Source organism: Furipterus horrens, unplaced genomic scaffold, assembly GCF_987537825.1.
Source record: "Furipterus horrens unplaced genomic scaffold, mFurHor1.1.pri manual_scaffold_6, whole genome shotgun sequence".
NCBI lineage: Eukaryota > Metazoa > Chordata > Mammalia > Chiroptera > Furipteridae > Furipterus > Furipterus horrens.
In genome coordinates this window covers 30,206,663-30,350,841 of record NW_028327176.1, presented here as the reverse complement: position 1 = coordinate 30,350,841, position 144,179 = coordinate 30,206,663, and the positions used below count along the sequence as shown (strand labels likewise).

The 144,179-nt window shown below is 41.9% G+C and overlaps 1 protein-coding gene across 7 annotated transcripts; it reads right to left on the bottom strand.

Moving 5' to 3' along the window:
• Positions 1 to 51,978: 51,978 nt before the first annotated feature.
• On the bottom strand, positions 51,979 to 141,902 carry SOCS5 (suppressor of cytokine signaling 5). Of its 7 annotated transcripts, XM_090281250.1 has the most exons (5): positions 141,733 to 141,902; positions 131,050 to 131,246; positions 129,854 to 129,972; positions 124,507 to 124,705; positions 81,608 to 86,712 (listed from the first exon to the last, which is right to left on the bottom strand). In XM_090281250.1, the coding sequence occupies exon 5, from the start codon at positions 86,698 to 86,700 to the stop codon at positions 85,090 to 85,092; it is 1,611 nt and encodes a 536-aa protein (XP_090137376.1). In that variant the 5' UTR covers positions 86,701 to 86,712; positions 124,507 to 124,705; positions 129,854 to 129,972; positions 131,050 to 131,246; positions 141,733 to 141,902; the 3' UTR covers positions 81,608 to 85,089. The 7 variants fall into 7 exon arrangements, 5 of the variants coding, with proteins under 5 accessions (XP_090137376.1, XP_090137375.1, XP_090137377.1 ...); XR_016511907.1 differs by lacking the exons at positions 81,608 to 86,712; positions 129,854 to 129,972; positions 131,050 to 131,246 and adding an exon at positions 51,979 to 53,542; XM_090281249.1 differs by lacking the exons at positions 129,854 to 129,972; positions 131,050 to 131,246.
• Positions 141,903 to 144,179: the final 2,277 nt, after the last annotated feature.

Below are 144,179 nucleotides of genomic sequence, written 5' to 3'. Positions count from 1 at the left end.
GAAAAAAATGTTGGTACTATATTTTTGAATAAAAATAGGTTACAGAGAGAGGATTTCGTATTTGTGTATGTACCCACGTTTGTATAGAAAATGTCTTGGGAGATTTCTAAGGCCCTCGTGCTTGTGTTGAGGCCCCCTGGATTCCTTAAACTGCGTTTCCTGAAGCCAACTCCAGGGGGCGTTAGTTACCGGAAGCCAAACATCACAACCAATTCAGAAACGAGGCCTTCTGCTTGGCAGAGTTCATGTTCTTCAGAATGCTCCCCAGATCAGAAAACAGAGGGCTTCCTGCCTCGGTTTCCCCGAGGAGGCATGTGAAGGAGACCAGCTGCTCTCAACCCTGTAAGCCGAGGATTAAGGTCAACAATGGCCTGGGACATTAGCTCCAAAGTATTACAAAGCACCCATTCTGTGCACCCACTGTGCTAGGTGTACAAAGATAAACGAGCCACAGCTCTGCCCTGAAGAAGCTCAGTCTGATAAGGAAACAATCCAAGAGAGGGGGTGACTCAGAGAAGGAAGAGGGTGCCGTGTTTGGGGGAGGGGGACGTTGAAAGCCCTCGTGGAGGAGGTGACCCTGAGCTGGTCTTGCACTACGAGGACTGGGTGCAAGGTAGGGAGCAGCAGGAGTAGGGTGGAGGCACAGAGGACTGTATGTTTAGGAAATCTCTCCCTTCTCTGCTCCTCTGGGCTCCTGCTTCTTCTTCTCTCTTCTAGCAGCTGTTTTCTCTGCCTTCTAGGCCACAGAATGGAGAAAACAGCCACCCATAAGCCTCAACTTTCTATGGCTTCTGATTAGGGGACAGTTGGACCTGCCTGCTCTCCTGGCCCCAGGCTCAGGGCTGGAGACTGGGGGGAGCGGCTGCTCTGGTCCTTGTTGGCAGGGCGGAATCATCTTAGTCCCCATCTGGCCTTGTAAACTGTGTGCAGGTGCAGGGGCAGGAGACATGCAGGGGCAGGGAAGAGTCAACAAGTGGTGGGCGAAGGGCAGCTCCCAGGCAGAGGGAGGGGTGGGTGCGGTGCTGAGTGGACAGGCCCTCCCCGCCCTGCGCCACTAAGGGATGGGCCCAGAGGCTGCTGCCTGTACTGCCCACCGCCCTGTTATCTGTAAGGCGTAAGCTTGTGATTAAAGGACAGTCCTTTTCCCACTGAACTGTGTTAGGCAATAGTGATTTTCTAGGTACGTGCTGCCCCATGTGCACTGAAAGGGTCCAAGTGCACACGTATGCACATGCTCACACATAAACGTGACACCACGCACACGCACATGCACGTAAACTCACATGCTCAGAACAAGCTGAGAAAAGCTAACTTCTCCTGCAGCCTGACTGCTTCCTCCCGGGATCATGGACACAAACAAGGCAGGGGTGACTCATTGCCTGTGACTCACCTCGCTGCAGGGCCTCATGTCCTGCCGGCAAAGGGTGAACGTCTCATTACTTGTCCTTTATCATTATTTGTCCTTTATGTCCTCTGAGGTAGAGGGTGCCCCAGCCTGGCTTCCACCTCTCACCCAGGTGAGCCTGGAGGGAAGCAGACATTAATTTAGGAAGTAGGGAGCATCCTAGAGAAACTGAGCGCTGAGTGGGGGTTGGGGTGGGGGTGTTACTTTATGGAAGGATTTACGGGAGATGTATTTCAACACAGCATTCCCCACCAGGCATTCAGAACAGGGTATGATGACCCCAAAACCGATTCCCTGGCATCTTTTCAGGAATCTGTTGATTGCGCAAAGTGAGGCTGGAGTGTTGGGAGGGAGGAATATCCTAGCAGGGGCAGGAATTTTCAGTTCAAAGGTCAGAGAGGGTCTTGGACCATCAGAGCCATTTCCTGCTACCCCCTTGGCCACATCCCTGTCCCTTTATACCACCTTTTCCCCCTCTGCCCCCCTCACCTGCCTGCTCTCCTGGCCCCAGGCTCGGGGCTGGAGACTGTGGGGCGGGGTTGCTCTGGTCTCTGTGGGCAGCTTAAGTCTCTTGCTGTGTCTGAGAACATTCCTTTTCTACCATGGGTGTTTATCAAGCATTCAAGGTGGGCCCTGTGATATTCAAGGGAAATGGGGGCATGAAAAAGCTGGCCAGTTAGCTGGGCGCCAAGAGTCCCATGTGAGGGTGGGGAGCAGACTGCCATTTGGGGGCCAGGCTTGAGTTGAGAGAAGATGGTGCTGGGCTCTAGAGCAGGCTCCAATGGCTCTGGGCAGCCAGAGACCCAAGTGTGAGGTCAGTAGCCATCCGTGACTCCAGGGGACTGTGGTGGGTATTTTGATCCATTTGGGCCTGGATTCCAGCCCTGTGGGCGCATGGAGCTGTGTCACCTTCTCCTGTGGTCACAGAGACAAGGAGCTTGGCAGTTCTTGATGAAGTGGTGGTGGCTGTAGTGGTGGTGGTGGGGCAGCAGGGGCTACATTTGCATACCTAGTTTGTGGCACTTTCAAGAAAGGGCAGATATGCCCGGAGAGTTTAAGTTACTGAAACAATTGGACTGTACCAGGTGGTCCTGGGACTGAAGGGCTGTGACCGCTCTGAGGTGGACGTCCACGTAAGGGCCAAAGGAGACGGAGGCAGCGGCTCAGCCAGTTGACCAGGAGGGAGGAGCATGCTCTAGGCTGGTGTCTGTGTCCAGCTCTCTCAGGCCTGTATTGCAACCCCAGCATGAACTGATCTGATGGAATGTGTTCCTTAGAGGTGACAGGTCCTTAACTTGAGGCTGGGCGCTGTGGGGGTTCTGACATCTGTGCCCCGGGGAGAGGCCATCTGGGCACTTGATCTATAAACAAATAAAAGTGAGCCACAGTGGGGCAGAAACAATCGCCTAGAGACAGCTCTGCTTATTTATTTATTTATTTATTTATTTATTTAATTTTGAGAAAGTTGACAAAACACCCTGAGCCAGGCCAGTAGAACATGGGCTCTGGGCTGCTCTTGACAGATGCCTCCTTGAGCCCCCTTGACCCATGGTGTCAGAGACAGTGGAACATGCTGTAAGTTCCAAAGAAGGAAAAAAAGTAATCTAACCCACCGGAGCGGAGGATGCTGGGAGATGGAGCAAAGGAGCCTCTTAAACTCTGGCAGGTGTTGCCCTTCTGAGAGGACTCAGGGGGTCTTCTGGGACTCTGTTCTAGAAGGTTGGAGAGGTGGGCTCCAGGCCTGGCCCTGTCCTGCTCCTTGGCTGATCACAGCCCTTCTGTGTCTCATCAGTGCCATGAGCACACAGCCCTTAGCTAGCCCTATCGTCAGGATTGCTGTTTTCACTGGGGCACGCTTCCTGGGAGCCCTGCTCCAGCATCTAGCCTCTTCCTGACTTGTATGGGCAGGGGCACCCCTGAGGCCCCTGGCTACAACAGGATTTCTCAACCTGGAACTGTTGACATTCAGGCCTGGAAACTCTTAGTCGTGGGGGCTGTCCTGTGCATTTCAGGACATTTAGCAATGCCCCTGCCTTCTAGCCATTGGCTGCCACTAGCAGCCCCCTGTCCCTACAACCAAACCGTTTCAAGACTTGGACAAATTGCCCTCTGTTGAGAACCATAGGTCTAAAGTGAGGGCTTGAGTGGAGACGAGCCCCGGGACTGGAAATGCCTGGACTGGTGGGAGTTTGGACAGGTCCCTTCATCTCTCACCAGGTCCTCAGCTTCCTGCCTCTTGTCATGGGACCGGGAACTCTGGCCCCTGAGACTGGGGAAGAAGGTTGTTTGGGACACAGAAAACTGTTTTAAGTCAGGGTGGATGGACTGGGGGTCACAGACTATCCCACCAGGAGAAAGGGCATATGGTCAGGGAAGCGGGGTACAGGGGCACAGGTTTGTTTCCTGTGAGAACGTTTTTATTGGGTGTACAAAAACACACCTAGCACACAAAACACACCTAAGTGGTTCTGGCACTTGGGCGAATCTTCTTCCTCCCAGCCACTTCTGATGGGTTCTGCTCCTGCTGCCTCTCTCTCTTGGAGGGCAGTCAACCCATGCCCTCCTCTCCAGTCCTACCATCATATTATGGCCCAGCCCCTCTTGCTTCTTACTGGGGCTATTGCAGTAGTTCCCAGAGCTTTCCCCGGCTCCACCCTTCCCCCTTCCGGCCGTGCTCCTGATCTGTCCTTCACAGTAGAATGTTTTTTTCTCAGAAACAGATCTTTAAATCATATTCTCCTGCCTAAAACCTTTCAATGGTTCCCTAAGGCCCTCAGGATAAAGCTCAAGCTCTTTTAGCTGCCCTGCAGGCTTTCATGTCCCCGCCCACCCCCCAACACACAGCCTCAGTCTCATCCTTGGCTTCCTCATGTCTTCTTATTCATCTATTTCAACCCCTTGTAGTTCTCCCCTGTGCTATGCTGTTCCTGCCTTCATGCATTCTATTCCCTCTGCCCAGAGGATGTTTTTATTTGTGTGTGTGTGAGTGCATGCGCTCATGCTTTGGTTTGCCTGTTGAACTCCTATACACCCTTCAAAACCCAGTTGAGGACCCATCTCCTCTGTGAAACTTACCCTGACCTCCCTGTGTGAATAAATTGTTGCCTTCCCTGTGTCTGTCTAATCCTACTAGAGTAAGAATTCCCGGAGTGGTGTTCCTTGAGCCCAGCACAGAGCCAGACACATGCCATGACCCAGTCAAAGTTTGTTGAGTTGAATTTAATTCAGAGATAGAAGAAGACTTGGCCCCTGATAGGAAGGCAGAGGCCTCATCTCAAGAAGGTTCTGACTTGCTGGGGGAGAAAGACTGCCCTTCTCACCAAAGAGTTTGTAGGACACCCAAATATAAGCCACCGTGGGTTATACAACAAACTGGCCATGTGGTCCTCAAGTGCAATGCCAGAACCTGGAAGTTGAAAGGGTGCTGTGGGATCCAACATTCTTGTTCACAGGCAACAACGCTGAGGCCCAAAGAAGTGACATGCCTTTCCTAGGTACCTAGTGACTCGACTGGGACAAGAATGCAGGTCCCTGCAATCCCAGTTTGGGAACTGCGCTCCCTCAAAGCAAGCCGACATCTCTGAGGAGCAGCATTGACTTTGATGAGCTGTGAGGTGGGGCTCAGCCTCCGGCCCTCACCTCTGAGTGCCCATGAGCACAATGGGAACACAGTAACTGCCCCATGGGAGGCAGGGTGGACATCCTGCAGTACAGTGGCAACACACAGTAAGTCTTCACAGAACAGGGGAAGGTGCCGGCACTGAGGTCATGCAGTTCAGAATCAGGAAGTTTGCTGGGGGCGAGAAGCCAGGATTTACAACAGGAACTGCTGTTTCCTGAGGACACTGTGTTCCTAGAGGCTTCTCTCCTCTCTCTTTAGAACCCTGTCCACCCCTACCTTACCCCCACAAGTCCCCCATTTCTGCATGTTCAGCCTCTGCATCCACATCTGTGCCCCCAGCCACAACCTCCTTCCCACTGGCCAGCTGGACCTTGGCCTGGACTTTCACATCCTCACCCCAAAGACTGAGGGTCTGAATCCATGCTCTGGTCTTCTGTGGGACTCATGGGCAGTTTGTCAGATCTGCTTTGGTGTTGTTAGAGCTTCTATTAGAGAATAGGGAAGTGTCTGATCTACGTCCAGGTGGTTTGTTAATTCCACAGGGCACAGGATACAAGAGCCCTATCAACCGCTGCTCCCCTCTCCCATCATCTATCTGTCCTCCACCCCCAGGATCTCCATTGTTCTTGGACTTGACTCCCTTACTAGTAAGTTCAGTGCTGGTGGCATTGGGTGCCACATGTCAGGGAAGTTCATGGGTTTTTCAGCTCCAACTCCCAAAGGCCAAAGAAACAACATCTTTGTCTCCATACAGAGTCTACCTTCCTATTCTCTTTCTTTTTAAAATTTTTTTTACAGTGTAGCTGCCACCACCCCCTGTAGATGTCATGGTGAGACTAGGATGGCCATCAGATGGATGGTTATTAGATCAGAGGACCTAGAAGTACTCAAATGGTTCCCAACCTCCCAGCATTTCACAGAAAAAAAGCAAAACAAAGTAAGAGGATACTTATTGCAGCTTTGACCCCAAATCCAGCAACGTGGGACCACCATTTTCTTCAGAGAGTCAGGCCCAAGAGCTGTGAACCAAAGGGCCTCGTCCCCTTGATGCCGCCAAGTGTGAGATGAGCCAGCCCAGAGGCGGTGAACGGCTCCAACGTGTGGGCCTACGTGGCCCAGGGGGCCTGTCCGGGAACAGACTTACACTCACCTTGTATGAATGGAGTGAGCTTGGGGCGGGGGAAGGAGGTGCAATAAAGAGCTGTCTAAGGCTATTTGCAAAAAGTGGGGAGAAAGACACCCCCGGAAAAACATGTGTTCTGAGGGAGAGCGAACCTGAACCCTTTCTCTCTGGCCTCAGCCCTGGCTTGGAATTGTTCTGGCTCGGCCTGCAAGGGGCCATGCCCTAGTGTGTGGGCTCTTTTAAATAGGCACAGTGACCCTACCCACCATCACGAGGGCAGTGGAAAGGGACAGAGAGAACTATTTTCCTCCTCAAAGCCAAGGGCCACACCCACACCTGCCTCCCCTGATATACGTGCCTTGCTTTTTTCCCCCAGCCTTTGCGCAGTGACCCAGGAGGCATTCTCTTTTTACCAAGTTTCCTAGGACCACTGCAGAAAATCAGGTAGAGCAACAACAGCCACAGGTGTGGGAGGGCACAAGGGCTCTGCAGTTCTGAACTTTTTTCTTAGAAGAGGCCCAGGATGCTTGGTGACCTCAGAAATTGTGGCATTGTGTCCTAATTGGGTGATGTCCCTTTCCCACATCTCAGATTTCTCCAATTTCCCCAACACTCCTGTAAAATTATTTTACTCAGATAAAAGGAGTTGCAAGGCCATTGGTGTAGTGAGAAAATGTCAGCTCTGGACTCAGCCCATTCTGGATGGCGATCTGTGTTTTGTCACTTCCTGGCAGTGAGATCTTGGGCAAGTTCCTAGCTCCTTGAGCCTGAGTTTGCTCATCTGCAAGGTGAGGGGCGTTGTCTTCCAGGGTGGTTGTGAGGACCACTGAGATGCCATGTGGGGACAACCTGTATTGTGCCTGGTGGCATTGGATGCTCAGTGTGTGGTTATGAACAGTTGCTCTGGATTAGAAAATAAATGCAAGTAATAGTATTAATAAACACTAGCATTTAGAGAACACTTACTATGTACCAGACACTAAAGCTAAGGACTTAACTCTATCCTTATTTAATCCAAGAATAACTCTATGGGGTAGCTACTTTCATTATCCCCATTTTCAGAGGAACTTGGGGCACAGAGAGGTAAGTAACTTGTTCAAGAAGCAGAGCCAGGATTTGAACCAGAGACCTGGACTGCAGAGTGGTTATTATAGGAAGGGGGAGCAAAAGAGGTCCAATGTGAAGCTGGGGCACCAATCAAACATGGCCTGGAGTTTTTGTCTTTTCTTAGAGCTGAAAACCTTCTGAAGCATGTGGTCAAGACCTCAAGGTCCATTCCCTTGACTGCAGGTGGATATTGGGTGGGGAGGATAGCCTCTCCCATCTTTCAGAGTCTCTGCTGAAAGAGATCTTCCAACCTTTTGCCCAACTCTGATACATTCCAGGCTCCCTAGACCCAGAAAATGGGAGGGGGGCTCACAGGGGTAGCATCTGGTGCCTCTGAATATGGAGGGAAGGGCCCTCTGGAGTACTCATGCTAGGGATTTGCATGAGGAGCTGGGACGGCAGCGCTGCTGACTTGCAAAAGATATCTGCTGGCAAGCGGGCAGGGTGAAGGAAAGCTTGTAATTGGAGCCATAAATCAAATGCAGACAGAGGAAAACCTGTCAGACTTTTGGAGTTATTTTGTGCAGAGGTGGAAAAACACAGCTGTGAGATGATAGCTGGGCTGGCTGGATGTTGGCAGAGGTGGGTGACCATGGAGTTGGGGAGGGGTCGCCTGCCCCAGAAAACTATTGCTGTGGCTGTCACTTTCAAGATGGCAAAATAGCCATTCCCCAGAGAAGGAGGGGCCTTCCTCATGGGGCTGTCCTTGGGGGAGGGGGTCACTGTGAAAAGCTGGGTTTATCTTTAGTACTTTTGTCCTCTTTCGGATTTGAGTTCCGGCTCTGCCACTTAGAGCTCTGTGTCCTTTGGCAAGCCTCAGAAAGGGAAATGACTCTGTGTATTTGGTGCTTGCTATATGCCAACTCTTAGGGCCGGCCTTGTCAGCTGGAGTGTAGGTTCTTTCCAGCAGTAGAACCTCATTTCATTCAAGCACCCATGTTTCCCTAGCCAGGTTTGTGCTTCAGCCCAGGCTGGGCCCATTCTTAGCTCCAGAAGGTGTGTCCTGACTAGTTTAAGCCGATTGTGGTGGTCCATTCCTCTTACCTGAGATCGGCTTAGGTGTGGATGTGCCACCCACCTCTGGCTAGTACGATATAAGGGGAAGTGTATGAGGGGTGCTTCAGGGGAAGGTTTCCTATCTCATTCTTGTAGGAGGAGAACATCTCTTAAACCTCTGGAGGTTGTGCCTAGAACCACTGCAAGTATCCAGCTACCAGCCCGAGGCCGGCAATAGCATTGAGGATAGCAGAGCAGAGAGGTAGAAAGAACTTGGGTCCTTGGTGATGTCATCAAGCTGCTCAATTGACCATTGCTGGAGCCAGCCTACCTTGCGATTTCTTGTTAGGTGACATTGTTCAAGCCATTTTGAGTTGGGTTTTCTCTTAATGGCAGTGAGGTGTTCCTACTACTTATTGCTTCACTGAAAAATGGGTAGGAGAAGAATGTTCTTTCCCTGACGTTGGACGGTCTCATAGCTTGGTTCCTGTGGTGTCATTCTCTTTTAGCTTTTCATATAACAAACCATCCCCTCAGGTGCAAACGCATCCCTAGGGTGGCAAGATGGGTGGGTTCAAGTAACAGCCACTTTGTCCCTCCAATGCTCAGGCCGTTTTGCTGGATAAGACTCATTATGGCAGATGCATTCTCTCAAGCAGACAGAAAATGATCTTGGGAAGTACCTGTCAGACAAATGGCCCTCCCTGCTTGTTTTATGGGTGCCTTGCTTCGGTATGTGTTATTAACTGGAATTATGAGATATTTTGCATGTAAGCTTGTGGTGGACAATACTGGTGAATTATTAAGCATCTATTGTCTAGTTTTGCCTAGGAATGTCCTGTGCTTCCTGAATGTCTATGGGTGCCTTTGGAGATCTCTGGCTTTCCAATAAGAAAAAAAAAAGAGGAACTGCCCTATCTGGAGCCTGCCAGCTCAGCTGTTTGCCTGGGGAGGAACTGATTAATGTAGGACTGTCAATTTTTTCTGGTGTAAAGAAGAGGAAGATTAAAGTCCTACCTCTCCCTTCCCAAGACACTCCCGAGCCGCAGCTGGGGCCATGGAGATGGTTGTCCCTTGTCCATTTCTGAGATGCTGGGGGCCAGGCAGTGGTCAGAGAGGACTTGTAGCCTGTGTCCCATATTTGACTAATGTGTTTTAACCAAGTAGGCCTCTGCGTAATATCCTGGGGGTCAAGTGCTCAAGTCAGACAACCCCCAGGGAGGAGAAGAGAGACTGGAACTGACTCGTCCCTACTGTTATGCACAATTAATCTCTTCTATGGAGCTCTGCGAGGCCCAGGTTGAATCTGTGAGTAGATGCTCTAGGGGAGGGCAAGGCTGCAGGAAGCCTGAGCTCAGCTGAACCTCAATGACAATGACCTACGACTGATCTGGTCTCTCCAGGGACAGCCTCATCAGCCTGAGGACAGAGGGGGGCCTTGGTCGGGGGAGGCAGGGAGCTCCTTGGGACCTTGTGAGGATTTCTTCTTGACCATGGGAATAGTTTGTTCTCTTGGAGGCTGTGAGTGCCGTACCCACTACCTTCAGCAAGGAGGGACTCAGACCAGCGACTCAGTGACTCTGAACTTATCTCAGTTCAAACACTGGCTTCACCATTCCTGTTTGTGCGACAGTGTGCTCATTACATGACCACTGTGCATCCTGCTTTCCTCATTCACAGAATAAAGAGAATCGCAGCATCCTTCTCATGGAATGGTCAGGAGTGTTGCTACATGGGAAGTCCTCACTGGGCACATGGTAGGTGCCGAATAGATGGGAGCTATTGTCGTGAACTCCAGCTGTCCCGTGAGGCATCCAGCTGGGTTCATTCCCACAGGCCTGTCATCTTGTTGTAACCCCCCCATTTGTAAAACATGTCTGTTTGCCTCACGTTCTGAGCCCATCCTGTTTCTCACATAGCCTTCACATTAGCCTCATGAGGTAGGTAGGTGGTCATCTATTATTGGTTCCCTTTTATCAATTCTTGTAAGTTAAGGAGGTTCAGGGAGGAGCTGACATGTGTCAGCTCTGTGTAAGGAAGACAGGTATGTTCTCGGAACCCTGTCCATGTGGCCAGCCTGAGGTCCCCATGAGGAGAACCAATGAGGACAATCAGCACCAAGGCTTGCGGGGCCTGGGCTGAGCTAGGGAGGGGCAGGCAGGGAGGGCGGGCTGCTAGGCAGTCCTGGGGCACTGGTGTGAGGGCTCTAACTCAGAGAGGGAAGAGCTGCGTGGGCAGCTGGCAGCCTGTCCTCTCTCACCTGTAGGGAGGACATCCATGCTGCTCAGGGACCTAAGGTGAGAACACTGGGCACAGTAGAAAGTGGCCGCTCCCCAGGGTCTCTGAGGCAGAACTGAGAGCTGAGGGGTCTTCAGGGCAGCTCCTCAAGCTTTGGCTCCTCTCTGAGCTGTGCCCTGGTCGTGCCTCCTGTTGAGATGGAGTCCAGCGCTGGGGGAGTCACCTGTCATACTCAAGAAGGGGGCTGACATGCACAAGAGACCTGGACACCTCTCTTCCAATGGCACTTATGATATTCCAAGGGATGCGGGGATGTGGAGGAGTGTATAGGGGGATAAATGGTGATGGAGGGAGACTTGTCTTGGGGTGGTCAACACACAATGTGGTGCAGAGATGATGTGTTGTGGAATTGAGCACCTAAAACCTGTCTAATTTTGTTAGCCAGTGTCACCTCAATAAAGTTAATTTTATAAAAGGGAAAACATATTTCAGGGGAGCTGCTTGCCCACGTCCACCACACTTCTGCCCCGGCAGGCCCCTAGCCCCTGCCCAGGAGCTGTTCCCCAAGCTAGATTAGGCTGTTTCTTCTGCAACATCTGCCTCTGAGTTTCCTCTTTTTTAGTCTAAAAACAACCTAACCATATTGGTAAAGAGAAGTTTGATTTTTAAAAAAATCGGCCACAATCTTGCCAAACATTGTCATTTTTGCTACCTTTTCTAATCATCGTCCGAGGGATGGCCTGCTTTCAACACACCATCCTGTGTCCTCCTAGTAACCCTGGGGTCAGAGGCTGGTCACCAACCCCCCTCCAGGTGTGCCAATACCCTCTGTCTTCCCCTCTAGGTCCACTCTCCACTTTCATCTGCTCTGGCCCTGGGGGCTGACCTGCATGGACCATGCCCACTCATTCGTATGCCCTGTGGCTTTTGGTTGGGTTTGGCCAGTGTGGGGCACCAGCCTGGGCTTGTAAACATGGAATATGGTAAAGTTGGGATATTCATTTATATTCCTTGGCTGGGGCTACCATACAGCATGCCACAGACTGCATGGCTTATACAACAGAAATTTATCTCTCACAGTTCTGGAGACTAAACCTCCAAAATCAAGGTAACAGCAGGTCTGGTTTCTTCTGAGGTTTCTCTCCTTGGCTTGCAGATGGCTGGCCACCTTTTCACTATGTTCTCGCTTGGCCTTTCCTCTCTGTGCACACACCCCTGGTGGCTCCTTGTGTCCAGATCTCTTCTTATAGGGGGCCCTGCCAGATTGGACTAGAGCCCACCTAATCTTCACTTAATCTCCTCTGTAGAGGCCCTATCTCCAAAACAGTCACATTCTGAGATACTGGGGGTTAGGGCTTCAACATAAATTTTTGGAGGATGCAGTTTAGCCCATAACATCATTTCCCTTACTCTCTTTCTGTAGGGTCATTGAGGGCTTGCTGTGCCCTGAAATAGGAGGTCACAACTCTGGCCAGGCAGGCAGCCCACAGCCAGTTTTCTCCCCATCCCCACCAGGCCTTGCAGAGTTAACAGTGCTGGGCTGTTACCAGCCCTTGGAGTGTCCCCACACACCCCCTGCCCACACCTTTATCAATAGTCCCTTATTCAGCCCTCTCACATGATCCATTCTGAGCACCCATCTGTTTCCTGCTGGGCCCCCGCCTGCTCCACCAGGTATGGTGGCAGACCTGACAGTGCTCCCAGCAGCTCAGAGGCTCTCTATGCACTGGGAATCACCCTGGTTCAGCTCTCCTGTTGACTGTCCTTCCTTGGCATTGGAATGAGCTGCCCTGGTCACTATGTGACAACACAGCAAATGTAAAACAGAATGTTGCACACCTTTAAGAGTCTTGCTGGCCATTCTATTCCTTTGCATAGGTGTCAATTGAATGCCTGGATGTTCTACTTGGCAGCTCCTCCCTTTCCTCCAGCTGCCAGCCCCTACTCTCCAATTCCTGTTATTTCTTTTGCATTATGCAATTCAGTAGGCCTCCCACCACACTTTCAGCCCATTTAGGCCATTTCCTAGGGGCTTCACATTTCACAAGCCCGAAAGGCCTCCTGGGACTGGGCCAAACAGAGGCATTCTCTGGGGGACCCTGCCACCAATTGTGAGCTAACAATCTCCCTTCTCCATGTGGCCTTTCTTCACCTGATGTCATACCATGGCAATCTTTCCACATGTTATGCAATCTCTCGACATTTCAAAGAGCTAACATGCCTCAATTTACCCAACCATTGCCCTGTTGTTGGATATTTATGGCAGTTATACTCTGTTAAACAAAATTTTAGACCCAATTCCTTCCTTTTTCATTTCCCAGATCTCAGGGATGTGAAAGTGTTCCCAGTCACCTTCCTATTCAGAAAGCATTGACTTCCCCTGAGTTACTTTGAGCAGATGGATGTGGCTGGTGCTTGTCCAGGTCCATGGCTCTCAGGACCCTCATAGAGAGGGACTTGCGAAGACCAGGAAAGCTCTCTGTTGACCTGGGAACTCCTGAGGGAGGGAACCGTTGCCAGGCCTGTCACACGTGGAGCCCATGTTGAGAGAATTATGACAGGAAGTGCTCTGCCACCAAGTATTCTAATAGCTGCTCCTTACTCCACAGACGTTTCAATCTAAAATCTTATCTGAGTAACAAGGCTAATGAGAACAGTTGCTGTTAATGCTGAGCCTAACAAATGCAGACTTTCCCGAAGTCAGGGTCGTGGAACAACAGTCCCGTGGCATCCCCCGCGCCGTCGCCCAAAAAGAGTGTTGAGTGGTCAAGAAAGTTTGGAAAAGACTCTACCCACCTCTAGTGCATGTAGTAAAGTCTCAGAATCAGGCCATCAATAAAGATTTTAATTTTTAAAATCTAATATTTCCCAAACTGACTAGATCATTTTAAAAAACATAATACCAATTCACATCTCAGAAAACTTGAAGTTCATGGAATAGACCTTAGGAAATATTGCCAAAAAAGCCCCAAAGACTTTTCTGAATAAAAATAAAAGAGAGAATAATCGCAGATGGTCCCTGCTTTCTAACCCTTCCATGACTGCAGGCCTGCAGGCCTTGGACCCCAGGCCTGTGATGGGGTAGGAGAGATGACATCTGGGCTCACCCAGAGGCTGTCTGTAGGAGAGTCTGATGGCCCTGTTCTCTGAGAGGCTTGCTGGCTCCTAACAGCTGGCTCACTGGCCCCAGCTGCCCACTTCCCAGCTCTTTGGCACAGCCAATCTTCCTGCAGGTAAGCGCTGTCTTTTGGATTTTTTTGCAACATGACTGAGAAGGGGAAAGGTCTCAAGTGCCCTGGAGAGCCACACCTGGTTGTAGCTGGAATTCAAGGCAATAGCTAATGACCCTCTGAGAGTCAGGCAGGTATCAACAACTGGACTTACCTACCTGATGTAAAATGGCCCCAGACCCTCCAACCAACAGCATCCCCTTGTGGGATGCCCATTGCAATCACCCGGGAAACATAAAACATTCTGATGCCTGGACCTGGTCTCCAGAGCTTGTGATTTAGTTGGTCTGGGGTGTGACCCAGGCGCCGAGATTCTAAAAAGCTCCTCCGAGGATTGCAGTATGCGATCGGAGCTGGAAACCATGCCCAGCAGCACTCTGCAGCTTTTTACTCAGCACTGACGCTGGTGTTGGTCAAACCTCCCCAAATCAAAGTCATCCTGGAGACTCCAGAGGCAGATTCTTGAAGTGATTGTCACGCTGAGTTTCCTGAAATGCCCGGAGGTCCTGAGACAAGAGTTCCATTCTCTGACTGTTGAAAGGGCCTTGTACTCTATAGTCCCCTCCTGTCCACCACAACTATTCTTTCTTGCCCTGAGGCAGGATGCTCACCCTGATCTGGATGCTTCCCAAGCCAATTATTTTTTTCTTCTTTGACAACCATTGAAGATAAAATTTTAAAAATCATCTAAGAAGACATGTGTAACCTACTGGAAATTTCAAAGCAATGAGTCATCACACTTCTGGGCCCCCTCAGATTCTTATGTAAGGTTGAGTCACTTTTTGTCAGGTCCACACATAGCAGAAAAAATTGGAAGGCTCTTGAGATGTGTGTGTGTGTGTGTGTGAGAGAGAGAGAGAGAGAGAGAGAGAGAGAGAGAGAGGTCATTTGCAGCTTTAAGAGACTGGCGGTAACTCTGAACTAACGTCAGAGCCTCTTCATTCACTACACTTGTTCTCCATTTCTCCGTACCTTGTTTTGCATCCACAGGGACCTACTGCTCCTGAGTGCAGGCAAGAGGATTCCATCACCCTGCTGCTCGGCCTCAGGCGCTACTGTCCCTGTGTCCCTGGGCCCCCAGGACAGGCAGGTCACTCCCCACTGGGCACATTCTGGACTGGGGCTGTGCCCCTGCTACAAGCAGGCCTGAGAGCCCAAGGAGGTGGATAAGAGATGTCTGGGCCCAGCTTCCAGGTCTGGACACTGTTTGTTTCTGGTCTTCTCAGAAAAACACAGAGGCTATGGCTGTGAAGCAGGGTCTGGGAGAATAAAGAATTGCAGGCATTTTGAGGGAGCAAAATGCGGAAGCCTGTTTGCTAGGGAATGAACGAGGTTGCTCTTTGAGAGTCTGACCATAAAACAGACACTACGACATCCAAGCAGGCCAAGGCAGAGTCGTCCTGAAAAGAGATGATGGGCCAGGACGGCAAGACCAAAGTTGGTTTAGAGGAAAAGGATGGTCTGTGGGTGGGAACGGGCCAGGTCTGCCCTGGATGCGCAGAAAAGAGCCAGGTCCCTGCACGTGGCCACACCCAGGTCACACTGCTTTGGAGAAGAAGAGGACATCCGGCTGTGTCTGCCTGCCAGGGGTGGGCTTGCTGGGGAGGCAGATGCCTCACACTGCTGCTCCCTGAGGTTTTCAAGCATTCTCACTTAGTAAAGACTTTCCCAGTTCTGAGTCCAGGCTCCCCAGGATTGGTTCCCCAAGAACTGAGCCTCAGGGAACAGGTGGGATGCACAGACAGTTGAGAGAGCAACCAAGTGCTAATCATGTTCCTGGGGAATGAACAAAGCTGCCTTCTGGTTTGATATAGCAGTGCTATGGGCTGGCCTCATGTGACTCCCTTCCCCTACCACTGAGAGGCATGGGAGAAAGATAATCAAGGAAGACCCTGGGGGTGGTGAGGCCATGAGTAAATGCGACCCCCTGGAACCCCCAGACATCCTTAGGTGAGTCCTGGCCATTGCGACAGGCCTCAGTCCTCTTCCTTCTTGAGCTGTGCTATCCACTGAGGTAGCCAGCAGCCACATCTGACTGTGGAGCACTTGAAATGTGGCTAGTTCGCATTGAGGTGTGCTGGAAGCATCAAATAATATGGGATCTGGGAGACTTAGTATGAAAAAAAGAATGTAAAGTAACTTATTGATAATTTTCTATCTTGATTCTATGTTGAAATGACAATATTTTACATATATTAAGTTAAATAAAGTTAATTAAAATCAATCTCACATATTTCTTTTTTACCTTGGCTCCTGCCCCAAGCACCACCAAAATGAAAATAAAGGGACAGTCAACAGAACAGACAAAAGTGACAGAAATTTGTGAGTGAAATATCAGATGGGTGAGTGATCACAGACCTTACTGGTCAGATCAAGTTGAATCTGGCATTGTACTGGGTTGCATGGGGTGCCCCTAAAATTCATGCCAACCTGCAACCTCAGAATGTCACCTTGTTTGGGAATAAGGTCTTTCCAGATATAGTTAAAATGAGATTTTTACTGGAAGAGGTAGGTCCTAAATCCAGTGACAAGTAGCCTTATAAGAAGGCCGTTCGAAACTACGGAGTCAGAGAAAGAAGATTGTGTGGTGAGAAAGACAGAACCTGCAGTGAGGTAGCCATAAACCAAGCAAAGCCAAGGATTGCCAGCAACCAGTGGAAGCTGGAAGAAGCACAGAGGGATTGTTCCCATGAGCCTCTAGAGGGAATGCGGCCCTGATGACACCTTGATTTTGAACTTCTAACCTCCAGAACGGTGAGCAGATACATTTCTTGTTTTAAGCCATGGGTCTGTGGCAATTTGTTATGGCAGCCCTAGGAAACTAATACATTTAGCATAAAAAGAAGATGAAAAACTATCTCATCAATGCTTTTTATGTTAATTGAAGTTGGCAAGGGTAGTATTCATTTGGGTTAATATAAATATATTGGGTTAAATAAAACATATCATTGAAATGAATTTCACATGTTCCTTTTTTAAAATGTGGCTATTAGAAAATATTAAATTACATACACAACTCTCATTTGTGGCTTGCTTTTTATTTCTATCGGACCACACTGCTCTAGAGAAAACAAAACACTGTGTGAGACCCTGGGGTTCTTCTTCTGGAGAAGAGAGAGTGGTGAAACTTTTGAACCAGAAGCCACAAAGGTAGGAAAGGTTTTTTTTTTACAAAGCCCAGCAGAATGGACATGTCAACATGTCAGCAAGAGGTTAGGCCTGCCTGAAGGAGAATGGAAGATGGCAAGAGAGGTCAGGAAATATCTTCCTTTACCTGTAGAATGGGAACCCTGTGCTGCTTCCAGCAGGGGTCAGGAGTGAGAGGCCAGGGGTCATAGCTCATGGCCAGGAGGTGGGCTCCTCCTCTGAGGAAAATCACCCCTCCCCAAAGGAATCCCTGTCCAGGGAAAGCAGGATGGTCAAGGTGGCCTGGCTCCCAGCAGCCAGAGCCCCACATTTCCCACCCTGTCAAAGGCCAGTGACCGAGAGCCAGGCCAAGATTCTGGAATCCTATTGGAATGCACAGGCTGGCTGCAGGCGGAATGGGGGTGAGGTCTTGGGGTTACTCAAACAGCTCATTGGCTCCAGAGGGTGGGGATGTGAGGAATGGAAGGTATGGAGAAAGAAGCCACCTGGATTAGCCAGACTGAACTCATGTTTTCCTTGGCTGGAACTGGGAGTCCTCTCAAGGTTTCTGCCCAGAGATAGCAGCTGAGCTGAGTGTGGCCGGATGCTGTATTTCACTCTGTTTGTCCAGGCTGAGAGGGGAGCCGAGATCATCCATGGAATGTATGCATGTGATCCCAGGGGAGGCTGTTTGATTGTCTGGAGGTGGGAGTTCACGGGGGTAAGGATTCAATGAGGGTCCCACTAGAATCCCCAAACAACTCCCACTTTTCAGGGGTTCCTGGTTTGCAGGGAAGCAGGCAGGACTGCTTTGGTTATTCTTTGGGTTCAAAGGAGGCCCAGAGGTGACCTTGAAATGACCCTGTCAGAAGAGCCTCTCCCTACCCTCTGCACACTGTAGCCCCCGTTATTATTATTGTTATTGCTGGATGACTTTCCTAAAAATACCCCAGATAGATCAAGAGCTCAGGTCATCCGAATTCCCACATGCATCTGCACCTCTGTGCATACTTCCAAGGACACCCGGTTCTCTTTTCTGCCTTTGCAATTCATCCCTGGGGAAATTGTCCCAGCTAAAATACCAGCTCACTCCTGGAGGAGTAATAGGGCAATTCACTCTTTCCTCAAACATTTACTGAGCGCCACAAGGCCACATGCCAGAGCCCGTCCAGGCACTGGGGCCCAGAGTGAAGAGGGCCTCACTAAACCCAGTGATTGGATTAGCTCTCCCATCCCCCTTTCTTCGAAGGCCTGGACATGGTCAGGGAATGCAGGTCCTGACCAGTGCTAAGCCTCTAGTCGTTGGGTCAGGCCCTACACTGCCCCATCTCAGTGCACAGGTGAGAGCCGGCGTCCCCACTTGTCACGCCCAGTCTCCAGTGGGGTCTGGGTGCCTCTGCTGAGCAGGGAGCCCACTCTCCTCCCTGGGCCTGCCTTCAGCTCCCAGGCCTCCCCTCCCATATGCTTCTTATATCCCTCCCCGGTGTTCAGAAGATGTCTTCTTGGGTGGCCAGGGCTATGAGCAGCTGTGGAGAGGTTTGCTGTGGGTGAGGGGGTCCTCCAGGGCCTGCATTCAGAGCTCAGTTTGTCAGAGCCGGAGAGGCCACCAGAGACCAGACACCGCTGCCAGACACCTACTCCTGGGCCCACCAGCCCACCTCTACCTGTGGGAAGTTGAGATTTGTAGTTTTGATAGTGGGGGAGAGTAGGAGAGGCTTTTCTCTTCTCCAACTTCCCCCACCAGCCCTTTTTAAAACAGGAAATGGAGGGACACCCACTCTGTTTTTTTTTTTTTTTTTGATCAAAGCAAGACCAGAAGATGCAAGACCAGAAGACTCACTCCCTCTACTTCAGAAAGCGACCTCTCACCAGCTCACCACAGTACCAGCTTGTAGTCCGCAGTTCAGAGGACACTCCTGCAGGACAAAGGGACAGAAAGGCCTGGGGGCAACCCTGGCTCAGGGCCTTGTTCTCTTCTGGGACAGTGCAGGTTTTAAGGACTGAGTGCGCTCGGTTGATAGAGACATCCAACTGCTTTCCTTCAGATTCTAGAAGGACCCAAATCACTGTCTCTTTTAGCCTCTTGGCTATTTTCCAGTTCCCACAGGGACAGAAAGGAGGAAATGGACTTTAACTCCAGCAGTGGGGATAGGAATAGACAGGGTGGGGGGGGGGTGTCTTGAGATTGGAGGCCCCCGGGCTGCTGGTGGAGCCCCCCAGTGGGTTATTCATAGACCAGCCCCTCCCCATGGACTTCGGTGTGTACCCTACCGAGGCAGAGGTTTTCTCCATATCTTTCTAGCCTTATAGTTTTTATAATTAGATTTGGAAGAACATCTTTTCCTTTCTTCTTTTCTTTGGAAAAAGCAAGATTGGCTTAAATACAAAGTGATCATTTGGGCCTTTTGGAAGCAGAGAAAAGAAAAGAAAAGATAAGAAAAGAGAGGACCTTTGAGGATAAGGCATCCCCATCCCACTCCCTGCCTCAGTCCGGAAAATGCCCCTGCTGAGGCTTTGACCCTCACAGAAACCAGATAACACCCCAGGGTTTCAAAAGCATTTTCCCCAAGGGCCCAACTTCTTGCAAAGCCTCGGAGAAAACCTTGGCCAACCTCCTGGCCCAGCTGCTGGCCTCAAAACCAGGCTGCTTGGCTCGGCCAGGAAGCCCATAAATCCCAGAGTCCACAAGAAGCTGCACTCCGGTCTTGCCCCTTTGCTCAGATACCTGGCTGCAGGCCCTGGGTCGTCCTCAGCCTGTCTGGAAGCCGGTGTAAATAAGCACATTTATCTGAGCCAGACCTCATTTTCTGAGGAACTGTATCCCCTCAGGGGCATCAGAAATCAGTCCATTGTTTTCTGCCTGCTTGCCTGGACCATGGCTCTTTCCCACCTGACAGCTGATATTTAATTGATGGGTGCTGTCCTCCATAGGGTGTTCAGTACATCACCAGTAGATGTTAGTAGAGTTCTGGCAACATGTTAACTCCTCTGCCCCCAAGGCAGAGAATGGTGATTCTCCTCATGCCTATTTAACCTGTTCTAAGCCCCCAACAGGGTAGGTGCACATATATCAGGTCAAAAATTCAAGTGTGCTGCTCTGAGGCCATAACCAAGCCCAGCTTGCAGATGGGAGTTCCCGGGAGTTGAGGAGAGCTGGGAGGTGGGTTACTCAATATTGCTTCAACTCTGGGACAAAAGAAGGAACCTTTGTCTCTAGGCTGGAAAAACTGGGGACATATTCATCTAGATGCCTCAAGGATATGAATTGTCAGTGTGAGAGGAGAACATGTTAGGAGCCAGGGTGGAATTTGGGACCCACCAGGGCCATGCAGAAGGTGTGGGGCAGATGAAATCAGACATCTCCGAAGGCCCATCCTCAGATGCAGGCCTGGTGGTGGGCAGGAGAAAGCAGGAGAATCCTAGACACACTCTGGACTGCCCCGTGCAGCTCAATACTGTCAGGAGCAGGGCTATTGGCCATACTGGCTGCCCACAGCCTGTGTGCTAGCCCTCCCTGGCTCTTCAATGGCTACCTGGCTTCGGACCTGTCCCTTCATCCCTGTGCCTCAGTTTTCTTATCTGTGGCAGGAGATGGTGATGCTTAAGGAGAGGATAAAAACACAAAGAATGTGAAAAATGCTTTGAACAAGGAAGGAGCCAGCTGAGGAGGGGTGACTGCTATGGGGACCACAGGCCAAGTCTTGCCAGCTGAATTCCATCTTAGGCCTGGGAGCCAGCAGGGTTTATAACCACAAATAATCCTGAGATGGCTGTTGAACCACAATGCCCAACAATTGGGTACCCCTGGTCCCCTGGTGGGCACAGAGCCTATTCTCTGTTGGCTGAGGGCATTCTACCTCCTGGCGGGGGAGCTCTGGGTGGACTGCCTTGCCCTGAGAGATCCTGGCTGGCCCCCTCTCTCTCACCTCACTCCTTTCTGCTTGTGTGTTTGGGATTAACATGTATCCCTTGAATCTTTTCATTTTTCTACTGAGATGGAAACTTGGCCAGTGACCAGGTCTGGACGTGCTCGTGGTGTGGCTGGGCTCAGGCCAAGCCCATGGTAATTGTAATCACATGTGAGGAACTCGCTGGCTCACTGGCTCGCTGGGCACTGGGCCTGGGGGAGACGCATGGCTGCCAGAGGGAAGGGTGCTGAGCCCGGTGTCTGGGTTCTGGGTGAGTGTGCAGACAGCGTGGCTGTGGGCTCCTGCCCTCATGTCTCTGACCTCCATTCCTCATTGATAAATGAAGGCTTATTTTAAAATGATTGGCTCATAGGACCTCTGAGGGCCCTGCCCATGCTCTGGGAATCTGGGATATCATGAGATAGGGACCAATTCTCAGGTGCCCCTTCGGTCTTCCCAACCCTAGCCTGGTCTTACCTGTTCACAGAGGGACCATGGTCAGGCTGTAGTGGGAGGGATCCCAGAAGGGCGGTCTCTGCCCTGCCTCATCTGCCAGATACTTTTTCACAGGACACAGAGCACAGAGAAGCTCTCTGAGCCAGTGGGGGCTGAGACTGCCATTACCGCATGAAGGTAAACCAGGCATAGCAGGGGGTGTAAGATATCAGGGTGGAATTGAGGGGTGCTTAGAGAAGGGTCTGGAAGGACAGGCAGAAGACTATTCAAAACAGTTTTCACCAGCTGCAGGGTGCAAGGGCAAGCCTGATTCCCATCCCCTTGTTAGCCCAGGGTCTGGGGCTGCCCCTTTGCTTGATTTAATCTGCTCTCTGGTGTGACATCACTCTGAGCACTGATGGACAACCCAAAGAGGTCTTCGCTCAGTGGATTGTTGTGGGTTTTTTTCCATTTTCAGTGGAGGCTCAGAAAGCCTGGTGTGGAAGAAAAGGGGCCACGTAATAAACTGACAGGCTTGAGGTGGGGACTTACAACTTAAAGACCTAAAGGAACCACAAAGAATGGTCTGAAATTAACACGTATAAAGTATTCTTGGCAAGTAGTCATGTCCTAGACTGGTATCTTTCTCTAACAAAGGTCAGTCTTAACCTTAACTGAGCCTGTCTGCTGTCTTTTTGCGTCTAAGATAACATACCTTTGGAATGTCAGGATAATTTCCTTTTTCCAAATCCCTGAGGGAACAATCTGCCACCAGAGCACAGACCACGGAGCTCCTCATTGCTATTTTGTTCTTCCGCATACTATCTCTATGTGCTGTAAATGTTCACGGTTAACTATGGTATACCCACCAATGTAAAAGAAGTATGTTCTCTCCAGTTTACTTTTTATCCAATCCCAGGCATTTCCCTGCTTTGCTTTCTCCCACCTCCCTAATCTATCACCAATAGATTTTATGTAACCCCCTTAGGTCTCCTTTGATTGTAACGTATAAAATAAGGTGTTAAACTGCCATTGTCTGGAGCATTTCTCAATCCACTGAGGTTTTGCTTCCTAGCAATTGTCCTCAGTTTTGCTCAAATAAACTGACAAAAATTCTCTATAGGTTTGAATGTTTCTTATGTTGACACAGAACAAGGAGCAGTCGAGGAGCTGTGAACAGCGGTTACCTGGCTAACTGGTATGGCCAAAAGCGGAGCTAACATTTTAAAGCACATCATCTGCCCTGGCTGCTGTGGCTCAGTGGATTGAGTGCCAGCCGGTGAACCAAAGGGTTGCCGGTTCAATTCCCAGTCAGCACATGCCTTGGTTGCAGGCCAGGGGTCCAGCTGGGGGCACACGAGAAGCAACCACACATTGATGTTTCTCTCCCTCTCTTTCTACCTCCCTTCCCCTCTCTCTAAAAATAAATAAGTAAAATCTTAAAAAAAAAAAAAAAAAGAAAAAGCACACCATCTGAGTAGGGCTAATGGGGAGAGGTTCTCCAGTTTTGTGTAAGCCTTGGGGTTTCTCTCCCCTCTCTCCCTTTTCTACTTGCACATGTCTCTCCACACATCTTCCTTTGTCAGCCTCTCTCAGTTCCTCCGCCTGCTGCTTTTCCCTTTCCCTCTTGTTCTTCTTTCCTCCTTTCTAGGAAGAGAAGCAGAATGACAGTCAGAAGAGAATGGCTTGGGAGCACACAGCTTTGACCTCTGTCAGCCTTAGCCTTCTAATCTATGAGGCAGTGATACCCTAACCTTGGTGTCATTGGTGAGATTACATAGGATGATATATAAAAGACTTCAGGCAGTACCTAGGAAAGTATCAGTAAAAAGCAGCAAATACTATTATTTACTCAAAATATCTACTGAAATTTGTCTTAAAAGATTAATTGGACTTAATGAGCATTTGTTCCCATTCTTTATAAAAACGAGGTACTTTAACCTTTTCTCCTTCCTTGTTCCTGTAAAGTTAGAATGACCATACTCAGGTAGATCGTTTTTTACTTCCTTGTGGCTTCTGGTCTTTGCCCTGTGTGTCCACAGCCCTAGAGGGAAAGAGGGGTCTCGCCCTCGATGGCCCTGTTGCCCACAATGCTCTGGGACCTCTGTCGTGGTGAGTGAGGGTGTGGCAGAGGGGCTTTCCTTTCTGGAACACGCCTCAGAGGACAGCATCGATGTTCACCCCATGGTTCCAAGGCCACACACCCAAGATGGCTCCTACCAAACAAACAAAAAGCAAATCTAGCACACAACAGTTCAGGGACCAATTTGTCACTTTATATAAAAGCTTTCACTTTCTAGGAGGAAATTTTACATTCCAGAGGGTTTTCCCCTCACATCATTTTACATTGCTTCTATCTGTGTCCATTAGGATTTGGTCAGCAAAACAGAAGGTATTCTAGGTATCCCAAATATGTAGAAATTTATCAGAGAATTTAGAGCTTATGTAAATGATGGGAGGGCTGGATGGAAGTAGGTCAGGGAAGCCGCCATCAAACCCCACAAAATCAGGAAGTGCCAGAATTGTGGAGAAGATGCTGACATTAGCCTTTTCACAAAGATTGTGCCAAAAGCGAAGAAGGAAGTCCCAGCCCCTTCCAAAGCCGAAGCCAAAGCTTTGAAGGCAAAGAAAGCAGTGCGGAAAGGGGTCTACAGCCACACACACACACATAAAAAGAAGATGCACACGTCTCCCTCCTTTCAATGGGGCAAAGACACTGCGGCTTCGAAGGCAGCCCAGTATCCTGGGAAGAGTGCCCCAGGAGAAACCAGCTTGACCACTACGCCATCATTAAGTTCCCCCAGCTGCCGAGGCAGCCATGAAGAAGATAAAAGACAACACACTAGTGTTCATTGTGGATGTCAAGGCCAACAAGCACCATGTCAAATAGGCTGTGAAGAAGCTCTATGACATTGATATGGCAAGGTCAGCACCCTGATCAGTCCTGATGGAGGGCAGGAAGCATATGTTCACCTGGCTCCCAACTGTGATGCTTTGGATATTGCCAACAAAATTGGAATCATCTAAACTGAGTCTAGCTGGCTAATTCTAAATATAAAAATGTTTCACTGTAAAAAAAAAAAAAAAAGATGCTCAGATCATCTCAGCCTCTGGTGGCACCAGAGTGGGCAACTTGAAAGCTCTGACCTGGAGGCTGTGGTAAAGCTCATGCCTGCCCCTGCCAATTCAGAGAACAAGAGCTTCTCTTGTCTTTGGCCTCCCAAATCTTGTGCAAGGGACTCTATTTCCAGAATCTGACTTAAAACCATGCTGGCATGGAATGCAGGGAACTGAAGTCCCCAAGGTTCTCTGCTGGAGGCAGAAGAACGTGCAGGGTTCTGTGAGGTGCTGGGGAGCTGGCAAGCCTGGGGGACCAGCACTGGTGTTAGGGCGGTTTTTCCTGTCTGCCCAGCTGAGCAGCCACCCCCATTCCCTCCACTGCCCTTGTTGGGAATAAGGTAAGCCACGGTATCCAGGGAAACAGAGAGGGCACAGGAAAAGAGGAGGAGAAGAGGCATTTCACATATGTAGAGACATGAATAAAGGCAGCTTTAAAAAACAGTTGTCTTTGCCGAGGACACACTGATGTCCTGGACACACGGGAAAAGGAGGGGTTTGGATATTGGGAGAAAACTGCTATGAGTAAGTCACTGCTTTCTTTCCTCTCTTTGCTTCTTCATCCAGAAAGTGGAGGGTGAAACACCGCAGTCCCTTTCAGTCCTAACCTTCATGACTCTCTGACATGTGTGAACAGAAGTAGGGTGAGCTTGGCATCAAAGGCGTGACTCTTCACATCTCCTCTCCTTCCTTTGCTTCTTCCCTCAGCCCATAAAAGGATGCTGAGGACTCTGCCTCCTTCAGAGACAAGTAGCCAAACCAAACACTCCCCTTGATCTGATAATCCTCATTTAAGCTACTTATCCATCTTGGTCCTTCCTTTTACCCTTGAGACCTCTTGAAAGTGTTGTGTGTGGTAATGCTGAGGAGTAGGACACCGGGATTCAAGTCCTCTTACACTGCAGGTCTCAGGAAATAGCAGCAAGGCCCACCCACTGGCAGGGGAATAAGGTCTGTGCTCATGTGGCTGATGTGGCTGCACAGCCTTCTCAGGAAACCACCTTACCAACGTGCCCAGGAGGCTGTATTTTGAGCAATGTGCCTATATTAGATTCCTAGGGCTGCTATAACAAATTACCACAAACTTATGACTTACAATAACATGAATGTATTCTCTCATCGTTCTGGAGGCAAGTGGTCTGAAATTCAGGTGTTGTCAAGGCCATGATCCCGCCAGAGGCTCTGGGGAGAATCCTTCCTTGCGTCTTCTAGCTTCTGGTGGTTCCAGGTGCTCCTTGGCTTCTGACTGATCACTCCAGTTTCCGCCTCCACCCTCACATGGCCTTCTCCTCTGTGTCTGACTTCTCTGCATGACTCTTATAAGGGCGCTTATTATTGAATGTAGGGCCCACCTGAATAAGCCAGGATAATTTCATCTCAAGATCCCAAGTCACGTTTGCAAGGACCCCTTTTCCAAGAAAGGTCACAAGGACAGGTTTTGAGGATTAAGACATCGCTATACCTTTTGGGGGGCCACCATCAATCCACAGCAGTGCTCCCTTTTCCCTTCACCTCCTCAGGTGATAGGATGAGATTTGAAAGTCCCAACCTAATCAATACCAACTGCTGGATATGTGAGTGAGGACACCTTATAAATCCATCCCTAATCCAACTACCGGATGACTACAGATGCTTGGCTGACCCCAGCAGCAGAACCACCAACAGAGCTCAGCCAAAGTCCTGATCTATGAAATCACGAGTCAAGAAGAGAGCTGTTGTTTTAAGCCACTAAGATTTGGGTGGTTAGCTACAGAGTGGCAGAGACCTGATATAGTCCCCATGTAGCCAAGCCTCTAACACATCCAAGTATAGAGTCAGGCCCAGGAGGCAGCTCCCGTTGGCTCTTAGGAGTGTATGGAAGAAGCTGTGATGTCCCATGAACCATCTTCTTCTTTTTCTCTTGAGCAATGAAACTTTTTAGTAACAGCAAAAGTCTACCCAACTAGTGAGTCTATTTTCAGGTCTTCATGGCAACACTTTTACCAGTGGTTTGGAATGAAAGGATGTGCGCAACTTCTGTGTTACTTCTTTGAAATGAACTTGCTTGCCCTACAGGCCCTCTGTTTGCCCCTTCCTGCAGGCTGGAATGCAGAGCTGGGGCCAACAAGGGTTAGCAATGGCCGCCAGGGCAGGGCTGCACCAAATGTGGGGGCAGGAGACAACAACCTGCAGGGGGTTGGTCAGTGGGGAGTCTCCAGCTGGCTGTCATTTAAATAGAAGACTGGCTGCTGTATGGAGGATGGAAAGGGGACAAGGCTGGAGGCAGGGGGGCCAGTGAGGAGGCTAGTGGAGCCTTCCAAGCAACACTGATGTTGGCCTGCAAAGTTAGGTGGTGGAGAGGACAAGACAAGTACATTCAAGATACATTTAGTAAGAAAAATGGACTGGATTTTTGGATGAGTTTGTTGTGGGGGGTATGGAAAGGGAGAAATCTGGATAACTCGTGGGGCTGCTGATGCCATTCCCTAGGAAAATGATAAAGGCATAAGGAAGACAAAGCTGGGAGGCCAGTGTGTGTGCAATGGAAAGGCTGCAAAAAGAGCCTGCCAGCTGGTCTGGAAAGAACATATGGAGACAAGAAAATGATAACATCAGGATTCTGGGAAAACAGAAGTGAGATCAGAGACAATAGAACATATTGTGGTTTTGTTTTGTTCTTACACCGTTATTGACATATACATACAATTCACCATTAAAGATGTACAGTTCAATAGTTTTTAATATATTCACAGAGTTCTGCAACCATCACCACAAAGTAACTACTATGCTAGCTTCTGTCTCTATAGATTTGCCTAATTAATATCTGGTTCTTTGTGACTGGCTACTTCCACATAGCATAATATTTTTAAGGTTCACCCAGGTTGTAACATGTATCAATACTTCATTCCTTTTTATTGATGAATAATAGTCTATTTTATGGGTGTACCATATTTTATTTATCTATTCACCAGATGATGGACATTTGGGTTGTTTCCACGTTTGGGCTGTAAATGAATATTGCAGTTAGAAACTTCGTATACAATTTTTTGTGGGGACACGTGTTTCATTTTTCTTGAGTACACACTGAAGTGGTAATTGCTGGGTTGTATGGGAATTGTGTGTTTAACTTCAAGGAACTGCCAGACTTTCTAAAGTGACTACACCATTTTATATTCCCTCCAGTTATATATGAGGGTTGAGGGTTCCATCACCTTGCTAGCACTTATTTATCCAACTTTTTAATTATACTCATCCTAGTGAGTATGAGGTGGTATCTCATGTGGTTTTGTGGTTTAGATTTTCACTTTCCTAATGCTTAATAATATTGAGCATCTTTTCACATGCTCATCCCTCATCTGCATATCTTCTTTGGAGAAATGTCTGTTTTGAGCCTTTGCCCATTTTTACATTGAGTTATTTATCTTTTTATTTTTGAGCTGTAAGAGTTCTTTATATATTCTGAATGCAAGTCCCTTATCAGATATATGATTTGCAAATATTTTATCCCATTCTGTATATTTGCAGTACAATTTTTAAAATTTAGCGTATTTTAAAAATAGATTTATTGAGATGTAATTTATTTATATAAATTTTACCATTTAAAATATGCATTTAAATAAATGATTTTTTAGTAAGTTTACAGAGTTGTGCATCACCATAATCATAATCTAGTTTTAGAACATTTATATCACCCCCTCAAAAATCTCTTGTGTCCATTTGCTGTCAATTCCTGTTTCACTGCCAGCCCCAGCCAGCTACTACGGTTTTGCCTGTTTTGGACATGTCTTAAAAATGGGATTGTATAATATGTGGTCTTTTGCATCTGGCTTTCTTCCCTTAGCATAATGTTTTTGAGGTTTATTCATATTATAATATATATCAGTGGTTCATTCTTTTTTTTTTAAATCCTCCACTGAGGATATTTTTTTAAATTGATTTTAGTGAGAGGAAGCGAGAAAGAGAGAGAAACATCAATGTGAGACAGAAACATTGATCAGTTACCTCCCATAAGTGCCCCAACTGGGGATCAACCGGGAATTGAATACCCAACCTAGGTATGTGTCCTGCCTGGGGATCAAACCCACAGTCTTTTTGGTGTACAGGTTGGTGCCCTAACCAACTGAGCCACCTGGCCAGGGCAGTAGTTCATTCCTTTTTAATTGTTGACTAGAATTCCATTGCTTATCCATTCACTAGTTGATGGACATTTGAATTATCTAGTTTGGAGCTTTTATAAATAATATTGCTATGATTCAATGTAATTGTTTTAGATAGCTTGGGAGGCTACAACAAAATACTGTTGACTAGGTGGCTTAAATAGATAGTTATTTCTCACAGTTCTGGAGGCTGGAAAGTTCAAGATCCAGATGCTGGCAGATTTGATTCCTGATAAGAACTCTCTTCCTGGTTTGTAAATGGCTGCCTTCTCCCCCACTCCTCACAGGGCAAAGAGCAGTTTGGTCTTTCTCTTCTTATAAAAGCACAGATCCCATAGTGGTAGCCCTAACTTCATTACCTCATCACCTCATCTGATCCTCTTATCTCCCAAATGCCACAGCTCCAATTACTATCACATTGGGGGTGGGTTAGGGCTCCAACATATGAATTTTGGGGAGGGCACAGATGTTCAGTCCATAATATTAATTATTGATATGATTGCATTACCACTTTGCTATTTGTTTTTTCCTCTGGTTCTCCTTTACTGCCTTCTTTTGTGTTAAGTAGATATTCTAGCATACCATTTTAATTTCTCAGTTCATTTTTAAACTGTATTTGTTGAATTATTTTCTCAGTGGTCACTCTAGGGATTACAATACACACCTTATCACAAGGTAGGAAGACATTTAAAATTTTATTTCACAATCTTTTTTCTTGAATTACTTAAAAATTTAATTGTAATAAATCATCTTAAGCATTTAATATTATTATATTTAATTTATGTTAATTTAATGATGATTACTAAATCAATTTAATAAATATTTCATAAACAAAATTATTTGATATTTAGGCATGTGGTATGCGGTCCTGCACAAGTTGGTGGCAAACCTGTCTTTCTCATATTTGTATCCATGCAATTTTTTACATGGCTGTTTTCATACTATAGTTTATATCTCTCTCTATATATATATATAGATTATACTATATAATCTATAGTACAAATACTACAATTATATTATCTTCCTTTTGAACTTAACATTTTGTTTTTGCTGTTTTGCACTTATATGTGTCATAGGTCTTTGTGAACGTCTTAGCTGCAATGTATTTCATGGAGTGGACAAGGCAAACTTGAGTTTACCATTTCTTTGCTTTTGGACATTTAGGCATTTTCAGTCTTCAGCTATCTGTTTTTTTTAATGCTGCAAGGAGCATCTTTTTGTGCCTGACTCTTTTCACATTTTAGAATCTTTGGCATAGCTCTCCAGTGGTAAGATTACTCTGTTGAAGAGAACCAATATTTTCCTAGTTCTCGGTAGCTCATTGCCATATTATCTTCCTTAAGAATTGTAAGATGTAATTGTTACCATATTTACATGAGCACTGGGTGTCATTTGAAATGTTTTTTTGTTTTTGTTTTCTATTTAACTTTGCATTTTCTTTGGTGATTAGCTAGGTTGGACATTTTTTCTGAAAATCCATTTATTAATTTTAATTTGTTTTATGTCAATTCTTTCTTATGTAGAACGCTCCCTGCCTTTTTATATGTAAGGCTTTTTGTTTTTAAACTATCAGTTTGTATGAGCTTTTATGTAATGTTCCTTCCTCAAAACTTTTTAGGAAGGCAGCAGAGTATAAATAAATAAAAACAGATAATAATCTTTTATCTCCCTTACTCGCTGTAAATATTTCTCCCCACTTGCCCTTTGCAGTCATTTTTTAATGCAGAAAATTTACATTTTTCTGTAGTCAAACCTGCTAATCTTTCCTTTGTGATTCATTGATGATTTCCAAGTTTAATAAAAGACATTCTCCCTCCAGAGATTTGATGAATGTTTAAGTTTCTCTTCTAATTTCCCTAGGTTTTTGAAACATACGTAACTCTTTAATCTCTGAAATTTCTCTGTAAAAACTCTGTTTGGCCGGAGGAAAGGGATTTCAAAGCCTAAGTTTCTCGAACTCAGGCATTTCCTTCCCTGGTTTTCTTGGTTGTATCAGAACCTGGGGCCCCAGCCTGACCATCCCCCACAGGCCAACTGTCTGGATGGCGGGAGTGGATCTGCAGAATCAGAACTTGCATCTTGAGCCAAACCCACATCCGAGGGGGTGGCAGAAGAACATAACTTGGAACCTGTGTTTGACCTCTGCCTGTGTGTGGACTCTCAGCCTCCTGTTCTCCCTCTGTAAAAGAAGCCAAAAGATCCTTGACTGACAGGGCTGTTGGGAAGATAATAGGAGATGCAGTATAGAAAGTTCTAGAATATCACCTGGTCCATCATGGATCTCTTAGGGCTACACCTTTGCATTAACTTGGGTCTTGGATCCCACCTCATGCACAAAGGTGTCCCTGAGCCTCCCTCACCGTGAAGCATGGGCAGACTACCAGAGCTGTTACGAGTTTACTTTTTTAAGTGAGAAAATTGTCTTAGGTAAAATGGCAGAGTAGCAGACACTTTTGGCTGCTCTGATATACTGTGGCCTCCAGTATCACTATCTCATGGCACCTCAGCTCCTCTGCTTCCTCAAATGTGAAATGGAGTTAATTGTCCTTATCGGTCTCTACTGCTCCGGGTTATTTGATGATCAAATAAAAAGCTCTGAAAAAGGCCATGGAAAAATCCAGAGGCAAAGTAGAGTACCCCTGGGCCGCTCTGTCCACGCCTCCCTCAGCCTGGACACAGACGACGCCTTGTGTTCGCTCTGCGCAGCTCCCCGCCCCTGCTCCCCAGGAAAACCACGGAAGACTCTGTGAAGGCCCCTTGTGCCCGGGTCTCACCAGGCAGGAAGCCCAGGCCTTGGCAGAGGCCCCAGGAAGCAGAGCCTGGCGGTGAGCTGCGCTCAGGCCTAGCTGCGCTCCTCTTGGAGCAGCTTCTGAAGACTCAGAGGGCCAGGGTGAGGAGGCGCTTCGGAGTCACTCAGGTCACCCCCACTTCATAGTTGTGGAAGTTCAGGTCCAGAGTGAGGAGCCAGTTAGCAGCAGCGTCAGAAAGACCCTGGACGGGGGGTCGTGGCTCCCAAGTTTAGGACACTTTCAACTTGGCCTCTGCTGCTGCAGTGGTCCCTGTGGGAAGGGCTCCTCTGACCCTTCTGAAAAGTTGTCATTTGAGCAAAAGTGCACGGTGTTACAGCATCTGCGCTTTGACAAGCATGGCAGAGCACGGAGAACGGAGTCTGGAAGGAGTTTCCTGGGAATAGAATTTTCCAGGAAGGAAAGAAACGTTTTGAGCAGGGGCTTGGCTTCACTGGAGCGGCTGGAAGAGCGCCAGGCAGGGGCTGGAGGCAGGCAAGGCTGGCGCAGTTTGGTCCCGCCGCCCCACCCCTGCAGGTAGCTGGGGGAGAGGGAGGGGCTGTAATATTTAATTAAGTTCATGGGCTATTTCGTGGGCCTGGGTATTCTAAGTACCTTAATTAATTAAAACAGGCGATTTACCAGACTGAGTTATCTCAAAGAGAACAGAAATGATACTGAATAAAGGCAAAAATATAGTTGCCTTATCATCTCACCCTCGAGTTGTGCATGCTCAGTGTAATCATGCCATCTAAAGCAAGAGAGAAGAGAGGGGCCTGACTCCAGCAAAGAGTGGTTCCCAGGGGTCACATGCAGGAGAACAGATGCTCCCAGAATGCAAGACTATGACTGGGGGAGTGGGGGAAGGGACCCTGGAGTGTCCCTAGTGCCAGTTTCCGCTCCTCTTCCACCCAAGAAGCACAGTGGGTCAGTGTCCTATGCCTGCCAGGGACCAGTCCTGGGACCTCTGAGCCCACTTAAGTCAAGGCAGTGAGGTTCCAGGCTCCTGGGTTGGGGGCTAGCCCTCGGGCAAGCCCAGCCCTGGGGCAGGGGCCTCCTTCACATTCCTGTGGGAGTCTTTGAGACAGAGACCAGAGGTTACAGAAGCTATGGATGAGGGTGTAGAGCACTGGGTGAGCTCAGCATGGTGCAAGTCAGACTCTCTTCCTGACTTACAGACAGCTGCCTTCTTGCTGTGCCCTCACAGGGCAGAAAAAAGAGCTCAGGTCTCTTTCTCTTTTTATAAGGACACTAATCCCATTATGGGGCGCCACCCTTATGATATCATCTAAACCTAATTACCTCCCAAAGGTCCCACCTCCAAATACTGTTTGTTGCACTGGGAGTTGGGGTGTTAACATATGAATTTGGGGGGAACACAAACATTCAGTCCATAATAAACACCTAATTCCATTTGTAAACATGCCCTAGCCCTGGTGGGGTCCTGCTCTGTCCCCGTGCTTGGCATGTTTCTGGGAGCAGGCAGGACCTGGCTGGGGGCCAAGCCTGGAGGCTGCAGCAGGGAGGTGGGCAGGCCCTGCAGCCACATTCCGAGGCCTCCAGGGTCTTGTTACCCTGATGGAAACCAAATGGCTCCTTTTCTCTCCTTTTATTTTCTCCATGAGATATATGCAAAGTGGGGTACAAAGCTCCCAGTGATGAGTGCAGAGAGGAGGACCATGGGGGGAAAGGAGAGCCAGAGAAATGGTCAGAGAGAGAGAGAGAGAGAGAGAATGGGAGAGAAAGCAGAGATGGGGACAAGCAAAGGCACAGGGGAAGTGGGAGCCAGAGATGGAAATCAGAGGACCGAGTGACGAAGACCTAGAGAGATGGGGTCACTTAACAGATACAGAGTCGTCGGCAGCCGTCCGTCTCGAGAGACGATGGTGTAGCTTCTTAAGAGTCTTATCTGCACCGCCGAGAATGGCTGTGCAGTCCGACTCGGGAGTGACACGGTATCTGTCTCCTCCCGTGTTGAATCGACATCTTGTGATGACGCTGGAGTGTCCTCTCCAGTGAAGCTGAAGCTACAGAGCCTGGGCAGGGTGATATGGAGGGTCTGCTGTTGCCCATGCAGCAGACCCCCCCTCTCTTCGCAGCTGAAGGGTCCAAGGGAAAGACGGAGTCAATACAGCTTGGCTTCAGGTGCGCCGCAGGAGTTGCCAGTGTTGACTACAACGTCAAACCGCCTTAGGGACTCCGGCTCCGGATTTTCTGTCGGGGTTTACTCCCTTAGCCTTTCCCCTGAAGAGGTATGCCGCAAGGCAGCGGAGGTTTTTTGGAGTCAGAGTTTTCCTTCTCTGATGTGCCCTGACTGGAAGATCGAACCAGCGACACTTAGCTCGCAGGCCGACGCTCAATCCACTGAGCCAAACCAGCCAGGGGGACAGATACAGAGTACGTTCTAAGTAAGGTGTATGGGCTGGGACAGGGAGGACGGCCTGAGGGAGGGGGAAGTAGACAGAGGATACGGAGGCCTCAGTTCTTTTCAGGGGATCACTTCCCAACCCCAGACTAACCCCAGGAGAGGAGAAGATGGTAGGAAGCAGGGGAACCACGCCCTTCAGCGCTGTGCAGCTCCTTGGGCGTCGCCCGCCCCCCCCCCCCCAGTCTCACCTGGCTGCCCTCTCTCCTCTAGTCCAACCCCTCACCTGTAGGTGAAGACATCAGGCCTTGGGGGAGGGTCTTAGACCCAAGGTCCTAGCTGACAGGGTGGCTGTTCTGATGGGTCCAGTGTGGCCCGGCCTAGAGACACGGGTAGGGATGCTGACCTCAGAAGCCCGTCTTAGCCCCAGGGTTGACTGGACAACAGCGGGGAGTCACTCAACACTTTACATTGCTCCTTTCACAGTAACGGTATTGGTGTTGGGAGGGAGAAGAAATCAAAACCAGAGGCTGAAGGGAGAGACGAAGAGAGAAAGAAAACCACACATTCGGAACATCAGCACTGAGTTGCCAGATGGTTGTGAATCACGGCCAGACCCTTCCCTCAGAGAAAATCCCATCTGACCCTGGCAGTGGGCAAGGAGGCAGCTTTCCCAGGAACCATTGTCTTCTCCTGGCACCCACTGGGGAGCCTCAGACCATAGGAGTTTGGTTCAGGGCCCAAGTCCAGTCCAGCCAGAGGGACCAGCTAGGGACAGCTTGCGTATGTGGAGGGGAGGGTGGGGGAGACCTGCTGTCTCAGACCACAGAGTCCAGGGCAGGAAAATCCACCTAGAGAGCCAGAGAGTGTGGAGGGAGGGGAAGCAACAGCCCACTCCCAGGACCCACCTCCCTCTTTCTGCCCTGGGCTTCCCCAGCCTGAAATGTCCTCAGAAAGGTCAGTGTCCAGAGCAGGGCCCTTGGCAGCGGCTCTGAGTTGTCATGAGGAACAAGGTAGAAACTGCTGGCAGCATCTCCTGAGAAAGGATGTCTTAAGGAGACTGCAGATAACAGTGTCATTCTTAAATGAAGATGGCGATGAGAGAGGCCAAGCTGCATTTGAAATTGGCTGGTAAATCCTCCCTGTGCACAGAAAGGGGCAGCAACTTTCCCAAGGCCACACAGCCAAACCCACCTACTGACACTCTGTTCATTCCCCTTCCACTCTTCACAGTGTCCTAAGTCTGACTTTCCTGTGTCTTTCCAGTCTTTTATCTCAATGGGGGTCACAACAGTCCTGAGATGTAGGTGGGATTTTTCCCATTTCACCAGTAAAAAAACTGAGGCCCTGTGGGTGACTTCCTCAAGGTAGAAGGACCCTTAAAAGGCTCAGGGCTCTTTCCACCTCTGCTGTGATGAGGCAGCTCATTTTCCATGGGGGTGGGGAAGGGGTGTACCCTGTGTTGTACTGACCACCGGGCACTCCCCCCCACCCCCCACCTTTCCCTACCCTTCGCAAGCCCTTCCTGTGTTGGTGGAGAAGGTGGTCATCTCTGAGAGGAGCCCCCATTCTGCTGCATCCCTGACTGGACTGGTCCATCTCAGTCTGAGGGATTTGTTTCTCTGGTGGATGGTTTTCTAGGCGATACTCTTCAGTTTATCCCCCTTCCTCACTCACCCTCTGCCTCAAGCTACCTCATTCCTCGGTGCGGGGGTGTGTGTGTCAGCCACCGTCCTTCCGGGCAGGCGGCTTCGCTTCGGGACAGTCACAGCACAGTGACACATGGTCTGATGAGGGATGAGAATATTTTAAATCTGAGTTATCCTTCAGAGGCTGGAACATGTGGTTTCCAGAAGCACAAGGGCACTGGTTCCCCAAGGAGGGGGAGGGGAAGAGAGGAAAAGCTGTTGAAAGGGTGGGTAAGGGTGGGTGGGGTGGGAGCAAGACCAGCCTAGCACAGGTCCCGATGCACTGAGGGCTGGCCTGGAAAGGACACTGCCTGCCTGCAAGTGTGGGTCAATCCTTCTCATCCCTGGAGGCTGCCCCTCCTGCCCTCACGGGACCCCTGCTCCCAGCACATTTCCTGCAGCATCAGCAACAAAGTTCTATTTTTGCCCAGTCTCCCTGGTGCATGCAGCTCACTCCACCCACCCCAGTGAACCTGGGTGCCAAATGCCTCCTCGCCTCACCCCCCAACCCCCCACTGCCAGTCATGAGATACTGTGTGTGTGAGAAAAAGGCAGTCACACTTTCCTCATCCTCCATGACCCAGGCAGGGGGAGGCCAGGGCGACAGGACAGCAGGGCCCTGAACTCATCCACCAATTGCAAGTGTGCCCCTCAGTGTTTGGGCAAGTGTGCCCCTCAGTGTTTGGGCAAGTGTGCCCCTCAGTGTTTGGGCAAGTGTGCATGGACGCCATTCCCTGAACGTGGCCATCTGGGCCAAGGGCTAGGCGCAGGGAGCAACCCCCAACCCCACCCGACTTCAGAAGGAGGAGCTACCCAGAGGAATGGTCACAGGGTGGCCAGTGAGCAGCCAGAAAGAGAGAGAGAGTGACCATCCATTGTCTCCTGTGACGCAGGTTTTTTAGTGTGTGTGTGTGTGGAAGAGACACAATGGGACACCTTCAGTTATGGGGTGTGGGAAGGTGGAAGGAAGCTTCCCGACAGGGCTGGGCAGCCTGAACGAAACTCAGTGGCCTTCAGGATGACGCTTCTGTGCCATTGACCTTCTTCTCAAGAAGCTATGTGATTGGCCAGCTAGCTACCATCGCACATAGAGAGCGCCATATAGGGCAGAATCTCTGGACAAGCCACCAGAAGAGGCTAGCTTCCCACCCTCCAGCTGGGTCCCGATCCCCGCTCTCATCTGCTGGAGCAGGTGAAGAAGGTGGTTTTGCTGACCACATGGCAGCAGCCATAACCGCTCATGCAGAAAGGACTCTTTGGGGCCACTCTCCTTTAAGAGGCTCTGGGAGAGGCAAGTACCAAGAGCAGCCTGAATGACACCAGCCACTGGCGCCATGAGGCAGTGTTCCTTCAATGACTCAGTCAACACTGATGGAGTGCCCCAGTCTGTGCCAGGCTGGGGACACAGAGTGCCAGGCATCATGAGGTTGAAAGGCCGATGGAGAACATGGGAGCGGGCCACGAACACAGCCAAGTGTGGCACGCCCGTTAACAGGGGAACACGGTGTCCTGGGAACTCACTGGGGTCTCGCTCAGTGTTGGGGTCAGGGAAGCTCCTCAAAGAACAAGGACTCCTAAGATGATGCCTGATGGTGTTAGTTAAGTAAAGAGGGAAGAGCTTCCAGGTGGATAGCAGGGTTGAGGAATGAGCGTACTTTCCAGAATTGACACCCGGAGCGGGTGGTGAAGAGGGACGGGACACAGAGATAAGCAAGGGCCACTCACATAGGGCCTTGCACAGCCTGTGTTTTGATACCTGTTTTGAGTCTTCAGCCAGAAGTTTTCTCAGCCTCCCACTCCAGCAGGAAACCCAGTGGGAAGTAGTTACTTCCTGCCCTCAGAGAGAAGAAAACAAAAACCCCAGCAGTTTCTGCCCCGCCCCAGAATGTCCAAGGTGACTCATGCTGGTTGAGGATGGGAGGCTTTCTCTTTTAAAAACAGTGCTCATTGCTTTTTGATTTGTAAAAGTAATACATGCTCTATGTAGAAAACTACAGAGAGGAAAATAAAATCACATATAATCCCTTTATATGGAGATCATCTATGTCAACGTTTTGATTTGTCCTTCCAATATATTTTTTTGTTACATGGTTGAGGTAAAACTATATACTGTACACTTTTATTACCTGCCTTTCCCTTAACATAAGCATTGTTAAAAAGTCTTTGTTTTTAGAAATTGATTTTAGGGAGAGAGGAAGGGAGAGAGAAACATCGATTTGTTGTTCCCCTTCTGTATGCATTCATTGGTTGCTTCTTGTATGTGCCCTGACGGGGATGGGACCTGCAACCTTGGAGTATTGGGATGGTGCTCTAAACCAACTGAGCTACCCGGCCAGGGTGAAAACGTCTTCGTTTTTAAGAGTAGCATCATGTGGGATGTCATGGGTTCCCCACAGCCTGTTGACTCCAGGCCTTTGCAACGGTGAGAACAGTGGTGCCTCAGCCAGCCAATCATGAGGATCACTTGGGGACCCTGGGGACCGCCCAGCCTTCCACATCAGAGTTGGCGTTGGAGGATCTGCATTGTTTTTTTCTTTTTTAAAAAAGTATTGTTCTATTGCAGTTGTCCCATTTTTCCCCTGGTTGCTCTTCCCTCGCCCCTCCCCACAGTCCATCCCCACCCTGTTGTCCATGTCCATGGGTCATTTATACATGTTCCTTGACTAGACCCTTGCCCTTCTTCCCCCCACCTCTCCCCCTGCTGTCTCCCTCTGGTCACTGTCAGTCTGTTCCTTGCTTCCATGCCTCTGGTTCTATTTCGCTCATTTGTTAGTTTTGTTCATTAGGTTCCTGTATTGGGTAAGATCATATGGTATTTGTCTTTTGCCACCCAGCTTACTTTACTAAGCATAATAGTCTTCCGGTTCCATCCATGCTGTTGTGAAAGGTAGGAGTTCCTTTCTTTCTGCTGGATAGTATTCCGTTATGTAAACATATCACAGTTTTTTGATCCACTCATCCAATGATGGGCCCTTAGGCTCTTTCCAGCATTTGGCTATTGTAAATAGTGCTGCTATGAACATAGGGGTGCATAGGTTCTTTTGAATTGGTGTTTCGGGGTTCTTCGGGTATAGTCCCAGTAGTGGAATTGCGAGGATGTGGAGAAAAAGGAACCCTAGTGCACTGTTGGTGAAAATGCAGACTGGTGCAGCTACTGTGGAAAACGCTATGGAATTTCCTCAAAAAACTAAAAATGGAACTGCCTTTTGATTCAGTGATTCCATTGCTGGGACTATGCCGGAAGGATCTGCATTTTTAAAAAGCTCCCCAGGATGTTCTGAAGCCATTCAGGACCAGCACTGGGGCAGGGACTGTGTAGCACCTGCGTAACCCCTTCTAGGAACTCATTGTTACAACATCTCATTTTAAATCCGACAAAATAATATCTATCTTGCAGAACTGTTGGGAAAGAGAGATCTTCCTCATGAAACTTAGGGTCTGGCATCCCCCCTCCCCCAAATAGTAACTGCTGTTGTTTCCATTCCTTTGCGTTATGTCCTGATAGATGGGTACTGTTTCCACACCAACCCCTGGGGAAGTGTTTGCTGTCCCAGCAGGCAGTTCTCATTCTCCTTTGCATTGAAGACTGAACTTATGTTCATCCTTTCAGGAATGCATCTATTGTATGGCAGTCATTTAAAAAGTCAGAACACATTGCCGAGAGAAAATATGTATAATCAGGACTGTTGCAGAAAAACTGAGGCATAATTACCATAGATGGCCAGGGAAGCCCTGAGGGGCTATCAGAACCTCTCTTCCCATTCAGTCAAGGAGGCAAGATTGCAGGAGGGAGAAGAGGGAATTTGGTTTATACTGAGTCTCTGCTCTCTACTCCAAGTGCAGTGTGGTTGCAGATGGATGGTACAAATCGTTTGTTATTGGTTGCTGATCAGATAAGCCCAGAAATTGTGAATAAACACAGATTTTTAGAGCCATTTGATATTAACACAGTATCCAAATGTATAATTATTTTTCCTAGTAATTCATTTTTGTTGTATTTTACAAAAGCATTAGTGGCGACTGATTGGATATAGAAAATATATATTTTAAAATCCTCACCCGACAATGTGTTTTTTATTGATTTTGGAAGAGAGGAAAGGAGAGAAACATCAATCGATTGCCTCCAGTATGCACCACACCCTGGGATCGAACCCACAACCTACGTATGTGTCCTGACTGGGGACTGAACCCACCACCTTTTGGTGTATGAGATGACACTCCAACCAACTCAACCACCCGGCCGGGGCCTGGTTGTATATTTTTAAATTGTCCTTCATAGAAAGGTTCAGAGGCACTGGTCTAAAGACCGATGTATGATGTCTGATAATCCTCCCCCAGCCTCTGCAGGGTCTTGAATTAGGGGAGCTTCCTTCTCCCATCATAACCCCAGGAAGGCAGAACCCACCCCAGTGTTGCTAAGCTTCAGCCAGAGGAAAGTGGCCCTGCTCCTGGGCCCCTGCTCTACCCCAACCATGAGGCAGAGCCCAGACTCCCCAGGAAGACCCCAGAGAGAGTTTGGGAGTCCCAATTTCCCCAGGAGATGGGAAATGAGACCCTCAGGGTGGGCTAACATGAGAGCCTCAGGAAGAAAGTTCCCCAGAAAGACTCTGCCATTCATTTGGGATGACCTGTCCATGTCAGGGGACCTTCCGTCCTGTCCCATCCCAGTCCCTGCTGCTGTAGCTGCTGTTGTGAGCTTGCAATCAGCTCATAGTCAAGGCCCTGACATATACTGAGATGGGTACTAGCTGCTCTGGGGGCACAGCAGATGAAGATATTTTTGGTAAGGATTTACTCTGATTAACTCATTCAATTTTCATGATGATCTCATGAGATAGGTCCTATTTTTTTTTACCTTAATTGCACAGGAGAATCTCAAGGAGGTTAACGGACAGGCTTAAAATCACACAGCTCGTGGCAGGGCTGGAGGTCACCTCAAGCCTGCCCTCCTCCAGGTCCCCAGCTCTTACCCACAGTTTGACATCATGGACCCATCCTCCAGGGGACTGTAGTCTAGTTGGGTCTGTGGGACCTTTGAAGAATCCCAGAAGAGTCAGATACACCTGACTGCAGGACCAGGAACCCAGACAAGGGAGGATACTGGTGCGGAGCCTTGGGGGACTTTGGGAAGAAGGCAGCTGTGCTCAAGGCCCTGCTCCCCTGGGAGCACACTCATATCCTGTGTCCCTGCCCCCGCCCCCCAGACATGATCTCACTCCTCCTCACCCCAAGGCCCCAGAGAAGAGGCTATTGTTTCTTCCCACACTCCAGAACTCAGACACTGCACAAGACCCTTTCCCGAGGTCAGGGCAGCTCAGGCTCCCCCAGTGACAGGGATGGGCGTCTGTCACTACCTCATGCTCCTCAGCCCTTGGCACAGTGCCCACCTCCCCAATTGATCTCATGGTCTCTCAGCCTCCAAACTGCATCTTTTGTGCTTTTTCTTCCTTTGAGAAGTGTGTGCACTAGGAATCATAGAGGGAAGAGCCCTACAGGGAGTCCTCCCACCTTCCTCAGTTTCCCCATGCCCACCCCTGGTATTCTCTTCTCTCCTGAGGGGGCAGAGTGGGGTCCAGGCACTGGGTATCAGGAGCTCCGTGTTAGTATCTGGATGCCTTAATCTTTCAGTGGCAAGTCATTTAAACTCTCAGCCTCCTCATCCTATAAAATGGGGGTGGTTGTGAGGATAAAATGGGAAATGGTTATGGGAGTATGGGAGCTCTTTGCCAGCTCTAAGTGACTCTGTCTCTAATTTGGTTCCCTCCCACTCTTGGCTTATTCGAGTCTTGCCCAGCTTACAAAGCTCAGTTGAAGCCCACTGCTTCCAGGAAGACCTCTTTGACTATACCAGTATGGACCAAGTCTTCAGCCTGGAGGGGGTCACGATCTGCATTTGGTGACCCATTTGTTGTGTGTTCCTGCAACCCTATAGAGCCATGGGTTCTCCAGGCATTGTTCTATGACCATGTGTTGGAATCCACCATGCTGCCTCCACAGCCCCAGACCCAGTAGGAGCTCAAGCTTGATCTACTCACTCATAACTTACATGTCTTAGGACTTCTTGTTTTCCAAGAGCTTTTATATGAATGACCAGGTTTAAGGAATCTCTTAACAACACAGGGAGATGGTTTGGGAAGAGATTTTGGCTATTCCCACTATATTGGTGAGCAAAGTAAGACCGAGAAAGACCAAGAGATCTGGACAAGATCACAGGACCAGGTAGTCAATTGCACAGTCAGAATTCAAATCCAAGTTCAGATGCTCTTAATTATTCCCAGGTGTCCACATTTGCTTAGGGCCTGAATAAAGCCAAGAAAGCACCCAAAGTGTGTGGACTTGGATTCATATGCCCCCTTAAGTGGGCTTTTGCCTTCTCAGCTTTCCCCTGTTCCCTCTACCTGGCATCCTGAACTCCCCCAGAAGCCATTCCTCCCCTGGTAGAGACAGCCTCAGCCTCCAAGAGGAGGGACACGGCAGCACGTGGACTGTTGTTAGTCAGGCCCTAAGCAATGCACAGATCTGGATTCTGGATGCAGTAGGCAGGGCTTTGTGCTTGGTAGGACAAACAGTCCTGGTTCCCAAAGGCCCCCGAGGCCAGGGTAGGGTTTTAAATAGCCAGTGACAGGCTGATTGAGAGGCCCAGTTTAAATTAGTTGTCAGTGCTCGATTGAAGCAAGTTTAATTGTTAGCTGGTGCTGAAATGATGAATGAGGTATGGCTTTAAATAGAAACCATAAGTGTTGCAACCTCGCCCTGGGTGGGAACGGCAAGTGCTGATCTGGTCTCTTACTCAAAGGGTTCCCTGGAGGGGGAGGTGGCAGAGTCGGTGCACTGAGCTAGGCTGGCCTGTTCCCTGGTGGTTGATTATTTCAGGAGAGTGATCCAGGAAGAGCCGGGAGGGGGCTCGGGAAGCTGAGGGCTCCATGGTTCCATCCACCAATCAATCAAGTAATCCATCAGTCGTTTTCTCACTGCCCCTAGATCAGCTTGCTGATTCCCATCTGCGCCTTTGCAGCTGCGCCGGGACCAATCTTCTCAGAGGTGACAGAGGAAGAGCAGAAAGTTCACTGTGCCTGGGAGCCAGAGGTCCTGTGTTTGAGCCCCCTCATTAACTGTGTGACCTTAGGAAGTCATATAAACCCTCTGAGCCTCAGTTTCTACATCTGTACACTAAGATGAAGCTTACCCTACTTCCCTCCTTCACTGAGCTGCTGAGGGGCTGATGTGCAGAAAGAGCTCAGAAAGCTGTCATTCGTGCCATTACTGTTGGTGGGTCAGTGCCTCCCCTACCTGGCCCTGGGCAAGCTGGGATGTGGGTTGTGGGTAAGGAGAGGGAACCCCCAGTAAGACCTCTAGAGTCCTCAGTGTTGCTGGACATTTCTGGTTCTCTGGGTTAGAGCTGGAGTCTCCATTCATCCCTCTCACTTGGGGCCTGCCTGCCTCCTAGGCTCACCTGGCTGTGTCTTTCACTACTCTCTTCCTCTAACCCACACCCAGAGCCAAACGGGGCAGTCAGAAGAGAGGGCCAGAGAAGCCACAGAAAGGCAGCACCACCTGTATGCACAGTTCTGAGGCAGGGACAGAGGCGGTCAAAGGTCATCTGGGTTCTCTTCCCATGTCCGAAGGACCTGTATGGCCAACAGTAGAGGTTTACATTTCCTCTTTTTGCCTGGAGTTAGATTTAAGACATCTGGGACCTGTAGGGGAAGGTCACAGGGAAGCAGGTTTCAGCTCAATCCCAACAAACCTTTCAGACGAGGCTTCCTCAGGGAACCCCAGAGGAGCTCAGACAAAGCCTGGCTGAGCCTTCTGTTGAGAGTGGTGCGGAGGGATGCCTCCTGGGCTGGGACAGACAGAACCAGTGTTAGAGCTGGAGGACGTCAGCCTGATTCGACCACGGACCTACTCATTTCATGACCTTGAGCCAACTGCTTCCCCGCCCTGAGCCACAGGCTCTGCATTTGTAAAAACGGGAAAATAAGGTCTTTCAAAAAAGGGTGTGAGGATTCCCAAGTGTGCAAAAGCACTTCTTGCCTGGCCCAGAGTTTGCACTCAACAAATGCTGGCAGACTGTGAATCTAAGTCAGGTGGGGGCTTGGACCAGAGGGTGTTGACAATCCCTGAGACTCTGAGTTTCTCTGACTTGAATCAGCACTATGGCTACAGGTAGCCGAATCTCCAGGTGCAGATGCCACCAGACGAAGTGCCCACAGGGTTGAGAGGGGACCTGCTAAGGGCAGACAGTTGACTGCAGCACCAGGTGCTCTGCTTGACTTCTTTTGGGAGGGGGAGTACGAAGGGGGCAGCAAATCTCATGATCCGTCTGAAGTGGAAAGAAAGCTCTTATCTCATTGCCTTCTCCCAGTTACACGTGATGGAGATGCCAGGCATGGACGTGCCCCGGGAATAACAGGAACCCACAGGCTGGGGCCACATTCCCCAGGTCCTCTTCCCACAGAGGCATCCAGAGGGGGGAAATCAGGCCCCATCTGCGGTGCCAAAGTAAACTTGCATTGTTTCCAGCAACACAGAGTCCTTGAGTGAGGCCAGATTTTGCCAAACCCTATACGGAAGGAAGGCTGGGGGAGGGGAGAAGTCTGGAGTGGGAGATGCAGCTCCCCATCTCTACTTTCTTCTGACTTCCAGAAAACTACATGTAGGCAAGCCCTAAAGCAAGTCTCAGAGGGCACTGTGAAAATGTGAGCTTTTGGAGAGAAAAGAAGGGACTAGAGCTCTCATTTGTTGAGTGTCTATGTGGTAGGGACTTTGCTTAAAGAAGGGTCAAGCGGGCAGGGGCTGTACCAAGGCCTGGTTTCAGATTCTGATCCTGCCATGTGTGAACTCTGTGGTCTGGCCAAGCACAAATGATATCTTTGAGCTTCTGTGTTCTCGTTTTCTCAGGTACAATGGAGTTTATCAAAGGTTAGCTCACGTAATGAAATCAAGTGCTTAGCATGTAAAATGCACTCAATGCATGCGAGTTGTCATTACTATTAAATAGCTGTTACTAGTATTAATAATAATAGCTATAATAACTTTCATGACAACGCTGAGAGGTAGGTATTGTTCTGTAACTCCTGCAGGTGTGCACACTGAGGCACTTTTTCAGAGACTGATGGTTAATGAGTGGCGGGCTCAGGATACAAACTCAGGTCCTCTCAGCCCCAAGGCCCACACTTGTAGCACATGCATCTGAGATGGAGGCTTGACTGGGTTTCCTGACACAGATGCCAGCTTGCTCTGAGGCTGGGGAGTTGGAAAGCAGTGAAATCAGAGCCTGCGGGCATCATGGGCATGTCCCAACTGTTCCCTAGACTTCATCGGCTCGGCCACCGTCCCGCAGGGCCTGGCTGACCACCAATGCCCAAGGTTCTCCTTGCCGGGCCCTGGGGCTCCTCTGTCTCTGGAGCTTCCAGCTGGAGTGTGTGTCTGTACAGCTGGACCCCGGGTTCTGCACGCTTGGCCTCCTATTCTTGCATGGACAGCTTATTGACACTGAGCCAAAGTAGCTGGGGATTTAAATTCTGGCTCTGTCACTCACTGGCTGGGTAACTTTGAGCTTGCTACTTGCCCTCTCTGAACCTCCATTTTCTCATCTCCAACACTGGAGTAATAATAGCTAGCTTTCCGCGTCCCTGTGAGAATTACATGACAGTAACTGTTTGGGAGGCGTTACCCTGCCCCCCCATTCCCGTGTCTTCAGACACGTGCTCCCTAGGACTGAGGGGCCCCAGGCTGGGACCTATTTTTCATCCTTAGATATGGACTCTCTGCATGTCATCCTTAATGAAAAATGAATAACTCATGTTCATTTCATTAAGTGCGGCCCCCGCAAAAGTGTGGGCTTATGTAATTCTCCAAAGACTGTCAACTGGAAGATATCTCAGAATTCCTCATAAATCAAAGGTTTCATTTTGCTGCCAAGACAGTCAACTTTCTCGGCCTTGAATCAGGCAGAAGGTGGTGCTGGGCTGGGACTGGAATCAGGAGACCTGCCCACTGGTCTGAATGCTGCCAATTATCAACGCGGGAAAGGAGCAAGTTGCCTCTTGTTTCTGACGCTTCGGTTTCCTCTGAAAAATGGGTGGTGTGTGGGTGGGTGGGGGGCGGTAGTGCTACTGGATGATCTTCTATCTCCTCCAGTTCTAAAATCTGGGAACTTGATCTTTCCTCCAGGCTTCACCTCTCCGGACTCCTTCCCACCCTCCTCCTCCTACAATCTCCATCTCTCCTGTCAATCAGGCCAGATTAGCCCAGGGCAGAGACTGTAGAGAAAAAAAAATCTTTGCATTCCTGGCAGAAGACAATCTTCTAATGCCCCTTATTGCAAAAGCAGTCCTTCTTCAGGGTGAAGAGAAGGGCAGCCAAAATCTGTGTTTCTATTATGGGGTCCAGAAAGGGGGGCGGGTATTTTCTCATGGGGCTAAGGATGAATACAATTAGAAGTAACAAATGGCCCCTTCTCTGGCTGCAGCTTTGGGAGGCGGTCCCGGCCAGCTCAAGGAGTCTTCGTGGTCACCTGATGGTGCAGGTTCTAGGCCACTCAGAGGTGTCTGTAACTGCAGGGGGGAGTGGGGATGGGGAGAATATATGTGGTGAAGGGCCTGGAGAGAATTCAGCCTCCTAAAAACCACAGTCAGAGCCGGTCTTCTGGGGAGAGAAAGGGGAAGATAGCTAACATGTTTGTGTTTCTAACCGCTGTGCCCATCTGATTGACAGTAAGAGATATAAATAGAGGGCTGGAAAGATTGCCAAGTGCAGGGATTAGAAGGGTTGAAAGAGCAAGAGAGGGACAAAGACAGAGATGGAGAGAGGCAGAGGGGACAAAGAGCAAAGCAAAGAAGGGAAAGAGGAAGAGAGCAAAAAAGAGGAAGAAGAAGAGAAAAAGGAGAGGAGAAGAGGGGAGGGAGAGAGAAAAGCAGGCAAGAGGAAAGAAACAGGGTGAAGAAAGACGGTGTGTCCCCAAACCGTGCCATCTGAGTGGCCACTCTCCGTGATCAAGGGGTGGGGAGGCATGTCAGGAAGCAGCCCGCATATGGGGTGACTTTCTGACACCCTCTTCCTGGATCATCCCTGTGCCCCAACAAAGGCCGGTTCTGAACCTCCTCATCACACAACTCGGGGAGCACTATTTGCCTAAAATGCAGAGTAAGTGCTCTGAGGCTGTGTTAGGAAGCAGCAGGCTCTGGGTGGCTGGCTGGCAAGAACCAGGAGCAAGTCCTAGTAGCATAATTAGATGAAGACTTAGCTGAATATTCAAAATACACCATATATTGTTCCTGCCACTAAAATCATTAAATATGTTTTAAAATCTCTTCACTAATTTGGAAAATAAAATCCCCTATTTACTAAAGACTTGCAACCATTAAGGTCTCTGTCCATCCATCTATCCTTTCAGGCGACTTTTAGTCCAGTATTGACATTGTGCCCGGCACTCCGCTTTACTGGATCAACTATGAAGACTTCTCAATCCTTATCCTCAGGGGCTCACCCTCTATTAGGGAAACACAGAAATAATTTATAGTCATGTATCATCATAAGTGGGATAATAAAGGCATTACCAATTGTTATCTGGGGAAAACAAAACAAAATCTACTGTGGGAGGCAATTCTTTCAGGGAATCTATAATGTGGGTCCCCTGGCTTCCAGAAGGAGGTGGTCTGCTCTCCTGCTCTCTCTGCCACTCAACTGTGGGTAGATAACTTGTTTGGTTAGCCTGACCTGAGTTCAGAATTAGCATCTATATTTTTCTTACTTAAAAAAAAAAAAAAAGCATATCATTTTAAAAGTGTATAAAACTTATTCATAGTTTCAAAAGAACTATAAAGCAAATATATTTGCAACTGCTCGAGAGATCAAGAAATAGACTAGAACATCACCAGTAACTGCAAAGTTCCCTACCCTTACCACTGTCCTAAACAAAACTCCCCCGCTGCTCCCCAGAGGTAACAATATCCTGACTCTTTGGTTCATTATCACCTTGCTTTCCTGTATGGTTTTACCATTTATGTATGTACGCTAAACAATATTAGGGTGATCTGCAGGAAACTGCCATTTTTGTGAAACAAAATAATTGAATATCAGCAATTTCATATAGATTAAACTAGTTGTTTAGTCTTTTTTTAGGTTTGGTGTCATACCTTATGCATTTTTTAAAACTTGATATATAATTAACTCTGTGTGGCCTACCATGCCTCCCTTTTCTAGGACTTATGAGTATAACAAATTTTTTCATTTCACGTGCTCCTCTGAGTGTAATTTCCATGGTCATGTTGGAGTGCTCTTTAAAGACCCCACCAGGGGACTTACTTCCCCATTTACATTTCTCTATAGCTTCTTTTTTCCATCATTTTAAAAATCTGTTCTTTCCCACCACTTTGTAATCATACCTACATCATATATCAAGTGTCTATATATGTGTGGATATGTTCATGGGCTCTCTATTCTGTTTTATTGACCTATTTCTCTATGCCTATACCAATGCTGCAACTGTCTTAATTACTATGGCTTTATAAAAGTCATAATACCTGGTAGGACAATTCCTTCATCTGTTTTTCTTCTTATGTACTTTCATATAAATTTTACAATAATTTTACCAAGTTCTACATGTAAAACTTTGTTGGGATTTTGATCGGGATGCATTGACTCCATAAGTAAATTTAGGAAAAATGACATTTTCACAATGCTGTCTTGTGCATCCATGAATATAGTATACCCTTGCATTTCTTAGAACATCCTTTAATGTCTCTCAATAAAGTTTTATAATTTTTTATAAAAGTCTGGCATAAATTTTGTTAGGCTTATCCATAAATACTTCATTTCTGTTGTAAATGTAAATAATCACTTTTATAAGATTACATTTTCACAATGGTTATTGTTCATGTATTGAAATAAGCTCATTTTTGTACATTAATCTTATACCAAGCAATCTTGTTAAACTCTTGCCAGGTCTAATAGTATTTAATGTCATCTGTACATATTTAAAGTTTTGTTTCTTTTTTCTCAATCTTAACCCTTACTTTTTTTTTCTTTCTTCATTGAAATGGGTAGGACTTCCAGTAAAATGTTGATAGAAGTAGTGGTAGTGCCCATTTTTGTCTTGTTCTCCATCTCAAAGGCAACAGTTGGACTAGATAATCTCTTGCAACAAAAAAATCTCGATTTTCCTTATAATCATATTCTTAGTCACAGCTTTCTCATCCTTCTCCTGGTCCAAGAGAAAGACTCATAATTTGTATTCAAAACTCTCAGAGTTGCATATCTCTGGCCTAAATCTAGACGATCCTGAAGTCTGATCTCTTGTTCTCCAACAGTTTATACTTGAGTCATTTCCTCTGAAATTCAGTTCCTTCCCAAACTCCCAAACCATTTCCAGTTCACATTTTTAATCACAACTAATCTTCAGAAAAACTGTGTTGGCTGAGAGGTTGGCTGATCCACCTCTCTTTTTTGAAACTCTCCCCAACCTCCTTTAGAGTGGGAGAGAGAAGTGGACAGTGTCTTCACTCTGGCACTTCAACCTGGCCTGAAAGAGCTGAGGTGTGCTAAGCTATGCTATGCTGTTTTCTCTGGGTGTCCAAGTGGCATCCAGGGGTAAGAACACCAGGAACAACACCACTGAAATCATCAGATTAGCCCCCTTTCCCCAGAGAAATGCCTAATGTTCTAATCTACAGTTATTGAGGATTGATATAACAAACAGTTATTGGAAGAAGTTTTCCCGAATAAGTATAGAAGATAGTGTTCACTGTGTTGGTCAATTGGTCAATGTTCCTGGTCTAAAGACCCACAAAATACTTTTTTTTTCCTTGGAATTTAATATCAGCATAGTTGGTCTCTCCTGTTGAACGAACATGTTTCTGCCATAAAGTAAATGACAAATTTTTTGAAATATTTTTAGATGAATTTTCATATCCTGTAAATCTTCCTGTTCTGGGATTTCTTGTCTATTGAAGCAATGTTTGGGGCAGGAGGTGAGAGGAAGGCAGATGGGATACTAGCTCAACATATTCAGATTGGATTTTGTCTGGTTCTGTAACACGATTGTCGGATGGGCAGTTAGTCATTGTTAAGAGAAAAGGTTTTCTAAATTTTATGAACTCTCATTTAACACATTAAGAGTTAGGCCTGTCTGACTTGGTCTTAGAAAATGAAGAGGGTAAGAAAAACCTGCTCCTTCTACTCTGATAGGTTGCGAGTAGGGGAAGAGGTAGTGAGTCAGGCACAAGGGGTTTTCTCTGTCACTGCCCTTGTCACCTCTTCACCTTCCTCACCAATATGTCAGGGCACAACCTGGGATGCCAGGAGCTTTGAAGCATCCAGAGAAGTATGAAAGAGATAGTGAGTGTCTGAGCTAGGAGTGCTCTTATGCAGGCAGGTGAGGGGAGACCACAGTCCCAGAGAGGCACCTTCACCATGGAATGGAGGTGTGGCAGGAAGTGGTAGATAAGGCAGCTCGAGAGAGCACCTGAGCAGGTGCAGAGGATAGGCCTGGCAACGGGGCCAAGTGGTCACCTGGTCCTGGCACAGCACCTCAGAAAGCAAGACAGGGCCCTGCCCACCTCAGTGGCCATCAGTTCAGGGAGCAGTCTAGCTCAGCCCTTGGCAGTTAAGAGCAATGAGGACCTAGGTCATGCCACAGGAATCCAGGGACCTTCTCCCAGGCTGCCGGGAGGATCTGGTCAGAATCATTCACCACATTGGGTTCTGCAGACAGAGAAAGCAGTTTCCCAAAGGTTGAGAATCACCTGAATCGTACAAGTTACCAAGAAAGACAATTTTGGCTACTAAATCAGATTGGAAGTTTACCAACCTGGACAAAATTTAGGGTTTTTTTTTTTTTTGTTTTTTTTTTTAACCCCTCCTGATACCTCGTGGAAGTGATTTTGAAAAGTAAATTAGTTATAAAGTAAATAAGAAAATTACATTTTTGCATATTCACATTATAAAGTGAGTATGTGTGCCCCACTACACATTGATTTTATGAAACTGAGAATTACCTCATCATAGTTGTTTTTTAGTTTCAGAACCGACTTGCACGTTGTGCTCAATGACAGCAAATGTCCTTGCTCAGGCGTGGAAACAGCACGTTTGTAAGTGGGCAGGTGGTGTGTGTGGCTCTGGGCTGCATTCCCACTTTGTAGGGCCCTGGGCACTTTTACATTTGTGAGCTCTTCCTCCATTAAAATTTTTTTTTTAATTATATTTTATGATTATGTTGGTATAAAGGAGAATATATTAATAGTATATATTAAAGCATTTTCTCCAACCTACATGTTCTAAGTTTTGTCTTCTGATTTTAAAAGAAATTGTGAAACATTTTCCTGGGTTCCTGAAAATATCGTGGGCACCAGGCCCCATGCCTGCTGTGCCTAACGGAGGAGCTTTCCTTGCGCCTGTACTTGCCCCAGGCTCACTTCTTAGCTTTTGCCTGTCTCCTCTGTTAAGATGGGGTTGTTGGATTAAAGGATGGAATGCACTCAAGAACTTGGAGCATGGTGATAATAAAGGTTGGCTTCCTTTGTTCAATTCCATGGGTTTGATTTTTCTATTTCAGTGATCTTGCTGCCTATGTGGTTTTCATTGTGAGTCACCTTCAAAATCTCTTTGGAAGTAGGTGGGTATAACTTATAAATAAAAATTCCTTTTTCCTTCCTCAGCCCTTAGCACAATGCCTTGCTTTATATCCTCAGTCCTTGTTTATTGATGGTGCCGGTAAACGGCTCCCTCCCTTCCCAGCTTCCACCCACCACCCCGTCCTACCCACTCTAGAAGCACCCTTCCTTCCTTTCTTTTTTTCCCTCTGCTATCTCCCTCAAGATTCTCCTTTTCCTTGGTGGCCTGTGCTCACTGGGCTGTTAGAGTGAGGACAGCACCCACGAAATGTCAGACGCTGAACTGGGGGAACTGCCCACAGCGTTATGGACAAGGAGACTATAACACATTTGTTCCATAAATCATGGGACAAGGATTTGGATCAGGGCCTATCTGGCCATGACATGGTGTGGTGTGTTAAGGCTCCATAATCTATAGTTTACAGAGGTACCTGGAGAAGAGTGCCTTTTCCTGTGTCAAGGGAGATGCTTTTAGATGATTCAGGGGAATTTCTAGATGCTGCTTAAATCAAACCTGTGGGAAAATATCAAGTCTCTCTAGGCATATGCTCAGCTTTGTCATTGTCACCTGAGCCTTGCCATTCACCAAGGTGAAAGTTTGTGCTGAACGCCCTTCCTAAATGTTAGTGGGGAGTGATACCAGAAGTTAAGAGGGAACAGTAAGACGCCACAGGGATTGAGTTGGGTGGGGGGTGTCTTAAAAGATGTGTCCATTAAGAGGGTAGAAACTGAACACACCTCCTTTATTAGTTGGGCATTTGAGTGCTCATTACCTGCCAGGCACAGGGACTTTAAGAGGGTACGAGAGCATTCAAAGGATTAGTGCCTGTGAGGTGCTGAGAACAACATCGGCACAAAGGTTGGCTTGCACAGAACTGAATGCACCAAGACACGTGGGGCACCTGCTGTCTGCGTGCTGGGCAGAGGCACATGAATAAAACATCTTCTCTCTGATTCAGGGAAAGACAAAGCAAAAATTGCCCCGTGATGGGATAAAAATCTGAGATTGAAAAAGAGACGCATGTGCAAGTTTATTTATGTCCTATTACACAAGCTCCTCCAGTCTCCACCTCCACCCCCACCCCCTCGATCTGTCACATTCAGGGATCTGATCACGAAAATGAATGAACCAGATTCAATGGCGTGTCAGGTTTGGAAGGAGGATAGAAGGAGAAGGTGGAAGAATGAGATAAAGGGATAAATTTAAAAGAGGCTGGATATTAAAAGTCAGTACATGAATCTCTTGGAGAAGAGATTAAGGGTAAGACAGACCCCTGGAATGTTCCAGTTGGAATAATCCTATTCTTAATGACTGTGATAAAAGCTCATACGTATTGAGTATGTCCAGTGCGAGGCACTGTTCTAAGCCTGTTACATGTATTAGCACATTGAATCATCCAATACAGTGTGAGGTATCTTCAATCACAAACTTGGTATTACTGATGAGAAACCAGGGGCTCGGGGTGGGGGTGTGTGACCTGACCCAGGGTACTGCCATCGAGAGGTAGCCTCCCATCTGAGCTTGCTCTCATCTATGGTTCCTGCTCAGGGGCCTGTGATACAGTGGGACAGGTGAGGACAGTGTGGGCAGTGCAACACCATTACAGCCTAGTGCGGTTTAGAGCAGAGAGTGTGGAGTGGGACTGCCAGGGTGCATATCCTGGTTCACAATTTATTAACTCTGGGGCCTTGGACAACATTTTTGCTCTTTCTGTGTCTCAGGTTCCTTATATAGTAAATGAGAACTGATGATGATGATGATAACTATGTTATCTCTGAGTAGTTGCAAGGATTTAATATGATTCTGCATTTAAAGGGTTTAAGCACAGGGACCTGGCCCAACGAGTGCTTGATAAATGGCAGGCTTTCAGGAGACTACAGTTTGCTTCCTGGGAGGGCTTCCACCATCCCATTGTGGGCTTCGTGGACACCCGGTGGACTTATGTTGACTCAGCACCAGTAGCCAGCCTTCAGCACTCACACACCCAGGAATGGAGGCCAGCACACAACACGCGGTGGGAAGGAAACAGAGGCAGAATGTTGCTGAGAAGGGCCCCACCCATGGAGCCAGGCCCCTAACTGATGGCCAGGTTGGGAAATGAGGATGGTTATGCCAAGCCTATGGGAACAGCTCAGACACAGACAGCCTGTGATTGGCTACGGGGCTGCTGGAGGGCAGGGTTGGTCTCCACCTCCACGTGGGGGCAAAAGACTCTCCTACACAAACCAATTAGTGGGCCAGACAGGATTTTCCCAAAGGCCTGGCAGTCCTGGCCTGCAGAGAGCAGATGTGGGCGGAGCAGCAGGGAGAAGGCCAGTGGGTCAGTAGACAGCATGGGGAAAGGGATGCAACTTGGCCACCCCAAGGGTGAGTTTCAGGTCTTTCCTCCCCACTTTTCATTGGATCACCATGCTTTTGACCAGGTCTATATGATGTTCTCTCTCCTTTTCTTCCTTTTGGTGAGGGGCCACTCTGGCCATAGGTGAGGTACAGCCAAGGCCAAGGTCCTCCTTTCCAGAGCTGCTGGGCTGGGCTGACTGTGCAGCTGGAATGTGCAGGGTTCATTCTGCAGGATGCCAATAAATGCTCCAGGAAGAGAGAAGACCTTTACAGACGTGCTCATGCTGATGATTCTGTCCCACCTGCTGGAGAGAGACGCACGGCAACCATCTGTTAGATTCTTTATTTCCACCCCTCCCCGTTCATTTTTAACCACAGATTTTCACAGTTTGCATTACTTATTTAAATCTGTTATATAAAAAGACACGTGTATTGCTAAGTAAGGAGGTGGCAGTTTTTGTCAATTGAAGCCTCTTCTTTCCAGCCTCTGTAGCTGGCTCTGGCCCCATGAGAGACTGTCATGTGCATATCTGGGTGTCCCTTGACTAGGCTGGATTTAGGACTGAGTCCACACTGGACTATCTGCTCTGGATGGATTTCAGATTTAGGACCTGATACTCTGTACTTGAGTAGATGGAGGGTGTTGCAAAGCCAGAATTCCAGCCTTGGGGCTTCATTGTTGACTTTCCTTGTCACTTACTGTGAAATGTAATGTGGCATGTCTTCAAGACTAAGTAACACAGGCCCCCAGGTTCTTGATCTCTACTACGGGGGAGGTTGAGCTCTACTTTAACCTACTAATGACATGACATTGTATGCTCAAATGCAATGCTCTTCAAGTCATGCTGAGCAGCCAGATCATTGATTCAGTTCTTCAGAACCTGCTATGTGCCAGAGACTGAGTGCTAGACATCAGTGACACCTTGGGCTGAGAGACAAGGTCCCCACCCCCATGCAGCTGACATTTTGGTCGGGAGAGACAGACAAAAAACGCCAAGAAGGACAAACTGCATGAAAGGAACAGACCAGGCACGACGATAGAGAAAGGAGAATGGTGAGGAGGACCCACAGGCAGGGAGGGCTCCTGCGGAGTGGCAGGGAAGCTGGGACCTGCAGGATTTGAGGCGTGAACCACACTCCATGCAGAGGGGAAGCACGTGCAGTCGTGGAGATGAGAGTTCTACATTGAGGAGCAGAACACTAATCTGGTGCTCAGCTTCCTTTCCACCTCCCTCCTGCAAGACCTTCAGTCCCCTCCTGGCCTCTGCTGTCTTTGGAGCTTCTCAAGAGTGGAAAGAACCAGACCCTGTGCTTCTGCACCTGTAAGCAGAGCTCCCTGGAGGACAGGAGTCCCTGCTTCCCCATGGTTCCAGGCATTGCCTATGCCTGCACCTGGCGGAGTCCCAGAGGAGTTCTGAAAGCTCCTCCCCACCGCACACACTCACATGCTGCCCCGCCCCACCCGCCTCAGTGGCAGAGCTCACCAGCCCTGCTGCCAGCTCTTGTCTCTGATCACCCCACCCCCACCCCTGCAGCCTGTTTACCATGCTCTTCTGTGCTGTAGCCACAAGGCACCATTCATGGCTCCTGTCCATACTTTCAGCTTTCAGCCCACTGTCAGGATTGGGCTACCACCCACCTGCCTTTCTTCCTGCTGACATCTGATGTCTTCTGTAAGGTCTCCGTAAGTGGCAATCCCTTCCACACCCCCAGATACTTCCCCCCCTCTTCCCCTATGTTCCTGGCACTTTGCTATGGCACTTATCTCATTGTTAGTATTGGAGTCTCTCTCCCCGTCTTGCCAGGCACAGGCTCTGAAGTGCTTTTATATTTGTATCTGATACAGAGCAGTTTATTAATAAAGGTTTGTTGCATGAATTGCTCATGAGCCCCTTAGAGAAATAATCTCCTTCATCTACTCAGAATTTACCAAATCTCTTTCAAAACTCTGTCCCATTTCATGCTCACCACACTCTGTAAGAGTAGGTGATGACTCACTGCACAGGGAGGGAAACAGAAAGGTTACTTACTCTGGATCACACAGAAAGTGGTGGTGGGGCTGGGCTGCAGCCCGAACGTCTAACTCCTGGTCCAGTGCTCTCACCAGCCTCACAGTGCGCCAAGCCTGGAGCGGAGGAAACCCAGATTTCTCAGTAACAAGTGGTAAGTTACAAGTGGAGTGTACACACTTGTTATGACAGAAATGTTTAAAAAGTGCATCTTAAGATATGAGGTAATAGAGCCTTTCAGTCATTTAATCAAGGAGCATGTATTTAGCACCTGTTGTATACTGAGCTGTGGCCTCTGGGAGACACCAGAAAATTACAAGTCCCTCCTTTGTAGCATTAACAATTATTCAGGAGAGAGAGCCCAGAATAACACAACAAATGGAGAACAGAAGTCAGTATGAGAAATATATGACTAGGTAAGGGCACATACCCTGTACGGCACAGGGCTATTCCAGAAAGGCCCTTGGGAAGGCTCCTGGAAGTCATTCCCATGGAGAAGAGGAGTGAGACCAGAGAGGAAGTGTGAATGAGGAGCAGGGGTGGGAAGACCCTGTGGAAATGGAGGCAGCAGGAGGCGGTGGGGACTGGCTGAAGGGAGGAGCTTCACGGTGGCACCTGTGGGAGTGTTGCTTCTGCGGACCAGGGAGAACCCCGAGAGGCTCTCCCTGGATGTCTCATCCACAAGGAAAGCATTTTTCTTCCTCAGTTGCCAGAAGCAGTTTTGAGGAGAACAAATTCAATTGCAGCACAGAAAGAAAGCCTCATTCCAGGGCAGGATCTGTCTTTTCAGCTCAGCCGGCTTAGCTCAGCTCCTGTCAGTTCAGTTCAGATGGGAGCCAGGCATCACGGCTGGCCTCGCACTGGGCAAGGCTCTCCTTCTTTTCACTCTGTCCTTGGGCTGCATGAATGCATTTCAGCAGCTCGTTAACCTCAAGGGCCTGTGGGTTGCTATGGAGCAGGTCGCACTCAGAACATCTCTCACTGAGCCCGCAGCCTAGTCACAACGTCCTTGAGCTGCTCATGGCCTGTAGAGGCTATCAAGCAAAAGGTCGTATAGCTCCACATTGCTCTCATGAGTCAACACATCTGTTGTAGCCTAACAGATTTCCTGGGAAAAGGTTCCCCATTTCTTTTCATAACTTCTCTCCATGTTTGACATTTCTTGTTCAGCTTTAACCTGAATCTAATCTTTTACTAGAACACAAGCCAGTTCTTTTGGTCCAATGCTCAGAGACAGCCCGTTGAGTGAAGGATTCCAGGCTCCACATGGTTACACTGGGAGTGGGAGAGTGTGAAATTCCTACAGTCCTTTTTAAACTGACAAACAGACTTGTGATAGATGCAGCAATAGCCATGAGAGGTCCTATTTAGTGGGCACCTACTCTGTATGAGGCACCCTTCGTGGACTTTACAAACATCTCATTTGATCATCATGGAGCGCCTCATTACCTCGTCTGCGAATGAGGACATTGGAGCTCAGAGATGAAGTCACTTGCCAGGTGTCACAGCAGTCGAGGGCAAACCTCCTTTCTAAGCAGAATCTTGAGATCTTTACCTTGTAATACTCATCTATTCAAAAACAATTGTGGAGTATCTACTATGTGCCAGGGACTGTCTGAGGCATTGAGAACATGGACAAATCGAAACACATAGACAAATATCTCTGCCTTGCTCATTTCACAGACATTTAAAGAATCAAAGCTGCAATAGAGAGGCAAGCAGTTATGCACAGATGAATAAGAGGGGCCCAAAGACACCGAGGGCATGCTCTTTGTCACCCCGAAAATCTAAAGGCCGAACCAGGTGTCCTGACTCTTGGTACTTCCTTGCTATTCCTCCCATCTTCGGAAGTGAACCTTTACTAAACAGTCAAAAGAACCTTTTCTTTTCTGGATTTTCTATCCAGGGAGTTCTCCTTACCGCTTTGGAGGAGTTTTCCTAGCTGGAGACCACCAGGCTCAAGTTGTGAGGATGCTGGCATGTCAGCCCCTGGCGTGCAGAGCTACCAGGGTGTCTGCTGCTGGCAGAGGCCTATGATCCTTATCCTAGATCTTCATCTATTGGAAGTATATGATTGCAGGGCATTGCTTTTTTTTTTTTTTTTTTAATGCATGCTATTTGTGATTTTCCCCCATGGGCCTTACCACGTTCAGAAATGTGAACATGGCAAGCAGAATGGATACATTTTTAGATCAGTAAGTACAACCAGATGTGTGGATGGGGCTGAAGAAACACAACAAGCTTTTGTGAGGGTTGCAGAGCCCTTAGAGGCAGCCTGTTTCTTTCCTCTCTGGGGAAATGAGTTCACAACTGGCAAAAAGCCACAGGCCTAGGTGTTCTCTGAACGGGAGTCCAGCTCCACATAATCCCTGCCAGGCTGAGGGTCTGGTTCTACATCCATCCACCCAGCTCTCAAGGACAGCAGATACTAGCCAGGCCCTTGACACAATTCTCTCTCATCTCACTCCAACAATCACACCCTGAAACTGATGAGGAAACTGAGGTTCAGTCTGGCTAAGTAACTTGGTGAGAGTCACACAGGAAGGCAGCAGCAGGGCTGAGATTCAGACCAGGACGTCTGGGCTCCAAGGTCCATTTTCCTTCAGGGCACCACCTTCCCTCTAACCCCGTCTTTCCCCGCTACCCTCCATTACCTCAACTCACTGGCCAAGGGAGGAAACCTTTGGGTCTTCATTCCAGATAACACACAATGAGAAACACCTCCTGGCAGTGTTGGAGCAGGTAGTGACAAGGTTATAGAGGGAAAAAGTAGTACTCATCTTGAGGAATTCAAAACCAAAGGTGAGCTAAGACACAGATGCATCCATTAATTGTGAATGACACAGATCAACATACAACCCTAGTATGATTCTGGGGAAGTCAGTGGTGAGTGCTTTAAGAGGCTGTGCCCTGGAGTAACCTGGAAAACATTCAGGGTGGAGGCGTTGAAGCTGCGCCCTGAAGGATGGGAGGAATTTGGAGAGGCAGAGCGGTGTGAGAAGCACAAGAGGCTGAGGGTGTGTAAAAAGAGCAGAGCACAGAGGGGAAATAAAGAGATGGGGGTTGAAAGATGAGAAGTAACATTTATTAAGCATGCGTTGTGACTCATGAATGGTGCTGGGAGTTTGTATATATTATTTCATGTATTTAAATAAGTTCTATTTAGTTTTCATTTACATATAAGAAAATTCACACACTTAAGTGCGTAGCATAGCCTCAGTGAGTGACCTGTGTCTAGTATTCGTGAGATTGGAGTTCCAGAAAGGTAGAAGAGGGGGAAACAGAAAAAATGTTTGAAGACATTGTGACCAATTTTTTCCCAAATCTGATGAAAACTATAAATCTGCAGATCCAAATGTCTTACGTCATGCCGCGATATGATCAAGTTTCTGAAAAGCGGTGACAAAGAGAATATCTTTAAAGCATCCAGAGGAAAAAGACACATTTTACACAAAGGAACAAAGGTGAGACTTACCGCAGACTTATTATTAGAAACAATGCAATCCAGAAGGCAGTGAAATGCATCTCACAGTGTTGATGGAAAAAAAGTCAACCAGAATTCTAAATGTAGCAAAAATATTATTCAAAACTGAAGGTGAAATGACTTTTTCAGACAGACAAAAGATGAGAGGGAGCATCTGTTGCCAATAGGCCTGAACCTAAAAAACATTAAAGTTCTTCAGGCAGCAGGAAAATGATGCCAGATGGAAACTTGGAGGGACACAGACTAGAGAGATCAGCAAATGGTAAATATGTGGGTAAAAATAAAAGTCCTTTGTTTTTTCATTAAAAAATTAAAAACAAAAAGATTTAACGCAAAAGAATGTATTGTGGTGTTAATAACATATGCAGCTGTAAAATGCATGACAACAATAGCGCAAAATAAAAGAGGGGGGATTGAAGTATACTGTTGGAAGGTTTTTATAGTCTATGTGAAGTAGTGTAATATTATATGAAGGTGGACTATGATGTGTCAATTATGCATATTTTAACCCCCAGAGCAACTACTAAAAAAGTTTTAAAAAGGTGATATAGTAAGCAAGTCAGTAGTGGAGATAAAATGAAATACTGAAAAAAAAGAAAAAGCACAATTCATGCATAAGAAAAAGACAAAAGAAATGAAAAGGGAACAAAGAACAGATGAGACAAATAGAAAATAACTATATTAAATGTCAATGACCTAAATACCTCCCCTTGATGAGCTGTGTTTCAGAAAGAGAGGCCCCCCTTTCTCCCCTTGAGGTGGCTCAGGGAAGGAGAGTTTGTGCTCTAGTCTCTTACCCCTGCCTCCCGCCCCTTCCTGTCCTCTGTCCATATGTAGCCTTTGTGGTGACCACCTGCTCCTCATCCCCGCTGTACCACAACCCTCTGCTTGGGCTCCCATTTCTGAATATCAATGGCTTCTTGGTTTCCCACACTCATGTCCTGAAGGAAGACTCTTATTGGCCTGGTTCATCTCTTTCATCAAATCACTGCCCAGTGGCCTTGGGAGAGGCCCACCTGGTCTAGTTATTTGTACCTGAGGTGGGAGGAGGGACAGGTTCTCATGGGAAAGGGTATGGGAGGGTGAGACAAGTTTGGCCTCCCATGTGACATCTTTGTCCTTAATGGGAACAGAGGAGACAAAAGCCATTCTTCTGAGGCTTTAGGCATGGCTTTCTCACAATACTCTCCAAGGAGGAGACAAATGTCACCTGCAAGGTCAGGGTGGTTCCATGACAACTGGAATGTTTAAGGATTCACAGAGAAAAAGTTTGTGTGGCAACAGCTAGACTTAGGCTGTGAAGGTTTGAAATGGAGCTGGGAGAACATGAGTTTATCACTGTCTTCTTGGAGAACTAAGCATAACAGCATAACATTTATAATTGATTCTCTTATTAAAGATCCTCTTTTGGTCTAATTCCAACAGAGGAGTTTCATTATTTGCTTTGTTAAATCCTGACTTTCATGGAAGAAAACTGAGAAGGTTAGGGTAAAATGCTGATCAAAATAGGCTGTAATTCCCTGAAGGTGTTGGACATGGCAAACAAGCAGGTGGTCCAGTAGAAAGGGCAGTGACCAAACACGGCCCCTTTGCCACCCCGCCCTTGCCCCAAGCAGGAGACCTATGCCACCTCTGGGATTCTGAGATCTTCTGTCCAGGAGGAGGCCCCATTCCATGTGGCTCTGTCGCCAGTGAGGATGGGGCAGGTCCTTACTTCCAGCTCCACAGCCAGCCCTGCAGGAATGGTTGGAGCTATTCCCTGGCCCAGGACCACTGCTGGGAAGCAAGAGGCTAAAAACTTTGAGCCGGGGCAACAAAACTGCTGGAAGGGTCGCAGGATTCAGCCAGAGCCAAAGCTGACGTGGTCACAGAGCAGCCCACCTCACACGAGGTCAGGAGAGCAGGAAACCCAGCCCAGCTCACACAGCCTCTGAGAGCCCACACTTCCAACCTCCAAAATCACATATCTGGAAGCCACAGGAGGGTATAAAAATACAAAACCTACAAAGAGTTCGCCACTTGTCTGAGTTTTAAGAGGTTCAGATGCACTTGAGACCTGTCACACTTGATCCTTAGCTCCATCTCATGTCACCAGGTTGCCAGCCTCAGCAAGTCCAGGCAGACACAATAAGATCAAGTTCCAATGTTCTATACAAATGTCGTCATCTCTAGGACCATGTATAAGAACCAGGACTTGGAAATCTGCTTGGTAAAGACACCTCTCTGTTAGAAAGGCCAGCTGCAGTGGGGGCCTGAGAAGGCAGGGGCCATGGAATCAGGGTGAGCCAGGACTGGCCCGGGCCTCACATATCTGCATCCAGGAGCTGGTTTTTTGCTCCCAGGAGCCAGCCCTACCCACTACTGCCACAATGCTGACTGGCTCCAGATGGGGGCCTGAGAAGGGCTATCATACACCAGGCTCTGGGAGGCCCCACCCACTCCTGTAGAGTGCTGCCACTTATATGTGGAAATGATTCTCTGAAGCATGGATGCCCTGGCTGCTGTGGCTGAATGGACTGAGCACCGGCCTGCAAACCGAAAGGTTGCTGGTTCAATTCCCAGTCAGGGCACATGCTTGGGTTGTGGGCCAGGGCCACTGGTCAATGTATCGCACGCATCGATGTTTCTCTCCCTCTCCTCCCTCCCTTCTGTCTCTCTAAAAATAAATAAATAAAATCTTAAAAAAAAAATCATAGAGAGGGAGCAAGGGAAAGAGACAAGGAAGGGAGGAGAGGGATACAACCATGAGCTCTGGGCAACGGAGAGGCCATGCTGCCGAAGACCCACTGAGGATCAGTGCAGAACGTACCCAGGAGTCACCTCATTGAGGTCTCACTGATGGCACAGAGGCCGGAGCAGCGAGGAAGCTTGGGTATTTCTATCTACTCTGGTTTCTTGTAGATTTAGGGGTGCCCCTGATGGCCATTAACTCCCCAAAGTTTCAGTGCCACCTGTTGGAGGACAGAGTGTGCTCCTGGAACCAGAGAAGGCCATCAGGGGATTGGGGTGGGAGGTCATCTGCATGCACATATAGGAACAGTCCTCTGAGCCTGCAGGTGACCTCTGGTGGGCCCAGGGTATGTGTGCAGGACACAAACCATGCCACACTGACCAAGGTCCCCAGGCTGGCTCACTGCAGGTGCTAATATCCTCTACGGTGACCCAGGAAGCTGGCTCTGCAGCCAGATCCCATTCTGAGCAGCCATCTTTACCTCTCAGCCTCGTTTTCCTCTTCAGCTGAAAGGCGGTGGGGGTGGGGGGTACTCACACTTGCTCTAACAAGAATGTCGCCAGCCCCAAAGGAGGAAATGGATGTAACTACCGGACTGGGCTCTAGAAACATAAATGACCATGGAGAATAAGCAAGTCCCCAACACCTGAAATAAACAGCAGGATGTCCACCACCCCACCACACCGTCCCTGTCCCCAGCTCTGAACGCCACTGCCCAAACTAGAAAAAATATTCTGAAATGGCATTGCTGTGTAGTGTTTGAGATAAATGATGCGTGCTGAAATTTGTATTATTCGGTTCATTCACCACACGCTGCACGCAGACACTGTTATACTCCCGACCAACCATCATGGAAGCTTCAATAGTAATAAGAACTGGCATGGCTGTCCCCGTGCATTCCTGCTGCTTCGATGCTTGCCGACATCTTACACGCCTGATCACAAACGTTCTCCCAGCCTCCGGCTCCCTCTCCCGCTTCTCTTTTCTCTCTTTCCTACCAGCACCCTCAAAACAAGGAGAAGCTTCTAAAGTGCGGTTTCACCCTAGTGCTTGCCTGCTGAAAAGTCAAGAGGGCTTTCTTCCTTCTCCTCTTACTGTACTGGACACTTAATGAGACATTCAGATAAGCAAACCAAACGAGACAGAAACAGTTCTTTCAATAAGGTTGTGGGGGAGCAGTGCGGGGAGGCCATTTGTTCCGTTTGCAGCATGCGCGCTCCCTGAGGATGACCCCCTGCCCAGTTGTGACAGCGCTGGCGATGCAGTGATGGCCAAGACTGTTCTTGCTCTTCAGGCATCCACAACCAAGTGAAGTGTCTGGCGTGGAAAATAAAGGGGTTCTAATGCAAAACAACCCCCTCAACAAATCCCAGTTATAATGGCGGTGTGAACAGAATATTCAGAATCCAGAGGAGGTGGAAGGTGTCAGAGAAAAAAACAGAGAGGAGGTAACAGGGCCTGGGGCTGAGCAGGGCTTGGCCAGGCGGATGGGGGAGGGTGAGCAGAAGGAAGGGCAGGCAGACTAAGGAAAGGAACAGAGGGCACAACGGCAGAGTGGAAAGCGGGACTGAGAACTCCAGAGCAGCCAGAGCACAGCGTGCATGGGAGGGGAGGGGCTCGAGGGAGGCTGGGAAGGTGGCCATGGTCAGACCACAGAGGCCCTTGTGTGAGATCAAACTGAGGGATCTGGGCTGCATTTGCGGCCCTGGGGAGTCAGCAGAGCAGTGATCTGTAGAAGTGATGTTGGGGAGCTGTGGTGAGAGAGACAGGCCTGAGTAACCAGGGCAAGGTAAAGATGGCCCTGGCTTGCCTTACAGTCAAGCCCAGAGATCCGTGACACCCCCACCCCCGCTACCCACCTAGGTTTCACGAAAGGAATGATTGTTTCCGCTGAAGAATTTTAGGTATGTCACATTTGCTTGTCGTTTTATATGAAAAGCATTGCCTAAAACGAAATGTAAAAGTCATCATTTAATAATCTACTCCTCAAGACCCCAAATAACCTATGTGGCAATGTTACAGAAAGGGGGTGTCCAAAAACCCCCAGAGCTTGCAGCTGGAAGATGGGGAAAAGGAAGCAGCTTTCAGGATGACTTCACATGCCTGAGGCTAGTGGCTAGTGTCTTTGTTGTGCAAATGGATTTGATGCATCCAAGGCCCGGAAAGGTGGGAGGGGTCTTGGACCTTAGGATAGTACTGAAAGAGCTTACAGAGCCTGCATGAGGTTCTGTGAATGGTCAGGACTGGGTTCCATGCTCTCTACATCACAGGACGCAATCAGGGATTTAAAAATAAGCGGCAGACATTTAAGGACACACACCATGCTGCTTTGAAAAGAAGGGATCTGACCATGCAGTTTTGAGGAGGGAACTGACCATGCGGTTTTGAAAAGGAGGGTTCTCCATTCGGTTTTGATGAAGGTGCTCTCCATGCAGATTAGAAACGGGGAACACCATGCGGCTTGGGAAAGGAAGGAACACTATGCAGCTTTGAGAACACCTTGTGGCTTGGAGAAGGGGGAATACCTTTGTGGTTTTGGAAAGGAAAGGCTGGGAATTCACGGGGCTCTGGATTAAAAGCTGGTGGACACCATAACACAGACAAGGCCTCCCAATCAGAATTGAATGATTGGCAGCTACCAGTAAAGCTGAACTGTGTCTAGGAAGTAGAAAAACGGTTTCTCTAACTTTTCTAAAAGTAGCCTGGTTTGGTAGGGGGAGGCAGAAATATGTGTTTGTGGGTGTTTTAAAAAACATAAGACTTCACGGCAGAAATCCGCAAATAATCTAAATCTATATAACTATTAAATAAACAATTCTTTTTCTTTTCACTAAACTCTGGTATTGAGAGTTATAATTCTGGCAGCGGGTAACTGGGCCACTAACTAAACAGCCCGTGGGATTTTTTCACTTGGAGCAGCCCAGGGGTTCTGTAACAGCAATGCAGCACAGACCTGGGACCTGAAGAAGGGTCTTAAGGATCCTCTAGTGACTAGTTCAACTCCTTATTTGATGGCAGGTCTTCCAGAGAAGGTTTGACCTTGCTCGAGTTTCCTGCAAACAGATCCGTGCAGTCAGATGAGGCCAAAACAGGAATGCTGGGAGCAGGGCTCAGAGCTGCCTATCAACCTTGGAAGCCCTGTTCTAAGTAAGCATGATCCCACCTTCCAGTCTGCTCTCGAGAACCTGCTGCCGACGTTCCTCGCTGTGTCATGTGTAAATTGCAGTGAATGCCCACGATGATCAGGAAATCAGTTGATTGTATCTGTTTATGTCTCACTTTACTGTTCTGAACAAATGTTGTGTACTTAGGATCTCAGTATCTCAAAAATGGGCAAAAATTACATTGGGATTCGTGGGTAAAATAAATTGTTTTGCCATTATAAGTTTTTTTGGCAACAAAGATTTTTATTAGAGGAACAGAATAGCTATATTTAGAATAAATAAGCCAATGGATTGAAAATACAGTTTGCTGATAATTGGCAGACAGTGTGATATTGAATAAAATAACTAATAAATATTATATGTATAAACATATATATACATATATACATACATATATATGTATGTGTGTGTGTGTGTGTGTGTGTGTGTATATATATATATATATATATATATATATATATATATATATATATATATAATGTGTAGTATATACATGTATTCAGCTCTGGATGAGAGAATGGTCATATGTTAGATTTTCCAGAATCAGAAACTAAGGCAGAACTTGGGGTAAACGATATCCTTAGGGACCTACACCTGTGAAGAAGAAAGGGAGAAAGTCGGGTGGGACAGAGGGAGAAGCTGAATTGCATGAGACCTCGGTCAGCCCAGCAGGGAGCTGGCAGTTGTCTGAAATGGCTGTGCCTTTGCCCCCCTAGCCCTCTGTTACTAGTTGCAAACTGCCCAGGAAGAGCCTGACCTTGAGCGAGATGGCTCTTTGCAGCTGAGGCCAACCTTGCAGATGACAGCTGGAGACTGACTACTGCCCACGCTTCCTGCTTCCCGCCGACAGGGAGCAGGGACAGGGATCTGGGCGGTGCCTCTCCACATCCGCCACAGACAATGGTGTCCTGATTCTCTCAGTCATTTTATTCCGATGCTCTCTATCGGCCCGACTGTAACTCACTCCGGAGTCTCCCTCCCACCTCCTTCTGCTGCTTCCCCCATTTCTCTTGGTTTGCCTTTTATCCTTCTTCAACAAACTAAAGGCAAATTGTGGCTAGGAGGGTGGTGAAGAAGAAAAGAAGGATTCCAGACCTGCACCTCTCCAGCTCAGAAGGTCTATGAGGTCAGAATGACTTCATAATAATTCACTTTTTTCACTTTTGTTTTCTTACTAGTATACAGTGGAATTTTCCAGAGACCACATGGCATATGACATCATTGCTCTGCATGTTTTGTGTTTTGAAAATTTTTCTAAGGTGATAGGTTTAAGGTATAAATATGTGTATTTTTAGAGATCAACTCAGTTTGTTCTTAATGCTCTGTGCTCTCACTGTATTTTATTATACTTAGTATAATTTCTGTAACTTCATTATTGTCCAATGTATTGTTTTTAAATCCCCAAGTTTTCCTTGCATCTGTTTGGAAACTCAACAAGAAATAGTAAGTATCCTTTGTTATTTTTGCAATATTTTAAATTTTTTCAAAATCTTTTCAAACTTTAAAAAATTTATCTAGAACTGTGATTACTTTAGAATTCATTATTTTATTCCAAAATAAAGGGAAAATTATTTATAGGATATTTTTTATATCTTTAAGGATAATTATTGGCTTAAAAACAAAAGGAAAGAAGGCTTGCTTTCTTAATCCACACCTGTAGCATCTATATCCAAAGATACTGAAGAAGATGAAACTGAAATAGAGTTCTCTTACTCACGGATAAAAGAACGAACCTCAAAGAAACTGGATGAAGCTATTAATAAGAAATGAAAATACAATGAAAGCTACTATCTCCTCACTTTTATGGATGCTAATAATTCACTTTCGTATGTCTTATGCGACAAAACAAGTTGTCACTTTGAGACTGACCAGAGTCGAAAGAAAAAGGAATAGTTTAAATGTAGACATGATATGCTCTTTAAAAGCTAAAAATTGTTTCAAGATTTCAGCCTAGAAATGGAAAGGAGACTGAACCGTCTTACAGGGAGACTTACCTTATCGCAGTGGCTGGAGAAGTACACACAACAGCTGAAAGAAAAACAAAGCCTTGCACAGCTGGATGAAGATTCCGTAAAGGAAAGCAGTACGCCCTCCCAAAGACACAGTAACTTGTCACATTACATATTTCACTGTGGGCATGAAGGCTAAGCCAATATCTCATCTGCAGAATTGTCCTTGTGCCTTAAAAACACACAGATCTGCAGGTGTGGCTGGATTTGCTGTTTTGTCCCTACTAGCTCCGATGAATCACGGAAGATTTTTTATTATACTAATGCTTGGAAACAAGAAGCACCTGTGCTGAAATAGTCCAAGTTTTTGAATCTCAGGGCTTATGTTACACAACTGTGTCAAATCTGCTTTGATGGTGCAAAGCAATGGTGGGCGACAATGGTGCCTTCACATCAATCCAGACCCCAATCTGTCCTAGGAGTTACTGAATCCTTTACTGCCATGCCAGCCTCAGCTAAGAATGTCCTTGATGAAACAGTACAAATGATTAGCTTTATTAAATTTCAGTTCCTTGAGTGACAGAGTTGGACGTGCACCCAAGCTTTCTGCTTCACCCTGAAGTAAATGGCTGTCTCCAAGAAAAGCACTTGTGTGACTGTTTGGAGTTTCAAGCTGAAGTCGCCGCTTTTTAATGGAACATCATTTTTACTTGACTGACTCTGGTTATTCAGACGTGAGTATGTGGCAGTAAATTTTGAGCTCTCAAGTAAAAATTATAATTTTGGAATACTTGTATCCAATATTACGAGCTGGCCAATACTTAAAGATGACATCAGGGTTGCTATTACCAAATGTGATTTTTCTCATTACTGTATATTGAAATGAGTAAACATTTGGAAGAACTGCATAACTTGGTGAATAATACTTTCCAAATGACCAATGCATGGTGCTACAAAATCCATTCAGAGTGCAAGATGAACCACTGAATTTTAATGTAATGATTTTAAAGGTTCGTTGATAGAGTTTCAGATTTTACTTTGCACTGAGCCTTTACAAAATCCCCATTTGCTGAGTTTTGCTCTAGTATCATTGAAGAGTGTCCACAATTATTTGAAAAGTCTATTAAAATGCTCCTCTACTTTTACAGCTACATATCTGCATGAGGCCAGATTTTCTTCATATTCTTTATCCAGAGCGACATATTGCCACAGGCTAAATCCAGAGGCAGATAAGAATATCCAGATGTGTTCTAGTAAACTGGATATTAAAGAGATTTTAAAAATTAAAACAATGCTCCTCTCCTCACTAAATTTTATTTTTCAAAATATAGCTTTTTCAAAAACTGTTATCATTATATTAAAAAGAAATATACACTTGAATTTGTATTTTAATTTCTAATATGGTAAATATTGATAAATAAAGCAACATATACAAGTTTTTAGGGGTCATCAATAATTTGTTAGAGTGTAATAGTCTTGAGACAAAAAAGTCTGAGAATCACTGTCCCATCAGTTTAGGACATGTTGAGAAAACATGTCCTAGTATATGCTGAGAAATAGACTCAAGTGGCCTAAGGTAACGAATCCCAGAAAGAGACAAGAGAACACAGACTCAGCTAAAAGGCCACACGACTGCCGTACTGACTGTCTGGTGGGGCGTGGAGCACAATTTTTGTAGAGTTGGGCCATATCCTTTCTTGGAGGAATCATTTATTAAGCACAAAGACTTCCTGGTATGAGCGTATTCTTTTTCTAAGGTACGGGATTGGGACATCCCAGATGGTTATTATTATTTTTAACCACTTAATATATTTAACCAAAAAATCAAATTAAGTATATTTTGGGACATTTAAATTTATCCTTCATTCATAACAAAATAAAATAACCATAGGATCAAAAATTGTAAAGCTTTTAAACCTAAAAGAACTACAATCATCCCTGGCTCGTGCAGCTCAGTGCATTGGGTGCCAGCCTGTGAACCAAAAGATCGCTGGTTTGATTTGCAGTCAGGGCACATGCCTGGATTGCGGGCTAGGTCCCCAGCTGGGGGTGTGCGAGAGGCAACCTATTGATATATCTATCACACATCGATGTTTCTCTCCCTTCCTCTCATCTCTAGAATCACCCAAACAACAGATCAGTGGTAAACTAGGATCAGGACTATGCTCTCCTCAAAAATTTTCTAGTTTATGTAAAAAACAAACATACAAACAACCCCCCTGCAATAGTAGTAGCTTTCTTGGACTTAAAGAATAATAAAATAATTTAAAGTAGAATTGAGCTTCAGTTCTAAGGATATGGCCAGAGGACAGCCGTCTGTTTTGGAATTCCCTTCATTCACCTTGAGCTTCCTTCCCACGCTGCCAGACTTGGGAGCAATGTGGGCCTCTGCATTGAGTAGCACACACACTGTTCCTCAAACCAGGATCCAAAGACAAAGACATGCACTGGAAGTCACAAACCATTAAAGGCAAAATACCACCTTCTTTGACTTGATCTGTATATTGTGGTGTTTAGCTATAATCCTTAAGAGGGTAACACTGTTTTCAGAAATTGTTAGGAACCACTCCAGTGGAGGTCCAAGGACAAGATCCTCAACACGTTGGCTTAGAGAATGAAAGCACCACTCTGGTATCCATCGGCATAAATAAATACATCAGGAGGGACAGCTGCGTGGACTTTCATTTAGGTGCCACTGTCCCTGTCTTGTTTTTAGAAAAAACTTTAGTTTTTAGTGCTAATTAGGCAGAAGCACTTTCCTCCATTACCCGATGCACTACAGGTCTTCTGAGCCTCACTGCTCAACAGCTACTAGGCACTGAAACTTCAAAGCCAAAGTGACATCTTCGAAACCTCCAACAGTTCTAGAGTCAGAAGTGAATGCAATCTTTTTATGGTTTAAAGGCTGAGGTGTATAACCAGCAGAATGATGCAACAAGGCCTAAAAATGTTGAGACTCAATTTGAAAATTAACCAGGTTAGAAACTTCTAACTATAAGGCAGTCAGTTAATTGAGTCATAAGGTTAGAATGAAGCACAATGAGTTTCTATTAGTTTTTGACATAAGGTAAAACTAACAATTACACAATGCTCTTTCTTTAATTCTTCTAAATTGAAAAGATTTGGGTTTTAGGCCAAAAGAACAACATTTTATGCTTTTGAAATATCTGCTCAATAGGTATTTAATTACTTTGATTTTGAAAATAAATTCATTCTTCCAACCATTTACTGAGTACCTGCCATGACTAAGCACTGGGCTGGGCACTAGGCATACAGCTGGGAACATAATGGTAGGTCTCTGCCCTCAAGAGGCCTGCAGTAACAACTTAGCAATGATTTTGTGTATAAAATGACAAGTGGCAAACAAATATGATGAAAAGGGATACAGGGAGTTTTTTCCAGAAATCTCAGTCATGAAAGGAGTCACACTGGTTTTCAAAGTCTCAGCCAGTAGTTGATAACAATGTGGATTTCTCAGAGGGTGACACAGTTGCAATAATTTGTATTGGTGGTACAAGATGGCTACAAACAAGGCTTACAGCTTACTGTAGCCATGCCCTATGCTGTGTGTGTGTGTTAGTGTATGTGCATGTGTGTGTGTGTGTGTGTGCGCACGCACGGGCACCAGTCCTATGGTCATAGCCAAGGTTATAAAACAGAAGGGTGCATTTAGAGAAAATAACTAAACTTCAATAAAACTTTCCTATGTAGATTGCCACATTTATACCAGGATATAAAACCATGAACTAAATTATAATAACTATACTTCTTTTGATTCCAGAGATAAATTCTTCCACTTTATAGAAAAACTAAAACATTTTATAAGCATTGAAATAAAAATTTGGATAGAGTTATGGTTGGCTTTATCTGGCTTCCAAGTAATTTTCTGAGCAAAAAGTTTTATAGATCTATTCATCATGAATATTTAGAGATAATGTTTCAACTTTTGACTATGTCCTTCAATAAAACTCCACATTAAACCAACAATATATATGGCTGAATATACTACATTTTAGTCAAGCCTTCAGCAGAACAAAGACCAATTGTGATCAGCAGTGCTAGATTTCAGTTGTGTATTTCTACTAATGGAATAATACGTGTGATGGATGTAAGGACAAAGGAAACAATAACAACCTGTATTGAACACCTACTATGTGCCAGGCACTGTGCTATGCACTTCTCAAGGATTATTCAATATTGCATTTGCACACCACAGTGAGGTAGGCAGATGAGGTAGATGAGAAGAGGTAAGAAACTTACTGGTTAACAGGTAGCTGAACTGAGGCACAACCCAGGCTGTCTAACAATACTACACAGCTATGAAATTTGAGTTTATCAGAAGAAAAATGTTTCGTAAATAACTTTCTTAGCTTAAAAATGTTTTAAGTGAATCTGTTTTATATTAACTCCTATACACAAATTACAAAATGTTCATTTTTCCAAATGCCACAGAGTTCTGAAAATGATTGGTGCTCTATCTGCCATTTCTTATCTGAGATGATTTTCAGAATATGATCCTGCGAGACAGGCAGATGTTCTCTTTTTGACAAAAAGAAACACAGGCCAAGAGATAACTCTGATTTGACCAAAACGACATGAATGGTGGCCAAGTCTTCTAACCTGAACCCCAGTTTGCTACTCCCCTTAGCATCCCAACTCCCTAAAATCTCATAACATCTTATACAATGTTTCTTTAAGATTATCCCTTTCCACTAAAAAAATGACTTTTAGTACCATATAACTTAGGCTCTGTATGTCATCGTTTCATGATATAGTTACCTCCAATACCATGAGACTGCTGCCGTAGTGTTTCCTATGGCATTCATTCATTCTGGGTATTATTCGTTCACCTCAGGGAGGCCACCATATTAGTTATGTCCCTGTTTTTTTTTTTAAAGCTACCTGGGTGGATAGCTTTGTGCTCATATTACCAGAGGAACACAGTTTCCATTTCATCCATTCCAACATGATCATGAGTTCCCTTGGGTCTCTTCCCTCATTTAATAAGGACTGAAGAAATAGTAATCCTACACCTGCCCACGAGAGGTTCGGTTCAGTGAACTGAGACTGTAATCTCAATACATTTGAAAACACGATGCCATGCATTGAATATTTCTCTATTGCCAAAGCAGCATTCTTTCATGGCTTTACAAAACATTCTGAATAGCATAAGGTGTTGGTATAAAAGCAATTACTTCTATATCTCTCTCTCTATTCGTCTGTTTGTCCACCCATATATCTTCTTTGTATTGGAATTCACTTAAAGCTACCCAAAAAACTTGGAAAAAAATTCAGGCTTAAAAAAATATCAACATATAAAGAAGAAAGATGATTTGAACACTAAGTATAAAATCAGGATTGGGAAAACAAATGAAGGGGTGGGGGAGTAGAGATGTGTTCATTTGATTTTATCATCCTCAGGGCCCTGCATTCTAGGTATTCAGGGAGAACACACAATATATATTTTTTGTAGGAAACCTATTCTGAAACAACTTTCAAAAGTCTCTGATATGGCATATTTCCAATTTTCTGCTTTTAATAAAATAGCTAACTCTGTGTTCTTTTAAATACCGGTATTTTCAAAGTCCACATTATGTCACTCTGCTTTTATGAAAGACCCACAATAGTACTTGTTTTTGCTCACTGAAATAAATCCAAAGAAGATTTTCACTTTTACATAAAAGACAAAAAGTGTAAAGAGCATTCAGCGTTTATTTTGCAGTGAGCCATTATACAGGCAGCGCACACCCAGAGCAGGGAGAGGGGTACCCCCATGCTCCTTCCCCGGGAACTACATTCAGCACCTCAGCATCAAGCTGCCATAGCTTTGAACTGTGTCTGTGAGCATCTGTGCTTTATCTCCTTTTATTTTGTGTATCCGTCAGTAAGACATGTGTTAAGGTAACTGCTGCTTTGCTTTTTCCCATTTTTGCTTACGAAAGGTTCCGCAGGAACCCTGTCCTTTTGGATAGTGGAAGAAACCTATATCTAGGTGTACTTTTAGCATGTACAACAGTGTATTTCATTTAAAGTGTAAATTTTTCAAGAGGAACTATTTTAGTAACCTGTTTCTGCCACACAGCTGTGGCATGTTTGCAGATGCTGATCTAAGTGCATTGACAAAGATATCTGATCTTACTACCAAAAAAAGTATTTTGATTTAAACACACACAGTTTGTTATGTTTGAGATAAGCAGATGATGGGTAAAGAAACAGTCAATGGTATAATTTTTTTTGTTGTTGTTGTTACATAAATTAACCCATTTATTATAGGCTAGCAATGTTTCAAATTGTGGAGCTCCTACTGGTCTTTCAGTTCCTTCAGTCTACTGATGGCAGCTGGACTGGGACAGTGGAAGTGGTGTGGGAGGTCCGGGCACCACCAGCGACTGTCTTCTTGCAGGATCCACACAGCTTGCCTCTTCATGTTAGTTTTGCCACAGAAGGAGCAAGTGTACTCGGTGTGCGAGCTGACCTCCGTTTTCTTCACCACCATCCTGAGGGAGGCGCCATAGTGTGTCCCGTAGTTGCGGATGATTCTGACCCTTTCGGTGCGTTTAGCCAGGTCGCTGCACACTAGGTCGGAACCCAAGAGGCAATGGTATGATGTTAATGGATGATGGGAAAACCCAGCTACCCAATTCCTATTACATCTCTACCTTTTCTAAAAAAGGCAGAACAATGCTGGCAAGAAGGAATCAGTGGTCCAAATGGGTGGAAAGATTTTAGAAAAAAGATAGCTGCTATATTCAAATGTCCTGGCCTAGATGAGTGTTTTCCAGAGAACAAAGTCTCCAGTGAAGGTCTCTGAGGCTGAGTCATCAGAGGTGTTGAGTCCCATCTCAAAAAAGGGAAGGCGGGTGGTTCCACAAACTGCAGACCAGTGAACTTGGCATCATCTTGGGCAACATTCTGGATGGATCACTAAAGGGAGGGCTTGTGAGAATTTAGTAAAGAAAGTGGTCATCTTCAGGAGCCATGATGGGCAATCTAGTTTGTAGAAGGGTGTGCAATAAGGTTGTTATATTTTTGTCAGTAAAATGGAGAAATAAATACAAGTGGATTAATTCATTCATTTGTAACAAATACTAAGCATCTACTCTGTGATAAGCACCTTACTAGGCACCAAGGCTAAAATAGCAAACAAGATAGACACGATCTCTGTTCTCAGAGCTCTTAAGAGAGTCAGAACCAAAAACCCAAATATTTGCAAGTTTTTGTAATAAAAAAGTATGAAGAAAAGGCAGGAGGCAAAGATAGAGGGGAAATCTCCTTTAAATGGCACAATCAGGTTGCTTTGAGGTGACATTTAAGCCTAGCTCTAAAGACTGAGAAGAGTCCATCTTGCTGTGGGAAACAGTGGGAAGATGAGACTTTCGAGAGGGCGCAACATGTGCAGGAGCCCTGAGGTGGGAAAGATACTGAAGTGTTGAAACCACTGAAAGACCACCATGAGAGGAGAGCAGTGAGCACGGGGGAGCAGCGCCAGGTCAAGTTGAAGAAATAGGCAGAGGCACTCACTCCCCAGATGACTGGAGAATATGGACCAAGGAGACTCTAGTGGCCTGTTCTTTCCAACACGTTCATCCATCATTCGGTATCTATTTTTATTGGTTGTTTACAACCTATTGTCATCTGGAGTTAAAAAAGGAAAAAGTGTCAAAAGAAATACTAATTTGGCTGACAAAATTAGGATCCAGTAAGTGTAGTGGGTAAGAGCTTAGGTTCTGGCTCTTAGCCACTACACTTACTGGATCCTAATTTTGTCAGATGTGTGTTTGAATTCTACCTCTGATATTCACTTTTTTCTGTGACCTTGGACAACTTGCTTAACCCCTCTAAGTCAGGTATCAAAGACAAGGAGAGGATCGGACACAGGCAGCTCAGGTAAATTTTCCATGCTACATAATAATCCACCTCCTACATCAGGATATACATGGTTTGTTTGCTGGGCCAAGGAGCCATTATTTTAGGTACGTCACCCAGCCTCTGGCAGAATTGTTTATAGATCAAATGTGGGTCCTTACATATATTTTCTTCATGTCACCAATAAACTACACTGCCTCTTAGATTTATCTGTTTGAAGAATGAGAAATTCAGCATAGTCAAATTTTTGACATTCTATTATCATTAGGAAAGAAATTGCTAAGTTAACATTTTAAAGATAAAATTTACAAATTTATATCATTCTCAGTGTTGAAACTACTACACCAAAATATTTCTCTATTCTTGTAATGATATTAAAATTCAATCTATCTCAATTGCACCCAAGGGCACCTAAAAATATTCATAAAAGTAGGTGACAGAGCTTCAAGTTATTCCAGTTCAATTTTAATTATATCTTAAAGGGTTTTAGAAAAGTACTATAATTCATCCTAAAAAATAGAAGAAGTAGAAATAAATGCATGATTGTATGTATTTTAAGACAGCTCAGAAAAGATTAAATAATTTTAGTGTTGTGGTAAATATATAGTTAAAAAAATACACTAAAATTTCAGGTTTCATTTTAGAAAGGATGCTTAGTAAATGCCTAGAGAAAGAATTATCAGGCAGTAATACTATACATTTCCAAATGTAATATTGGCTGCTAAATAAAAATTCAGTGCAGTTTTCACTTACTAAATTTAAGAAATGAGAACTACAGCAGTTCCTTAAATAATACTTTCTTATAATGTTGATAAGATGCCATAGGACCTTAATTCTTATATTAATTAGCCTGTGGTCAAATTGGTTTCCTTGTGACAACTTACTGTACATCAATCACAACAGGTTTGGGGGGATAAAATACAATAACTCCCTTTTAAATCTCATTTTGCCACCTTTCTCAGCATTTTTGTCAAGTAAATTTTTTGACATTTAAGTTTTACCTAATATTCCTATTTTCTCTATGTAAGTATAGTTAGAAGTGATGTTTTCCTTATTTGATCACACATTAGTTTTCTTTTGCATTAAAAACAAGATATATATTCATATTGAATGGGAGATTAGTTTGGGTTTCTCATGATTTGCTTAATTTTAATAAACTATGAATGTTTAATGAAAAATCTCATGGGCAAGCAAATTGCTTGTTTTTCCTTCCCCTAAATTGTGCTATTTTTTTTTTCTTTTGCAACTTCTCTCAGATCAACTTTTCAGTTTAATTCCAATGCTGTCAATCTGATCTAGGCAAATTTCACAGGGCTTCCTGCCTCCATCTCTGCTGGTTACAATCCATTTTGCAGCTTTTGTCATAATTTCTAATTCTAGCTTGCTTAAGAATCTAGATGAGTCCAGACTCTCCAGTCTTGTGTTCAAATGTTGCAAGCAATGGAAATCCTGCCCTTCTTCAGCTGCTACTTACCACTGTATTTTCCCACCATCTTCTGCTAAGTCAAATTTTTAGACATTCTTGTAATGAAACCAGTCCAAGACACCAAATCACCCTGCCTCCACTTCAGTTGTTTGTTTTTCCTTATCAAGCAGGCAACCAGTTTTTGCTTGTTTTTTTGCTTGGTCTATTTCCATATATTTGCATCATTATACTTTAGTATATTTGCCAGTGTTCTTACGAGTTCATAAATTCTGTGAGGCAAAGGTTCTCATTTTCTACTGAAGTTTTATTTCAAGAAACCATCAGTGACCGGGCCTTTGCAATCTGTTATTCTATACACTGCCTCAAAGTCTGAAGTGACCTAAGGAACCAAGGTCCACACTGAATCAGGGGAACAGCAGAATTGGAGGTGAATCTGAGTATACTCTCTAAAAGTGATTTGAGGCCTAGGACTCTCCCATCTCTGTATGTTATTACATGCTAAAATGCACGGGGAAATAGTGGAATAAATGCTAATAGCGGTCACTGCTGGAAGGTTATAAAATGGGAGATGGGAATTGGGAGGTGGAGCCAGGGTTGATGATGGTAGAGAAAGTGATAGTATGGACTAGATTTTTGTTGTTCTGATTCTTTATCATTTTTAGTGCTTTCTAAATATTTCATAACGAACTTGCATTTCTCATATAAAAACTTGTACCAAAAATGCATAAGTAAATGACATGAAAGGCATGATGAAATTTGACATGAAAAGTTTTAAAATTGAGTGCAAGATTTATGATTCCAGTATTTTAAAACTATTTGAAAGGCAAGTCTCCCATTAAGTAGTTGGCTTAAAAACAACAAAAAAACCTGATGCAGAATCTGAATTGACAAATGTCATAATCTGCCCCCACAAAATGCTTTTTTTTATGCAAAATCCTTAGCTGTTGCCATCCTATCCTGTGGTTTTAAATTCTATCCATATAGTGACTCCCTATATTTACTTTTCCCCTTAACTTTATATTCATACATCCAATTGCCTAATCAATGTCTCTGTCGTGGTAGTAGAAATCTCAAAACTCAACATATCCAAAATAGGATTCATATTGACATCTTCCAATTTGCTCCTCCACTGGTTTTCTGAAATCTTAGCTAATGGCATAACCATCTCGCTCCAGTCAAAAAATTAGTGGCTTCGATTTCTTCTTCATATCTAATCTACCACCAAATCCTTTTAGCTTTACCACCAGAAAGACATCCTGATTGACTTCTCCCTATGACTACCACCCCAGCCCAAGCTCCCACCTTTTCACTGAGTTCCACTTCAATAAATATGACACTCTGAAGGGAAAGTAGCCATGGAATTGTGCAGTCTTCACTGGTTTCATAATCTGGGGCAAGGTTCAAGTGTAGCTGCCCCACAGCCTGTTTTGAGCAAGGTATCTTTGTGGAAGGTGAACTCGGAGTCGATTGTGGGCTAAGTGGTCCCTTTGCGTGCACTTGATCAGTTCAAGAGCTGGGCAATAACTTTCCAAGTACCTGATGGTGTGTAACTTACTCGGTAGCCACACCTGGTAAGACTGTCAGGATGATTCTTTTAAATGTTAAAATAAAGATATGTTTAGAAAACAAAGTCTCCCTAATTTTGTCCCACTATAGCTTCTCCTCCATGAGAGGAATAAAAAGTAGACCATGTCACTTTGCTATATAAACCCTCCAATGGTTTACCAACATATTCAGAAAATTCCTTACTATGGATTCAGTCCCCAGTGGTCAGGCCTTTGCCATCCTCTACAACCTTAGAACCTTACCATTCCCACCCCACCTCCTGCCCTCTCACTGGATTCCAGACTCAGTGGCATTTTCTTTCTCAGCATATAAACTCATTCTTGCATTGAGACTTTGTTTTATTGTCCCTTTCATTAAAATGTTCTTTGATCTTGGTCATTCTCTTCTCACCATTCAAGCTCACTATTCTCCAGTGACCCTATAACTTTGTCTTACAGACCAATGTAGACTCACCACCTAAAATGGTGACTGGCACGTGGGTCTTCAATGAGTATTTGTTGAATGAATGGATGAAGTCTATTCAATCAAGCATCTGGGGCACCAAAACAATTGTTCCAAGTGATCTATACTTTGCAATGGCAAGCAACTCCTCCACGTACCCCCCAAAATAACCACCTCACACAAAAATCCTACCCCAAACCTCCTTAGACCATACCACTGAGAAAGTCTATGTTCTGTATCAGCTGCTGCAAAACATATGAAACAAAACCTGAGCCGCATTGATGTGTAGTTTTTATGCATCCAAGCAGTACCGTTCCCTTGGGAAATTCTTCTCACCTTTAAGTCAGCTCTTTGTGTATTTTGTAATCTAATTTTATCTAGTAAAACTGTACGTGTTGGGGTACAGAACAAATGAACACACTGGTGTAAATATGCTGTTAACATAGTCTCTACATTTTTCCTAGGAGAGTCCTAACTCATAGCCTTGTTCCCTCCACCAAAAAGCAATTTCATAGTCGTCTTTGCTATCAAAATAAGTGATCTAAGACCAATCTCAATAAAATTTACCAAACAACTGTTTAGGGCCAGGGAGTAAATGAAGCTTGGGATAAAAATGAACAGCAACCAGATCAAAAATCAAATAAAAAGTTCATGAAGTTTGAATTTTGTCAAAATGAAGCTCAGAAGTATCAATTTTTATGGCTCAACCCATTATAAATCTTATATAAACCTTTTAATAGACCTTAAGAAAACAGATCAGTTGTGGGTTATAATTATTGTACTCGGGATAAATTTGTCTTAATTTAACTATGGCTCTTAATAACTGTATTTAAATCAAGCTGTTTCTTCTTCAAATATTTTACTGTATTTAGTCAGAAAATACTGATGAATGCATTCTCTTTGTAAGGTGACTGTATTACAAACAAGACTTAATAGTAGCAAGACTAAACTTTAGATGCAGATAATCAAATTTGAATGGTACAAGGGTAATATACATTGAATAAGGCTTCTAAATGATTTTAAATCAGGGGGTGATATTATCATAAATGTATATATATCTGTGTACACATATGCATATAGAGAGAATGAATAAGTGAATGAGTGAGAAAAAATGAGAATGACTCTTATATGAATCAGAGCAATCTGTCTTTGGGTTAATTATTTCACTATGAAGATGTGTCCAAACTTATAAAGAATTTTCTGGTTTGTATTAAAATGCACTTCCAAAAGACTATGAAAACATAAATTTAGTTGACAGATTACCACGGGATTCAGGAAAAGACACAGTGACTAAAGACTCAAGTGCAATTTCATGCTGGTGATTTTTCTTTTCAAAAATGTAAGCCACTAATTTTTTAAGGAAAAAACTTAAAACCAGAAGTTGCATATTAATATTACACACAAACTGAAACATAAGTGACTTTTAGCACACTGTATACATGCTTACATAAACTCAAATATGTACACATTTAAAACAATTTCCACTTAACATATGAAAGTTCTGAAATACACAAAAGAATTAATACTTTCTATAAAACTACAGTTAGAACATCAATTTGCTATAAGTATATAAAAACATCAAGTGCCTTCTTGGAGTTTCAAGTTACCCCTTTAAATCAAGATCTTGCTTGCATATATATATAGTCCGTCTCCAAAAAGCAGTATGAACTTTTTATTTTCAAGGTTTATTTTCCAGGTACATTATAAGCTCAAGAAAACAAACCCAACAATTATGCAATATAATCATGTCATAACAACTTAATTGCACATAATGCCTTAAAGTAGGTTTGGATGAAGTTCTCAAACACTTTGGTATATGTTCTTCAGGGACTTCTATTAGAAATAACAGGAATTATGAGTCCCTTCAATCCCCATTTTGCTTTAAAATGGATACATCTTTGGTTCAAGTTCTACATTTTGGGCATTTACTAATTAAAATGGTTCCCAAACCAATAAATGGAGCTGATATACAAGACTTCATTTAACCTGTTTCTGGTGCAGTAGGAAGTTATAGACACTCATTTATATGACATGTCATTGATGGTTTCAATTTTTCACTTATAAGCAGAGAAATCAATCAGTTTAGTCAATATTTCTCTGTTTATTTTCTGTTATAATTCAAACTGTACAGTAATTTGCAGTAACTATACTGTTCTACAGTATATGTGATTATGATTGGAAAGATGTATAGCATTAATTTAGAGTTAGCTTACTCAGAATAAGCCAATATTAGACTGTACAGTGGGTCTGCACTGACAATAGTAGATTGTCAGGTACAGCTTTATTTAAAAAACCCAAACCAATCCATTTACAAGAGAAATTGTTGCAAATGTATCAAACAGCAGATATACAAGGAGAACACCAAACATACTTTATTAGCACAAAAAAGCAGCCATAAAAAGGCACAGCAAGCAGAAACATACAATAGCAGTCAAAGGGTTAGTGTTGCATACAAATATAGCTTTACTTCTTTGTAGCCTTGGCAATAGCCATCAGGATGTAAAATAACTTTCTGTAGCAGCAGGTAAGGAAACTAAGGAGCACTCACCAGTGGTACAGAGCACATTAACAGAAAGATACAAGACTGGACTTGACTACTTTAGTGCAAAATGTCTAGGACAGAACTGTAAATTCAGTTCAATACTAAGAAGCAAACACTAGAACTCGGTATCACTTCCAAAATAGCTCACTCAAGTAGTATTGCATACTATTCTAAGTGACAAAAAGGTGCTAAGCAAAGTTATTTACAGATATAATGGTTGTACAGTACCTTTTAAATCTGCAATTTAGAGGACTTCCGGCCAAGATGGAGGTGTAGACAGACACGCTGCGTCTCCCTCCACAACTAAGGAATACAACTATCTCAAAACTAGGAACAACCAGAAGTTCCAGAAAATCAAACTGCATGGAAGTCCAACAAACAAAGATATAAAGAAGAAATACTCATCCAGAAGGAGCAACAGCTCTACCTGGGACGCGGAAGCAAACAAACACAGGAGCCTGTCAGAATGAGGAGACAGAAGAGTATGGCTCAAAAGGGGAAATGGATCAAGGTTCCAGTGGGAGAGCTAAGCGAGGAGGAGATAACCAACCTAACAGATAAGGAAATAGAGAACCTAACAGATGCAGAATTCAAAACACTGGTGATAAAGATACTCACAGGCTTGACAGATATGCTTGAGTACGGCAAATGCATAAGACAAGAAGTGAAGGCTATGCTGAGTGAAACAAAGGAAAATCCACATAAAACCAATGGTGAAGGGAAAGAAACCGGGGTTCAAATCAATGATTTGGAACATAAGAAAGAAAAAAAGTCAACCAGTGCAGAATGAGGAAGAAAGAATTGAAAAAAATGAGGAAAACTTCCCAAATTTTGTGAAGGAGATGCACATACAGGTCCAGGAAGCACGGAGGGTCCCGGGCGAGCTGGACCCAGAGGGGACCACACCAGGACACATCATGATTGAGATGCCAAAGGTGAAAGATAGAGTCCTGGGGGCAGCAAGAGAGAGGCGGAGAGTTGCCTACAGGAGGATGCCTATAGGACTATCAGCTGATTTCTCAGAGGACACTTCGCAGGCAGGAAGAGACTGGCAAGCAGTATTCAATGTGATGAAAGGCAACCTGCAACCAGGATTACTCTATCCAGCAAAGCTATCATTTGGAATGGAAGGGCAGATGAAGTGCTTCCCAGACAAGGTGAAGCTAAAGGAGCTCATCATCACCAAGCCATTATTATATGAAATGTCAAAGGGGCTTACTTAAGAAAAAGAAGATCAAAACTATGAACACTAAAATGACAATAAACACACCTATCAACAACTGAATCTAAAAAATAAAAACAAAATCCAACTAAGCAAACCAGAATAGGAACAGAATTATAGGTATGGGGATCATTTGGAGGGTTATCAGCTGGGAGGGGGGAGGGAGAGAAATGGGGAAATGGTGCAGGGATTAAGAAGCATAATTGGTTGGTACGAAAAAGACAAGGGGATGTTAAGAATAATATTGGAAAGGGTGAAGCCAAAGAACTTACATGCATGACCCATGGACATGAAGACTTTAGAAGCAGACAGGGATTACTACCAGAGTGAAGCTCAAAATTTGAGAAGGATGATCAGAAGTAGATCTAAAAGTCCAAGATGCCTATGTCCATCTTCCCAGGGTACAAACTGTGATGTAGAGCTTTTGAAGACGAGAGATCGTGAAGAACTTAAGTGCATGCTGGAAAAATATGAGCATCATTTGGCAGAAATTCAGGGTAATGTCAAGTTTCTTACATCTGAGAGAGACAAGACCTTTCTTCTTTATGAACAGGCGCAGGAAGAAATTGCTCGACTTCGGCGAGAAATTATGAAAAGCTGTAAGTCTCCTAAATCTCCAATAGCACATGCCATCCTCTGGCGGGTGGAGACTGAAAGAGATGTAGAGTAGCCTTCACTGATTTACAAAGGATGATCAGAGAATGAGATAGTGTGAGAGAAAGACTCAAGATTGCCCAAGAGACAGCATTTAATGAGAAAGCTCACTTGGAACAAAGGGTAGAGGAGCAAGTGTGAAATACCACTTTGATGAAGGAATCCATAACCACTGTGGAAAAGAAATGAAATCACTAGCAAGAAAGGCAATGGATACTGAAAGTGAACTTGGCAGACAAAAAGCAGAGACTAATTCTTTGAGGTAAACTCAATTGCCTTCAACAACTAATAGTTTATTATAAGTAACTCAACTTTTTGCAGTTTACTTTGTAACAATAATTAAGTTATTTGTTGACTTTAATTTGGGGGAGGATTATGACAAAACAGTTGTAGAAACATTGGCACACATTAATTGATTTTCCCAAGGTCAATCACAAATTGGTAATGCCATACTTAACCAGGGCTCAAACCTCTAGTAATCTCAATCTTAATTTGGAGACGGCCTCACTGTTTAATTAAAATAGCTTTTACAAAGCCATTCTGGTACAGAGCATGTTTGACTTTGGTATTTGATTGTTAATTTACCTTTATAACTTAAATTATATTCTGGGATCTGAACAGTGTGAGAACACACAAAACACAGGTTTTATAGTAGCTTAGAAAAAGGGTGGTTTAGAATATAATGAAAAGCCATAGCAGAGAAACAGGAACATGTAATGGAACTTATTAACTGAATGTCAAGTACTGTGCTTAGCCCTTCCTATATACAGTATTCCCTCACGTATCGCGGGTATTACATTTTAGACTCCCCCGCGAAAGGTGAAAATCTGTGAAGTAGAAACCTTACACTTACTTTAGTATTTATATATATTTTAAGGCTTTATAAACCCTTCCCACACCCATATAAACTGTTCCCAGTCCCTTATTAACCTTTCCCAATCCCTTATTCACCTTTTGCCCACTTTTATAAACACTACTTATGTTCTTAAACATATTCTACACTTTTAAACCTACGTAACTTTAACAACATACATATACAGTACTGCAAAATCCTGCGATATAGTGAAAAATCCGCGATAAATAATTAAATATAATATTTTCAAAAATCCCGCAATACAGTGAGGCCGTGATAAGTGAACCGCGATATAGAGAGGGACTACTGTACTGGTACCATAGCAGAAGAAATTCCAGTAAAGTGGCCTATTGGCACTAAGTATAGGGGAATAAGTTTTTGAAGATCTCCATGCTAGTGGTTTTATTTTCCTTTTAGTGTCTATTGATGTGGAAAAAAGAGGTTCTACAGATTCAGTGAGGTTGAAATTCAGTGCATCTATGAACGTTTGAAAAACAGTAGTTCAAGTTCATGAGTTCCCAGTCTTCTCTTTGATCTTTCAAGGGTCTTTGGTGCATACATTGGAATCACTTGTCAGGATAGATAATCACTCAAATTCTTCCCTTCATTTAGTTTTTAATTTCCTGCTTAAAAGGATATTGCAACCTCAGGTAAAATAAAAATAAAAATAAAATAAAACAACATCAACAAAGAAAACCTTGAAAAAGTGTAAAGAAAACTTAAATCACCCATAATTCCATGACCCAGGGAAAATTGTTATTAATATAGATGTTTTTAACCAGAAATGTTTATATCTGTGTGTATATATGCTTTCTATGTAATTAACATCATCCTATATTAAGTGATATATTTGAGCAATTTCACTTAATTGCATACCATAGCATTTTCCCATGTAATTAGAAGCTCTCTGAAAACATATTACTAGTTTATTAAAATATCTAACAGAAAAAAAAAATTAACTGCACTGAAATCCTATAAATTGTACTTAAGCAATTCAGCTATGAGCATTTACAATAAAGCGATAAATACTGCCATCCAAATTATTACAGTTTAACAATAATATCAACATCAACAAACACTGTAGTTATTATTTCTGACTTGTTTGGACATCTTGTAGTCTCATTTTCTTCATGGTTCAGAAACTTGTCATGGGCATAGGAAAAGATCCAACATTAATAAATCAACAATTAGACTGCACACATCAACTTTAAAAATGACACACAGGACTACATTGCAGCAGCTATTCCCAATGTGTTTTAAGTTAAAGCACTCATTAAAAAAAATTAATACCTAAGGCCTTGAAATAAAATTCTCCTACCAACTTTAGAAGTCTGAAGTTTTAAGAACTGATATTTAGAAAAACTGGTTTACTTAACAGTATCGTTTGCAGAAGAGGAAAGGAGACCGACTATAAACTATATCAACACTTAAGTGAACTGCACTATGCCCTTGTGGCCAGAAAATTGCATTTATTTTTTTCTAAAAGGAAGGCAGTCTTTATTTTTTGGACTTTCAAAGCTTGATTTATAGTAACTACAAACATCACTACTTTTGGAAGATTATAGAAAAATTCTTAGAAAAAATAATTTCAAACATTAGTCACACCGTTGAGATACTCATCCAATACTAACAATTTGTTCTTCAGTAAGAAATAGAAGTCTTCATAGCAAATGCCCCAGAATGGCCTCACTCAATGATGACAGCCATTAAAAACCAAACAGCTAAATTGGTAATATGTTTTTGTAGCCTTACTGAACACCTGTAGTTCTATCCTCTGTTGTCTCAATAGGCACCACATTTTTCTGAGTAAGTAACATCAGATCGCATCTGACAGATACTAACACTAAGCTTACATACTGAACTGAAAAGAACCTAACACTGATATGTGTGCTTGCTATAGGCGTACTGTCTGATGCACATGAAAGCTGATCTAGGACAGGAGAGTTTACTTTGCCTTGACTGGTTCTCGTTCTAACCAGCGAACTCTAACTTTTTGTTTATAATGATATTCTTTTAAAAAATCCTGTAACATTGATGGTAAAGGGAGGCCATCAATTCCATCGTATGTAGTGCATCTGCAGATCACTGCACGGCAGATATATTGCAAGCTAAAAGGAAAAGTCCTATTTAGTGAAATAGTAAGCAATGGTTCAAAAAACATGCAAGAACTGGGATCTTTATAATGTTCCAGAAGTCCTGTTACAGTGGAGGAGTGAAATACACATGGGTCGTGAGCATCAAAACTAAAGTTGTGATTCCACTGTTCAATGCGGGCATGCAGGGATCTGTTGTAGCGACGGAAGCTCACAGAGAAGAGGTAGTCCTCTTGCGCAGAGTCCCTGAGCAAAAATGTGCCTTCAGGTTTCCCTTCAAGAAGGGCTTCTGCTTCATAACGGTCCATCACTCCCCAGTAACAGGGATTACCTGTAATCTGAAGCAAATCGGGCACGAGGCAGTGTATGTAGTCAATCTGTGTGTGGACTTTCCAAGCTCCCTGTCTGCTAACGTGGGCATGGCTGTCTCCAGAGACCTGACGTTGCTTCTGCCTACGTGACTGCAAACACAGTGTGGTAGTGTCCTCTTCTGAGTCACAATTAGCCTGTGGAACTGCAGAACTGTCCCCACTTATTTCAGTCATTCCAGGAGCTAACTTTGGTCCCAGTTTATATAACGGATTAACCTGTGCAGTGGCCTCAAATGTATGTATTTGTGCATTGGGAGGGGGGTCAACCCCTTCTTCAATACTAAGACGCCTTCTCTCTCTAAGCCTATCTTCTTCATCTTCTGTAGAAACCAAGGATGGATCAAATGTATCAAAAAATGTTGAATGTGGGCTCACAGGGGCTGTATGCTGTTTAATCAAATGCCATTTCTGGGCTAAATCTGACCCAGCAGGAAAAGGGCATTTCTCAAGCATTAATTCAGAAAGGTGTATTTTTCTTTTATTAGAAAAGAGAGGCTTTGACTGCTTGCTGTAAGTTCTCATCGGAAAACACAAGCCCACAGTATCCTGCAACCTTTGTCTCAGAGAGCGACTTCCTACAGTTCTGCTGGAAACGCTGTCCATATCATGTACAGAGCTTACGCCGTATCGCCTCTCTCTCCTTTGAAGTCCACTTCGAGTTCTACCAAACTTTTTATCAGTATCCAACGAACTTTGAGTCTTTGTAGAGCAGGAATGTTTTTTCTTCCCACCCCACGGAGCATGTCGAGAGTACGAATCTCTTCTTGCAAGTCTTGTTCCTGGGGTGACACACGAATCATTATCCTTTTCAATGCTTATTTCAACAATCTGAGGAATTTCAGTGGCACAATTTGGGTTTCTCCTTGAAGAATTCTTTGAAGGGCTTAATCCCAGCTGTAAGACAACACTTTCTCTTAAGGGACTGCTTTGTTGCTGAGGAGCTGAGTCTCCTATACTGACGTTTTTCTCTTTGACAGACAAACATCTGTTGGAGTTCACGTCCACATTTTCAGTACGGCTTCCTCCCTCATGACTGAAGAGATTCTGACACCTGTATTTGAAATTATTCCACATTTTCCCCACTTTATCCATTGATTATAAGATCTAAAGACAAAACAGGAAAAGGAGAAAAATTAGTTAAAGTGGTATGTGGAAACAGGAAAGGCAGAACCCAACCCCTTTCTCACTGGCAGTTGCAGCAATACTGGTCAGGAATTTGCCTTACATTGCTCAAGTGATGGGGCAAACATTCTGTTTGGTAGCTGTGAGGTCACCAGGCCCTTTTGTGACAACTGCATCATTATCCATCCAAGTCCTCACTTCTCATTTCCTTTCAGATAGAACACTCAGAACTCAGGGGAAAGAAAATAAACTCTCTCAATTAAACTCTGGTTTCTTTTAACCATGTATCCATCCTATTTCACTATGACACTGACTGTCTCCATACTTGGAATAATTCAGGTACTTGCCTCAGGTATGAAAAGGAAAAGGTATGAAAATAGTCTGTATTATTGAAACATATCAGTATTCAACTTCTCAAAAGTTATAAGTAGGACCACATTTGTGTAACACATGAACATTTTTCAAAAACCTTTAAGGAGCAATCTTTCCAATTTCACTTACCAACTGTTGTTTCACTCATCTAGCAATCTAAAGCTTACAGGTCAATCACTTACAAAGATTCCCCATCTTCCCTCCCCACCCTACAATGTATCAAATTTTATCCATGATTTGGAAGAAGCAGTCTGAATAGAAAAGAAAATAGGAGGGAAAAAAAAAAAGGAAATATAATATTTGGGTTTAAATGAAAAGGTGTCTTTAAACTTCCCAATTCTTAATCCTGGAAGAGCTTAGAAGAGATAGAGCAATAAAAAAAAGTTATGATACTGTAATAATTAACAAAATAAAAACAAAAATATATGCGATTTAGCATCTTTATTCTTGCTCTTTTAAAAAAATTGAAAGCAGTTTATGGCACTTTACAAATGAATTATTTTAAGACTACAACATTGACAGGCACAATGTCTCATCCACTAACCTAAAAGTCAACGTTAGAACAAATGCAAAAATCTGAACTGGTTGATAAAACTCTAGGTTGGAAATACTTTACCCTCAGAATTTTGAGGGCATTACTCCACTGTTCTAGTAGCTTCTAGTGTGGCTGTCGCAAAGTCCAACATCCTACCAATTTCCAGTCTTCTTATGTGACCTGTTTGGTTCATGAAAAATTGTAGCTTCTCTTTATCCTTAGAGAGGGCTTTTTAACATTCATTGTGCTGGGCCTTTTTGATGAGCTTCCTCTGCCCCCTTTCTTCCCTCCTGAAAGTCCTTTTTATTAGATACTAGACCTCTTAGATTCATGTTTTTATTATTATATATTTTCTTTTCAATATGGTGTTTCTTTTTCTTTTCCACTGTCTGATGGATTTCTTTGGCATCACTTTCCAACACTTCTGGTTCAGTTGCAATTTTTTCTACCACACTTTTAATTTCCAAGACCATTTTCTTTTCTCAGAATGTTCTTTTTAATAGCATTCTATTCTAACTTATTGGATGTAAAACCTTATTTTGTTAAGGAGACAAAATTTTTAATGTTTTCTTCCTTTTAACGTTTTAAATATTTTTTATCTGCTTCTTCTCAGTGCCTTTTTCTCCTTAAATCTTTAGGTCTCTTTGTTTTATTTTAGAGGCCTTCCACCACCGTCTGATGGTCCCTGACTATTCATCAGCACTAAGATGCTAATCAGAAACTCTGTCTGCTTTGGAACTGGGATGTTTGTTAAGTGATTGGCTTTACTACAAGGGGATGAAGCAATGAGTTGGTTTTTTATTAGGGAATCCCCCAAAGCAGTATCTGTTAAGTTTGTCTGCTGGCTAGCTCATTCCAGAGAGAAATGTGCCAATCTCCTCTCCGGGGCATACAGGGGTGGGCAAAAGTAGGTTAATATATAATACAATAATTAATAAGTAATAATAAAAGGGTAAACTGTGTTTTGCATACTCACAAGTGTAAGCCTACTTTTGCCCACCCTGTATATACCTGACTGCCATGTCCTGAGATGAGGGCAAGGGAACAGTGGGGTCTTAACCTTAGTCGTCAGACTTTAGCTTAAATCCAAGGTGTCCTTAATTTTATAAAAGATATCCCAACTCCAGCTATCTCTGAACTTCTTAGATGAAATTTCTCCAAGCTCTAACTTCTAGTTTCATCCAAGGTAAAGGAGCAACAGTCGCCTTGAAGGAGGACTCATGGGAGTCCCACACATACAGACTTTTAACCATTCTTGTTTTCAGCTACAGACTTCACCCTCAACGTCTGGGGTAACTGGTTCCTCTTAATTTCTGAGCCAGGAGTGCAAATTGGTTTGCTTTTTAACATGCTTGTTTGTAAGCACTTAGATGACCTTTCCCAGTGCTGATAATTTCTAGCTACCCGCTTTTACCAGAAACTTAACCCATCAGGCCTCCTTGTCTTCTCTCATTTGCTTTCTACTTCTGGGTTTGTGCCTTATGCTTCTTTTAGTCCTTTAGTTTTAGTGGGGTTCCAAAAGGGAGTAAAGAAAAAAATGCCAATGTTCATTCAACCTGACACATTTAACCGGAAAGTCCCCTTTCCACTGTTAAAGACGTAAATGGTACCACACAGAAAATCCCCCACCCAGATCACTGGTCTTTCCAACTGGAGAACAGCAAGTTTTTCTGGGATAAGGGATCCACACAACAATGCTGGCTGTATAATATAATCACCTGGAAACTGCATGATTCACGGGTCCCTCCCAAGAGATTCTGATTTAATTGGTCTGGAGTTGGGCATGGACTTTGCTATTTTTTATATAAGCTTTGGGTGATGCTCCATTGGTAGTTCCAAGAGACAAGTAAAAGGACATTGCTGTGTAGCGGGGTGTGAATAATACTAAATAAATTGTGTGCCACAATCTCATCACCGTTTCTTGTCTTCTTATTTTTTGCCATATATACCAGAGGCCTACAGAATCTCAGGAAAGACCGTATAGAACAGTGGCTCTTAAACTAGCTATAATGAAGAGCCATTTTCTCTTTAATTTCACAGACTGATTCTTTTGTAAAATGTAATAATAAATTACTGGAATAAAATGTAAAAAAAAGACATGAAATGCAAGTGCATTATCAGATTGAACAGACATAAAATAACTGTCAAATTGCTCTAAAATATTTAAATACTTACTTTTAATTTCTATACCTAACTTGTCACAGACTGGTAATGAACTGTAGACTGGCACCAGTTCATGGCCCACACTTGCAGTAGCTCTAGTCTATAGCTTGTGCTGTCCAAATTATGTGATTACTGAGCCCCTGAAATTTGCCCAGTGCTACCTACTGAAATAATAGTGTAGGTGTAATTGGTTAAATATATTAAAATTAATTTCATCTGCCTCTTTTTACTTTTCAATGTGGTTATTAAAATTACATATATGATTCAAATGATAATTTTTTTGCAGGGGTCAGCAAACTATAGCCTGAGGGCCAGGTATGACCAGTGGAGTATTTCTGTATGCGAGCTAGCTAAGAATGGTTTTTACATTTTGAAAGATTTTTAAAAAACTCCGCAAAGAACAGTGACAGAGACCACATGTAGCCTGTGAAGCCTAAAATATTTTCCATCTGGCCTTTTACAGAAAAAGTTTGCAGACCCTAGTCAACAGTATGTAAAATTATAAACCATTCCATGGTAGATATTAGAATAGCAGTATTCAAGAAGTCCAGAGTCTCTCTTCTCCATGTTTACAACAAAAATTTTTTAGCTATCTAAAAGTATTTTTTGACAAGCAAATTAGACCTGAAAAATGACTGCTTTAGAAAGCAACCAAACTTAAAACTACTTATCTCTTTACAGAGTTGTTTGTAAGTTGAATAAACAAGTGGGACATGTAGAGAACAACTGTGTTTGCCAGGTTACAAAAGGCAGTTTCCAATACTGAAACTTTGGTTCAGTTTTATAAAAAGCATAACATTTAATGATTCTCTATTTCTAATCTGAATACTGTTGATAGACTGCATTGTGACAAAATATTCTGGTTTAAAGAAAGACTATTATGATTCCATAGCCCTTGGGGACAGAGAGTGGAATTTTTCTCCATGTGGGAAACGGTATGTGGGCGGCTGTAATACTGGGAACAAAAAAAGTTCTGATAATGGTTCATAGAAGAGTCCATGTAAAAATCAGGAAGGCATTCCAACTATCTTAATGTTTACAATGTCAGTTTTGAGGTTCTTTTTTTTTTTGTTTTGTTGTTAAATTTTAAGAAATATGTTTGAAACCCTTTGAGACCTATATTAAAACTCTTTATATAGTTACACATGGTTTAAAAAGTGTTAAATTTCAATTGTATTAATTCTAGAATAAAAGTTACTCATCCATTACACTCTTTTACATTTCCATACCTGCATAGCTATCCTGAAAACTAACCAAAACAAATTTCCAAAAACTCATTCCTTCCTCTAAGGACAATCATAATTTAAAACTGGCTTTATAATGCTGTTATAGGTTAAATAACTTTCACTAAAAGATGATACTTAACAGGATAAGCTATGAACCAGAATTATAAAAAATTAAGAGATCAAATTCCATCATCAAGAAATTTACATACATAAAAATGTTAAAGACTAGAGTCAATGGCCCTCTTAATGCCAAGTTGTATCTGTTACAAAATTTCCACAAAACAAAATAATTGAAAGTTTCCAGGAGTTCATTTCAATGGGACTTATTCCACACTTCATTAGAAATAAATTAATTCAACACGCTTTAAGACTACATGGCATGCCACAGGGGTTAAAGAGGAAGAATATGACTTAGGTTCCTCCTCCACTGTTGAGTCAATCTAGACTCCTTGGCCAGGATTATTGTATCTTCCCAACAGAAAGGCCTTCCGTTACAGTAACAAAACTTGGGCCACATGGATTGAGGAAAAGCATTTCTGTGCTAAGTTCAGGTTACAAGAGGCAGTTTAGGGGATTCAACTTCTGATTGATATTTTGGTGGCATTTCAATTTTCGTAAAAAAGATACTATGTCAAATATGACTAACCCAGAAATCCAGGGATACATAGCTGTCATAGCTACAGTCTCTTCAAAAAACTGAGACCTACTTGGGTTTTTAAAAAAAATATTTATTTTTAATCATTATTTATACACTTTACTGTGACTATCCAACTGGATGTCTATCTTTTATACTGCTATTTAATATTATGTTCAACCATAAAAAAATTACTGTTTTGTGGGCAATAAACAGTCATATAATTCAACCTCAGAGCTCTACTATTACAATATACATGACATTTATATAGTAGACCTGCAATTTTTAACTGGTGTGCCACAAGAACTTTTAAAACATGCAATTCCTGAGTATTTAGACAGGGGCACTGACCTCTTTTCCCTTAGATTGTCAAATTAAAAAATGACAACAGCTAACAGAGCAATAACTGTCCAGTGTAAATAAATCAGAATTATACCTATTTTTTCAGATGGGCAAAAACTGTGTTTGGGGGGTGTGTAGCAGAATTTTAGTAATTAGTATATGTGCGCTATGAGATGAAAAAGGTTGAATATCCCTACAGTACATCATGTAATGGGATGGCCAAAAAGTTCATTTGTTTTTTTCTCTTAAGATGGCTTTAGTTTGTCTTTAACTTCATTCGAAACAATTTGTTAGATTGTATTGCAACAGCTGTCATATCAATGTGCAGTAAAAAAAAAAAAAATCAACACTGGTGAATATTTGTGTAGTCATTTTAAAATTGAAGATGGAAGAAAATAAGCAACATTTTTGGCATATTATGTTTTATTATTTCAAAAAAAGTAAAAATGCAACTGAAATGCAAAAAACGATTTGTGCAGTGTATGGAGAAGGTTGTGTGACTGAACATGTCAAAAGTGGTTTGTGAAGTTTTGTGCAGAGATTTCTCACTGGACAATGCTCTATGGTTGGATAGTCCAGTTGAAATAGACAGCGATCAAATCCAGACAGTAATTGAGAATAACCAACATATACCATGCAGGAGAGACAGCTGAAATACTCAAAAGATCCAAATCTATAAAGTTATTGGTGAAAATAAAAAATGTTTCTTTTATTTTATGGGAAAAACCAAACAGACTTTTTGGCCAACCCAATACATGTACAAATGCACTCAAAATATGTGGGGCTCATGGATCCAATATACCCAGATACCTCTGTCCCACTGGTTGAGTTATATTTTTACTTAATTATATTAGCTTCCAAACCTGTTCATGTCATTTATATTATTACTGTAATTATGTGATTTGAGTAAGTGTTCATTAACCTAATGAAATGTAGGCAAGTGAGAAAGACTGAGTTCAATGACTTTGAAATACATAATAAAAGCTACTTATGCTGCTGAATTATGTATAGGAAAGAATAGTAAAAATATTAGAAAAAGTACTGCAAAGATCTGTAAGAATTCTAAACTCAGAATGCACCAGAATAGTCTAAGTTCTTGTTCTATTTATAAAATTCAAAGAGGAGATCTTAGATCATACATTATGGGTATGGTGTTTGCAAGATAAACAATATGGAACTGCAACATGTGGATCTACTCTCAAAGACAAGACTTTGGCCCCTTAATCAAAAGACTGACAAATGAACATGCAGTTTTATTCTTAGAATAAAACATTTAATGTGTGTCTCCTTTTTATGATTTCCTGCTTTATCAGACTTTGTAGGGTGCTGGTCCTGACTGAGTCAGACAAGAGATCTTCCTCAATAACCATTTAATTAAAGTTTATAGTGGTGCCAAAGGGAATAGTATATACAAAGTCCTAATCGTAACAGGGAAACATGATCTAATTTAAGGGGCAGTAGGCAAGAACCACTTCTCTATTAGGTGATATTTCAAAATTTTGTCCTTAAGGATGATTAAAAATGAATTAGGGAATAGCATCTACAAAGGTTCTGAGGCAGAAATGAGCATGGCATGGATAATGACTGATGTTAATAACAGACTAGTGTGTGAGGGGAAGAAGAGTGCCAAGATGAAGTTGAAGAGGTAGGTAGCCTTGTTATCCATGGTAAGAGAACAAGAAAGAAAATTAACACTGCAGGGAGACTACCACAGGGATCCCGGTAAAAGCTAGACAAGGGTGGTGATAGTAGGGATGGATTTAAAATGTTAAGAAGTCAAATCTACAGGATTAATGATTGATTGGTAATGGGTAATGAAAAAGAGGGAGGTATCAAAAACAAATGCCAAGTTTCTGACTTGGAAAAATAGGTGGACACAGATGCTGTTTCAGAGACAAAACACAATAGAGCAGATGTGGCAAGTAGGGGGCTCGAGAGTTAGTAAGTTCAATTTAGAAAATGCCGCAGTTCAGACTGTCACTGAGACATCTAAGTGAAGTCTCATTAGTCCCTCAGCATATATTCATATAATGGATTACTATACAGCAAGGATGATAAACTGCAGGTACTTGCATCTATACATATGAATCTCAAAAACATACAGATGACATATACATTATAAATTCATTTACCTTTTGAACTGGCAACCCCCAAAATATATTGTTGAAGTATACATACATATATAATAAAGATATAAAAAACAAGAAAATGGTAATCTATCTGGGGGAGGGATACAGAATTAGGGAAAGGCACTCAGGAAGCTTCTGAAACACTGGTGATTTTCTATTTCTTAGCCTGGGTAATGGGGATATGGTTTTTACTTATTAACTATTCTTTAGACTCCTTCTCTGATGTGCCCTGACTGGAAGATCGATCTTCCAGTCAGGGCACATCAGAGAAGGAAAACTCTGACTCCAAAAAACCTCTGCTGCCTTGCGGCATACCTCTTCAGGGGAAAGGCTAAGGGAGTAAACCCCGACAGAAAATCTGGAGCCGGAGTCCCTAAGGCGGTTTGACGTTGTAGTCAACACCGGCAACTCCTGCGGCGCACCTGAAGCCAAGCTGTATTGACTCCGTCTTTCCCTTGGACCCTTCAGCTGCGAAGAGAGGGGGGGTCTGCTGCTTGGGCAACAGCAGACCCTCCATATCACCCTGCCCAGGCTCTGTAGCTTCAGCTTCACTGGAGAGGACACTCCAGCGTCATCACAAGATGTCGATTCAACACGGGAGGAGACAGATACCGTGTCACTCCCGAGTCGGACTGCACAGCCATTCTCGGCGGTGCAGATAGACTCTTAAGAAGCTACACCATCGTCTCTCGAGACGGATGGCTGCCGACGACGACGATTCTTTAGACTGTACTGACATTTGATATACTTGTTCCTGTACATGATACATTGCATAATAAAATTTTAAATTATACAGGCCACATTATGACTACAATGGAAATTAATAACCAAATGTTATACAAAAACAAAAACAAAAAAAAAAAATAAACCAAAAACAAACAAACAAACAAAAATCACGCCACCAGGAAAATAAAAAGCTCTCATAACTCCTAGGTAAAAAAGAAATTCAAAACTGAAAATTATAAACTATTTAGAAAACAGCATATTAATATAGTGCAATTTTTTTTCCTGCAGGGCAATTAAGCAATATTTATCAAAACGCTTTTACTCTTTAACTTGGCAATCAGTTATTCTAGACTAGACACCCTAAAGCAGGCAAAATTTGTTAAAAAAAAACCCCAACAACCAGAAAAAACACTAAACTGAACCAGTTTCTCTAATGCAGTACAGAGGTCAGCAAACTTTTTCTGAAAAGGGTTACAGAGTAAGTAAATACCTTAGACTCTGCAAGCCATATGTTGTCTGTGGAAATTATTGAACTCTGTCATTGTGGCCTGAATGCAATCATAGATAATACATAAATGAGTAAGCATAACTGTTTGTTAATAAATCTTTGCTTATGGTCAGTGAAATTCAAATCTCATATAATTTCTACTTGTCATAAAACAGTTTTCTCCTGATTTTTTTTAACCATTAAAAGATGTACAATGCCTTCTTAGCTTAGGGACTGTGCAAAAGGAAGTAGCAGGCCAGGGCTGGTCTATGGGCCATCGTTTGCCAACCTCTGATCAAGTACATCATAAAACCTTTGCTATTATGTTTACTAAAACTAATGTTCACCCTAAAGTACAATCTGGGGAAACAGTACTCTTAAGAAGGAAAACACTACATAAACATACCAAATAAAAATCTAACCCTCACCTGAAATCCCACCACCCAGAATTAACCACTGTTACTATTTTGGTGAACATCTTTCCATACTTTCTTTTATGCAAAAGCCGTATGCAATCTTCTTCTATAATTAAAAAAATTTTCATATCTATGATTATATCCCTTATCACTTCTTGAATAGTATTATTTTCCTTTTCTTTTTTATTTTTAGTTAGCTATGTCAGAGATGAGATCAGACTAGTAAAAGAGAAAAACCTCTGACTACTATATTTTTGAAATTGATCCATAAAACCAAGAGTATTTGAAGTAAGCAATAAAATAGACAAATCTTGGAAAGCTGAAAAAAGAGAGTAATTATGGTAATGATGGCTGTAATGACAATTTAATTATTGAATGCCAACCATGTGCTAGGCACTGGTATAAGCATTATACTTCTCCCAACAACTCTATGAGTGAAAAGTATCTCAATTTTATAGATGTAGCAACTGATACAATTGATGATTAATAATAACCTGGACTTAAGTTTCTTTCATTATTATTAATCTATTTAGGTTTGCTACCTCTTCTTGAGTCAGTTTTGGAACTGTATTAACAAGTCTAAGTCGGAGTAGTGTCATTAATAAGCTCTTAAAACCCCCCAAAATACATAATTGCTATGAATTTTCAGTTCCTGGCTTGTTCTATTTTATTATAATGTGTAAAACAATACTCTGACCAGGAGTCCAGAGTAAAAGCTATACTCACAGCCTACTGTGAATATTTTGATGTCTGCACTCTATGTCTATTACGAAAATCACCCTTGACTTCCGGCCAAGATGGAGGCATAAATACACATGCTGCATCTCTTCACAACTAAGAAGGAATTTACAACCACTTCAAAACTAAAAAAACCCAGAAAATCCAGAAAATCAAAACTATAGGGCAGTTCAGCAAAGAAATAAAGAAGAAATATTCAGCCAGAAAGGTAGGAGGGGCAGAGCCCAGATGGAGAGAAAGAGGAGCAGAGCAGCGGCTGTGGGGGTGGGGGTTGGCAGGTAGCATAGCTAGAGGCGGTGCAGCTGCAGGAGCGCGGTGGACGTGGCTAGTAGTACAGTGACTGTAGTCCTGGCGAAAAACACAGTCATATAGTTTAAACCCGAGAAGCAATATCAGCCCCAAACCAGACGACTCAGCCGCAGACCAGACCGCGTTGTTTGCGGTTCCAGCGCCAGGGAAAATAGAGCTGCATTGATTCTGATTGTGAAAGCCAGGGGGGGTTGGGGCGGAGTTAGAAGCTACCAGTCTCGAAAAGGAGGCAGCTTCTTTAGTACGGGAAGGGGGAGAAGTGCCTCAAAAAGTGGGGGCAACTGACACTGTTCCCTCTCAGACCCCTCCCCCACATACAGCTCTAAAACTCAGTGAAATGGGTCACCAGCACTAACAAATACCTAAGGCTCCGTCCCCTATAACATAACAGGTGCGACAGCCCCACCCAAATCACAGAGGCAAACACCGAAAGCTGTCAAGATTAGGAGACAGAGAAGGATGGCCCAACAGAGGGGCAGAACAAGGGTCCAGTGACAGAACTAATCAATGAGGAGATAGCAAACCTAACAGATGCACAGTTTAAGGCACTGGTGATAAAGGTGCTCACAAACTTGACAGAAAAGGTTAAACAGGACGGGGAAAAAAATGAAGGCTATCCTAAGTGAAACGAAGGAAAATCCACACGAAACTAGTGGTGAAGGAAAGGAAACCAGGGTTCAAATCAACAAATTGGAACATAAGGAAGAAATAAACAGTCAGCCAATACAGATGGAGGAAATGAGAATTGAAAAAAAATGAGGAGAGGCTTAGAAACCTCTGGGATAGCTTTAAACATGCCAACATCCAAATCACAGGGTTTCCAGAAGGTGGAGAGGGAAAGTAAGAAATTGAAAAATTATGTGAAAACATAATGAAGGAAAGCTTCCAAAATTTGGGGAAGGAAAGGGACATACGGGTCCAGGAAGCACGAAGAGTCCTAAACAAACTAGACCCAGGGAGGACTACACCAAGACACATCATAATAAAAATGCCAAAGGTTAAGGATAAAGGGAGAATCTTAAAAGCAGCAAGAGAGAAGAGGAGAATTACCTACAAAGGGGTACCTATAAGACTGTCAGCTGATTTCTCAAAAGAAACTTTGCAGGCAAGAAGGGACTGGCAGGAAATATTCAGTGATGAAAAGTAAGGACCTACAATCAAGACTACTCTATCCAGCAAAGCTATCACTCAGAATGGAAGGGCAGAGAAAGTGCTTCCCAGACAACGTAAAGCAGAAGGTGTTCATCATCACCAAGCCATTATTATATGAAATGTTAAAGGGACTTATTTAAGAAAAAGAAGATCAACACTATGAACATTAAAATGACAACAGTATCACAACAACCAACAACAGAAGCGAGGGAATGGAAACAAAGGCAAACTAAGCAGACAACCAGAGTGGGAACAGAATCATAGGTATGGGGAAGGTCTGCTGGGAGGGCGAAAAGGGGAGAGGGAGGGAAATGATGCAGGGATTAAGAAGCATAGTAGGAGGGTGGAGAACAGACAGGGAGATGTTGAGAAGAGCTTATATGCATGACCCATGGACACGGACTAAGGTGGGGGTACTGCTGGAGGGAGGGGAGCGAAAGGAAATGAAATTGGGACAACTGTAACAGCATAATCAATAAAACATACTAAACAAACAAACAAACAAAATAAAGTCACCCTTTGTGTAGACTTGTATACAACTCAAATGTTTTGGTATTACTATAGCTAATGGCTCGATAAGACTAACCTCTATATTTCTTTGCTTGAATACTACTTTTAACCACATGGTCAGTTAAAAATGTGTTTGAGGCCTCATGCCTAATTCAAGGAATAAAGTTCAAGAAGTTCTTACATATTTTTCTGCATATTAAGAAAAATATAGTAGTCCATTTTTAAAATGAAGGAGAAAGAGGACATAAAATCCAATTAAGAGTCATAGTGTTATATAGATTCTGCATTGATACCACCCCCCACCCCATGACAATTTAAGGGAGGTTTCTTTTTCTAATAAAAACACACATCTAAAATTTGTGTTTCTGTTTCTTAAATTTTACTTACACAGTTCTAACTTCCAGGCAACCAACAGCCCATTCTTAAGCCTAAATCACCTGTGGTGACCCTGCCTGTGCTTTGTTGAGGGCATTAGCAGTAAGATAGTCTGTAGTGGGGGAGGAGGCTTAATTCTAGCTATACCATTTTCAAATACTGTGAACTTGAATGTATTCCTCCACATTTCTGAGCCTAACTTTGTCTCTTGGTAAAATAAAGATAAACCTACCCTCACAGGTTGGGTATGAGGATTAGAAATGGTATCTATAAAGCCTTGAGCTCATAGGAAACACTCAAGGCAATGGCTTTAAAAATGTTATCAGTACTACCTAGCATAAAGCTTTAAGCTTTTCTTCCTTTTAAAAATAATTCTCCCTTTCATTTCTTGTGGGTCATACCCCAAATGTCAATATTGCCCTATGCACAGTATCTGCCAGACTGTAAGTTCTATTAATCATTTAAACTTCTATGTTATTTCCTAGGAAACACTACGGGGATTTCAATGTTCCTTAGCAGCTGAAGCTACAGCTGATCTATAACCTAAACTAAGCACAGCTAATCCATATAGTACTGGGAAAAGTTCCAGGAACATAATCCTTGTTCTTTTGTTTTTAATTCAAAATTCCTTTTTAGTCTATAAAAACCCTGCCACAATTTTAATTTTATTATATATAGAGAGATATTGCACACTAGTGAAGCATACAATCCTAATAAGTTATGCTTCATTTTCTGTGGAGAAAGTATCTTATGAATATGCTAACAAATATACCAGTCATCGAAATGTTTCTTATGTGGCCAGTACTACTGGCAGACTGGGATGGAACATGAGGAACATGCGCATGAGCTTCTGAGGGCCCTAAAATCAAATCAAGCACTGACTAGCTGTGTGAAATCTAAGTCTCAGCCTTGCTATATAAAAATAGGAAAAATCACTCCTTTTTGACAAGAGTTTTTAAGGGGTAACGTGACATTAGGTAAGAAGAGCTGAGTGTATAATAGGGGCTCAAAAATGGAGTTTCTGTTACACAACCAATCCAAGGCAGGAGAAGTTACATGTTGGTGCTAGCAGCAAAAAGCAAGGCTGTTTTATGTCTATGGAGAGCTTTTTGGTGAGTTAGTCCTGCCTTGTCCTCCATCTCCCAGAAGGCTGCTTGAGTTAAGCAAATCAGGCAACTTTACTAAGCACTGCAACTGCATGTGATTAGTACTGTGGGCACTGCCTCTGTGGATCATGCTTCCCACAGCACAATGCATCAAACCCTCCCCACAAATCTCAAACAAACAAACAAAAACCAACAAGGGGAACTCAGTGGGTCAAGATACTACACTGGCTAGCCTTATTCCAGAAAAAACCTCTAATTTGGGGAAATGCTTAACAATGAGCTCATTGTGATCCTGCTAATAATGTATAAAGAATATTCAGTTACCAATGGTGAGCAATTATAATCTGGACCATTTCCTTTTCTAGGAGGGATAGCCATTTCTTAACCCCAGCAATTTTGTAGCACGAGAAATACAAAGACTCTAGACTAAAATACAATAAATTTTTATAACAATACTTTCCTTTTACTTTTTTTCTAAAACGACTTAGAATACATTTATCATCCTTTTACAAACTAAAGGATACTATTCTCTTCTATGCCAAATTTTTAAATAATTTTGCAGCTTGTAGTGAATCCAATATAGAAGGAAATAAAAGAAAACATAATCAGGACAGCTTCTCCCTCTTTGTAAAAAAATGTAGGTTTTCCACCAGCATAACAAAAAAGAAATTTAAATATTTCAAAATCAGTCTATTCTTTAGAAAGATATTTTGGAAGGGTACTGGAAGAAGTAAAGGCAAATAAGGATACCTTTTAACCACTTAAGAAAACTAATGCCAAGAGAAGCATTTTGACCAAAATTACAGACTAGGAACTCCAAGTAATACACTCCACTTTTCTGTTATTTATTACCATATAACATAGTTTTATCTTTTTTAAATTAAAAAAAATGAAAAACCTTCAGCTTGTTAACATAATAAAACCTCACCTTTCAAAAACTGAGAAACAAGTATGCTAAAAAGGTGATAAATTTATTCATTTTAACATTTACTTACACCACATGTGGAGAACATTATGATCAAGCTGAAGTTCTCAGATGATAAAGCCCTTGCACTATGCCTGTTTACTCTTAACTGACCCATAGTTTAAGCAAACTTTATTCTCTGGACACCAAGTGCATAGCAATTTAAAAACTGCAAATTAGAAAAGGTGAGGTGGGGCGCAATGAGAGAGAACGAGGGGCTAAGGGCAAGAATGCTGACAAAATAAGATAAAAAAACCTTAGAAAACATAATGACCTGGGGTCACAAACTACATGGACATATACTGTAAACATAAAAAGGAAACAAAGAGATATGTAAGAGATTTAAAAGATAAGAGAGGACCATATGAATTTTACGTCAATAAATATAAAAAAATCTTCAAAAAAAGGCTAGATTTTTAGAAAAATATAAATTTCCAAAACTGACTTAAGAGTAAATAAATATCAATAGCCCATAACTCCTAAAGACTATGAACCAATAATTTAAAATATTTGCACAAGAAAAGCACCAATCCATGCAAGTGTTCCAGGCAGAAGTCTATTGGTCTAACGACTATGATTTCTTACCCTTGGCGGCCATAGCAGGAGGCTGGTGAAAAGAGAAGCAACAGCCAGCACAAGAAGACAAGAAAAAGAAATGCGTACTATTTGGAAAGGAAGAAATAAACTCTGTTGTCAGATGACATGATTTTCTACATAGAAATTTTTAAGAAATCTTAAAAAAAAAAATTAAAAAGGAAAGCAAGTCCTAGAATTAGTAAGTTCAGCAGAGTCACAGGATATCAGATCAATACAAAAATCAAACCATATCTATGTGGAATCAAACATGTGGAGACTGAAATTAAAAGAGATATAATAAAGAATATGACCTGAAGAGCAAGGAAACAGACTCACAGGGTATTTCTTTAAAATAATTCCTTTAGCGAAGTCCTAACTTCTGTAGGCTCAAGAAGGACAAGATTCCGATGGGGGTATGAACTCTAAGAATGTGGTCCACAGTCCGCTCCACAGCCCTATCAGGTCCATCCCTCCTCTCTATTTCCACAGCCCCTCTCCCAGGTTTAGTCTTCATCATCACGTGCATGTACAAATTTGTTTAAACAGCTGCCTCAAAAGTCCACCTTCCTCCACTCTCCCTCCCCACTAGAACATCTCCATAATACTGATGCCAGGATTTCAAGCTAAGGAAGTAAAGACACTCTGAGTTTGACTACTTCTTTCAACTTTAAGAACTTGGCACGAAAGGAGCAACAAAACAACAGTTCTCAGTATTATAATTTAGGAATATGAAGATAACATAGCTGAAATTATGTCACCTAGAGAAAAAAAAGCGACCAAATGGTTTTTTTTATGTATATAAAGAGTCTTTCTCTAAAAAAAAAAATAAAAAAATTCTGACTGGCCACTCATCGATCCTTCTGAAGAAAAAAAGAAACCTCTTAGAAAAAAATTAGTATTTTAAATAGTTAAAAATGTAAATAAACAATCATAAGAGATTTGTGAGGAATCTTTCAAGGAAGATGTTAAAGAGGGTAAGTAATCCTGTCTCTAGCCAGCCTAGGTACTCCCTCTACAAGTGACTGAATTAACTAACCTCAAAGATCTGTGAGTTTTAAAAAATATTAGAATTTTAAAAAACAGCCATACCATTTTACAAATAGACTCAAGTTATTTAAAGGTATAGCAGTTACAACTCTGATGATTTCTAACCATACTACTATCTAATTAAACTAAAGTATAATTGTAAGGTCCAACACACTAATTTAAATAGTCTGATATTTTGTACCCTGTAGCTAGTCATGTTTTAGTCAGGTGCTAACTTAATGTTCAATCTAAACGCTACAAGTTTAGTGCCAGCTGCAAAGACATTAATAAAAGCAATATTGTTCTGTCAACACAAACTTTCCCCTTCCTGTCTCCCCGTAAAAAAACTTCCTACACAATTTAACATATAGTTACTTCCGATAAATACAACTTTAAAATGAGAATATTTTTCCAGATAAAGAAAAGTAAGTTAAAATAAACAGTTTCAAAGATGAATTAAGCAGTTTAAAGCACAGGTAATTCTCAATATTCTTTGATAATGAATGAAGCAGTGCTTTCATGAAAACTCAAAAAATTCTCATTCTGTCAGATTTACTATTTACTGAGAAGTTCACATTTCAATAGTGTGCAGCAAGTAAAAAAAGTCTGTTACTGCTTGCAGCTCCTGGAAACTCACTTATATGAGAGATAATTCTCCACCTTATCAAATAACAATAGGCTCTAGTTTTCGCAATAAAATGTCAAACTTTCCAGTTAAACACTTGGATCTAATGTGGATGAACCTTTCACAATTGCTATTTCTAACTAGAAATCATAAATATATATAAATCAAAATCAGATTTTGAAAAACTTTGATTATGTTGAAAGGTAGTTTAAGGAACAGCTAACCATCTACAAAGACTTTCTATGCTCTCTGTACCTTATCAAATTACTCCCCCAGAAAGATACCTATGTGGTTTGTATTATTATGATTCCCTACAGATACACTATACCAGAATCACAGTTTAATATTATGCCTTTAACTTTTATTGAGTTTATAAAATAAATGACCTTGGATCACTCCATGTTCCATAAAAATGGCATCGAAAACATCATTCCTCATATAAAGAACCACATAAAAAATTCTACTTGACTTTACTGCTAAGATTTCTCTCTTAAAAAAATGATATACTCCCTTTAACAGACAATGAAGAAATGTAATTCATTGTGTTCCTCTTCTTTTTTACTATTACCAACAGGAAATCCAAATGAAGGCCTCAGTTGATAAGTTTCTAACAGACTGGAAGATACCCATCTTTTTTCTTCTTCTCTTTGGAAACAGATGGAAATAAAAATGAAGTTAACAGTCAAATTTTCTGAAACTTGAAAATTCTCTACTTTGAGCCTAAAATCAAGTTATCTCAAATATCCTATAGAGAAATGGGTGAGAATTTCAATGGACTGTAAATCAGATAAACCCACCATAAAAAAGTTGTATAAGAAACCATATGACCTCCCAAAGAAGAGATGGGGCAGCCTGCTTAAGCAAAATGCTTAAGAAAGAAACCAAAAGGAGCTCTGGCTGCTGTGGCTCAGTGGATTGAGCATCAGCCTGCGAGCAAAGTGTCGCTGGTTCGATTCCCAGTCAGGGCACATGACTAAGTTGCACATCAGGTCCCCAGTTGGGGGCGTGAGTGAGAGGCAACCACACAGTGATGTTTCTCTCCCTCTCTTTCTCCTTTCCCCTCTCTCTACAAACAAAGAAACAAATTAAAGAAGGGTAAAAAAAAAAAAAAAAAAAAGAAACCAAAAGGAAATAAAAATACTGGTATAAGCGCTGGCCAGTGTGGCTCAGTGGGTTGGAGTGTCACCACAGGCACTGAAAAGTCGCAGGTTTGTTTCCAAATCAGAACACATACCTAGGTTGTGGGTTCAATCCTCGGTCACAGCATGGATGGGAGGCAACCAATCCATATTTCCTCTCACACCAATGTTTCTCTCTCTCCCTCGCTCTTTCCCTCCTTCCCTCCCTCTCTAAAATCAATAAATGTATGCTTAAAGATTAAAAAACTTATGTGACATAAAATTTTGAACTTTTGCATATCAAAAATATGCCACAAAATTAAACTGCAGCTAAGCTGGATAGAACATGTTCAATATATAACAAAGTGTTATTATATTTATAAGAAAAAGATAAAATGCAACAACAGAAAACAGAAAAGGACACGCCCAGAAAAGTCACAAAATCAGATATATACTTGGCCAATAAATATATGAAAAAAGGTCATTCCAGGGATTTATGAAAGATAGCCAAATTAAAATGTGATATAGGATTTTTCACTTACCAACTTGTCAATGCTTTTTTTTTCTTTTACATTTTAAAGGTTATATCTAAGCACAGATATTGGGGAACTAATGTTTTTACATAGTAATGTGAGAACATAAATCCATGTGGCATTTCAAGAAGAAAATTTTATATTATGTATCAAAGCTTTAAAATGATGTACACCTTTTAAGCCCAAATTTCACAATTAGAAATTTATTCCAAAAAAAAGTCAAATAATGACACAAAGATTTATATACAAGAGATATTCATCAGTTATATCAGAAAAAACTGGCAATAACTGTATTGTTCAGTTAATAGAGGACTGGTTAAATAAATTGTGGTACTTTCATATGCTGGACTAATGAATGGAAAGACATTAAAAACTATGTTTCTGGAAGCACTTAATTTTCTGGAAATGTTCATAACATTAAATGAATATGGTTTTAAAACGGTATGTGCAACTGACCTCAACACACATACACATACAAACATATATTTTAATAAAAATATTATGGGTAGGAAATACCACTGTGGCTATCTTGGGTGGTTTTTGATTACTGTAATTTCATTTTTTTCTTTTCTGTATTTTCCAAAATACTATCTTCAAATATATTAATTTCCTAGTGAAAAAAAATGCTAGTTAAAAAGGAAGACCTTCCTTTGAAAAGACCAATGTATTCTCACATTATAAACTCAAAATTATATGTAAAATATAGAAGAAATAAATAACCAAGTATTTAAAAAACTTTTAAAGAAAAGGTAGGGGAACAGTGAGGAAGGAGAAAACGCACACAAAAACGGGGTTCAGAGGGACAGATGAACCAACCAATGGCAAAGGAGTAACAAATATACTAAAGCAAGCCTGGTTTTCTCAAAGAGCAGTGGGGGTGAGTAGCAACATTAAATTGGGAAGTAAGAAACACCCTTCCCAAAAGAGTACGGTAATAAGAAATGTGCATTCTTTTGTACATGGAGATGCTAGATAACCAACAGAGATAGATTGTGTGATGCTATAACATTAACACTTCTAGTACAGCTGAGCTTAGATTAGTTTCCCAAATGTAATAAAAAAAAAAAAAGGGAAAAAAAGAAGTGGTAGGAATGATGGGTATTCCATTGTTATAAAAATGTTTCCTACTTGCTAATCAAAAGGTAGCAGTCTGATATGAATTTAACTCTTCTATATCAGTCTTTTATGAATTCAACTCTTTCCCTGTGTATTCATCCCTTCCTGTTGCTGGGGACTGAAACTCAGGTTGGCAAATGTAGGTGTGTGCGGTGGGGGGGGGGGCGTGGTACTGGTTATAAGTCTGAATTTGATAAGGGGAATAAGAACTCTCACGGAAATTCAAGAACAAAATCAGTAACACAAGTGGGAACTGGGTGCCTGGTCACGTCCCATGGCTGCCGGGACCAGACAGCAGGAGTCTGTGGGTCCTCATTCTAGTGCTCCTGCCATTATTGTGACTGAGCAACCTGGCACCTGATTTGCCTCCAGTCATCAGCTGGTCTCTCTGTCCCTACCTTCTAGTCTTTTTCTACCTCACAGCTGCCACTCTGTCTGTCATACCTTTGGCTAATGCTCGGTTTTCACTGGCCCCTCCTATCTCTTTCTCTTAACTTTTCAAATTCTGCTTTCTTCCACTGCTTCATGCCAAATCTTTGGTTCTTTCTGTGAGTTTTGTGATCCATATCCTCATGTACTATATATCCTTACAGCAACCCCCACTCCTCCTTACTTTTCAATCCTGAATACAGCCAGACAAAATTAAAAGCAACAGCTGTATTTCTTTAACCAGCCAATGAAATCTTCAAGAACCTGATTGGTTCAGCTGTTCCCATTTGGACAAAACATTTTGTGCTAGTCACCGCACTGGCTAGTGGCTGACCTATGTCTGCCATCTTTGATGTGGAAACCCACACCATTCCAGCCACCCATGGCCAAGTAAGGGAAGGTCATTCACAATGTGGAGCACAGCTGCCTTAGTCTACTCCCTCAGCAAATGTTCCCATTAGATGTGAGGGTGGGAAAGCAGGAGCTGAAATTACTCCGTGACAATATGTAACAATAAAGAGATGTTTAATGCTTTAGTCCTACTCTAGCAGTTCATAAATCATGTTCCCTGGAATTCTAGTATGCTATAGGTATGAAGAGGTATTATTCTACAAATAAAGGTTTCAGTTCAAATAAGTTATGCCTTAGTTCTCTAAAAGGGATATCCTCCTCAGCATTATTTCTCAACATTACTTGACAATGGAAATCTTATTCACATTTCACAGGACACTAATGCTCTGTGGGTCAGTTTGGAAACATCTATTCTATTGTACTTCAGGTTTCCCCATAATCCAGAATCTACTACAATGTTAGTTTCAAAAAAGGAGAGGCTGTTTTGTGTCATGTTTGGTACATATTAAATACTCAATATATGAATTAGATGCTCAACATAGGAATGTTTGTGAAACTAAGTCATTAACCTGGAGGATAAAGAAAACGGAGAAATACAAGAGTATTAAATGGGGGGGGGGGAATCAAGAGGGCTACCATTTCTGATAATGACAGACTAGGATTTTTCAGACCAACCTACTTGCTGAAAACAAAAATCCTTAGATCAAAACCCCCCAAACACCTTAAATTAAAAACCTGACAAGATGGTGGGAAACAGCCAGACCAAATTATAGGAACAACTGGGAACCCAGAGAGGTAATAAGAACCCCCTAAAGACACTGACCCTGAGGGCACTTGCACATAGTGTTCAGCAAATTAGGACTTTGGTTTCAGTGGCCTCAGAGGATTAGGGGAACAAATGTCAAAGCACAGAGACCTCAAAAGGCGAAGGGTCCAAGGGAACTTTTTCCCACATTAAACTGGGATCCCATGGGCTATAACCTGGGTAGAACATCAAGGATATATTGTAGATTGCTAAGAAGTTTGATCAGCCTAGGTAAGGTTTATAGTCTGGGTTTGCATGGACTCCTAATCCAGGGAACTTCAAACTGTGAAATTCTTTTAAAATATTCCTGGGTTAGTCATACCTTCACATATTTTAAAAAAAGGGAAGGTTAAACCCTTGCTGAAAGAAGATGACATTCTGGGCCTTAAAGAATACCCACAAATAATATTAAGGACGATTAGCAGTAGGCACAAATATAAGCACATGGAAGACATGAGGAAAACAAGAGTACACAGGAGATAAAAGTATCAGTAGTCACATTCTTTCCAAAAAGAAAATCCTGGGTGTAGATGGCTTCATTGGTGAATTCTAGCATTATTTAACCCTTTGAGTGCCAATGTCGCTGTGAGCAACGCTGACAAATTTTCCCAAGAGTGCCAGCATCGCTCCCAGTGACTCTTTTTTTGATGGCTATAAATGTAAATAACAATGGAATAATTTGTATTTTATGTTTTGTTCTCCCTTTTTGTACCTCAGGTTATATATTGATATAATTTTTTCTCATGTTGATCCAAATTTCAAATTATGCATGGCACTCAAAGGGTTAAGGAAAAACAAAAAATTCCAAACTCACACAAGTTCTTTTAAAGATCAGAAAAGAGAAACATTCCCCAACCTTACACCAAAGCCTAACAAGGTCACTAGGAGAGAAAAGGTTACAGGCCAATCTCAGTCATGAATATAGATATAAGATTTTTAGAACAAATATCGGCAAGCTGAATCCAACAGTATATAAAAATTGTCAAGTTAGATATGGCTTAGGAATACAAGGTTGCATTAACATTAGAAAATCAATTAGTATACTTTATCATACTGATATTTACAGAACAAAAAATATATCTTATTAAGGGTAGAAAAAAGCTGTCCATAAAATTCAACATCCATCTGCGGAGAAAATTTTTTGCAAGCTAAGTGAAAAATAAAATAAACATTACCTAATTTGATAAAGAGCATTTCCGGAAAACAACAGCTAACCTCATCCTTAATGAAATGCTGAGTATGGAGTAAGACAGGATGCTTATTATCATCACTTCTACATTGTGATAGAGGTCCTAGTCAGCAGCAAAAGGCAAGTTAAGAAATAAAAGGCATTGACTAACTTGCTCTTCATGGCTTTGAAAGGAACAAACAGTTATTACTCCTGGATAAAACAACCGTGCAATTTAAAAATCCAAAATGATCAAATGATCTACAAAAGAATTTGGATAGGCTGGTAGATATAAATCAGTATATAAAATATCTTCTGTAGTCCTATTGTCAGCAACAGAGAGAAAATGAAATGTAAAAAATATATACCATTTGCCATAGTATCAATGATATTAAGCTCCTAGGACAAATCTAAGAAAAAATCTGCAAATTTCTTCCAGAAATTAAAAAAAGCATGATCTATAAGAGAAAGAATGATGAATTTGTATTACATTAAAATTAGGAACTACTCTATTCATCAAGAACATAGGGCAACACGTAAAATTAAGAGACTAAAAGACTAATATACAAATAACACAAAGAATCCCTAAAAATGAGTAAAAAAAAAAGACCAGATAACCAAGTAGAAAAATGGTTAAAAGACTTTGGTAGGAATTTCACAAGAAGAAATCTAAATATAAAAATGGACTCATCCTCCTTAGTAATACCAAGAGAGACACCATTTTCTTGCCTAGAAATTTAAGTTCGTCAATACCAAGTGATGGCGGTATGTGAAACAACAGCAATGTTCATATTCTGTTGGGCGAGAATAAATTGGTATAACCATTTTAGAAAACACTTGGGCATTATCCATTGAATTAGAAGATATAAATCCACCATTCCACTCCTAAGAAAAATCCTTGAGATACTACTGGTGCCGATGAACACCAAGAAAAACCTACAGGAATAGTCATAGCTGAGTTTTTCAATATTACGAAACAGAGCAGAATACACATATTATGGTGTATTCATATGGTAGGATAGTATGTGCACAATGGATAAGAGAAATGAAAATATTATTATTACACACACACATGAATGAATGGCACAAAAATAAGAACAAAAGACTATACTGACATATACACACGTTTATATATGTGTATAAAAGAGGCAAAAGCAAACTGCAAACTGCATCTTTAGGGATGCACACATAAGAGGTAAACTTTAGAGAGAAAGAAAAATGATTATCACCGAAGTTAAGAATATGGTTATTTCTAGGAAATGAATAGGTTAGAGACAGGTGGGGTTTGACTGGGAAGGGCACATCGCACACTTGTGGTATACCGGCAATATTTTATTTCTTAATCTGGGTGATAATTATGCCTTATAATTACCCAATATGATGTGCTTACTGATTTTAGAGAGAGGGGAAGGGAAGGAGAGAAACATTGATGTGAGAGAGAAACATCGATTGGTTGCCTCTTGCCTTGCCCAAAAAGGGACTCAACTCACCACCCTTTGGTCTATGGGACGACATTCTAACCAAGTGAGCCACATCAGCCAGAGCTGTATCTTTATGTTAGATTTCATCATAAAAAGAGGAAATAAAGAGCAAAAATAAATAAACACAAGAGAGAGAACAAAAAAAGCAGAAAGCAGTATTTGTTGTAGGTATTAGCAAAGTGCTCCTTAACAACAACTTCGGGTACCTTCAGTGAAACCCAAGTAATAGTACATCTCTATACTAGACTTGTATTTATTTCATTATATTACCGTTATCATTACTGTAACATTATATCTTAAGACAATTTCTAATCTAATTATAAGAGAAATGCTCCTTTGCCAAGTTTTTTTTTTCTACTTGACTCCATATGCTTGCTGTATACACAAAGAGTCATTCCAAGAAAGAAAGCCATAAACATTTGGCACAGCAGATTTAACTAAATGTTCCACTAAAAATGACCCATAAAACATTCAGTTACATGCTATGAAGCTAAACTACATGTTAAGTAGTTAATTCAATAATAATTTATATTATTTAAGAACGTAATTCTCCTTCATATGATATTTTCCTGACACAATTTCTATTCAAAGATGTTCTTTATGGAAGAATCTAAGTGTTTGCTCCATTCTGCAACTTACTGCCAATGTAAGGCAATTTGGACTCCACTTTCTTATCTAATAGTATGGGAGAACTTCAGTTTCCTGGATGTAATATGTGAATTCCATCTATCAAACAAACCTAGTTCCTTCAGTTGAAATGAAACTAATGGGAGAAAAACTGTATTTCATTTTTAAGCTTTTACATATATCTAGAAGCTATTAGAACATATGTTCTTGCTCTTAGAGTTATTATCAGGCATTTTCTAGAACCAATTGGTACCTGGATGTGTATAGGATGCACACTTGTAGTCCAAAATTCCACCTACTTTTCAGTCCACCAAAGCCTAAAAAATCTGTCTCAATTTGGCTATTTCTTATTGCACCTTAAATTCGCTACACCTAAAATTAACTTAAGATTTTCCCCCAAATTGGGATAGCAGTACCATGTTTCTATGAAATTTTTTAGAAGAATTTTATTTTACTTTTTCCACTTAACACCATTGTATTTAACGTTACCTAGTTCAACAATTTCTTTTTCCAGAATGGCTCTCAAATTTACCTTTTCTCTGCATTTTCACTGCCAATAACCTTGTGCAGATTCCTACTGCCACATTCCTAGATTTCTATGACAACGCAGTCCCTCCTCTCTTCCTGGACTCATAACACCACCAGACTCATTTCCTTTCAGCAACATTCAACAGTCGCACACATCTTGTGCCTGAGTTTCATTGACTGTTATCCATAATTAGGCCCCATTTTATCCAAACTTAATTTTCTTTACTCTGAAACACCTCCACTACTACGTAGTCTATTTTTAATGTCTACATCAAATCAAGTTCTAATTTCTCAAGAAGGGTTTACTACTAACACCACAGTTTGTTCTTTTCTTCTTAGATCATTTCAGGCATGTCAATTTTATCTCTGTAACAGTGCTCCCTGGGGGGGGTGGGGGGTGTAGAAATTTATATCCAGATTTTTTAGGAAAAGACAAAAAAGTGTCAGAGCCAAAGTGCTCTATTCTATTCTGGTACTTGAGTCTTGGCTCAAGTAACTAAGTAAATCAGTATCTGGTCTGTGAGCTGGCTAGTGAAGTATGACTCATCATTCTGCCAAATGGACTAAACAATTAGCTGCAATGGGAAAGTGTCCATGAGATTCTGTTTAAACCGCTGGACATGTATTCTACGTAAATAATTATTTGAAAGCTTGGTCAGAGAACTATAGTAAAAGAATTTGATTGCTAATTTAGATATGCCCAGTGGGATAGAAGCCAAAACTCAAAAGTTTACTAGGCAATAAAACACTCAATAATTATTGTCACTAAACTAACATCCATCTGATAACAAAAGAGGTCAAGTCATAGGAATAGGCTAATTTTCCTTACTCCACCCATTCTTAATCCTTTTCCCTTCCATGTTAGAGAAATTTTATAAAAGCAAAACCACCAAGCTACAGCTATAATTATTTTTTTCTCATTGTCCAACTATGGTAAAATCTCCATATTTCAAAAGGATAGGGATTCACAGGTCCATATTTCAAAAGTATAGAGATTCACAGGCTGTACTATCCTGTGTCTTTACCATATAATCATGAGATTCTCCAGTAAAACAAAATCTAATCTTTTGTTGTGAAAGGCCACCATATCTTCCTCTAATTCCTCTCTTGTACCTATTTCCCAGATTTGACACCAAGATGTTTTTCATAACTTTATTTATTTTATACTTCAGAAACTATGATTAGGAAAAAGTATAGATTACTTCCAATAAAAATGAGTTCCTAATGCAGATGACTGTTTTTATTGTGTTTGCACTTTTCAAAATTTTCTTATAAAAAGATATGTAATTATAGGGTTTCTGTTTGCAGGTAGTGGTGGCAAAATTATAAAAGAATAAGACACTATTTGTATTAAAAATACTTGTAGGAAACAAAAACCTTAGAGAAAACAATGTAACACAGCAACCCAAGCATCCACTGACAGATCAAAGGATAAATAAAATGTGGTACATATATATAATGAAATATGTTCAGCTTTAAAAAGAACCTTGAAGATACTATATTACATGAAATAAGCCAGTCACAAAAAAGCAAATACTGATTCTTCTTATATAAGGTCCCTAGAGTAGTCCACTTCAGAGACAGAAAGTAGAAGGGTGGTTGCTAGGGGCTGGGGGAAGGAGGGAATGAGGAGTTAGTGTTTAATGGATAGGGTTTCAGTGGGGAAGAGAAAAAAGTTCTGGTGATGGGTGGTGGTAACTGGTGAACAACCATGCGAATGTTCTTAATGCCACAAAGAGGTATACTTAAAAATGGTTAAAATGGTGATTTGCATGGTTATTTTACCACAATGAGAAAACCAGTATAACACAGGGAGAATATATAACCTTTTAAATACCTTGTGGTCTAGCTGTATGATCAATCAATTTTGAGGCATTATTGAAAAAGAGAAGCTATGCCCTTTATTACTGGCAGAGTCCACTTCTCTCCATGTAATAGGGAAAACAGGAAAAAATTAAGTCTAAGAAATCAATGTCTACATAAGCAATTATCCTTGTTCACGTGGGGTATTTAAATATCATTGCTTGCTTATGTCTCTGATAATTTTGCTGCAATCTTCTTGAATGTCTTTATCCAATCAACACTTTATGAGCACAAACTAGGTGCTAAACTTTAACTAAGGTGCTAGAGATTAAAAAAAAAAAAAAAAAGTCCACAATCTGGTAGAAAAGGCAAACAAATTACAATATAACCTAAATGCTAATTAATTAGAATGTTGTGGGAACACAAAGCACAAAGCAACTACCTCTAGTTGGGAAAGTGTGACACACTGCTAATTACACCCCCTACTTGTTCTCCTTTCTTCCATAAAAATAAAATGTGCTAGCACAGAGTCACCCAGAATAAAGACATGTGTATTCCTCAGCCTTCCTTCAGGCCAATGAAATGCAAGCAGAAATGTAGTGTGGGAGCTTTAGGGAAACTTTAAGAGATAGCTTGCATATAACCTTAATCCCTCCTCTGTTCCTTTGTACTCATGCTGTTTAAAACAAAGATACCTCAATTTTGGACCAAGAGGATAAAGGTTTGAGAGATAAGAGAGATGCTGAAGCAGTGAGCTGGAAATTACTTCCCTAGTGAGTGTGTGAATTAGGGCTGTCAGTTCAGTCTTACACTGCAAATTCCAAATGTTTATAGGAGAAAAATAAATTCTCCCTTGTTTTTAGGTCATTGTGATTTTGGTGGTTTAGTTACTTGTCACTGTATATAATCCTAATGAATGCAGGGGGTCAGGAACGGCTTCACAGAAAAGATGATTTTGAGCTAGGTTTTGAAGAATGAATAGTTACTTGCAAGTGGGGAAAGCACTTCAGGCAGAGATAATGCAAAGGCACAGGTTCAAGAAAGGGTCTGGCTTTTCAAAGGATGAGGAGTGGTTAAGATGGCTGAAGTGTAAGGCAGGTGGAGTGAAGTAAAAGAAAAAGCAACATGAAATCTGGAAAAAATAGACTCTAAAGGGTCTTTTTCTGTGCCATGCTATAAAAGAGGCTTCTGCTTCTGGTACTTCGTCATATTAAATGACTATGAATTCACTGATGAGGCTCCGAATAGTTTAGAAGAGCCAAATGCCTCAGTCAGAAAACAGCCAAAGGCAGTATGGATTAAGGTATGGTAAGGGAGAAAAAGAAAAGCTTATTTCCATAAGAGGAAGGCACACTAATACTTCTGTAAATGCTGAGGACTAGAAAAATAATATCTGGCAAAAATAAAAGATTAGTACTCGAGATAGTTAAGGGAAAGAAATCTGGACAACAAAGAAAGAGCATACATATAATCTGGCAATATCTGGCTGAGTTAAAGATTAGAATACCTGCCTTTTAAAGGGAACTGAGGTCAATGAATTACATTATAACTATGAGCACCTAATTATAATACAGTTTAATTATATGCCTACACCCAAGGTTTCCTTTCACAAGTAGCTGTCATAGCTGAACAGCATCTAGTTTATAGTAGGAACCTGGTATTTGATGATCAAATACCTTTTGCTATCAAAGAAGAGTTAAAAATATGAGGGAGAGAAAAAAAATCAGTGCTCCTAAAGGCTGAGTTTTAATTTTCACTCAAGCAAGTAGAATTCATTAATTTTTCTGCAATAATCATGTATTATTTTTGTAAATTTAGTTTTATAATTTATAAAACCGCCTGTGTCCCATCAAAAAAATTAAAAATGGCAGCAACTATTACCTCATATTAAGTATCAGAGACAAATTATTGAGCGGGTATATGGCCTCTGTGAATCCATCAGCCATTAATTATACTCTCCAAAGTTTTGAAGATCAGAAAATTCTTAAAAAGTCTCACAATGTTTCCATTATTTTTGTCTCTAGCTCTTCCTAAATTTAAATACTGCATGTTAGATTAATAAATATTTATTACATGCTGATCAGACCCTAAATACTGTGTGGGATACTGGAGTTTATTAACTAGAAAACTGTAGACATGATTTTTTATGTTTATCCTGACATTTGTTTTCAGGATAGGGTCTTCGGTATCTTGAACCAGATTATGAATTTTATTAGTACTCTACTCTGCATCAAAACACTTGCTAAATACTAAGGAAAGATTTAATTTTTTAAAGGGCAGGATAGATGGCTTTCTTAATTTAGACTTGTATTCAAATACTCTAATGGAATTTTTGTTTGAAAAATTGTTATTATCGGTACATCATTTTGAACCCCTGGATCTTACCTGATATCTACCCCTTACAATAGTTATTCTGTATTATAAAATAATTTGGATAAACATAGGAATCCAGTGAGTAAAGAGACCTTTGACCCACATAATTATTTCTCAATGAATGCACATAACAATAATAAAACTTCCCCAAATATGATTCACCACACCATTTTTAAACATTGCAAAAATGAAGCTAACGGTGAAACCAGCTATTGTGGAAGATGGTTATAAATTCATCTGGCTCATCACCCTATAGAAGACTAACTCATGGCCCTAGCCCTCAAAATCAAGAAATGGGATTATGGTAATAGTGACTTCTAGGAACACAGAAAGGACATGGTTGCTAGCAAGCATCTACACCTTTATAATATTCTCAAAAGGGTCAAAAAACCTATAAAAGATCCACACTAGTTCCGTCACTAGATTCCCAGGCTCTAGGTTTGGTCTCCTTCAATCTAATCTACCCTACATTCTGTCACCAGGAAGTGCCATATAAATCAGTTCAAAATTTAAAAAAATATGTATTTTTTCACTGATCTCTACATCCTGAGGGATTAAAATGTAAATTCTATCAAGTGGCACATATGACCACACCAGGCTTACCTCTGCATGGTTTTTCACAATGCTGCTGTTCCTGTCCTCCTCCTTACTTCGACTATATCTGGTAAAATCTACACTCATTCATCAGGGTTTCTACCTTTAAAAAAAAAAATGTTTCTGAATAAATTTTTGTGTTGTGTCCAATCCCATTTTCCCCTGAGCTCAGTGATTTTTAGGAATGTACAGTCTTATTATAGCAGAACAGGATGTATGTAGCATTTGCAGATTTCTCTGGTGTACATACCACCACAGATGTTTTAAAATACGAATAGTTGGGCTCTTTGGTCCAGCCTGGTTCCAACAACACCATGTTCACAGTAACGACAGGTTGGGATCTGAACACAGGTATTTCTGACACCAGGGTGTGGTGCCAGGACCACCATCATCAGAATCACATGAGAATTTGTTAGATATGCAAAATCTCTGGGCCTACCTGAGACCTACTAAATCAGAATTCTGGGACTGGGGCCCAGTAATTTGTATTGATAAGCTTCTGTTATCCTGATACATGCTAAATTTGAATGTCATTTCTCAATGTTGTAGGACTTCACAAGCACTAGGTATGATTTAGTTTCTCAGCAAAACTTTAATACAAAAGATAATGAAGCCTCAGTCCCCTTCAAATTAGGCACCTTGGAACCTCACACAGTTTTCCCAGAGTCTCTTTCACTGTTCAAAACACTCTTCAAAATCCTTAGTTGGAATCACCATCAACTGCCCCATCATATTCTTCTGAATCTTATCGACAGTCTGAATTCTTGCTCCTTTCAAAGGTGATTTTAGTTTTGGGAAAAGCCAGAAGTCACAGGGCATCAAATCTGGGCTGTACTGGGGCTGGGTCACCTGGGTGATTTGATGTTTCTCAAAAAAATTCTTCATGAGACACGATGCATGAGCAGGCGCATTGGCGTGATAAAGCTGCCAATCACCAGTTGCCCATAGTTTTGGCTTTCTGAATCATCCAAATAGTTTCCGCAGAGGAACGTTCAAGCTTAACGCAAAATGTGATGCAGATTCATTGCTCTACTTGCTATCCAGGGTCTCATAATACTACAGGGCGCAAATCAATATTACTCAGCAGATAAACAACCAGGAAAATCTTAATTTGCATGAGACAACAGACAGACATCAATGCTGAGATGACACAATGTTGGAATTGCCTGATGAAGGCTTTAAGGCAGCTATTATCTAAGATACTCCAAGGAGAGCAAAACACTCTTGAAATGAATAGAAGGTCTTGGCAAAGAAAAAACCAAATGGAAATCTGAATTACAATAATTCAGTTCAAGGCTCAATAAGCAAAATGGAGATGACAAAAGAAAGTCAGTGAACTTGAAGACTGATTAATAGAAATTATCTAGTCTGAACAACAAAGAGAACAAAAAACAAAAAGAACCTTAGGAACCTTTGGGATACTAAAAGCCCTAACACTGGCATTACTGGCACCCTAAAAGTGTGCAGTGCAGAAAAGTACAGTATTTAAGGAAAGAACAGCTTTTAAACTTTCCAAACTTGGTAAATGACACTACGTATGTACAGATCTGTGGCACTCTGAGAACCCAAGAACAAAAACCTGTGCTCAGACACACCACAAACTGATAACCAATAAAGACAAAGAAAAAACTGGAAAGTAGGTAGGAAAAAAAAGTGATGCATTGCTTATAGAGAAACAGCAATTTGAATGAATCTAAAATTTTCACCAGAAACCATGAAGTGCAGAACAAAATGGCATATTTTTAAAGGACTTAAAAAAAAAGAACTGTCAACACTGAATTTCTATTTCCAGTGAAAATATCTTTAAGGAATAGGCAAAATAAAGACTCTCTCAGGTAAAGGTAAAATTAAGAGAATTCATTGCCAGTAGATCTGCTCTAGAAATATTACTAAATGGCAGAAGGAAGATGATGCCAGGAGTAAAAATGGAACATCAGTACTGAAGAAAGAACAAAGAAATAATAACCATCTGGGTAAATATAATAAATTATTTTTCTTTTCTTGAATTCTTTAAAATGTCTGGTGGTTGAAAGCAAAAGCTCTAACGTCTGATGGGGTTTTCTATGTATGCAGATGTAATATATAAGACAATAAAACATAAAAGGAGCAGGGTAAAGAGACACATACAGTGTTAAAATTTCTACATAACACTTAAGTGGAAAAGTATTTATTCCAAGTAGACTATGAAAATTTAAATATGCATATTATAATCCCTGAGCAACCACAGACACAAAGACACTAGAATGAGATAAAGTAAACAAAACAAATACTCAACAAAACAGATAAACTAAAATGGAATACTAAAAACTATTCAAATAACTCAAAATAAGGCAGGAAAAGGAAAAACAGGAACAAAAATACAAAAAGAACAAAAAGCAAATAATAAAATGGTAGCACTAAATCCAAGCACATAAGTAATTATACTTAAATGTAAAAGACCTAAATACAGCAAGTACTGCACAGGGAATAGTCAATAATACTGTAATAACTGTATATAGTGTCAGGTGGGCACTAGACTTACTGGGATGATCACTTCATAAGTTATATAAATGTCTAATCACTATGTTGTACAACAGAAACTACTATAATATGTCGTCGTCGGCAGCCGTCCGTCTCGAGAGATGATGGTGTAGCTTCTTAAGAGTCTATCTGCACCGCCGAGAATGGCTGTGCAGTCCGACTCGGGAGTGACACGGTATCTGTCTCCTCCCGTGTTGAATCGACATCTTGTGATGACGCTGAAGCTACAGAGCCTGGGCAGGGTAATATGGAGGGTCTGCTGTTGCCCATGCAGCAGACCCCCCCCCTCTTCGCAGCTGAAGGGTCCAAGGGAAAGACGGAGTCGATACAGCTTGGGTTCAGGTGCGCCGCAGGAGTTGCCGGTGTTGACTACAACGTCAAACCGCCTTAGGGACTCCGGCTCCGGATTTTCTGTCGGGGTTTACTCCCTTAGCCTTTCCCCTGAAGAGGTATGCCGCAAGGCAGCGGAGGTTTTTTGGAGTCAGAGTTTTCCTTCTCTGATGTACCCTGACTGGAAGATCGAACCAGCGACACTTAGCTCGCAGGCCGACGCTCAATCCACTGAGCTAAACCAGCCAGGGCAACTATAATATGTATGACACACATAATATTGTTTGTTAAATATAATTGAAAAATAAAAAATTATAGAAGTTTACCAGAATGAATTAACAAAGAGGACCCAACTATATGTCACCTGGAAGAAATTTATTTCAAATATGATGATATAGATAGTTTAGCAGTAAGAGAATGGAAAAAAAATTTCATGGAAATATTAATCAGAAGAAAGCTGGAGTGGCTATATTAATATCAAGTACGCTAAAGTAATTGCCAGGCACAAAAAAGGCTATTATACGATGATAAAAGGTCAATTCACTTTTTTTTCCAAGTATACAGACCATATCATGGGGGTCAAAAAAGGAATCTTAATAAACTTAAAAGAAATGAAATAACACAAATTATGTTCTCTGACCATAATGAACTTAAACTAGAAATCAGTAACAAAAAAATAACAGAAGAATTTCTTAAAATTTGAAAACGAAATGACACACTTATAAATAATATATAGGTCAAGGAAGCCTCAAGGGAAATTAGAAAATATTTTTAACTGTAAGAAAATAAAATGCATCAGAATTTGTACAATGCAGTTAAGCAATGATCAGAGGAAAATCTACAGCATTAAATGCTTATATTAGCAACAAAGAATATTCTCAAAAGAATATTGTAAATGTCCGTCTTAAGAAGTTAGGGGGGAAAAGAGCAAAAGAAACTCAAATCAAGTAGAAGAAAGGCATCCTTACAACTAACATTGTAAGAGTGAAAGACTGAATATTTTCCCCCTCTACTTCGGAACAAGTCTATCAACATTGTACTGGAAGTCCTTTCCAGTGTGAAAAGGGAAGGGGAAAAAAGCATACAGATAAGAAAGAAAAAAAAGGCCTTATTTGCAGACAACATGACTGTCTACATGGAAATATCAAAAAATGTACACGGAATCTCCTAGAACTAATAAGTAAAATTACAAGGTCAAAGGATACAAGGTCAACAAGTATCAATCACATTTTGTACTAATAATAATTAAAAATTTAAATTTAAAATACCATTACAATAGATCCAAAAAATGGAAATATTGAGGTATAAATTTAACAAAACATGTACAAGAACTGTATGCTGAAAACTACACCAATATTAAAGAAATCAAAGAAAACTGAAATAAACGGAAAGACATACCACATTTTATCACATATCAACATAATAAAGGTGTCAATTCTTCCCATTTGATTTCTAGATTAATGAAATTCTAATCAAACCACCACCCCCAGGATATTTTTTGTAGATACAGACAAACTTACTCTCAAATCAGAAGCAAAGGAACCAAAATATCCAAACAATTTTGAAAAAGCCTAAAACTGAAATAAGCATCCTAATTTTAAAACTTACTCTAAAGCTACAGTTATTAAGACAGTATGGTAGCAGGGAAGCAAGAGACACATAAATCAATGGAATAAAGTTGAGATTCACACAAATATGGCCAACTAACTGTTGACAAAGATGCAAAAGCAATTTAGTGAAGAAAGGACAGTCTTTTATCAAAATGCTGTTGTTACAACTAGACACCCACAGGCAAAAATATATGACCTCAACCTAAACTTCACACCTTACACAAAAATTAACTCAAAATGGATTACAGATCCAAATATAAAATACAAAGCTATAAAAGTTTTAAAGGCTACAGGATAAAGTTGTTATGACGTGGGGTTAGGCAAAAGTTTTTTAGACATGACACTAAAAGCATAATCCATAAAAGGAAAAAACATATATTTGACTTCAAATGAAAAATTTTTATTTTGTAAAAGACATTGTCAAGAGCTACAGACTGGGAGAAAATATTTACAAATGGCATATCTGACAAAAGAATTTGTATCCAGAATATGTAAAGAACTCTCAAAACTCAACAGTAATAAAACACAGACCCCAATTAAAAAATGAACAAAAGACTTGACAAAGAGTTCACCAAAGAGAATAGATGGAAGGCAACTGGCTACGTGAGAGGATGTTCAATACTTTTAGCCAACAGTGAAATCCAAATTAAAGCATAATGATATTAGAACAGCTAAAAACTTTTTAAAGAAGTGGTAACAACATGCTGGAGAAGATGCAGGGCAACTACAAATCTCAAACATCACTAGTAGGGATGCAAACTGAGACAGCCATTCTGAAAAACAGTCTGGCAGTTTCTTATAAAGTTAAATATACACTTACCATATGACCCGGCAATCCCAATCCTTGATATTTAACTTAGAGAAATGAAAACTTGTGTTCACAAAAAAACTTGTACATACATGTTTTAACAGTTCTGTTCATAATTGCCCCAAACTGGAAATCATCCAAATATCTTTCAACAGTTGACTAAATAAACAAATTGTAGTAGTTTATCAATGGAATACTATTGAGCAATAAAATAAATAAATTGTTGACACATGCAACAGCTTGGATGTAATTCAAAAGCTTTATACTGAGTGAAAGAAGCCAGTCTCAAAAGGTTACATACTGTATGATTCCATTTTTATGACATCAGTGGTTGTCAGGGGTTAAGATAGGACAGTCAAGGATCAGGGAGTGACACGAAGGGAGAGCATGAGTGGACACTGCGGGCTGATGAAACTGTTTTGAATCCTGATTGTGGTGGTGGTTACATCGATCAATATTTGAGTTAAAATTTATAGAACTATATGCCCTCTTCAAAAGTCAATTTTACTGTATGTTAATTTAAAAGTTTTAAGCTTTTAAAAATATATAGCATAAACTATCTTAGAACTTCCTAATTCTTTACAAATTAAGGCTCAAAAGTAAATGCTTTTCCTATGTATCCACCAGTGAAATGAGAGCATGAAGATAGCTGGCACTTATACTAAAATATAAATTCTAGACACAGAAACAACTATATCTTTCAACCAACCACAAAGGCTATTAACACCTAAAATCAACTAAACAAATATTTAATATCACCAGATAAAAAATTAAAGATAATGTGAGACAAAACAAATACCATATACATCAAATCAAAAGGAAGTCTAAATGAAGATTCCACATTCTTACTCGATCTTCATTTGCTCCTTCTGTCCATTATCACTATGGTATATACCTTGTTTTTTCTAATAGTAGTTACAGATTTACAATGGTTTATCCATATTTTTCTCCTCTGATACTTTTTCACACAAAACATACCCTAAAAACGCTGCCTGGATGGATAAAGAAAATGGGATATACAGGGTGATCAATTTGTAAGCTATATAAATGTCTAATCACTATCTTATACACCTGAAACAAATATAATATTGTATGCCAACTGTAATTGAAAAATTAAAAAATTATAAGAACAAAAAAGAAAATTATGTATAGACAGATACAGTTAGAGATAATGGAATATTATGCAGCCATAAAAAGGGAAATCCTCCCACTTGCAACAACATGGATGAACCTAGAGGACATCAGACTAAGCGAAATAAGCAAGATATGAAAGACAAGTACCGCATGATCTCACTTATATGCAGAATCTATAAAAGTCAAATTTACAAAGCAGAGAGTAGAATGGTGGTTGCCAGGGGTTGTGAGGGGGTGGGGGAGAATGGGGAGATACTGGTCAAAGGGTATAAACTTTCTGAGGATCTAATATATAGCATTAACTACAATTAATATTACTGTACTGTATACTTGAAATTTGCTAAGAGTACATCTTGAATGCTCTCACCAAAAAAAGGGGGTGAGGTGGTGGATATGTAAATTAGCTTGATTGTGGTAGTCATTTCACAGTGTTTATATGTATCAAATCATCACATTGTACATTTTAAGTATATACAATTTTTATTTGTCAATTATACCTCAATAAAGCTGGATAGGAAATGCTGACTGGGACCAAATACTAAGACTGGTTACAACTGCACCACTTTGTAAACCATCATGAAATATTTCTTTCTTTCAATCCCAAGAAATAAACCAGTCCTATCAAAAAACACAAAGAATTATAATTTGATACAGCTATTCTCTATAATTATGTATATTTTTGAATGGCTGCCATAAAAGTTAGATCTTAGACTGTAAGTTTTAAGAAACAAAACACAACCAGATGACCAAAGTCATTTATTTAAATAAGTAACCAACCGCACCACTCCTAAATGTGTTCTGGTTTTTATTATTATTTTATTTTATTTTACCTATCTATCTATCTATCTATCTATTTATTTATTTATGGTGTCCTGGTTTTTAAAGCATTAAATGTTATCTATGCGAGCACTCAACTCCTTTCAAATGAAAAGAGCACTTTTATAACCTTTCACTCTTTAATCTTCTGAGGATATGTGCTTTAAGTAGCAAATCCACAACTTTCTAGAAGCTGAAAGCATGTTAATATGTCAAGTTTGCAATTAAAAAATTGACAACAAAAACTTAACTACTGCTAAACAAGTTAATCACTGAGTGCTTAAATACTCCAGGTCCTAAGGGTCAGACAAAAGAGATCAAAATGGTATAGGTCCTTAAGGACTTAGCTGAGGAGACAATACAGACCCATGAGATAGACACCAGAACTGTAATAAGAAAAGTATCATGTAGAACAATTAGAGATACCATCTAAATAGACATCGAAACATTCTTTAACAAGTTTCTCTTATACGTCAAATGGTAACTAAGAAGAGAAAATAATTTCATCTGATGAGGCACTGGGATATAGCAAAAACAGGATACCGGAGTTGAGACCTGTCTCAGCGCTGCCATGAAAAACTCTTCGGTAAGTCCCACGTGCTCCACAGCGCACACATAGTAGACATGGTACCTGACTAAAAACAGACGTTTGGTTCATTTACCACTGATTTGGATTTGGCTAAGCAGGAAGGAGGGGGAGGCAGAGGCTCCTTCTACAAGGCATTCACTCAGGATGTCTGCAACTCGACTAGGGCAAGCTCCTGCCTGAATTCAATACCACCTTCTCACAACCATGAGAAGAAGGGATGCTGACAACCTAAAGAAGGAGCTCGCCTTACCTCCTCCAGGGTACAAACTCTTATATTGAGGGCCTCACTGTCCAGGCCCCAGCTGCAGTGGCACCTCACAGTCCCAGGGAAGTCCCCACCCCCCCCAACTATGATGCATCCATCAGCTGTCTCACTCAGTTTCAGTCTGGTTAGCTTATCTGAAAGGGACCTGGATCAGGTCCTTTACAATGTCACAATCTATGAATATAAAAATTAGAAGTATTAACTACACAACACAAGCCTCATTAAGTTGTCAGCTATGAGTAAAACATCTTATTAATTTTGTTATCTGGACTTGACTTGTTTGTTCTATAAGAAATATCAAACTGTTTTAGAAATGCCAAATAGGAAAAGCACACACTACTGAATTCTTTAAAAGAACGATTTTTACCTCAGAGCGAGTTCCTGAAGAGCGCCAGGTCCATATGCTTAAGATGCCTGGGGTACAGATGGCAAATATAATATTTTATTAAGAAAACTAAAGATTACGACTTCCATTGTTTCTTGAATAAAGGACATCTACATCTGCAAGGAGGTGGGCTGTAACAGTGGCTGAGAGAGCAAGACAAAAACGTCCTTCAACAACTGTTCTGGAAAAGAAGAAAAAAGAAAAGAAAGCAATAGTGAATATCTTCAAGTGTACAAAGAAGTACCTGATAGAAACCCACACTTTTAAAGTATGAAACGTGGGACACTGTCTTAGTTTGGAGAAAGTTTAGTATATTACACATATAGGGTAAGAATAAATGCCTCTCACTAAATTTATACTGATAAAGCTCAAGTTAAAATACAGTATCTGCAAAAATGGAAAAGAGGCATGCTTAAGATGAGACAAACTAAAATTACTTAAATCTGTCTTTCCTCATCCTCGCAATCATTATTAATTTTATCAGAATTAAAAAAAAATTAAAGTAATTGTTTTTAGGGTGACTATGAGCATTGTACACGTGCTTTGTAGAAAATGTGAAAAATACGAAATAGTATACAGGGTGGGGCAAAAGTAGGTGTACAGTTGTTTACAGTTGTGAGCATGCAAAACACATTTTATTCTTATAGTGTTATTTATTAATTATTGTTTTCTATATGTACAACTGTACACCTACTTTTACCCCACAACATATGAGACTGAAAAATCTAACTACTCTAAGTTAGCATATTTTATTTTATATCCTATCTTTTTAATAAACGTTTCCTTTTTAAGAAACTCAAAAGTATCATCCTACTTTTTAAATTTACTATATTATAAACATTTTCTTATACCATATACTCTTACGTATCCTAAAGCTCATGATTTTTACCACCTGCCAATTATTTTTATCATCAGTATACTAAAAAATATTTAAAGAACATAATTTTTAACAGTTTTATAGTACTTGGTTATATGGCTGTAGCATAATTTAATCATTTAGGAGGCTTCCAATTTTTTAACATTATAAATAGCACTGTTGTGAATAAGTAATGTGCACATACAAATTTGTGTACCTCTCTTATTTCCTTTTCATAAATTTCAAAAAATAGAATTTTGGACAAAGGGTATGAACATTCTCAAGGATTCTGAATATTGCCAAATTACCATTGTAGTGGAATGAATGTTTGTGTCCCCCTAAAATTAGTATGTTGAAATCTAATGCCCAATATGAAGGTATTTGGAAATGGGAAAGAGCGGAGCCCCCATAAATGGGATTAGTGCCTTTATGAGAAGAGGCTAGAGAGCTAGCCAGCTCTCCTTCCACCATGTGAAGATACAAGAAGTCTGTAGTCTACAACCCTGAAGAGGGCCCTCGCCAGAACCCAGCCATGCTGGCCCCCTCATCTCGAATTCTAGCCCCCAGAGTATAATACCATTAATTTATGGTAAGTTGTTATAGCAGCCTGAGGTAAGATAGTTATTTAGACTGTTGTACCAATTTATGTTCCTAACAACAGCAAATATTTGCCAACACTTGATTCTTTACATGAGAGACCTACTGAAGCATGTGATCTACGACATAATGTCTCTAACTTCATAAGCTTTTTCCATAATCTTAATTCATAAGCTTAAAAGGAAATTTTTTAGGAAGTAATACCTCTTGAAGTAAATAAATATTTATCTGTGGTTGGGCAATTTTTCCAGTGTCACTTTTATTTAACAAATTTACCTCTTAATTAAATTTAAGTGCTTTGAATTAAAAATAGTAATTATTTGCATAAATCCATTTTAAAAGTAAAATTCTCCTGTGCATATATTTGTAATGTGAGATGTAGGAAATGATGAAGATAAGCATGGTAAACTCTGGGTTTTGGGATATTGAATTATTTTTCTTTCTTTTTCCCAAGTTTTCTTCTTTGAATTTCTCTGTATGGCTTGAAAATTAAAATGTGAGCTAGCATTATATATATATTTTAATGAAGCCATACTCTAAAAAGTATGACATTCCCAAACTTTAGTTTTTAAAAGAAAAATTAAAATTCTACACTTCCATTTCCAGTTATGATGGAGTAACAGATACTGCGCTAGACCTTCTGCTGTAAATGACCATAAAACTGGGCAATATATAGAAAAAATTATTTTCAGATGTTGGACAATAGGCAGCACAAGATGATAATTTCTGAGACAAGGGAAACAAAGACTCATTAATGCCCAGCTTTCTGCTTGTGCGGCAGTGACGGGAAACCCCAAAAGAGCACAGAGAGCTCACTGAGCTGAGAAAACAAGAGCTCAAAGTTTGAGGATACAAAATACCTATAATTTGAGGGACAGAATACAAGAAGGGAACTGTGGAGAGAAAAGGTTTCAGAAATCTGTAAAGAGATCTGCTAATTCTTTGCCTGGAGATTAAGCTGCATATGCACAAAGCAAGACTCCATGAGGCCAGTAAAAGAATAAATGCTGGAGAAAGAACACCTATGAAATGTGAGCTGAACAACTAACTACCTGAGCTTGCAAAAGTCTGGGAGTCATTCAGATTCCTGGCAGTTAAGAGTGGAGAGACCTCACTGAATATTAATGTATTCGAAAGAAACCCCAGAAAGACCATGCCTCTGTATGAGGGCTAAACTAGTCCTAGAATAAGTAAAACTGCTGAAAACCAAAAATAAAGAGGGGGGGAAAAAGATCTTTAGAGCAGCCAGAGGGTGGGGGAAAGGCACAGTTCATCAAATAGGCAATGGTAAGAATGACCACTATTCTCATCAGAAACAACTTAAGCTAGAAGATATTAAAATGATTTTAAAGTACCACAAGAAAACAAACAAAAAAAGCTGTCAACTTACAATTCAATATTCAGAATAAATATCCTTCAAAAATAAGGGCAAAATGGAGTAACGACATGCGGAATTGTCCCTCTGACATAAGTAAGTAGAAAATTACACAAATATGGAACCACCATTTTCAGACACTGGATGACAGGCAGTGTGGAAACATATCCCTGAGAGAAAGGAAACAAATGAGGTGATCCCCAAGATTGTCCCAACTTTCTTTGGAACTACAACACAGGGAAGGGGAACCCAAACAGCCACTGAGTTTAGAGTTTGTGGAGCCTGGACAGCTAGAATTTTCAGGACATATTACTACAAAGGAATAAACTACACAGAAATGCTTCAAAAATCTGCAAAAAGGGTCTCCTTGAGTTTCTGGCTACATACCAATCGGCATGGGTGGTGTGTAAATCTATGAGGCTAGACAGAGAAAAAACTTCCAAGAAAATAACAAATACTGGGGATCTCTAAGCCAAACAGCTCCCAGAATTCACACGGTGCCAGAATTATTTAGTTTCTACCAGCCAGGGTGAATAAATGGGGCAATCAAGGAAGACACAGAAGGGGCACACCTCAGTAGTAGGCCGAAACTAGCCCCTAAACTGAAAGCTATTCTAGAACTGCCCAAAACAAAACAAAACAAAACAAAACAAAAAAAACCCTTGAAAACAAAACTCAAAAGATCAAGCTAATTCACAAATAAGTTAACTGCCTGCCAAAACAAAACTTAATATTCAAGAAAAGGAAAAAATCAAGAACATAATAATTCCATAAAAAATTACCAGACATAATAAAAATAGGAAGTGGTAACCTATAATCAAAATCCAGAATTGACAGGGATAAAGAGAGCTTTAATACAAGGACTTTAAAACAGATATTAGAAAAGAATTTAAAGGCCTAAAGGAAAGGATGAATATAATGAAAATAAAAATATCTCAACAGAAGACAAAATTATTTTTTAAAACACCTATGGCGATTCTAGAACTGAAAAAGAATAGCTGATATTAAAAACAAACAAAACAAAACAAAACCTTACTGGATGGGCCTAACAGCACATTAGACAAAGGAAATATTTTAAAATCAATAAACATGAAGACAGGGCAACAGAAACTTAAAAAATAAACAAAGGAAAAGAAGAAAAAAAAAGGAAGAAAACTAGACAGAGCTTTCGTGATTTGTGAGTTAATATTAAGTGGTCAAACATGTAAGAGTAACATCTGAGAAGAAAGAAAGTACTTGGGAATTTAAAAATAGGTAACTAAAAATTTTACAAATATGATGAAAACAATACATAGATCCAAGGAGCTAGATAAACCCCAAGGATACAAAGAAACAAACCACACCGAGACATCTCATAAAGTTGCTGAAAACAAGTGATAGATAGAAAAATCTTAAAAGGAGCTAAAAGGAAAAAGCATTGATTACATAGAGGAAAACAAATATTAGAATCACAACAGGGTTCTGGTCAGAAACTATGCAAGTAAGATAGTGAAATAATATTGTTAAGGTGCTAAAGGTGGAGGGGGGGAACCCTAAATTCTTTATACACTAATAATAACTTTCAAAACAGAAGACAAAATGAGAGGGGTGGGGGGAGAGAGAATGTTTCACTATAAGAAACATAAAAGGAAGTTTTTTCCAGCGAAAGACATATGACACCACACACAAACTTGGATCTACACCAAGACATGAAGATCTGAAAAAATGATTAAAATGAAGATAAATATTTATTTTTAATTGCTCTAAAAGGTAACTGCCTGAGGAAGCAAAAAGAAAAGCAATCGGTTAAAGCACACATCAAGGTGTATGACAAGGTGCAAAAGTTGGGGAGAATTGGGAGTATATTGTGATGTAAGATTCTTGCATTGCACATGAAGTGATATAACTTTGAGGGCAGACGGTTATTAATTAATTAATTATAAGGGCCAGCACTAACAATTTTTAAGAGATATGTTATAAACTAATACAAGAAATAAAAATGGAATCATTAAAATATAACCCATTTTCTCAAAAAATTTGTTTCTTAATAAAAGTCACATCAAGTAAAAAATAAAAAACCCATCCAAAAACAGATAGAAAACAAAGAAGAAAGAATAAATAGTAAGAAAGATGTGGTACATTTTCACAATGGAATACTGTGTGGTTGTAAAAAAGAAGGAACTCAACTTTTGCAACAACATGGATGGACCTGGAGATTATTATTATGCTAAGTGAAATAAACCAGTCAGAGGAAGACAAATACCATATGATCTCACTCTTATGTGGATTCTAATGAACAAAATAAAACCAAAGGCATGGATACATGGCACAGACTGACAGATACATGGGGTGAGGGCTATAGGGACTGGAAGAGATTAGCCAAGGAACATATAAGCATAGCCCATGTACACAGACAACCATGTGGTAAAAGCAGGGGTGGGGGGCAGAGGGAGGCAAAGGAGAGAAAATGGGGGACATCTGTAACAGTATCAACAATAAAAACTTATAAAATAAGTACTTACTTTTAAAAAAATGTAAATGGTCTCAACTAGTGGTTGGCAAACTTTTTCTGTGAAGAGGCAGAAAATATTTCAGGCTTTGAGGACCATATGGCTTCTGTCCCAGCTACTTAACCTTGCCACTGTAGTACAAAAGCAGCCATAGACAATATGTAAATGAATGTGCTCAACTGTGTTCCAATAAAATTTTATTTACATAAACAGGTGGTAGGTAGAGTTGGTTCTGCCAGCCATAGTTTGCCAACTCACAGTGTAAATGCACCAAATTAAAAGAAACATTGTGAGACTGTATAAAAAGCAAGATCCAACTCTGTTCTTTACAAGAAACCCACTTTAAATATAATAATATAAATAGGTTAAAAGTAAAAGGGTGGAAAAAGATATACTATATAAATATTAATCAAAAGGAATTTTATTACTAGTAACAGAGACTTTAGAACAAAGAAATTTGCCAGGGATAAAAAGGGACATTTCACAAAGACAGAGGGGTCAATTCATCAACAAGACTTAACATTCTTAAATGTGTGTGCATCTAAAATGCTGTAACAGTGCTAGAAATATGAAAAAAATCTGACAGAACCGAAAGGAGAAACAGAAAAATTCAAAATTGTAGGTGAAAACGTCTACCCTCCTCTCTCAGTAACTGATAAAACAAGTCAATAGAAAATTAGTGAAAATGTAGGAAGGTATCTGAAGACCAACCTAACCTGACATTTACAGAACACTCAACTGAACAACAGGAGAATATACATTCTTCTCAAGTACATACAGAATACTCACCAACATGTACCATATGTTGGGCCATAAAACAGTCAGAAAGCTTAAATGGATTGGAAATACAGGGTGGGGCAAAAGAAGGTTTAGAGTACTTTGTATGGAAAATAACACAATAATTAATAAATAATAATGTAAGAAAAACTGTTTTGCATGTTCACAACTGTAAATCTACTTTTGCCCTACCCTATACTTAAAAATATGTTCTCTGACTACAATAGCATTAAATAAAAGCACAATTACAAAAGGATACCTGGAAAATCCCAAATATTTGAAAATTATTTGACAACACTCTTCAGGACAATCCATGGATCAAAAAATTTACAAGACAAATCAAAAAACATTCTGAATGGAATGCTAATGAAAATATTTAGGTTTAAATGTTTATATTAAAAAAAATTAAAATCAATGATTTAAGCTTTTACCTTAAAAACTAGAAAAAGTAACCCCTGGCTGGTGTGGCTCAGTGGATTGAGCATCGGCCTGTGAACCAAGTGTCGCTGGTTCGATTCCCAGTCAGGGCACACAACTAGGTTGCACATCAGGTCCCCAGCTGCGGGCTCGAGTGAGAGGCAACCACACAGTGATGTTTCTCTCCCTCTCTTTCTCCTTTCCCCTCTCTCTAAAAATAAATAAAAAAACAGACAAATAAATTAATTAATTAAAAAAAAATAAAACTAGAAAAAGTAGAGCAAATTAAACCCAAAATAAGGAGGAAGGAAAGAATTAATAGATGAGCCCAAATTATGAAACAGAAAACAGGTAAACCACAGGAAAAAAATCAAAAAAACCAAAAGCTGATTATTTTAAAGGACTGATAAAATTGATAACCCCTAGCTAGACTAATCAAGGAGGAAAAGGAGAAAATGAATCCAATGTCAAGAATGAAAAAGGAAGTATCAATACAGGTCCTACCAACATAAAAAGGAAACACTGTTTCATAAAATGTCTGATTTATTTTCAAGCTAATATTATACATTTGACAAGTTAGATAAAATGGACAGATTCCTCGAGAGAAACAAATTACCAAAACACGCATAAAAAGAAACAGAAGATCTGAATAGTCTTATACTCATTCTTTTAAAAATTGAACCCAAGAGCCTTTCCACAAAGAAAACTGTAGGCCCAGGTGGCTTCACAGGTGAATTCTATCAAACATTTAAGGAAGAACACGAGTTGTACCCAAACTCTTCCATAAAAGAAAGAATGAAGAAACATTGCTGGTGGAAATGTAAAATGGTAAACCCACCTTGGAATTTGTTCTGTCAGTTTCTCACACTGTCAAATATATATGTATTCTATAACCCAGAAATTCTACTTCTAGGTATTAATCCACAACAATACACATGTCACAAAAAGCCTTGTACAAGAATGTTCATTGCAACTTTAGTCTTAACAGTTGAAAACTGGAAACAACCCTTTCTACAATAATAATAAACAAATCATAGTATATCCATACAATTAAATACTAGTCAGCAACTAAAAGGAACTACAGTTACATGTAACATGGATGACTGTATATTTTAAACAAGAGCTTCGTATAATTTTTATGTCCAGGAAAGTTTGAGAATTATGGTTATGGAAGTACACAAGAAAACAAAGAGAAAACAGGGGTTTAGGACGTTTAAGTTATATATAACAGTTGTCATTTTCCTAAACATTTAATTGCCATTTAAATCATGTTACAATACTCCTCTGTTCATGTTCAATTTTCTACTTATGTACTTCAAGGACTTCCAATTCCGAATTTTAGTCTTCAATCAACTACCTACCCTAATTTCTCATTAATCTCAACTCATGCTGTGCATTTTAAGATAAGGAATCCTGTTCACCAGCTCCTTTGCTTTTTCTTCCTTAATGTTCCACTTCCTTGGTACTGTTTTTCCCACCTCTTTAATGGTGTTATTCTTGTCGCTGCACAGACTTGTCTTTCTACTCCTCTAAAACTGAATCAAAAACTCATCTTTTCCACTAAGTGCTAAACCACCTCAGACTCTTTCCAAATTCTCTCAGCACTTGAAGATCTTGGTCCTAATAAATATATTTGTTTTACTGAATTTGGACATCTCTTCTATTATAATGGACTCACCAACTCCATACCCTGGCTTAGAGAGAATTTTTGAGTTCAATGAATTAAAAAGATTATAGTCCTCTTCAAGGTTCATTCTCTTGGCTGTTTTTCCTTTTATCTCTGGAATTCAATTTGCCAGAGGCTTACATTCTATAGAGCTGGAGGGGTAAGAGAGAAAGAGAGGCAAAGAGATGGTTAATTAGGGGTTCTCTGGATCAGATTTTAAAGAAGGTGAAAAAAACCTTTAGGCTTCAGTATCTGCCCAGACTATCTCACTAGCCCTAGGAAGCAAACAGGAATCCAAAGACTTTTTTTTAGGTGAGGCATAAGGAAGTGTGTTTATCTAAGAATTCCCTGCGTTGTACTGGGATGGCCAGACAGAATGCAGTACACTGTTTTAAGGACACTAAAATAAGTATTTCTGGCAGCAAGTTAATCTCTATGTATTCTTTATAAAGTTAGGAGGTGGAGACTTGACTAGAGGTGGGCAAAAAATATCTACACTCTCAAACTAAGTGCCAACACTTTTTGTTCTACATACATTATTACACATCTAATTTCACAACTTTCAACTATAAACTATGCCTTCCAAATCGTATGTATAAACCTGACCATGCTCCTGAGCTAGACCTATATTTCCATGATCTCTTCATGTCATTATTTATCTAAAAAGCATAAGTATAGCTATCTGGAAGCAAACTCAGTATACTCCCACTCCCCTTCTCAAACTTGCACATATTCTTCTACTGCCCAGTCAGGAACCTTAGACTCATTCTCAGCTTTCTCTGTCACCTACAAACACTAACCAAGTCTGAAAGTCTTCAACTCCTGAAATCGCACTGTCTCTGAAATCAGTGCTCTTGTTTCTATCCCCACTATAAATTCCTTAATTCAGACCATTATTATCTCTTTCCTGAACTAAGGCAGAGCCTTAAATGACATCCTTGACTGTGATCTACCCACCAGAGACCAGAGAGACTAGGCTGCCTCATTCTCTCACCCTGCCACACGTATTACTTGAAGCAACATCTCCAATCTCTGTTCCTCCAGACTGTTCTCTTTATTATTGCTATAATCAGTTTTGTAAAATACCAAACTATTTGTGTCACTTCACCTATAAAACAAAATAAAAATCCAAACTCCTAGTGTGGCATACAAAACTATTCATATTTTGTTTCCATTTTACCTTGGTTCTACTTCTGCACTCATTTCAACATCAAACTTTACCCTTTCCCTTTAAACACACTATGTTCCTTCTTTTTAATAATCCAGAATAAGTAGCAACTCAGTTCAGCTTATTTTATTTTTATGAGCACCCTTACACTATTTAAAGCCATTAGCTAAACCTGTACAGCAATAATGACTGAAGAAACAATCAGATGATATAGCCAGCCCTCAGGTAGCTTATTTATTAACATGGTCAGTATAGACTAAATGGACACGTGAATGTTTCATCTACCTGCCGAGCTTCTTCTCTACAGCAAACTAATGTTAAAGGTCTTCAGTTACAGACTTATTGCCCTCATTTTGATTCACAAGCACAAAGAGAGCTGTACATAATTCAATTTTCTTCATATCCATCCATTTCCTTTCTTTCATCTTTAACACCTCCCTTCCTCACTTCTGTTTCTCCTCTTGCATTTCTCTCCTCCGGCTAAGTTTTCACTGCATCCTCTTTGTCCATCCTTGACAAGAACATCAGTATAATTCTTCTATTGCTTTTAATAGTAGGGCACTTAAAAATTTACAAAGCACTTCCGCATATACTTACTCACTTGGTTCTTAAAACCTCATGTTTTGGGATTCCAAAAATCAGCAAATATTAAAAAATGTGTGTATAACATTACATATAGCAGATGCTGCCCTTATAAGTAAAATATAAGAAATTTTTCATAGATTTTAACTCAAACTTGAGGAAATTACAGTTCAAAGAGTTCAGTGATTCATCTAACATACTGCTATTCCTTCAGTCTATAGCTCCATAAGGCCTCGTCACCTGCTCCTCTCTTAAGACATACCTCCTGCCTTCCCCTCCTCCCAGATCAAGAATGTTATGCCATGTTATCAGATGTTTTCACACCACTAGAGCAATCCAGGTCTCTGCACTCCTGTTCTGGGTTTTTTTTTTCCTACCAAACAATATTGTCCTTTTTAACTAATGTTACCTTTATTAATGCCCATCAATTATCCAGCATTTTATAGTCAAAAGGAGAAACATTTTATGGGCAGCCAGCACTGATTTACTAATCACGAGGATAAAACTGTGTACCAAGACATCCTTAGCTTTCCTTAAAAAGCAGGAATTTAACGAATGTCTCTAAATCCTCTGAAAATACAGAGATACTATCTTTTGTGGTAATGACATCCAGTGCTGCTACAGCATTTCATAAACCCTAAGTTACACTATTACATGTTTTAAGGGATGCCTCTTAATGTCCTGGGAAACGTTTAGGATTAACAATCAAAAGACCAGCGCCATAGTACCAACTCCACCATATATTTGGCTACTTAGGAAAGTCATTTAACCTCCCTGAGTCAAATTTCCACTTTGATAAAATTGGATAATGCCACCTACCTTTCACAATCATTAAGAGAATTAAATGAAAGAATGACTGCAAATCAGTTAGCCTGGAACACAATTGTCCAAAAATGGTAACCCTTTTATAATTATATTTATATAAAACATTGTTTTTGTTTTCAGAACCATGTGCAACAACTCTTAACATGTTCTTGAACTTTGTGGCCCAGCATCAACTACAATAAATGCCTTCAAGGAAGTGATTTCCATGACTTCTGGATCCCCTGCCTGGGTCATAACTCAGGCTGTAGAAATATAATTGGAATATCTCTTTCTAAATACATTATCTTGTTCTCTACCACACAAAAACTCATCAAAAGATGTGCCTGTAGCTTCTCCTTGTTGGCCTGACTTTTAACTACCTGGAACAGCACACAAAGGCAGTTGCAAATCTTGCAACTTTTACTGCCAGTCTGTTTTCGTAATCACTTGTTAAAAAATGTTAAATAAAGTTGATCCCACACTGATCACCTGAAGGTTAATGAGGCTGGACTGGTGTTTCATGTTAATAATAAAAGCAAAGACAAAATAAATAATTAGATAAATCAACTCCCCTTTGGCCACATATTTTAACCCTTAAGAAATTACTTAGACTTCTCCCAACAGATCATATGTAATGTTTAGTAAATTTATCCTTTAGCTTTAGGATATACTTCAGCAGTTATCCTGATACAAAGACATGCTAATCTATGGAACCCAGGATCTATGCCAGGGCTAAACACCTACAAAATCCTGGTTTACCTCAACATTTTTCTCTACCCATCCTCCAATTCCTTCGCTAGCTCCCCTTCTTCTGACTACCACCATATATATATAGGCTTAAAGTTCAGCTCCAAGATCATTTCTATTCTCTCTTTCATGTTCCATTTTAAGTATACATATTATTTAAATAAGCTTCTATCCTTTTCAATTCTTTGAAATACAACATTTCATATACTTATCACCTCTAACTGAAGAATCTTGCTCAGAATAAAAAGACTGGATAGCATTCCTGTTATAATAGTCTTCAAATTAAAAAAAAGAAAAGTCCTAATGTGCAGAGCAGATAAGTTCACTTCAAAAATAATTTTTTCAAAATTATCTTCATCACTACTTCCTCTTATTAATTTTGATAAAATATTACTGTATATTTTGTCAAAGTAAAGGTTCATTTATTTTGGTGTTAAACAGTATATAAGTAAAATGCTTATGAACTATTAGAGAACCTGTGGAAATACATTGTTACTATACTGTATTTGGCAATGGTATAATTATGGTCTCTCTCAAGTAATTCCTTAGAACTTGTCATCTACTTGTAGAATAAAGTCAGGCAACTAATTCATAGTTAAAGCACTCAGATGTAAATTTACCTAACATTAACATGAATCAACAGTTCAGCCATTTACCCTTCAAGATTACTTCTGCTCTAACCAGGTTTAAAAGTAGGATAGTGGCTCAGATGAAGAATTTATTAGGTTCGGCAAGGCAAATGATTCGTATTTTCCTTCTGTCATTCTCTAACATCTCCACTGAAGCTAAGAAAGTATAATCGTTTACATGGTCCATATCTACCCAGTCCACATATCTATGAATTATAAATATGAGTACCAGGCAATCTGCAATGCCATAATAATTTTTAAATATATAAATAAAATTCCAACTTAATGAAAAAATGAGCAATGGTTGTATTTTATTATAGCCTGACATTTCTGATGTCTTTTGAAACCACATTTAAATAAATATTTCATTCGTATAATGATTACATAATAGATTTGAACAAAAGATCTGTATGTCTAAATTCTATAAAATCTCTCAAAGCATGAGTGGAAAAATGTACAATAAATTGTAAATTTCTTAATATTATAATAGTTCATCAAAAGAAGGTTAGGAGTTGTTCACTCTCATAGATTAAAACTTTATATCAGTTAAAAAATAAAACAACCGTGGAAACTTTTGATGACTCCATGTAACTCTCTTAGCCCTCCTAGAATTACTTCAGACTAAAGGGATGACCCATGTATTTATCATCTTAAGTACCACCAATAGAATGTCTGCCTGAGATCCAAAACGATATAGCAAGAATCTACTATTGCCATAATGAATAGGCTTTTGAGTTATAACTTGTTTCTGATTTTAATCTCTAACCTGGAAAATAAATTCAATTTAATAAACTAAAAATAAGAGCAATTAAAAAATATTATGTGAAATACACTTAAAAAGCATTGAAATTAATGTTTAAAAAGAGGCATAAAAATAAGCTCATGTGTGACAGATGGTAAGAAGTTACTGTTGTTACAGGAAGTAAAGATGTTGTGAGAAGGAAAGACACAAATATGCTTGAGAATCAAAGACTATAAACAGAAGAGCTGCTATAAAAGAAATAGAAGAACCTCCTAAGGCAGAAGCAGACCATCCAAAAGGAATCTACCATTGTCACCACAAAAAGCATTTGCTAAACCACATGCTCATGACACTAATTAGACCTGGGTTACAGCAAATTAACAAAGAACAGCATGTTACAAAATTGGAGTTATACAAGTTTAATCACTAAAACCTAATAATTTAATGGATGAAGCCATCAAAACATTCACTTACCAGAAAGCAAGGTTCAATGAGCTTCTCATGGTTCCATTGGCAGAGAGGGGTCGCAATGAACAACAGACCTTATAAATTCCTGTTTTCCTTATCTAAGCTTACTCAGTAGGCCTCTAGAACTCAGTAAAATACCTGCAAATCAAATTTTACATTTTGGTTCTAGAATAATAAAAGTAACAAGGGTCTCCTGAGGCCATTCAGAAAAAGACACCTTCAGCCTAACTTGAATATGCACACCTAAGGTCCAAGGTGAACAGAGGAAGGAGAGAAAAAAAAATGAGAGCATCATTTGCACTAACCGCCCTCAAGGCAGATTATTATTTGATCTTATATTTATCTAAGATTTTTTTTTTTTGTAGTCTCAAAGTGACTTCATTAACAGCAAGGAAACAAGTGGGCATACAGTGCCTGTATATACCATTAAGAATAAAGTCTAGTATTTGTTGTACCCTTACCACGTGTTAAGGAAGCACTTTTAATCCTAATATCCTGTGAGGTAGGTACTTTTATTACCCTCACTTTACAGATGAGGAAACCTAGCTACACAATGGTTAATTCACCTGCCAGAGATAATAATGTTATTAAGTAGCTGAAAAACAAATCCAGTTTTTTTCTATTACAAGTATGATAGAAATTATGTTTTCATAATTATCATGTAATTCTACTACTGCTTTTTAAAAAGTATTAGAATCATTTTAATATAACAAAACCCCCACATATACTGAAAATACTTTAAATATAAAATTTACCTTGAAAATGAGCCTTTTGAAATCTGAAAATCTTTTAAGCAATTATTTTTTAGCATAAAAACTATAGAACACTAGCTTACTCTAAGAGGTTTATCTAATATTTTAAACTTAAGATGACGGTGTGTCTCTTTCCAATGAGAGAGAAATAGCAGCACTTCCGCTAACAATACAGCATATTGTTTTAAAATTTTCAGTGAAACTCATTCGGTTTTAGATCATTTCATGTACAAAAGTAGTTAACACACACTTCCCTATCCTTAAAAGAGCACATCACAAATAATCTAAAAACCATTTATAGTTGGCATTAGAATGCTTTAGACAGAAACACTGTGCTTTTCTGCCATCTTCCTGTGCTGCCATAATGAGGTGCATGAATGTTCTGGCAGGTGCTCTCAAGAGCATCAACAATGCCGAAAAGAAAGGCAAACTCCAAGCTCTTTTTTTTCTTTACTTTTAATTTATTGATTTGAGAGACAGAGAGAGGAAAAAAAAAAAAAGAGAGAGGAAAGGAAAGAGAGAAAGGGAAACACTGATTTGTTGTTCCACTTATTTATGCATTCATAGGTTGCTTCTTGTATGTGGCGTGACCTGCACTTTGGCTATTAGGATGACACTCTAACCAACTAAGCCATCCGTCCAGGGCCAAAACTTCAGGTTCTTAGTAAGCTGTGATCCAAAGTCATCGACTGGTTTCTAACTGTGATGATGAAGCATGGTTATGTTGGAGAATCTGAAATCATTGATGATCACAGAGCTAGGAAAACTGTTGTGAACCTCATGGGAGAGTTAAACAAGTGTGGAGTGATCAGCCCCAGATGTAATGTGCAAAGACCTAGAAGATGTAAGAGCAACCTGTTCTGGTCCTATCAGTTTGGTCTCATGGAAATGCCAACCTCAGTGGGCATCATGGGACATGAAGAAAAGACAAACACACACCGGAGGGAAAATCCTGGGATTCTTTTTCTAGGGATATAATACATATGTGCAAATAAAATGCCTCAAACGGGGGGGGGGGGTGCAAAATAAACACTGTGAATGTGATAAAACAGAAAAACCCTGGACTACAGTCGACCTATTCACCAACCCTGGCTCCATCACTAACTAGCAAATTGTTCTTTCCCCTGCCCTGGGCCTTCGTTTCCAGATCTGCAAATTAATCATCTCCATGGTCAACTCTTCCAGCTCTAGAAGAAATGTGACTAATACACATCCATCTTTTGTCCAAGCTTCCCATTCTCCCTTAGTTCTACAAATGCAGAAAACAGCCCATTCTAAACAAAGGTGATAGAGGATAGATAGCCTTTCCCACCACTGGTTTCCTACAGATGAGTCTCAAGGTAAAAAATGTAGAAGGTATTATAATATTAAAAGGTATTAGGTTTCAATATTTTAGACTACTGTTTTGTGTGCCAGTACATTCTTCCTAAGGACGAAGAGTAAAATTCAAGGACAATAGGAAGAAAAATATGTAATTATCCATTAATTATTCAAGAACTAAGGAGGTGCCAACTGAAAACATTAAATTTTTTGCAGAAATGTTTTCTCTGAACGATGAATTGCATTAAAAGGCAAAATCTGATCTGTAAAATTTGCTCAAATATCTTTAAGTACTCCCTAAAAAAAGCTTTCATATTATAAATTATGAGAAATTAGTAAGATAACATGTGTAATTCTGGAAATATTTAAAAGATTAAAAATCTAGCTGTGCAATTCGTCGCTGCTGCTTCTCAGTGGCATGAAGAACCTCTATGGGCTGCCAGAGAGGTGGATTCTGTGGACTGCCACTGCCTAACCCCGGTATGCATTTTCTATGTTCCTATCCCATTCTCAGAAGTGTTACGCAAACACAAGATTCTTAAAATTGAAGTAGGCATGTGACATTAAGATTCCCAACTGTTAGAAAACTCAAGCTGATTTTAGTATTGGTTTCTCAACTGCTAGCTTGCTAACATCTTCCCAGTTCAACACTTAAAGTTAAAATATCTTAAAACTTCTACAGAATTCGTAGTTCAATTTTGCATGACCTTGTAAAGAAACATTAAAAGCAAGAAAAAGTAAGCACGCGAATTATTTCTTAATTTCGTAGAGTAAAAGTCAGTAGCAAACTGTAATAGTCCAGTCCAGTCTAAATGTTAATTTGGTAAGAACTAAGCCACCGCTATGAACAGAGAGACCTGAAGAAAGGATCTTGAGCAGATGGAGAGGCTGCTATAAGAATTTCAAGGTAACAGTTTCGAGAATTTCCCGTAAAACTAACAACTGATAAAACACCATCAAACACATACATACATTTAAAAATAAAGGATAACTGACAAGGTCTAGCTGCGAGCCACCTTTCGGTGGGAATGCCAAAAGAAAATGTCAGAATCACCTCATGGCTCCAATCCCCCAGCCTTCAAAAGTTGAGACCCAAACCAAGGTGTATACTGAAATTGTTTCTTAGCACCTTTTAAATGCAACTCCCTCTCCAGAAAGTCATTTCGCTTCAGCTACTTGAAGGCCTAAATCTCAGTATCCAAGAATCTTAGGACCCCAAGCAGTTACAGAGGGGTCTTCCAGCACCCGCTTGCGCATCCCTTTCCACCTCGGCTTATAACCTGGAGGTGCTACAGTCATTTCCAACATCCATGCGCCCCATTTCCCCCTCATCTCCCAGTGGACTTCTTCTCTTCGACCCTAGGACCCCTCCGGATCAGAGCCTTAGATCCCCAAGTGAGTTGGCGGGTGCCCCCTTCCCTGCAGCTCCCGCACTGCCCGACAGTCCCGGGTGGCCTCCCCCATCCACCTCGACCCAAATCACGAACGACCTCCTACTAGACCGGAGCGATCCCTTTCCCCTTAGGCACCCACGTTCCTCCAACCAGTAAATAATTGCACAGAAATGCATCGAGAGCCTACTATGCGCAAGCTCCCACTATGCGCGGCGCGGTCGGCACGGGGCTCGCCGTCCCACGCCCGCTATCTCCTTCCCGGCCAGAGGGACGACGCTGCCTCAGCCCGGGGTGTGGAAGCGCCGATCGGAGGCGGACTGCGCCAGGCGCGGGCACCAGGGACCGCAGAGACAGCCGCTAAGGGCGGCACAGGGGCCGGGTAGCGGGAGCTGGCCGGGTCAGGCGCGGGCCGCGGGGACACTCACCGGTCGGGGCGCGCTAGGCGGCCTCATCCAGGGGCACCTGCGGCCAGGCAGAATGGGCCCGGACGGCGCAGTCACCGAGAGGGCGAGTCTGCCCGCCCACCCACTGGTCCCGTCCCCTCCGACTGCCCGAGAGAGCGCAGTCTCCCTCCTCTGGACGGAACTCGGAAACCCCAGCTCCGCCGGATGCCCCCGCCAGGCCCCCACCCCCTTCCCCGGCAGCCTCCCCCTCTACACCGTTTTCCCCTCCCCCCACCCCCAACCGCCACCGGAATGGAAAATACCTCCCGGGGCGGAGGGCGGCGGGCGGCGGGGGCACGCCTCTCTGAAGGGCAGCCTATTGTGACCAATAGCAGGCGGGACTCTGGAGGGGCGGGATTTCCAACGGCCAATCCGGAGGCACATGGGTGAAGGCCGAAGGAAGGAGGCAGGGAGCGAGATGGGGGCGGCCCGGGAGTCAGGGAGTGCGCGGCTGCCATTTTGGAGTCGGGCAGCTGCGACGGCGGCCGGGTCCAGCCCGAGGGTATAGGGAGGAGCCAGTCAGGTGGGAGAATGGTGGTGAAGTGACATTGAGGGGCGGAGCAAAGCGGGCTGCGGATCGAGGGGAGGGGTCGATGGCGACGAGTCACGGAGACTGAGGACGGTCACGTGGTCGGAGTAGGGCCAACAGTGGGGTTGGGGGCGGAAGGTCAACCTGAAGAGGGAGAAGGATTTGCTTTGGTTTCTACTGTTAAGGAAAAGGAAAGGAAAAATGAATGGATAGTGTGAGCGCTGGGTCAGAAAATGTGAATGAGCCTCCCTAGCTTCTTCCAGAATGGAGCCTCCTCATCACTATATTATAAGATATATTGGAAACTGGGCACTTCGTTTAATTTAAGTGTTGCGATCACTACTCTCAGCTGTCACAAACGTGACTCACAGGTCAAATGGAGAAGTGTTTGTCTCCCACTTTTTGCTTGCACTTTATATGGAAGGGCACCTGCCCCAGAAATGGCGGAAAGGGTAGAAACGTAGCTGAGTCATTGGGACGCTGCCAGGGCTCTTTCCATCTGGCCTTCTAGAAACCTGTCGTCATTCACAAACTTAACGGCTACTTCCGTGTTAGGCATTCTCAATATCCTGTTCCAACGCCTCCAAACAACTACAAAAACAAACAAAAAAGCCCTTGCCTAAGAGACCCTGTCTGACTCGTCCTTATTTAAATTCATGCTTGAAGTACAAGCTAAATTACACTTTCTACCGGTCCACTGAAAATGCTCCTCGTAAAGCTACCAGTGACGTCCATGTAACCAAGTTCAAGGGTCACCTTTTAGTTCTTCCTTGATTTCTGTTGCAGTAGATTCTATGGGCTACACACTTGAAGTTTTTCACCTCCCCAATGCACCGTTTCCCCCAGTTTGCCTGAAACCATAAACGCTCAGATTGTCTTTCTCTTCAGTTAACCTAACTCATCTGTTCTCTGTTGGCTCTCTTTTAAGTGAGTTGCAGGATATGAGCCTTAGCCCTCTCCTCGGTAGTACATAGTCATTTTGTTGCATAGTAAGTGATCTAACCATTTTGATGGTTGGGTATACCTTCACCGAGGTCCCAACCTGCATATATAAGTGGCTTTGGACATCTCCGCTTCCGCTTTATTATTGGAATTCAAATACTTTTAGAAGTCCACAAAATCTTTCTCTGTACCTTATCTTCTTTGATAACATAACCATCCATTAGCCAAACCAGGAATCAGGAACCTGGGAGTAATCCTCCATGCTATTCTCTGACTGTGTAACACCTCCTGTTGATTATGTTTGTTAAATGCCCTTTCCTCTCCACTTTGACAGCTACTGCCTCACCTGGGCCATTTATACACTAGGCCAATATTTACTAAGCACTTTACTATGTGCCAGACATTGAGATGCTGAGGATATGGTGATGAACAAAACTGACAAGTTTCCTGAATGGGGTAAGACAGAGAGGAGAGAGTATATCAGTAAAGTAGCAAATAAACAAGATAATTCAGGGGCTGCTAAGTGCTATGAAGACAAAAATCAAACAAACAAACCACCATCACAACAAACAAGACAGGGATACCTGCAATACCCTCCTGAAGTTGTTGCCCAGCTCTTCCACCTCTGTCTTTCCCCACCCCAATGCTCATTCTTTCTTCTTACTCTCAAAGAGAATAAGGCCCAGATCCTTTCACCTGGAGTCTTGATTGCATTCTCTTTCATCTACCAGAAATTTTGTCTGTCTTTATGTTACAGTTGCTTGAATACAAATCCCCCAACTAGTAGATAAGCTACTTTGAGGAAAGGGGTTATAACGTTACCTTATACATCTCTGTGCCTCCTTAGCACCTTGGCTCAGAACAGAAGTTCACAAAATGAGTGTTAAATGGATTGGTGAATCCCCTGAAACCTGAATCATGCTGCCACAAAGCATCCTTGGCCCAAATCAGAATGGAG

Coding starts and splice junctions, on each gene's coding strand:
- SOCS5 (XM_090281250.1), bottom strand. CDS start 86,700: ATGGATAAAGTGGGGAAAATGTGGAATAATTTCAAATACAGGTGTCAG.